The sequence below is a fragment of the Mobula birostris genome, chromosome 2 (assembly GCF_030028105.1).
Source record: "Mobula birostris isolate sMobBir1 chromosome 2, sMobBir1.hap1, whole genome shotgun sequence".
Lineage (NCBI taxonomy): Eukaryota > Metazoa > Chordata > Chondrichthyes > Myliobatiformes > Myliobatidae > Mobula > Mobula birostris.
The window spans coordinates 11,310,476-11,454,654 of record NC_092371.1 but is presented as its reverse complement, the minus strand read 5'-3'; the positions used below and the strand labels follow the sequence as shown (position 1 = coordinate 11,454,654).

The following is a 144,179-nucleotide window of genomic DNA, read 5'->3' as shown; positions in this document are numbered from 1 at the left end:
GGTTCAAAATTAGCATGTTGCAGGGCTGTTGAACGGAACATAAGAACAAGCTGATTGTAAGCATGTGATTTTATGGAAATGGCCCTAGTAGTAAGATTGCTGGCACGGTCTTGCACATCCCCATCCTTCATTTACTTGAGGTTTTTGATAAAGTTTGAGCAGAAACTCTGGGTTGCAACCGCCCCCCGTGCTGTCCATGACGGACACATGAGCTGAGCCGTGTGGTCTGGTCTGTAAGAGGCAGCTGGTGGGCACAGTGATTGAGGTCCAAAGCCCTCCAGTGTACATTTGGAGGTCTTGTAAGTGGCACAAAATCTGCTTTATACACTGCTTTTGTTTTGAACTGTTTTCTTTCTGCTTGAATTGTAACAATGGCCTGCTCTTTTCGACGTGTAGAGGTGTTTGATAATATTCAGCTCTTACCTCTTCATTTTTACTCCACTGGCTTAATAGTACCATTTCTAATTGCTACAATAAACTTCTTAACCAAGCTTTACTAAAGGCTTTGACTGCTTATTAGTAACTGAAAGTGATTACTCATCTTGCATGAGCTGGACCGCAATTCATTGGCGAATGTGGCACAAAAAGGTAGCTGAAGCAAGACAATAATTGCAGGATTCTTACCTTGCATGTAAAAACACTAATGGGAGGAAACCTGTTGAATATTAAAACTTGGTAGAGATGGGGGAGGACAGAAGTATTTGGGTAATTTGGGAGAGAGAATTGAGTTTTAAGGAGGGTGTGATCAAGACTGGGAAACTTTTCTGATAAAATGGATCAAAACATTTGAAATGTTGCCTTTCAGTGGGATGTTTCTCAATTTTATTGGCAAGAAAACTAGAAACATGGAAGAATTGAAAGTGGAAACTGAAATTTAAAAGCTGGGGATCATGAGACAGAGTAAGTGGTAGTCATAGTTTCAATATTTGAGGGTTATTAATGGGGTGGACAATGTTTTGGATCTAGTGATTTTTTAAAAATGTAGAAAGGAGAAGCTGATGAGCCAATCAACCTGGGAGAGTTAATTTGATTCAATCTGGGAATTTTTGAAGTAAGGCAAAACCACTTACTCATGTTAGATGACTTGGACAATTAATGAGATTCCTTGTATGAGTAGGGAGATGGGTCATGCACAAACTATAGACGAGGGAGCTTTATGTCGGTGATAGATTAGTGGAGCCCTTAGTGAAAAATGTCATGGAAGAACATAGAAATTGAAAACGTAAAGTAGCGTAGATTTCAAATTAGGATATTAGGTGTGACTAACTGATTCCTTTAGGGAAAGATTTATAAAGGGTAACGGACAGTTATAAATGTATTGGGATTTCCTTATGTTGTTCAATGGTAAACCCATGACTAGAGGAGGTGTGCAGCTATTTGGACAGTGAATGGAAAGCTGCCCTCTAAACAAAACAAAAATACAGGTAGCAAACAGTGGATTGTTGCTTATTTAGGTAAGGATGACATGCAGGTGTGAGATTGGAATGTGATGACAGATCAGCTTTGTGGATGATTGAGGCAAATAGAGAGGTGATCATGGGGTAATAACTGGGAGCATCTAGGAGCAGGGATATACATTATACTTAACCTCTCATTACTTTCAGTAGGCAAGGTGCATGAGAAATGATACAGAACTAAGAGGTTATCCAGTCAGAGAAGACCATACTGAGGGCTAGATTTTTGTGAGTTTGGTGAATAGAAGGATTTTCACATAGGGAGAGGACAAATAATGCAGCCATCCACAAGTCATCCCTGTTAAAATCCATTTTGGAATGCGGGAATGCCCTTTTCATCCGAGAATGTAATGAATGTGGAGCTTGTTCCAGTGGGAAGTGATTAAGATGACAGAGCTGGAATTTAGGTGAAGCTGGCTAATCATAAGGCACAGAAAGCAGTTAGGTATGTTGATAGGCTTTAATCAGGGATTGGAGAAAATTTGTATGGGACATAACTACCAGTGTTGAGTATCTGGGTCAAATGGTCTATCTTTTAAATACCATACATATGCAGTGTATAATCAAGTTTTTTTTCCATTTATAAATTTGAACTTAATTTCCAGTGAAGATAATCATGAGGGCTGGGTTCATAACCCTGGTCAGTTGCTCACTGAGGTCAGCCACCATTGGAACTGGTCTGTCACTGTTGACAAGGATGGGACATTAATGTGCACATGCCCTCCTATCCTTTCCCTTTAACAATCTTTAGTCCTGCAAAAAGGGCTTTTTGTAACTTTATTATAATGAAGTATTCTTTAGTTGGTTTCTTAAAACAGATTATATGCAAAATGGTTGTGTGTATAAGTGGTTAATAAATTTCCATGAGGTAGATACAGGCTGTAGATACTCAGTATTTGTGAAGCCAACATTTGTGGACCCCCCCCCCCCAAAAAAAAACTTGAGTATCCTTTGGAAATGGTAACCTTATGTAGTTTGAGTATTGTCTGTTTGGGACCTGCATTGGTGGAACACAAAACTGTGGCAGTATATAAATGTTCTTCTGAAGCATCTGTGATTTTAGTACATGGTAAGCTGGTGTCCTGTATGGATGGTTCTGAAATCTGTACTTTGTTTGAAGCTTTTAGTATTTTGTGCTGTTGCTGCACCTTTCAATTCTTCAAGTTACCTTGCTGCACACTTTTCCCCCCTCTGCTTTCCCTGGAGCCAGTGTGTTTCCCTAGCTCTCTCCTATCGTGCTAATGTTTCTCTTTCTGCTGTTGAATGCTTGCATCTTTCTTCCTCTGATAACACACTTGCAATGGTTGCAACCCCAGACTTACAAGGGAGTGAATGCATTTAACAACCAGACAAAAACAAGTGTGCCATTTATCTAAACAGAAAGGAGGTTTTCACTGGGAACTGGGGCACCATAGCTGAGGGGCTCGAGTTGCCTTTAAGAGTTGTGTGTATTTAAACCTGTTTAAACCACTTCTGTTCAACCTTGAAGCTTTACCAACATGCTGAAGAACAAACAGCCTCCAACGGTGAGCATCCGAGCAACGATGCAGCAACAGCAGCTGGCCAGTGCCAGAAACCGCCGGTTAGCACAGCAGATGGAGAACAGGCCCTCTGTCCAGGCTGCTCTGAAGCTGAAGCAGGTGAGCGGCAACTTCCTGATGATCGTTTCTTTTTCTCCCCCTCCCCTCAATTTCCATGGCATGCACCATTAACTCCTGATGGCATTGCGCTCTCCAGCCACGTGCAAGTGTTGTCGAGATTGCTCCTCTTACCGATTCCATCCCTCTCCTAGAGGGAAGCATATGATGACTACACCAAGATGAGATGGCAAACAATTTTCTGTGGGGAAATGGATTCGGGAGCCTGCACTCGCACCGAATCATTTGCATTGTCTGGACTGACCGTGTTGTTTCCTGGGAGCCACTGTATTTTAATGCAGGATGTCAGTGCCCACACTGTCCAGTAATGGAAATAAACTTTCTGGTTACTGATCCAGCAAACGAAACGGGATGTTTCTCTGGCAAAGTTTCCAAAATGAATAGAGATGCTGCATCGTTCCCGCAGTGTGTAATGGGAGAAAAGTCGAGGATTGGAGATAATTGGCATTAACTAGCTCCTGAAAAAGCTTTTCAGTAGTGCCCAAGTCTCAAGATTGACACATTCAACATAATTCTACATACTAAAAGAAAGCACTCAAATTGTCGAAGACTTGGTGAGTTTCTGATTCATTCTGTGCAAGGGCTTGCTTGATCTCCAGGGTGATGGTACGCTGAAAGTATAATGCTTAATGGTGGACCACTATTAAGTGGTTTCATTCTCAATTTTGAAACCTCTGTATATTTCATCTTCAGTCATCAGAGCAAGGTTTGGCTGCTTACCAGAGTGTCTCACTCTGATGTTTAGGGGTTTACTAAATGAGAAGAAACTTGAATTGTAATATGGTTTTTCCCTCTTCTTTAAATGACCAGCTGTTTTTTCCAAAGAAAAATATACTAGCTTCATCAGTATTTCACAGCACAAGTGTGTTTTCTCATAGCTCTATTTAATTGATCGAGCCTCTTGTGCCAGCATTACAGAATCTGGTTCTCTTTACATGTAGGTCATGGAACGTTCTGAAAAATCAATGGAATGAAGACTCCTTTCTCTCACTTTACAGGTTTTTTTGTGATAGTTTTGCTATGATGGTAGGGTGTAATCTGCTTATACCATTCAGCTGTCCACTGTTCTGATTCTATAGGGCGGGCTGAGCTGAGACCTACCTTTGTTAATATCCCTCAACTCTTGCAAAACACTTGGACTGAAAGGGACTTGTCATCTGTTTCTACAATCTAAATCTCTGCTGCCTTTGACAGGTAGCAGTCTTTCAAACATTGCTTGAAAGCTGAAAACTGACTTCTCTGTAACTCTTTGGAATTTAACCCTCAGTATCCAGATAAATCCGTCCTTGTACTCCTTTTGTGACCAGTACATCCTTCCCAATAGTACATCGTGTTTGATGTCACAAGTATTTAAACTACTTCCCCACACCCTTTTCTAATCTTCTAACTATAAAAATCTTTATTTTAAATTTCTTTCAGTAGCCGAACATGCCACTTACACAATTGAGTATCTCAGCACCTCTACCTTTTGTTTTGCAGTTTAGAAAATACTCTCATCACTCTTTGAAAGTAATTGTTTCCTTGGTCTAGGACTTAGATCGAATAACATTTGGGGGTTCGGGAGATGGATACAGGGAAAAGGAGAGTGAGGATGTGTTTAGCTGCATAATTTGGCTTTGAGACTATCAGGCATGGGGTGATACAGTAGCATTGCAGTTAGTGCAATGCTATTAGAGCTTGGGCATTCTGGATTCAGTGCCATTATGTGAGGAGTCTGAAAGTCCTTCCCATGAAATGCATGGGTTTTCCCTGGGTGCTCCGGTTTCCTCCCTCAGTCCAAAGATGTCCTTGATAGGTTAATTGGTCATTGTAACTTGTCCCATGATTAGATTATGCATATTTGGGGTTGTGGGGTTGCTGAGGTGGTGTGGCCAAAGATGCCAAAATGGCCTATTCCATGCTTTATTACTAATTAAATAAAATAAAAATAAGGTTAATCCTTTCTGGCATTTGGGTATCAGTACCAGCAGAGACCTGCATGCTCTGAGCTGGGATGACACATCACCTGGGAGCCCAACTTCAGCAGAGATTCCTCTTGTAAGGCACATGCTTCTTCAGTGCGTGATGGTAAAGCTTGAGCTAATTCCATGTTCAAATACAAAATTAATTGTGTAACTTTATGGCCCAGAAGAGTCTGAAACAGCGACTAGGTAAGAGCAACATTCAAGCAAGACTGGGACGTCCAGTGGGGGCTCTGGCACATGGACCTATGGTTGGTCGGGGATCGCCAAGAGGAGGTGTGCGGTTAGGTCGTGGTGGAAGAGGAGGTGTAAGAGGAGGCCTTCCTCTCCGAGGTAAGTGTTACAGTGCTGGTAATGAAGAGTTTTCCCCCCGAAAATTCAGATTTTCAGTATGTGGTTCTCAGGATTAAGGTTGTGTGAGTTATCAGTAGGTCTGTACTGAACCAGACAGGATTGAGAATGTGTGTGAAGTCAGTGGGTCTGTACTGAACCAGACAGGATTGAGTCTGTGTGAGTAATCTGAGGGTCTGTACTGAACCAGACAGGATTGAGAATGTGTGTGAAGTCAGTGGGTCTGTTCTGAACCAGACAGGATTGAGGCTGTGTGAGTAATCTGTGGGTCTGTACTGAACCAGACAGGATTGAAGCTGTGTGAGTAATCTGTGGGTCTGTACTGAACCTGACAGGATTGAGTCTGTGTGAGTAATCTGTGGGTCTGTACTGAACCAGACAGGATTGAGTCTGTGTGAGTAATTTGTGGGTCTGTACTGAACCAGACAGGATTGAGAGAGTGTGTGAAGTCAGTGGGTCTGTTCTGAACCAGACAGGATTGAGTCTGTGTGAGTAATCTGAGGGTCTGTACTGAACCAGACAGGATTGAGAATGTGTGTGAAGTCAGTGGGTCTGTACTGAACCAGACAGGATTGAGGCTGTGTGAGTAATCTGTGGGTCTGTACTGAACCTGACAGGATTGAGTCTGTGTGAGTAATCTGTGGGTCTGTACTGAACCAGACAGGATTGAGTCTGTGTGAGTAATTTGTGGGTCTGTACTGAACCAGACAGGATTGAGAGAGTGTGTGAAGTCAGTGGGTCTGTTCTGAACCAGACAGGATTGAGGCTGTGTGAGTAATCTGTGGGTCTGTACTGAACCAGACAGGATTGAGAGAGTGTGTGAAGTCAGTGGGTCTGTTCTGAACCAGACAGGATTGAGGCTGTGTGGGTAATCAGTATGTCTGTACTGAACCAGACAGCATGGAGACTGTGGCTGAAATCAGTGTGTCTGTACTGATCCAGACACGATTGAGCCTGTGTGAGTAATCAGTGGGTCTGTTCTGAACCAGACAGGATTGAGTCTGTGTGAGTAATCAGTGTGTCTGCACTGAACCAGACAGGATTGAGTCTGTGTGAGTAATCAGTGGGTCTGCACTGAACCAGACAGGATTGAGTCTGTGTGAGTAATCAGTGTGTCTGCACTGAACCAGACAGGATTGAGTCTGTGTGAGTAATCAGTGGGTCTGCACTGAACCAGACAGGATTGAGTCTGTGTGAGTAATCAGTGGGTCTGCACTGAACCAGACAGGATTGAGGCAGTGGCTGATATCAGTGGGTCTATACTGAATCAGATAGGATTGACGCTGTGAGTAATCAGTGGGTCTGTACTGAACCAGACAGGATTGACGCTGTGGCTGATATTAGTGGGTCTATACTGAATCAGACAGGATTGACGCTGTGAGTAATCAATGGGTCTGTACTGAACCAGACAGGGTTGAGGCTCTGGCTGATATTAGTGGGTCTATACTGAATCAGACAGGATTGACGCTGTGAGTAATCAATGGGTCTGTACTGAACCAGACAGGGTTGAGGCTCTGGCTGAAATCGGTGGGTCTGTACTAAATCAGATATGGTTGAGGCTGTGTGGGTTATCAGTTGGTGTGAAGAACCTTGCCGGGATAATCAAGGCAGGAATTTTACATTCTTTTCAAAAGACCCTGATTGGTTGATATTTCAAGGATGCTAAAGGCACTATATCAATGCAAGCTTTTGCCTCGCTCTTGCAATTCCAATGTTAGGGTTGTGCAAATTAAAGCTAAATTTTTTTTGGTAATTGTCATCTTTTCTATGGTCTTTCATATTTTTCCTTCCATTCCTCTGCCTTTTCTCTTCCTTCCAAACACAGAAGTAAAATACAGTAATATTGGCAATATATATTTTATAGATCTTGACCCTGCTCTTTGCAGAAAGGCTGGTGTGAATTCCAGGGAATTCTTCAATTCTGCAGATGCGAATTGCAGGGAACATGGAGATCCTACCAATTAAGCCTCTGTCGAATGAGGACAGAAGTGCTTGGGCTTGTGATTTGCCCACAGCTGAGTTGTGTGTGCTGCCAACACCAGTTAAGTTTAAGTACTGGCAGCTTGCTCTTTGCATTACTAAAGTACTCCCATTCTTACATAAGTTCATCAGAACATTTAAGAGTATTTATGATGGAGCAGTTTAGCAAGTAATAGATGTAATAAAAAATCAACTTGGTGTACATATCAAGAAAGTAACACAAAAAAGTCTTTCCTTAAAGGTCAGTTCTAAGCTTTCCCTTTGTTCGAGAGGAGACCCCATACTTCCATGGAAATTAAATAAGTTTGTTATCAAAGTACATATATGTCAGCATATACAACTATGAGATTTACCTTCAAAGAAACACAATCATCAATGAAAGACCGCACCCAAGAATATGGGCAAGCAACAATTGTGCAAAAGACAACAAACTGTGCAAATACAAAAAAAAATCATTGTTGGGGTGAGTTCGAGGGGTAATAAATCAGAATCAGGTTTATTATCGCCGGCATGTGACGTGAAGTCTGTTCCTGTACCTTTTTCCTGATGTCAGCAGTGAGAAGAGAACATCGCCTGGATGGTGGTGATCCTTGATGATGCATTGTTCTGCCAGCACTCCTTGTAAATGTGCTCAATGATCTGGAGAGCTTTACCCATGATGGACTGAGCTGTATTCTCTACTTTTCTATATCTGCGCTCCGTTCGCCAGAAGAAGTGGGATCTCCCGGTGGCCTCCCATTTTAATTCCACTTCACATTACCATTCCAATATGTCCCTCCATGGCCTCTTCCACTGTCGGGTTAAGGCCACACTTAGGTTGGAGGAACAACACCTTATATTCCATTTGGATAGCCTCCAATCTGATGGCATGAACATCAATTTCTCAAACTTACAGTAATGCCTCAAACTACCCCCCCCCCTTCACCATTTCCCATCCCCTTGTCCCTCTCTTATGTTATCTCCTTGCCCGCCCATTGCCTCCCTCTGGTGCTTCTCCCTCCTCCTCCCCCCACTTCTTTCTTTCATGGCCTTCTTTCTTTCACCAATCAACTTCCTAGCTCTTTGCTTCATTTCTCCCCCTCCAAGTTTCACCTATCGCCTGGCATTCCTCTCTCCCCTCTCCCCCCCACACTTTTCAAACCTACTCCTCAGCTTTTTTCCACTGAAGAATTTCAGCCCGAAATGTGGTCTGTATCATAGATGCTGTCATTGTTTTCCTTTCTAGAGCATCAGAGATTTTCCTTCCTCCACTATCCACTATTGCTGCCCTCGCCTGCATCGCCTCCATTTCCTGAGCATCTGCATCCACCCCATATTTCTGCTGCATAGAGTTCCTCTTCTCCTTACCACCTCATGAGCATCCACATCTGACACATCATCCTCTGCAACTTCCAGTCTCCAAAGGGATTCTACACCTAAACATATCTTTTTAAAAATTTCTGTTTTGCAGTACTTATCTTAATTTAATTATTAATATGCATATACATTTAATGTAATTCAGTTCTTTGCTATATTTATCATGTATGCATTGTACTGCTGCCACAAAGTTAACAAATTTTATGACATTTGTTGGTGATGTTAAACCTGATTCTGATAGCTTTACGTCTGCCACCCCCCTCCTGCTCCGCTTTCCACAGGGATCACTCCTTGTGCGATTCCCTTGTCTGTTTGTACCTCACCGTTAATCACCCTCCTGACACTTGTTCCTGCAAGTGGCCCAAGTGCTATAGCTGCTTGCTCACTACCATTCAGTCCTTCCAGGTGAGGTAACACCAACCCCCCCCCCTCCTCCATTCCCCACTCTGACCTTTCTGCTCTTCTCACCTGCCTGTCACTCTCGCTCCCCCCCCCCCACCCCAGCACTTGTCCTTTCTCACCCACCTGGCATCTCTTACCGCCTTCCAGCTAGCCTCATTCCCCTCTTCCCACCTTTGCACCCTCGTTTCTTCCTCCTTCCTTCTCAGTCCTGAAGAAGTATCTTGGCCTGAAACGTTGATTCATTTCCATTGATGCTACCTGACCTGCTGAGTTCATCCAGCATTTTGTGTTGCAGTCAATATACTCTCCACCGCAACTATCGAGCTCGTCAAAGTTTTAGATGACATGCCGAATCTTTGCAAGCTTCTAAAAAGTAGTTTTGGGTATTGACTTCTACAGTTTAGGAGCATAGTGTTTTTTTTAAGAAGAAAAGCTTACCTGCCAACTATCTTTTGAGGGAGATTGTTTAAATTTAAGAGACTGGCGGAAGAAGACAGGAAGTAGCTGTAGACCAGAGAGGTAGTTTGTTGGCCTCACTGATCTAACATCTGCATTTGTCTTTCCCTCCTTAGGTCAGGGTCCAAACCGAGGACGAGGTGGAGTCCCGCGGTTAGGGCTCAAGCGGGGTGGAATGCGAGGCCGAGGAGGTCTGGGTCGGGGTGGGCCACCTGGACGAGGAGGAATCGGTGGCAGAGGTTAGTGTTGGAGGTGACCAAATAAGTTGCATCCTGAATTTGAGTGTTTTGACTCTGCAAATGTTTTGAGTTTTGATGATGAAGTAGACAAGTCTTGAAGAAACTCTCAAACAAAGAGTTCTGATGGAGGAGATATGTTCATGAAGCAAACTGAGCAGGGCTTTGCTTCACTGTAAGGATGTCCACAGTAGGTGGTCAGTTCAATGCTGCCGCAGTGCTTTAAGTGGCCAAGCTATCTGTCTTTACCAAAGGGCGGAAAATTGAAAAGCGCTGTTGGTTAGTCTGTAGGACTACCTCCTTTTATAAAATAAAATAAACAAACCTGAAGTATTATAAACCTGTTAACATTTGTGGCAAGGAAAATATTAGAACATTTATATACATGGGAAGTCTAGGATTTCTGTGAGGATCCCCTATGAAAATGAGTCAACTGAGATGAGGAATGTCTGCTTCAACCAAAAGGTAGTGAATCCAGAGTCTGCTGCTACAGAGGGCAGTGGAGGTCAGGTCATTGGGTGTATTTAAGGCAGAGTTTTTGATTGATAAAGGGGCTGAGGGTTGCAGAGAAAAGGTAGGAAAAACAGTTGAAACAAAAAAAGCCATGAATGAATGGCAAAGCAGATTGGGCACCACGATAGCATAGCAGTTAGTGCACGTCTATTACAGCTCAAGGTATGGGAATTCAGAGTTCAATTCCAGCGTCATCTGTAAGAAGTCTGTATGTCCTCTCCATGGAATGCATAGGTTTTCTCTGGGTGTTCCCATTTCTTCTCACAGTGCAAAGACTACCAAGTAGGTTAATTGGTCATTATAAATTGTCCTGTGATTAGGTTAGGGTTAAATCGGGGGTTTCTGGGGCAGTGAGCCCAAAAGGCTGGTAGGACCTATTCTGCACTGTATCACTAAAAAAACAAATAAAAACTTGATGGGCTGAATGACCTAATTCTGCTCCTGTATCTTATGGGAGTGTGAGAGGCTTTTAATTCCATGGGTCTGGACCACCATTCATTTGGATCATGCCCATCCACCTGTATTAAATATTCTCTTAGATCAAATAAAAAAATATTGGTCTGTGTTTTGCAGCAGCTGCAGTATCAGTACCTTTCCAAAGTGAAGTTTATTCTTGTCTGAAACCAGGGGTGTGTGTTCATAGGCAGTTCAGCTGGGGTCAGTGGTGAAGGTTTAGAATTCTGCACCGTTAATCTGCAGAATGATTAGGAACCATGGACTTTGCTCATTCCCCACCGGTATCTTCTACCGTGGGGTGGGATGTTAGTGCAACAACAACCAGGGTTCAGTTCCGGCCACCGTCTGTGAGGAGTTTGTATGTTCTTCCATGACCATTGGGTTTCCTCCAGGTGCTCCGGTTTCCTCCCACATTCCAAAGGGACACAGGTTTAGTAAAATGCAGGCTTGCCGTGTTGCCACCAAAAGCATGGTGACACTTGTGGGCTGCCCCCAGCACAATCCTCCGATTCTGTTCTTTGTTGCAAATGACACAGTTCACTGTATGTTTCAATGTACACGTGACAATAAAGCTAGTCTCACCATCAACAGAGTGGTTAGCGATTATACTGCCTTCCCCCACCCCTGATGGTTGATGGCAGATGCAGGTGTTGTAGCTTAACCTGGCAACTTGGTCTTGCAAATTAAAACTTCACTCAACTAAATGACATGTTATCTTAATTATGCCCTAGGTCGTGGCGGAATAGTGGGCCGTGGTAGAGGAGGATTCCCAGGTCGGGGCCGGGGCCGGGGGCGAGGAAGAGGAGCAACCCGTCCTCCACTTACCAGAGAGCAGCTAGACAATCAACTGGATGCATACATGTCGAAGACCAAGGGCCACCTTGATGCCGAGCTTGATGCCTATATGGCACAAACTGATGGTGAAGCTAACGATTAGCAGTGCTGACTGGGGAGATGCTAGTTTTATTAATAGTATTTGAACTTGAATTTGAAAACCTAGAGAAACTACGCAAGGAATGAAATGGAGAATTTTCAACTTTTGCGGAGAGAAATAAGCTGTATTTGAACTGCTGACAAGAGAGCGGACTTCAAGGGTTTCGCCTTTTAATTACTTTAACCTTTCTACATTTTGTGATGTTCACGGTTCTGTTTGATATTCCTCTGCCTTGCTCGTTGTGTAATGATCACTGTATACAGTTCACTCTTTCCTTGGAAACCCTTTGTTTTTAGATTAGATTCCACTAACAGTCTGCCACTCTGGTAGAAACTGTTCACCATAAAACATTAGAATTCCAAAGCTTTACTCTTGTTTTTTTTTCTTCAGAGAGTGATGTTCTTTTGCATTTCTGTGGTCTTCTCTGCCCTTTGGTCAGAAGCAATCACTTTGGTCTTGGGGTTCCAGTTTAGAAGAGCATTGCCCCTCCTAGGTTTCTGGATAATGCTGGTGTGCTATTGTCAAATCCAACTCCCTGCTTGACATTATCTTGAGGAGAGAGACACACACAATACTTGAGAATTGGCTGCAGCTGATATCCTAGCATTGTACGATGGACAGGAATTTCCCCCCATTTGGGTAATGCTTGCTGCTCTTGCTGCATTCCATGATGGGGAAATCCTATTTCTTGGAGCACCCACTTCAGAGAATGGATAATTTCCCCTGTTTATCTTCAACTGAAAGATGAGTGTTAAGTTGGGAGCCTTAGTAGTTGCCTGAACCTTGATCAAGTGAGTTATGACAAGGATATGTCTAGTTGTGGAAAAGAGTTGCTGATTCTGTTTGAAAGACTTTACAAAAACAAATACATGTACTGTGTTTTATTGTAGTGCACCAAGGTTCTACTGTTGCATAAGGGTTTCTAACTGATTACAGCTGGGGAACATTTATGATGGACATTGTGTACAAACAGGATCAGGCTTAACAGTGATGTTCCCAAAGTTCATGTATCTGATTTCGTCTTGCAGGACTGCATTCCGGCAAGAATCGGTGCTTTATCAGCAAATGGATGTAAGCTTCATTTTATTAAAAGTTTTGAAGAGAAACATTCCCAGTCATTAGTTTGTCTGTTAGGCAAAGTTTGATAAATTGGTTAGGTGTCACTTGGTCTGTTTACGAGGACAGAGGTTCCCAACCATTTTTATGCCATGGACCAATACCATTAAGCAAGGGGTCCATGGACCCCAGGTTAGGAACTGCTGGTTTGGCTTTAGAACATGGAGCTGATAGAGCAAGTGGTATTTTACTTGCTATTTCATCAACATTTGGGAACTGAGTTAATGATTACTCACCTGATTGTTTTTGCTGATTCTGATTTGGGTTGGTGTCCGAATAGTTTCATAGCACTGTGGGAGAAATTGAGTTAAAGAGTTGGGAAACTTCAGGTCTGTAATTAGCCAAAATTGCATTCAGTTCTGGTCACCCCATTACAAGAGGGATGTGGAGGCCTCAGAGGGTGCAGGAGTAGTTTACCAGGGTGCTGTGTGAATTAGAGGGCATGTGCTATAAGGAGAGATTGGACATGCCTGTGTTGCTTTCTTTGGGGCTGAGGAGAGATCTGATAGAGGTTTATAAAATTGAGTGGCAGTGATACTCTCCCGGGGCTGAAATGTCTAATACTACAGGGCATGCCTTTAAGCTGATGGTAAGCTTTCTTCTAAACGAGAGTGCTGTATGCTTGGGGTGGTAGTGAAGGCAAGTACAATGGAAGTATTTGAGAGGCTCTTAGACAGGCACATCAATATGGAGAGAGAGTACTTTTGTAGGCTAAAGAGACTAGCTTAGGTGTTTAGTTAATTCAGCACATCCTTGCAGACTGAAGGGTCTGTTCCTGTGTTGTACTGTTCTATTGAGCAATGTGTCAAACAAGTGGATAGCACACTGTACATTCTCCGATTCAATAAACTTAAACTGACGAAATGAAGCCTTAATGACAGGTGGCAGCACCAATACTGCCCCACAGACAAAGGCTGGTGGGGGGGGGTGATGCAAGAGGCTTCAGATGCAGGACATCTGAAGCAACCCACAAATGAGCTGGAAGAACTTCGCCTCAGAACGCATCTGCATAGGGAAATGAACAGTCAATGTTTTGGGTTGCAACCCTTCAGGACTCGGTGTATTGCTAGTGGGACCAATGGATAGATGATACTTGGAACCAGGCAAGGTCCTATACTTCCAGGGTGAAAAATTAGCTATCATCTGTTGGGTCTGTAAATTCAGTTTTCACATCAGAACTATACTCTGAGGTGTTGTCAAAGTCCATGCTTAAGAAGAATGGACAGCTGACTATTTGTGTTATATTTCAGGTTTGCTGAGTAAGTTTTATCTGAAGACGGGATCAGGAAATGTTGGGTGGAGTGCTTATTAGAGTATTTACGTGATGATCTTTTCCCTCATGCTTGCTAGAATTACTTGGTTTTGTGTTGGGGTGATTAAAATTTCACACCAGCATTGCATTGTTTTTAATCAAAGCTGGGGAATGTGGGTGAGGAAATTTGTTCAGGAAAACAAGGGGAGATCTTAGAGGTATATGAAATTGAGGTGTATAGATGAGGCAAATGCAAACAGGCTTTGTCCCCTTCAGGTTGGGTGAGTAGAACTAGAGGCCATAGGTATAGGATGAAAAATTAAATATTTAAGGGGAATCTGAGGGGGAGCTTCTTCGTTCAGAGGTTTATGGGGTGTGGAATGAACTGCCAGCAGAAAAGATGGATATCAGTTCAGTTGTAACATTTAAGAGAAGTGGTGACGTGGTCTGGGTGCAGCTAAGTGGGACTAGGCAGAGGATCAGGTTGACAGAGAAGAGAAGGGCCGACGGGCCTATTTTTGTGCTGCAATTCTCTTTATGAATAGTTTTGTGAATTTTCCATCATTCTGAGGCAACAGTGATTAATAGTAAATTTTCCACTTTCATAGGGATAAAATTGAGTTATTCTAGGCTCCCTCCTAGAATATTTCCAAATATTAAGGGTTTTGGATATTTTTCTTGGGAAGGAAATCCAGGATAAGTGTTGACGTTTGTTTTCCAGCAAGTGGGTTTTCTTTCAACCGCATTGCAATAATTCTGTTGAAGTAATTCCTCTTGCCACCTCATTTCTAAGGAGGCGTTACAGGACTGAATGAGATGGGGAACATGAGCAGGAAAGAATACAAGATTCGTTACTGCACTGGAAGAGGGCATTTGGCCCTATGAATCCATACTGACTGCTGTTCCGTTCCCAGGGCCCATCTTTATACCCACTTCTAATTTGCCTTCTGAAAGCAGCAAACAAATCTGCTGCTTCTGCCCTTTCTGGCAGTGTTCACATCAATATTTCTTGCCATTCTAGGCCCACAACATTGACTGTTTATTCCCCTCCGTAGATGCTGCCTAACCTGATGAGTTCCTCCAGTATTTCGTTTGTGTTACTCTGCATTTAGTCTTTTTTCTTCTCCCCTCCCCCCCCCCAGCAACCAGCTTAAATGTTTGTCCACTGTTAAATCTGCCTTGCCTCTGCTGCCAACAAAATCATTCTCTTTGTACAGCTTTGATCAAACCATGCCCGATTCCTTCATCAAGGGAGAGCAGTCCAATTTCTCTTTGTTCCCTTTAGATGTCCCTCATCTCTGGGACTATTGCACTCAATCTTTCCTGTGTCGCCTCATGCTCTTCCTGCATTGGAGATTTTCTTTCTAACCTGCCAGCACAGGATTTTTAAACAAATACAAACGTAGTGTAGTCTTGAGAGAGTTGGTTTGGTTACATTCTCAGACGGTTGCTCATTTGTTATAATCATTATTTGGAAATTGAGAGCCTCACTTCAATCGGAAACATTCCTTTGTTTCTGGGCATCGTTCACCAATTCTCCCAAGCTTCTAACTCAAAGCAACAAAGGCATGCAGTTTTCAAGTCACTTCTCTGTTGCTTGTAAATTATTTTTGTTTGACTATTACTGGCAAAATCAGAATATCTCTTGCATGTATACTGATATATTTCTTTTGGGAATGGCACAACTAGTAGAGCCGCTGCCTCAGCGACTAGAATTCAATGATTGTATGTGATTTCAGGAGCTACTGTAGGAAAGTAGAATGTTCACCCTACAGAGGCTGCTCTGCCATTCAACATAGCTGGAGCTGATTTCCGAACTCAATACCAAATCCTTACTCTGTTCCCATACTCCCTCATGACTTCTGATTCCGGAAATCTTTCCTCAGCCTCCTATGCTGGAGAATTCCACTGCTTCAAGGCCTGCTAAGTGAAGAAATTCCTGAGTCCCAATAGTTCTAGGGTGCCACGTAGTGTAGCAATGCTTGAGGCATTGAGGTTTAGAGTTCAATCCCAGTGTCCTCTATATGTCCTCCCTGTGGAATGTGTGTGTTTTCTTCCTGGTGCTCCGGTTTGGGTTCCTCACACCATCCAAACACCTACTGGTTAGTAGGTGAATTGTTAATTGTCCTGTGATTAGGTTAGGGTTAAATTGAGGTTGTTGGGTGGTGCAGCTCAAAGGGCAGAAAGACCTATTCTGTGCTGTATCTTAAATATGAGGCCCTCCATTGGCCAGGATTGACCATGGATATTGTGTTCTGGCAGTCTATCTGATACACATGCTAGTATGCAAAGCAATCTGTTGTCCAGGTAGTAGTCCTCTCCCCACCACTCTCACCCAGACACGATACAATTTGACACCAGTCTCTGGAGTTGCCAGTCAGCGTTGAATTCAATGTAGGACTGCCTTAGGGACTCCAGCTTCAGATTTTTTTCTCGGGGTTTGCTCCCAAATCCTTCCCCATGATACAGTGTAACTGCAAGGCGGTGGCAGTTTGAGATCAGTTTTCCTTCCAGGTGAGCTCCCAACCACAGCCTGAAGAGCCCCATCTGATTGAAGCCACTGCTTTTAAGGCACCAGTAACCTTTCTATCAGTAGAAATTGTTCCGCCAGGATTTGTAGCTAAACCACATGTGAAGGCCAGGAGCTGGACATGGTTGTCAGAGCCTATTTCAGACACACACCATTGGGTGCATTTAATAGGCAGTGGGAGGCTATCTTCAGTACCACCCCCGGTTATAACAACTTAAGGAAACTGTCACTAAATAAAATAGACGAACCACTTGAACTTCCACCCTAGCCAGTGACACATTCAGACGTTGAGCCCTGCCAGTGTTTTGTGTTTCAATGAAATCTTCACTTCAGAGGTGGTGCAAATGGGCATATTCAGCCATTCTCTGTATGTTACAGCCTTCCCTTCTATGGCAGGTATTGCCCTTCTCGGGTAAGGAGACACAATACTCCAGGTACTCCACCTACTCTTGTCCACACTGCATCACAATATGAGGACTCTGGTTCCGCCTCTACAGCCACCAATAGACTCAACCCCTTAGGAGAACATCACACTCAACTCGAGTGATAGCTCTACTGTTATTACACAATATTCCTGTTTCATTGCAGACAAGTGTTCCAACCCTGCTCTTGGCCTGTTGTTGTGCATGTAGAGTTCCCAGTTTCAGGGAACGCTATCACCTTTTTCTCTACATTTCTGGCTCCTTTACCTATGTGGCTGCATTCATTGTGAGTTCTAATAGACATTCTAGCTGTGCCATGTACTGTTCCTGAATCTATTCCCACCCTACACTGCATCCATGGTAAGAGATGAACTATGGGCCTGAGCCTATTTTTTTTTTTTTTTTTTTTTGTTTTCCTCCCAAGTTCCATTCCACTCTAAATTGATACATACCTGCTCAACTTGAATTCATTTTGTATGACCCCAGAATCCTCGAATGAATAGTTACAACCTTTACCAGCCTCTTGCCTCTCGTCAATTGACTATCACCTCCCCCTGGTGCATTTTGTTCCTTCCTCCCATCACTTACTTTACTCTCCTCTCATCAAATTCCTTCCTCTTCAGCCCTTTACCTTTCCTACCCACCTGGCTTCACCTACCACCTTTTAGCTACCCTCCTTCCATTCCCCCCACGTTTATATTCTGGCATCTTCCCCCTTCCTTTCCAATCCTGAAGAAGGGTCTCTGCTCAAAGCATTGATTGTCCATTCATTCACATAGATGCTGTCTGACCTGCTGAGTTAGTCCAGCATTTTGTGTGTGTTGTTCTAGATTTCCAGCATCTGCAGAATTTCTTGTGTTCATTATTGTGTATGTGTAAGATAGGGTAGAATAATTTTTACAGGGTTAGTAGTTCACAAGGGTTGAAGGTGCATGGGCCTATGGGGAAATAATAATCAGCATGGACTAGATGGGGTGAAGGGCCTATTTCTGTGCTCTAGTAGTACTCTACAGTAGTGGAGTAGGAGTGGTAGTACAAGTAGAAAGCATTCTACAAATGCCCGGAGACATGATTTCTAGTTCTACTTGAACAGCTGGAGATTTCAGAAATTAACTAGAAGGCTTTTGACATGCTGACCTTCATTAACCAGGTGATGAGCACAGAAGTTGGGAGGTTGTGGTGTGTTTGGACAAGACACTGGTGAGGCTGAACTTGGAGTATGGTTCAGTTTTTGTCACCCTGCTATAGGAACAATGTCATTAAAATGGAAGGAGTGCAGAAAAAATATACTAGGATGGTGCCAGGATCTGGGGGCCTGAGTTACAGGGCCAGTCTTGGACTATTTTCCTTGACGCTCACATCACTGCAAGGTCATTTGAGAGGTGTATAAAATCATGAGGGGCAGAGGGTGAATGCATTCTGTCTTCATCCCAGGTTTGTGGAATTGAGAGAGGGCATAACCTAAGATGAGAAGGAAGGAGGATGTTGAAGAGCTGGGAGACCCAGAGTCTCCCAGGGAACTACATTTGTGTGAAGTACATCCGGCTGCATCTCCTTGCAGACCGTGTTAGAGATCTGCAGCAGCAACTGGATGACCTTCAGCTTGTGCGAGGATATAATTGATCAAGATTACAGGGAAGTAGTCACCCCAAAGTTGCAGGAGGTGAGTAGCTGGGTGACCATCAGGAGAAATGGAAATAGGCAGAGCAGAGCACCCCGTGGCCATTCTCCTCAAAAACAAGTATACCACTTTGGATACTTTTGTGGGGGATGACCTCCCGGGAGAATGCCAGGGTAATTGGGTTACAGGCACTGACCATGGGTGCATGGTGCAGAAGGAAAAGAGAAGGGAGTGGTAATGATAGGGGAACAGACAGGAGATTCTGTGGATGTGGACGGGACACCCAGATGGTATTTTGCCTGCCAGGGTCAGGGATGTCTCGGATCGTGTCCACAACATTTTGGAGAGGGAGGGGGAGCAGCCAGATGTGTTCGTACATATTAGTACCAATGACATAGGAAGGAAAAGCAATGAGGTCTTGAAAAGAGAATTTAGAGAACTAGGTAGAAAGCTGAGAAGCAGGACCTTCTGGGTAGTAATTTCTGGATTGCTGCCTTGCCACGCGCCAGTGAGGGTAGAAACAGGATGATCTGGCAGATAATGCATGGCTGAGAAGCTGGTGCAGGGGGCAGAGCTTCAGGTTCTTTGATAATTGGGATCTCTTCTGGGGCAGGTACGACCTATTCAAGAGTAACAGGTTGCACCTGAACCCGAGGGGGACCAATATTCTCATGGGCAGGTTTGGTAGAGCTGTCGGAGAGGGTTGAAAAGAAATCGGCAGGGAGGTGAGAACTGGAGTGAAGGGGCTTAGGAAAGGATGGATGGTGAAAAAGTGAAGATAGCGTACAGTCAGATTGTCAGGAAGGGCAGGCAGGTGATGGGACTTGGTTGTAGCCAACAGGCTGAGCATCAAATCATTAGAGATGCAGAGTCAGAAAGGATAGCAAATATGGTACTTAAGGGGTATCTAAATGCGCATAGTATAGAAAATAATGTGGATGATCTTGTTGCAATATTACAGATTGCCAGGTATGGTGTTGTGGCCATCACTGAATCGTGGCTGAAGGATGGTTGTACTTGGGAGCTGAATGTCCAAGGTTACATGTTGTATTGGAGGGATAGGAACATAGACTGGGGGTGGGGGGCATGGCTCTATTGGTAAAGAATGGCATCAAATCAGTAGAAAGATGTGACATAGGATCGGAAGGTGTTGAATCCTTGTGGGTTGAGTTAAGAAACTGCAGGGGGAAAATGGCACTGATGGCAGTTATATGCAGGCCTTCCAACAGTGGTTAGGAGGTGGACTACAGGTAACAACAGGAAATAGAAAAGGATAGTCAAAAAGGCAATGTTATAGTAGTTACGGGAGATTTTAAATTTGCAGGTCGATTGGGAAAATCAGGTTAGTAATGGATCACAGTGAGTTTGTTGAATGCCTGAGATAGCTTTTTAGAGCAGTTCGCCATTGAGCCTACTAGGGGGTCAGCTATGCTGGGTTGGGTGTTACGTAATGAACCAGAGACGATTAGGGAGCTTAAGGTAAAATACCTCTTAGGAACCAGTGATCACAATATGATTGTGTTCAACTTGAAATTTGATAGGGAGAGAGTAAAGTCTGATGTAGCAGTATTTCAGTGGAGCAAGGGAAATTAGTTGTATGAGAGAGGAACTGGCCAAAGTAAATTGGAAGGAGCTGCTGGCAGGGATGTTAGTAGAACAGCAATGGTGTGCCATTCTGGGGAAAATGAGGAAGGTTCAGGACGTGTATTCCAAGAATGAAGAAATACTCTATTGGTAAAATAGTACAACCGTGGCTTACAAGGGAAGTCAAAGCTATTGTAAAAGCAAAAGAAAGAGCATTCAACAAAGCAAAATTAGTGGGAAGATAGAGGATTGGGAAATTTTTAAAAAATCTACAGAGAGCAACTTTAAAAAATCATTAGAAAGGAAAAGGTGAAATGTGAAAGCAAACTAGCAAATAATATCAAAGTGGATAGAAAAGGTTTTTTCAAGTATGTTAAAAGTAAGCGATGACAGTAGATATAGGACCGCTAGAAAATGAGGCAGGAGAAATAATAACAGGGTACAGGAGATGGCTGCTGAACTAAATGAGTATTTTGTGTCAGTCTTCACTGTGGAAGACACAAGCACAATGCCTGATGAAATCATTGGACTCTGACATGGTGCCAGAGGACTAGAAAATTGCAAACATTACTTCACGAGGTGCCACACATGAGGCTGCTTACCAAGTTAAGAGCCCATAGTATTGCACGAAAATTACGAACGTGGTTTAAGCATTGGTTAATTGGTAGGAGGCAGCGTGTGGGAATAAAAGGATCCATTTCTGGTTGGCTGCCAGTGACTAGTGGTGTTCCACAGGGGTCGGTGTTGGGACCATTTCTTTTTATGCTGTATATCAATTATTTAGATGAAGGAATAGATGGCTTTGTTGCCAATTTTGCAGACGATATGAAGATTAATGCTAGTGTTGAGGAAACAAGTAGGATGCAGAAGGACTTGGATTAGGAGAATAGGCAAGAAAGTGGCAAATGAAATACAATGTTGGAAAATGCATGGTCATTCACTTTAATGGTAGAAATAAATGTGTGGACTATTTTCTAAACGGGGAAAAAAATTCCAGGAATCTGAGATGCAGAGGGACTTGGGAGCACTTGTGCAGAACACCCTGAAGGTTAACTTGTCGGCTGAGTCGGTGGTGAGGAAGGCAAATGCCATGTTAGCATTCATTTCAAGAGGTCTAGAATACAAGAGTAAGGATGTGATGCTGGGGCTTTATGAGGTATTGGTGAGGCCTCACCTTGAGTATTGTGAACAATTTTGGGCCCCTCATCTTAGAAAAAATGTGCTGGCATTGGAGGGGGTCCAGAGGAAGTTCACAAGGATGATTCTAGGAATGAAAGGGTTATCATACGAGGAATGTTTAGCTCTGGGTCTGCACTCACTAGAATTCAGAAGGATGAAGGGGGGAATCTCATTGAAACCTTTTGAATGTTGAAAGGCCTAGACAGTAGATGTAGTAAAGATGATTCCCATGCTGGGAGAGTCTAGGACAAGTGGGCACAGCCTCAGAATAGAAGGGTGCCCTTTCAAAACAGATGCAGAGAAATTTCGTTAGCCAAAGTGTGGTGAATTTGTGTAATTTGTTGCCACATACAGCTGTGGAGGCCAGGTCGTTGGGTGTATTTAAGGCAGAGATTGATAGGTTCTTGATTGGACATGGCATCAAAGGTTACAAGGAGAAGGCCAGGAACTGGGGTTGAGAAGGAGATAGACAAAAGGATCAGCCATGATTGAATGGCAGAGCAGACTCGATGGGCCAGATGGTCTAATTCTGCTCTTATGTCTTATGGTCTGTGGAATGAGGTGCCAGAGGAATTGGTAGAGGTACAATAGCAATTTTTAAAAGACAGTAGGTAGGTACATGGACAAGAAAAAGTTAAAGGTCGAGAGTCAAATGCTGGCAATTAGAACTGGCTTGGATGGTCATCTTGATCAACTTGGACCAGGTGAGCCGAAGGGCCTCTTTCCATGCTGTACATCATGATAACTGGAGTATTTTTCAGGTTGGGAAAATCCTGTTCTGAAAGAACGGTGTATTTTAAAAACCTGATTCACCATGTCCTTTTAATGAAGGAACGTACATGACCTCCACCACTACAACCCCACACCCCCAAGTCTACGGCAAAATGCTCAACTGAACTGCCTTGCCTGAAGTGGCTTCCTCTGTGTTTGAGGGGAATTGGGGATGGGCCTAAATCCTGTAATTGGCGTTGAGGGGGAAGGAATTAATGAGGTCAAAGCTTTGGATTGAGTAAATAATGGGATGATACTGCCTTGTATATTCATTAAGAACATGAGGTTACCATAAGTGATGCTTTTGAGACTTGTGGATCTGGAATTCCAAATGCTTATGGTGGCCTGCTGAAGGAAGCTGTTAGTGGGAGTGGCAGTACAGTTTTTCCCTGAGGATTCCTTTGCAATCAAATTGGTTGTTACCTCAACACTGTTTTATCCCCCTCACCCCCCTGTTCAATCTCTTCCTACCTATGTTCCTGACACTTCTCACGCTCTGAATTTTTTTGATGATTTTAAGTTCCCTGGCCCCCACCGCTTTATTTTCACCATGGATGTCCAGTCCCTATATACTTCCATCCCCCACCAGGAAGGTCTCAAGCTCTCCGCTTCTTTTTGGATTCCACATCCAACCAGTTCCCCTCTACCACCACTCTGCTCCGTCTAGCGGAATTAGTCCTTACTCTTAATAATTTCTCCTTTGGCTCCTCCCACTTCCTCCAAACTAAAGGTGTAGCCATGGGCACCCTTATGGGTCCCAGCTATGCCTGCCTTTTTGTTGGCTTTGTGGAACAATCCATGTTCCAAGCCTATACTAGTATCTGTCCCCCACTTTTCCTTCGCTACATCGATGACTGCATTGGCGCTGCTTCCTGCACGCATGCTGAGCTCATTGACTTCATTAACTTTGCCTCCAGCTTTCACCCTGCCCTCAAGTTTACCTGGTCCATTTCCAACACCTCCCTCCCCTTTCTAGATCTTCCTGTCTTTCTCTGGAGACAGCTTATCTACTGATGTCTACTATAAGCCTATGGTCTCTCACAGCTACCTGGACTATTCCTCTTCTCACCCTGTCTCTTGCAAAACTGCCATCCCCTTCTCGCAATTCCTCCGTCTCCGCCACATCTGTTCTCAGGATGAGGCTTTTCATTCCAGGATGAAGGAGATGTCCTTTTTTAAAGAAAGGGGTTTCCCTTCCTCCACCATCAACTCTACTCTCAAACACATCTCCCCCATTTCACGCACATCTGCTCTCACCCCATCCTCCCGCCACCCCACTAGGAACAGGGTTCCCCTTGTCCTCACCTACCACCCCACCAGCCTCCGGGTCCAACATATTATTCTCCGTAACTTCCGCCACCTCCAACGGGATCCCACCACTAAGCACATCTTTCCCTCCCCACCCTGCTTTCCACAGGAATCACTCCCTACACGACTCCCTTGTCCATTCGTTCCCCCCCCATCTCTTCCCACCAATCTCCCTCCCGGCACTTACCCTTGTAAGCAGAACAAGTGCTACACATGCCCTTATACTTCCTCCCTCACCACCATTCAGGGCCACAGACAGTCCTTCCAGGTGAGGCAACACTTCACCTGTGAGTCGGCTGGGGTGATATACTGCTTCCGGTGTTCCCGATGTGGCCTTTATATATTAGCGAGACCCGACGCAGGCTGGGAGACCGTTATGCTGAACACCTACGCTCTGTCCGCCAGAGAAAGCAGGATCTCCCAGTGGCCACGTTTTAATTCCACATCCCATTCCCATTCTGACATGTCTATCCACAGCCTCTACTGTAAAGATGAAGCCACACTCAGGTTGGAGGAACAACACCTTATATTCCAGCAACACACATCAAAGTTGCTGGTGAACACAGCAGGCCAGGCAGCATCTCTAGGAAGAGGTGCTGCCTGGCCTGCTGCGTTCACCAGCAATTTTGATGTGTGTTGCTTGAATTTCCAGCATCTGCAGAATTCCTGTTGTTTACCTTATATTCCATCTGGGTAGCCTCCAACCTGATGGCATAAACATTGACTTCTCTAACTTCCGCTAATGCCCCACTGCCCCCTCGTACCCCATCCGTTATTTATATACACACATTCTTTCTCTCTCTCTCTCTCTCTCTCTCTCCCCTTCCTCTGTCCCTGTCACTATAACTCCTTGCCCATCCTCTAGGCTTTCCCCCTCCCCCTTTTCTTTCTCCCTAGGCCTCCTGTCCCATGATCCTCTCATGTCCCTTTTGCCAATCACCTGTGCAGCTCTTGGCTCCATCCTTCCCTCTCCTGTCTTCTATTATTTCGGATATTTCCCCCCCCCCCATTTTCAAATCTCTTACTATCTCTTCTTTCAGTTGGTCCTGATGAAGGGTCTCGGCCCTTAACATGGACTGTACCTCTTCCTAGAGATGCTGCCTGAATTTTTATGTGTTGCTTGAAATTCCAGCATTTGCAGATTTCCTCGTGTTTGTGGTTGTTATTGGAGTCTTCTGGGTGAAATCTTAACAGTTAACTAGTTTTGTGAAATAATTTTCATGCTGTTTTGAGGTTGGGATATTTGTTGATTAGTTGTAGATCAGTTTACAAAATATCTATTACAGTGATATAATTAACATTTACAATTGTAGGATGATATGTTTGACAAGACAGCTTGAGGAAGCTGCAAGTTGGATTGAGAAGCCCAAGAGCTTCATATGGTCTCAGTTGGAATAAGACCTTTCCATACAGCAGCTGTGTTGTAGTACAGCGGACAAGAAGTTTGGTCAAAGGTGTGAGATCTTAGGGGCTGCTTAAAAGAGGAAATGAAATGAGAGGGCTAAGAAGTTCAAACCACAACCCAGGAATGCCCATGGCAATTGAGTTGTTAAATTTAAGAATATTCAAGGGCAGATTCAGAAGGCTGTAGTGATTTTGGAGAGATGTGTTGTCAACAGACTCATTTGGACCCCTGACATTCATAGAATTGTGAAGATGCAAAATACTCCAACTTTTTAAATCACTTTTTAGATGTTGACAAAAAGGAGGAAAAACGTTATGGTGAGCTGGATAAGTTTAAAGGAGAATGGAGAAACGAGGCCACCTGGGCACAACCAGGCTGAGTTTCAAGGGAGAGTGGCTAACAGAATCAGATGAGGTTCAAGAGAGCAGACACACTGGAGTGCAGAAACTGGTGTATGAAAGGGGATGTGAGAACCAAGTGGCTCCATGTGTTGAAGGGAGCTTGAGAACTGCAAAACGAGCTGTTTAAGTAACAGCTCTCTCCCCCCCCACACACACACACCATTTAATATATATTATAAATAAAATTTGTGTATGTATATATGTACAGTGGCATGCAAGAGTCTGGGCACCCTGGTCAAAATTTCTGTAGCTAAGCGAGTAAAAGATGAACTGATTTCCTAAAGGCATAAAGTTAAAGATGACACATTTCTTTAATATTTTGAGCAAGAAAACTTTTTTATTTCCATTTTTTACAGTTTCAAAATAACAAAAAAGGAAAAGGGCCCAAAGCAAAAATTTAGGCACCCTGCATGGCAGTACTTAGTAACACCCCCTTTGGCAAGTATCACAGCTTGTAAATGCTCTTTGTAGCCAGCTAAGAGTCTTTCAATTCTTGTTTGGGGGATTTTCACCCATTTTTCCTACAAGTCTACTCCACTCATTAAGAAGGGAAGAAGGCAAAAGAGTGGAAATTATAGGCTAGTTAGCAGTGGTTGGGAAAGTGTTGGAGTCCATTACCACGGATAAAGTCTTGGGGTACTTGGAGACTAATGATAAAATAAGTCAAAGTCAGGGTGGTTTCTGTAAAGGGAAGTCTTGCCTGACAATTCTGTTAGTTCTTTGAGGAAGCAATGAGCAGCGTGGACAAAGAAGAGGCAGAGGATGTCATTTATTTGGATTTTCAGAAGGCATTTGATAAGGTGCCACAAATGAGGCTGCTTAACAAGATAAAATCCTATTATGTAACAGGATAGTGGAATGGCTAACAGGCAGGAGGCAGCAAATGGGAATAAATGGAGCCTTTTTTGGTTTGCTGCCAGTGACTAGAGGTGTTCCTTGGGTCAGCATTGGGACTGCTGCTTTTCATTGTTAATGATTTGGATAATGGAATTGATGGCTTTGTGGTAAAGTCTGCAGATCATACAAAGATGGGTGGAGGGTACATAGTGCTGAGGAAGCAATGTGATTGCAGCAGGATTTAGACAAATTGGAAGAATGGGCAAAAAAGTAGCAGATGGAATAGTCAGGCCAACTTGGAATATTGTTAACAGTTTTGAGCCTTCAAAAGATGTATTGTCATTGGAGAGTGTCTAAAGGAGGTTCATAAGGATGATTCAGGGAATGAAGAGGTTAACATGAATGTTTGGCAGCTTTGGGTCAGTACTCACTGGAATTCACAAGAATGCGTGAAACCTACTGAATGATGAAAAGAGGAGACAAGGTGAATGTGGAGAGGATGTTTCCTCTGGTAGGGATATACAGAACTGGGGAACACAGCTTCAAAACTGAGGGGTGAACTTTTAGAACAAAGGTAAGGAGGAATTTGTTTAGCCAGAGAGTAGTAAATCTGCAGAACGCTCTGCCACAGACTGCGGTGGAGGCCATGCCTTTGGGTGTATTTTTTTGAACCACCTCACACTTAACTGGGTTGAACTCCATCTGCCACTTCTCAGCTCATTTTTGCATCCTATCAATGTCCCGCTGTAACCTCTGACAGCCCTCCACACTATCCACAACACCTCCAACCTTTGTGTCATCAGCAAATTTACTAACCCATCCCTGCACTTCCTCATCCAGGCCATTTATTAAAATCACGAATAGTATATCTGTGAAGAGTAAGAATTTCAGGTTGTATATTGTATACATTCTCCGATATTAAATTGAACTATTTGATTTAGGTTCTGGTATAAGGTGGCGCTAGTGCAGTTCAGCGATTTCTGGCTGGTGGCTAAGGAAACAAGGAAAACAACTAATATTTTATTAATCACACTTTTTCTGACAAACGATCATTGCAAGTGATAGTCTGTAACTTCCCTTTAGACTTGAAGACAATTTGACGTGGCAGAGCCAAGGTGAGGTGGTGAGGGAGAGGACCTGAAGGTTGATCGATTTAAGTGTGTCTAAGGCCGAGTCGAGGCGGTGAGGTTTAGGCCCGAGAGCCCACCGATTTGACTGAGCTTGATGTTTGTACAGGGACTAAAATGCCGTTCCGAATCAGAAAGGTCGATTTCAGGCCGAATCGAGGTGGTGAGGTCCAGGCCCCAGAGCATATTGAGGTGATTAAACCCGATGTTTGGTCTTGATTTAGGTGCCGTGCCAAACCAAAAAGGTCAGGATTTGGGGCCTGAGGTGAGGGATGATCTGTTTCAGATCACCGCTACAAGGTTTACTCCGCACTGCGCTGAACTCCGGGGCTCTCTCGCGAACTTCAGTTCAGAACAATATTTGCTTGCATTTTGTTTTTCTCCGCACATTGGGTGTTTGACAGTTTTTAAAATTATATATGGTTTTCTTTGTTTTGTGACTGCCTGTTCGGAGACATGTCTCACCGTTGTATAATTATATACATACTTTGAACTTTGAGGTAGCTGACCAGGATTGCATACAATATGCCAAGTTAGGCCTCTCCAATGTCTGATACAATTTCAGCACAACATCCTTGGTGGGCATAAAGAAAGGGAAGGCACATTTTATTGACCCTTTTTCTTAAAGGACATGAGAAATAGGAACTAGGGGAGGCCACTTGGCTTGTGCCTGATCCAATATCTAATGGAATTATTACGAATAAACTCTTCTCAGACTGTCAGCTAGGTACAGATATGGATTTTAAATGATGTTTCGATGACAATGTCAGAGTTTGTTGTTGAAACATCGGTTAAAATTTACACCTGTACCCAGCTGGAAGCCCAAGAAAAGTTTATTTGTCATGTACGTCAGGAGAGCACTAGATCCTTTTTTTAAATGCAATTATTGTTTTTTTTTTCTGATCTCTTCCATTTTCCTGTAATAACTTCTAAAGGAGATTATGCCCTGCCTAATATTTTATCTTTAAATAATTTTAAAAATTATTGACTCTCCTCCCCTTCTATTTCCCCCAAGGCACTTGTGTGTTAAACACGAGATTCTGCAGACGCTGGAAATCCAGCATGTTCTGTTGTATATCTTACTGTACATACTATTTATTACAAATTACTATAATTTACACATTGCACATTCAGAGCGAGATGTAACAAAGATTTTTACTCATGTAGGCGAAGGATGTAAGAAATAAAGTGAATTCAGTTCAGAGCAACACAGAATGCTGGAGGAACTTGGCAGGTGAGACAGCATCTATGGAGAGGAATAAACAGTGAATGTTTTGAGCTGAGACCCTTCAGGACATAAACAAAGTGATTCTGTAGTTGCTGGAAATCTAGAGCAACACACACACACACACAGAATGCTGGAGAAACTCAGCAGGTCAGGCAGCATCTTTGGAGATGAATAAACAGTCAACATTTCAAACTGACTCTCAGCTGTGATGAAGGGTTTCTTCCCCAAATGTTGTGTTTAATCATTTCCATATGTACTTGTTTTATTGTTATGTTTTATTTCCCACACTAGTACGTCATTCAGAGATTCAAAGTACATTTATTATCAAAGTATGCATGCAGGATACAACCCTGAGATTTGTCTTTTCCCCACACACAGCCACAAAACAAAAAAAAACAAAACCATGGAACCCATTCATAGAAAAACATCAAACCCCCAACATGCGTGTGCGCCGACACACACACACACGCACACGCTTAAAACACTATATAAAATATCAGACTGTGAAGTCTACCTCAGATTTGAAGTCAAACTGTGGAGTACAAACCTCAGTAAGTATATTTAAGACAAGGTTGGATAGGTTTTTGCATAGTAGGGGAATTAAGGGTTATGGGGAAAAGGTAGGTAGGTGGAGATGAGTCCATGGCCAGATCAGCCATGGTCTTATTGAATGGCGGAGCACTCGACAGGCCGGATGTCCTACTCCTGCTCCTATTTCTTAAGTCCTTGTGTCTACAAAACAGTCCAGAGATATTCAGTTTCAGCTTATTTGAGTTCAATCTAATGCTGTGTTGTTCGTTGATTACAGGCCTTAGAGTCAATCCATCTTGATCAAAATCACACAAAATAGCAACAAAAAACAGCAGCCAGAAACACATCATACCATGAACTACAGAGCTCAATCAGACTATTACATCATTCAAAGATTCAAAATACATCTATTATCAAAGTATGCGTGCAGTATACACCCCTGGGATTAGTCTTCCCCCATAAACGGTCACAAATAATGAAGACTATGTTTCATTCTTACAATACAGCACAGAAATGGGCCTTTCACCCTCACTCATCTATGCTCACCAAGTTACCTAACTGAACTAACTCTTCTAACCTCATCTGGCCCATGTCCCTCTGAGCTTTTCTGTCCAAGTACCTGTCAAAATGTCTTATGGACTTTGTAATTGTACTCACCTCTCCCACTTCCTCTGGCTGCTCATTCCATATATTGGAGAGGACCCAGAGGAGGATGAGAGTTAACATGAGGAAGATTTGATGATCTCAAAGTTCAGTGAATTTATTATTAAAGTATATATATCAGCATATACTAGGCTAAGATTAATCTTTTTGCAGGCATGCTCAATAAATCCAAGAACTCTTAGAATCAATGAAAACCAGCACCAACTTTTGAGGAACCAACTGTGGTGTGAGTCCTGAGGCTCCTGTGGCTCCTTTCCGATGGCAGCAGTGAGGAGAGAGAATGGCCTGTGTGGTTGGGGTCCCTGATGATGGATGCTGTTTTCCAGTGACAGCGCTCCATACAGATGTGCTCAGTGGAGTTTAGATGATTGAGGTGGGTATCTCATTGCAACCTGTTGAACATCCAAAGGCCTTGATAGAGTGGATGATTCCTGTAGTGGGGCAGGAGGACACAGCCTTAGAATAGAGGGATATTCATTTAGGACAGAGATGATGAGGAATTTCTTTAGCCAGAGGGTGATGAATCTGTGGAATTCATTGCCACAGACAGCTGTGAATGCCAAGTCATTGAGTGTATTTACGGGAGAGGTTGATGGTTCTTGATTAGAAGGGAGAAGGCAGGAGAATGGGTTTAAGAAGGGAAATAAATCAGCCATGATGGAATGGCAGAGCAGACTTGATTGGGCAGCTAAGAAGGCATTTAGCATGCTTGCCCTTCAGGGTATTGGCCTCATTTTGCTCCACTCTGTGTGAAATAAGTTACCCCTCAGATCCCTTTTAAATCTTTCCCCTCTCACGCTAAACCCATGTTCTCTAGTTTTGGACTCCCCTAACCTGGGGAAAAATCTGGCCACATACTTTATCTGTGACTGACAGGATTTTGAGGCCCTCTGTTGGTCAAGGTCAACCATAGACAGCTGGGATGCAGCTTCCATGTGATACACAACCCAGGGCAGTACGATACGGAGAGCAAGCTGCTGTCCATGTAGCAGGCTCCCTCATCCACACAGCTGATGAACCCAAAGGAATGGCAGAGACTGATACAGTTTGGCACCAGCAGGGTTGCAGGAGTTGCCAGTCCGTGTTGAACTCAATGTAAGACTGCCTTAGGGATTCCACTTCCAGATTTTTCCCTCAGGGTTTACTCCCGAAGCCTTCCCCATGAGTGGGTATAGCTGCAAGGCAGTGGAGGTTTGAGATCAGAGTTTTCCTTCTGCTAGATGAGCTGCCAACCACAGCTGATGAGCCCCATCTGCCCATGTGACAGGTTTTAAGGTGCCAGTAACCCCTCTTTGCACCTTATTCTGTCAGTAGAAACTCTTCCACTGGGCTTCTGCTAAACCACATACTGGGCATGGTTGTCAGAGGATATTTGAGATGTGTGCCATTGAGAGCATTTCAGAAGTAGTGGGATTTTAGAACCTGCTATAAGGACCCCCTCTGCCTCCACAGGGAAAAACCTCCTAGCCTTCCCAGCTTTGTAACAAAATCCCTCCTGTTCTATTAATGTGTTTTCTCTCCTTCCCAAACTTAACGACTTCAACAACAGGATAATCAGATCTGTGTGAAGTATCCAAGTATAGCCTTGTACAGCTGTAACATGTCATCTCTACTCCTGTGCTCAATACTCTGAAGGCAAGCATGCTAAATGCCCTATTAACCACCCAATCTCCCTCTGCCTCATTCAAAGAGCTCAGTACCTGTGCTCCTGGCTCTCTGTTCTACAACACTGCCCAGGGCCATACCATTTACTCTGCAGGTCCTGACCTGATCCTTACCAGAGTACACCACCTTGCATTGATCTGGATTAAAATGCATCTGGCAATCCTCTTCTTACTGGCCTGGTTAATCAAGATCCTGTCGTAACCCTCACTGCTCACTATACCACCAAGTTCAGTATCATCTAGTGGTTTCGTAGCAACAACCTTGCACTTAAAGTTAGTAAGACCAACAAATTGATTGTGGACTTCAGTCCTCACAGAGGGATCAGAAGTGGAGAGAGTGAGCAATTTCAAGTTCCTGGGTGTCAATATCTCTGAGGATCTAACCTGGTCCCAATATATTGATGAGGCTACAAAGAAGGTACCACAGTGGCTATATTTCATTAGGAGTTTGAGAAGATTTCATGTGTCCAAAAACACTCAAAAATGTCTACAGATGTACTGTGGATTCTAACTGGCTGTATCACGGTCTGCTATGGGGCGGGGGGGGGGGGGAGTGAGCGAGCTACTGCACAGGATCAAAGTGAGTTGTTGTGGAGAGTAGTAAACTCAATCAGCTCCATCATGGCCACTAGCCTCCGTAGTATCCATAACATCTTCAAGGAACGATTCCTAAGAAAGGCAGCATCCATCAGGACTGGATGGGATGTAACCCAGGCTACTGTGGGAAGCGAAGGAGGAGATTGCTGAGCCTCTGGCAATGATCTTTCCACCATCAATGGGGATGGGAGAGGTTCCGGAGGATTGGAGGGTTGCAGATGTTGTTCCCTTATTGAAGAAAGGGAGTAGAGATATCCCAGGAAATTATAGGCCAGTGAGTCTTACTTCAGTGGTTGGTAAGTTGATGGAGAAGATCCTGAGAGGCAGGATTTATGAACATTTGGAGGGGTATAATATGATTAGGAATAGTCAGCATAGCTTTGTCAAAGGCAGGTCGTGCCTTACGAGCCTGATTGAGTTTTTTGAGGATGTGACTAAACACGTTGATGAAGGTAGAGCCGTAGATGTAGTGTATATGGATTTCAGCAAGGCATTTGATAAGGTACCCCATGCAAGGCTTATTGAGAAAGTAAGGAGGCATGGGATCCAAGGGGACATTGCTTTGTGGATCCAGAACTGGCTTGCTCACAGAAGGCAAAGAGTGGTTGTAGACGGGTCATATTCTGCATGGAGGCTGGTGACCAGTGGCGTGCCTCAGGGATCTGTTCTGGGACCCCTATTCTTTGTGATTTTTATAAATGACCTGGATGAGGAAGTGGAGGGTTGGGTTAGTAAATTTGCTAATGATACAAAGGTTGGAGGTGTTGTGGATAGTGTGGAGGACTGTCAGAGGTTACAATGGGACATTGATAGGTTGGAAAACTGGGCTGAGAAGTGGCAGATGGAGTTCAACCCAGATAAGTGTGAGGTGGTTCATTTTGGTAGGTCAAATATGATGGCAGAATATAGTATTAATGGTAAGACTCTTGGCAGTGTGGAGGATCAGAGGGATCTTGGGGTCTGAGTCCATAGGACACTCAAAGCTGCTACACAGGTTGACTCTGTGGTTAAGAAAGCATATGGTGCATTGGCCTTCATCAATCATGGGATCGAGTTCAGGAGCTGAGAGGTAATGTTGCAGCTATATAGGACCTGGTCAGAAACCACTTGGAGTACTGTGCTCAGTTCTGGTCACCTGTCTATAGGAAGGACGTGGAAACCATAGAAAGGGTGCAGAGGAGATTTACAAGGATGTTGCATGGATTGGGGAGCATGCCATATGAACAGGTTGAGTGAACTTGGCCTTTTCTCCTTGGAGCGACAGAAGAATGAGAGGTAACTTGATAGAGGTGTACAAGATAATGAGAGGCATTGATCGTGTGGATAATCAGAGGCTTTTCCCCAGGGCTGAATTGGCTAGCACAAGAGGGCATAGTTTTTAAGGTGCTTGGAAGAAGGTATAAAGGAGATGTCAGGATTAAGTTTTTTACGCAGAGAGTAGTGAGTGCATGGAATGGGCTGCCGGCAGTGGAAACGATAGGGTCTTTTTAAGAGACTCCTGGATGGCTACAAGGAGCTTAGAAAAATAGAGGGCTATGGGTAAAGCCTAGGTAGTTCTAAGGTAAGGACATGTTCGGCACAGCTTTGTGGGCCGAAGGGCCTGTATTGTGCTCTCTGTTTTCTTTGTTTCCATTGTTAAGGACTCCCATCACCCAGGTCATGCCTTATTCTCATTGCTACAATCAGGAAGGAGGTACCGGAGCCTGAAGGCACAGACTCAACGTTTCAGGAACAGCTCCTTCCCTTCTACCATCCAATTTCAGAATGGACATTCAACACATGAACACTACCTCACAACTTTTTTACTTCTTTTTTTGCACTACTTGTTTAACTTAACTGTGTGTGTGTGTATTTTCACTGTAATTCACAGCCTTTATTATGTATTGCCTTGTATTGCTGCTACACAATCAACAAATTTCATGACAGATATTAAACCTGATTTTGATTCAGAAAAAAAAACTTACTTACTACATCACACACAATCCTACTGAACAATTGTTATTTATATACCTACAGTCATCATTACATCCCTTCGTGCTGGTGCCTCATTGCAAACTGCTCCTTACAGATCCACTCATTACTTCTCTGTGTAATGATCTGATCTGTTTCACTGTTTGTCCATACACGTGACAAGAATAAGCCAGTTCCAATTGTCCATATTCAAGCAGGCTGATCCTGAATTAACTTTCCTACCTGGCATCCTTAGTATCTTAAAGACAGTGATGTTTGTTGCAGGTGATGCACAGAAAGAAAGTAAGTGGTGAAATGAACTTTGGAAATTTTTGGACTTTGCATGGATAGCTCGTAACAACGCATTAATATTTTTGTGTACTGCCCTGTACTGTACTGTACATTTGTATATGACTGTAATCCCAACTACTTTGAAATCAAATCACAAACATGAGAAAATGTGCAGATGCTGGAATTCCGAGCACCACACACAAAATGCTGGAGGAACCCAGCAGGCCAGCAGCATCTATGGGGAGAAAGTACAGTCGAAACACTTCGACAGGACTGGAGGGAATAAAACTGAGGAGTCGATTTGAAAAGTGGGGGGATGGGAGAGAGAAGCGCCAGGCGATAGGTGAAACTTGGAGGGGGAGGGATGAAGCAAAGAGCTAAGAAGTTGTTTCGTTGGTAACTTGTATTTATCTGAGATCAGTTCTGATATTTTTAATTGTCATCTGAGACTGGACAATAAAAAGGCCCCTCCCCCCACCCCCGCAGGTTCTTCTAACCTATATCTGGGGAAAAGAGTGTATATGTACCAGAATTTTTGATTTCCATCATTAGCTGCTGTGGTTTCACTTAATAAGGACCCATATTGTAGAATAATTAGAGATTGCTGTCACCTTAAGATTTGTCTACTTGACCAAACTTTCCATGACCTGCTTAAGAATTGTCTTCGTGTTTGGATATCAATGCTGCTCCTGTGAAATGCTTTTGCATCATTTTACTGTCTTAATGATGCAGGATGTTACCAAGTAAAGTTATTGGGTGTGATACCTAGGTGAGTGTAAAATATCAGCCAGCGAGTTCCCCTCATTCAACAGTTGAGCACGTGACTGATCTCCGTGAGGGCGGGCATACCTTTCAGAAAAGCGTCAGACGATTGGGCGGTATTGATGCTGACGACAGAGTCTCGCCCTTCCATTGAGCCGAACCCTAGTCCCACCGTCCGTCAATCAGATGACGTTCCCACGACGCAAGGGTTCCAACCCTCCTCACTTCCCACCCCCCCCCCCGCAACCACCACCAACCACTCTTGCTCTCCTTGATAGCCACTCTGCAATTGGCGGAATGCAGCAGGCGTGTACACGCTGATTGGGCCGCCGGCCGCGGGATCATGAGAGGCGGGCGCCAATTGGTGGAGCCGGCTGGCGCCGCACGCGGGCGCAGACGCTGGTTGTTGTTGTTGTGAGTCGTGAGTCGGGGATCGGGATCGTTCGGAGTGCGGAGCGGGTCGGCGGCCACTGAGTGAGTATCGGCGCCCGGCATTTGCCGCGGGTGGCGGGGCGCCAGCGGCGAGCTCGGCCTCCGGAGGTGCCGAGTGCAGGGCGGGGAGTGGTCGAGTGTCCGTGGGCGGCGGGCTGGACACTGACCGGGTGACACCTCACAAGGAACCTAGTCCGTCGCGGCCCGACGCATACCGGTCTCTCCGTTGTCTTCCGTCCTCTTCTCGGCCGTGGCAACCCGCTCCCTCCCTATCCCCCGCCCCTCACACTTGACCGTGGCAGCCGCTCAGTTCCCCCCTTGTCAATCGGCTAGTGCAGTTGCTCCTCACCCCTCTGACCCACTCGGCTATAGGACACCCCCCCCCCCCCAACTCGGCAGGGATCGTCCCTCTCTCCACACCGGAGGAGGAGTCACTCCCTACTCTCTCCTCAACTCGGCCGGGGCAGCATTCTCCCACCTCTCTCTCCCTCCCTCAACATCAGTCGGTGCAGCCCCTTTTCTCTCTCCCTCCCTCGCCATTCTTCCCCCGCCTCTCGGCCGGGAAATTCCACCCCCACTCAGCAGGGCAGTCGCCTCCCCTTCCCACTCACTCACTCACTCACTCACCTCTCTGGGCTCTCAGCATTCCCCTCGCCGGTGGCATTCAGCCAAGGGTAGCTGCCTCGCCCTCTTCCCCTCTATCCCCCACCCCAACTCTTCTGAGCTGTCTTTTCCCTCACACTCATTTGCCCTCCGCTAGGCCAGGGCATTCCCCACGCTCTCCGGCCAGATCCTCATTCCACCTTCTCTCAACTTTCCAGCTCACCTCTGCTGTTTTCTTTCTTCACTGCTCTCCTGCCACCGCCTAGCTGGGCGACTCCAGAGCTGACTGACTATTACTGCCTCATTTACTCTTCACTGAGGATACTCCTCTGCCTTATGCCAGTAGTGCTGGCAGGGACGTGGCACCTGCGCCTACTGCCTTCACAGAACAGAACCACCTTACTGGTCACAGTCACTGTGACTTCCCGTCTGTCTGGCATTCTCAGCACTTCTCGTTGGAAAAGAGTTATCCATCTAAACTTGCTTGCATATAGGTTTTGCATGGGATTTTGTACTTTAGAAGTTCAGTGGTCTGCATTTGTTAACCTAGGGGCTTAATTCAGGTAAATGTGAGGGTTTCAACATTGGGAGGACTTAAGAGGTAAGTGTACAGTAAATGGCAGGACCGTTGGGAGGACTGATGTATGATGCCAGGCCATAGCACTCCAAAAGTGGCGATGCAGGTGGTTAAGGTGGTGTTGAGCATAAGTTAGTCCTATCAGATTCCTCCCCCTTCTGTTGTTTATCTTTTCTACCTGTCTTCTCCGAGCTTCTGAACTTTATCCCTGCCCCCACCCTCCCACCTTTGCCTTTGCCTCTCACCTAACTTGTACCCCTCCCCCACCTTCTTATTTTGGTGTCTTTCCCCTTTCTTTCCAAACCTGACGAGTCACAGCCCAGAACATCAATATTCATTTCCATAGATGCAGCCTGACCTGCTGAGTTCCTTCAGTATTTTGTGTGTGTGTGTGTGTGTGTGTGTGTGTGTGTGTTACTTGGGATTTCTTGGATCTGCAGAATCTCTTGTGACCATGAAAATTTGCTTTGGGCAGCATAGTACATTATAAGACTAAGATAAACATAGGTTAATGTAAACTCAAATTATACATGGCTCACCTCTGTACAAATAAGCTCAATGACACTAGTTTAAAGTCACACTAGAGGCAATTTAACCCATTATCTTTTGGGAAGGAAGAGGAAGCTGAAACCCTGCACACTCACAAACTCTACTGAGATTGGGACTGATCCTGGGTCGCTGACACTGTGAGGTAGCAACTTTACCAGCTGTGCCACTGTGCTATGCCTTTAAAAAAATAATTACTGGTTGAGTATCCCTTATCCAAAAACCTCCAAAATCCTAATTTTTTTGAGTGCTGACATGATTGGAAAATACCACAAGGTCTCTGCACACCAGACAGTTCTGAGGAGTGTCCTCACATTTGTAATGAACAGAAGTTAATGAAAAATAGAAAACGCTGCATAAACCAAAAAATGAAGATCTCGAATGTGTATTGAGAGAGTGGATTCCTCAGCGTTGGAGTGAACATAACTATGTGCTGATCATGAAACAGAGATCTATCATGACAAACTGAAAATTGCATATAATTGTGAATATTAAGCAGTCTGATTGCAGAAATTTAAGAAAAGACATGGCATTAGTTTTTAAAATATTTGTGGTGATAAAGCATCTGCTGATCACGAAGCAGCAGAGAAATTCATCGAGTTTGCCAAGGTGGTTGCTGACGAAAATCTAACATGCGGAATGGCAACATCAGTACATGTGTGATGAACAAGTGTAAGACAAAGGCTGCTTCCCATTTGCACATAAAGTCAGAGTCTGAAATGATAATGATCCCAAACTATCTCAGCATATATTCCAAAATCAAAAACACTTCTGGCCCCATGCATTTCAGATGAGGGGTACTCAACCTGTATTGAGTGTTTTGGTGTACCGTGTGATCCTAGTTTAGTTCAGGTTTGATTCTGGTTCATTTATTTATCACTTGTACAGTACATCAAAGCGTACAGTGAGATGCATCGCTTGCGTTAACAATCAGCACAACCAAAGGATGTGCTGGGGGCAGCCTGTAAGTGTTGCCACATATCATGCCCACGATGTTTGGCAGAGCAACATAGAACACAACAAACAGTAAGACGACAATAACAGGACAAGCACCTTTCCTTCCTAATACCCCCATGCGTGGACTTCAGGGCAGGCTTCCAATCTTCAGGCTTTAACTTTTGGACTTCTGATTGACCTTTGGGCTTTCACCTTCGTTACCAACATTGGAGTAGCCAATGAAGTGACCCCAAACTTCAGACTCGCTGACTCACCTGCCCTCGTGCCTTCTGCTCGCACAGACATCTGATGCTGCAACCCACTGACCTAAGATAGCCCGACATCTATGGATGTCCTTTAAGCATGAAGTTTGTCACCCATCCAGGTCACTAGCCTTTGTATGTGGAGCGGAGGCTTGGTCTCTGGATTTCCTATGTCACTCGTCTGTGTCACCCTCGAGTGTGAAATGGAGGCTTGGTCTCTGGATTTCCTATGTCACTCGTCTGTGTCACCTTTGAGTGTGGAATGGAGGCTTGGTCCCTACATTTCCTATGTCACTCGTCTGTGTCACCCTCGAGTGTGAAATGGAGGCTTGGTCTCTGGATTTCCTATGTCACTCGTCTGTGTCACCTTTGAGTGTGGAATGGAGACTCTAGATTTTCTTTGTCACTCGTCAGAGGTTGAGACTCTGGATATTCTTTGCCCCTTAACTAGTGGCCTCTTGATAAACCATAGACAAGGAGTTTGGATATCCCTCCTGGTACTGCCCTTTAGCTTAACATTGATTTGTTTTTGGTTATATGAACTTAAGGAATACCAGTTTTTGTAACTCATTGTGGCCTAGTGCCAGATGAGTTATTAATCCTCAGTCTGCTGTGGAGATGGGAGGAGAATGAAGAGGGTTGGGTGGGTGGGTGGTATGTTAGGCTGGATAAAGCCTCAGCCACAAGAGTTTCTGCAGATGGTGGAAATCTTGAGCAACACACAGTGCTGGCAACTCAGCAGGTCAGGCAACATCGATGGAGGGAAATAAAAAGTTGACATTTTGGGCCAAGACTCATCATCAGGACTGGAAAAGAAGGGGGAAGAAGCTAGAATACAAAGGCCAGGGAAAGGAAGGAATACAAACTGGCAGATTCTCCCACTTCCCTTCTTCCTGACTTTCCTACCTGTGCACCACCTCCTTCTCCCTCGATTCTTGCTCCAAATACTGGGCAAATTTGGGCTGCCTTAGGGAGATATAGGAGAATCTGCAGCTTAGCAGTTTGTGACTGCAGACTTGTGGTCTGGTACCTGTAGTACTTTTAGAGAAACATTGCATTGTGTTTATGAAAACAACTTAATATAATCTTGCTCCTCTGATTACTGAGAGGTGAGTTGAAAGGAGCTGTTTGTAATCTCATTTTTATGGTGTTTATTTTTCCTTTCACATCTCTGTTCTTATTGACTGGCCATGTCATTTATCTGGAGGCCTGTGTGATCAATGGGCTGGATAGAAAGCATTGCTAATATTGTTCTGAGTTGTGCCCCATGCTTGCTGGGAAAGTTCAAATATTGTTTCGACTGGTTATAAAGACTTCCTGCCCTGCAAATAATAATGAGTCAGTATAATCGTGAAATCTGATACATCTTGAGGTTCTGGTTATTCAAAAGGATCTGTTTTTATCCATACAGTTTAGTGTGCTACCTATCTCTTACTATTCCTTGGAATGGTGAGAGGGAGTTTGTTGCTGATTCTCAAGTCAGGGAAAACTCGAAATAAAAATGCCACAGACTGGTATTGAAACAGCGAGCTGTTCTCCCCTCTCTCTGTGGCAGGAGTGTAGCTCTCTCTCCCTTGTTAGTGAGAGAGAGAGAGAGAGAACCTGTGACATGTTGAGCTGTTGGGTGAACCGTAGTTTTTGGTAGGCCATTTGGGGGCTTTGCTATTGTTTGTGTGGTGGGTGAATGGGAGGCTCATGTTTTTTTGCTGAAATAAGTGGAGGGAGGGGGGCTATATGGTTCTAACGTTTTTTTCCTGTCATTCATTCTTTGGGGGTTTTTCTTCTGTTTTGTGGATGTCTGTGGGAGTAAGAATGTCAAGTTGTATATTGTATACATTCTCTGATATTAAACTGAACCATTGAATCTCTGCTACCCCACTCTCTTTTTTAATCTGAGTCATTGATGGAGGATGGGAGATAACCTGATAGAGGTGTACAAGATAATAAGAGGCATTGATCGTGTGGATAGTCAGAGGCTTTATCCCCAGGGCTGAAATGGCTAGCACGAAAGGGCATAGTTTTAAGGTGCTTGGAAGTAGGTACAGAGGAGATGTCAGGGGTAAGTTTTGTACGCAGAGTGGTGAGTGCGTGGAATGGGCTGCCTGCGACGGTGGTGAAGGCGGAAACGATAGGGTCTTTTAAGAGACTCCTGGACAGGTACATGGAGCTTAGAAAAATAGAGGGCTATGGGTAAGCCTAGATAGTTCTAAAGTAAAGACATGTTCGGCACAGCTTTGTGGGCCGAAGGGCCTGTATTTTCCATGTTACTATTAATGACATAAACCTGAGGCCTCTGCACGCATTTCATGTCTTTTTCCTTCGCATCGGTTGCAGACTTTGATGCCTTAATTCTCTCTTCCTTCATAGAGCATTATGGCACCGGAATGGATTCCTTCCCCTCCCCCCTCCTTATTCGGGCTCCCCCCCCCCTTCCTCCTGATCCTGATGAAGGGTCTCAGGCTGAAATGTCAGACTGTTAATTCTCCTCCATAGATGCTGAGTTCCTCAGCAGTTTGTGTGTGCTGCAACAGGAACAGACCCGTGTGCCTGCGTCGTTCTGGTCATCTGATGTATACAGTTAAAAATGGACTCTCCATTACTGTAAACTGCTCAAATCCTTGATGAATGTCAAAGAAAGGAACAGAGTACTAGTTGTCCTAAAGTCATTCCTTATTCCTATCCTTGTAAACACCCAGTTTGGTGTCAAATAGTGGACAGTTAGCTCAATTGCCCACAAAAGAAGTTGAGGTCATCCCACAATCATTTACAGAGAATCTGATAACCTTGGGCTGTTTCTCTCAGTACTCTTGTGGTTGGATAACAATCTGTTTGAACTAGATTCAGCATTAGGACTTGAGAGTGTTGCAGTTAAGTCATGACTAGTGCAGCATATGCAATGAATTTTAAAGATTGATTCAGTTCCAACCCACTGCTCCTCTGCACCCCTCTGCTTTCAGTGTTCAAATCTGTCACTCAACTATGCATGTATACAGCTAAATGAATATCGTTTCTCGATGACACAGTACATAAAGTCGTAGTTACGCTAGGATATACAGTCACAAAAGAGGGATTCTGCACCCTCTGGTTACTTTTGGCAAGTTATTTTTTGGCCTGCTATGATAAAGCTGCAATATACTCTAAATAACTTGTCACACTCTCCTCCAAATGAGGACTTGTTGATTGCAAGCCCCAGTTCCTGCAACTCCTGTACCTCGGTTGAACCCTTGCTGTAGAGTTCAGACCAATTTTATGAAGTTATTATTTTTGTGCATATTTTCTTTGCAGGTGAGGTTTCCAGTGCAGCTTGTTATTGTTTGGGGTGTACTGTATAGAGGTTGTGTTATGACAGGTTCTTGAAACCTCTGATGAGTCTGAATCTGAGGATTGGAGTGAGTGTGAGTGCTTTTAGCAGTAGCCAAATGTATTTCTCTGTTGAGGCAATATCAATTGTGCTTACCAAGTTTTTCTTCATTTTATTTCTTTATTGAGATTTAGCGTGGAATATTTCCTTCTGGGACCCGGCTGGTGGTGTGGTGGCATCAGCTTTGGGACAAAAGATCCCAAGTTCGAATCCAGCCGGCTCCCCTGCACGCTTTCCATCCGTGCTGTGTTACGAGCTGGTGATCTCTTTGGAAACTCACCCGGCAGAAGGCAATGGCAAACCACTGCTGTAACTTGCCCTCGTACGCAATTCCCCACTACGTCAGAGAAGTGTGGAGGGAAATCGTCCGCCAACCGGAGGAACTCCAGGTGCGACGTACCTTTCCTTTCCTATTCCCTTCTGGCCTTTCGAGCTGCACTGCCCAGCAATCCCCCAATTTAACTCTAACCCAATCACGAAAAAACTTACAATTGCCAGTTAACCTACTAACTGGTACATCTTCGGACTGTGGGAGGAAACGGAGCACTCGGAGGAAACCCATGTGCTCACAGGGAGGAACGTACACACTTAGAACACGGAAATTGAACTCTGAACTCCGATGCCTCAAGCTGCATTAGCGTTGCACACTGACTGCTATGCTATCGTAGTGCCTCACAGTTCTATTAAATCATTGCTTTCAGTAATTGTACAACTCCTTCTAGTTGTGTCCAGTTAAAAACAAATTTTTGCCATGCACTGTTTCCTTCCCAATTCCAGGGTACGCATATAAATTTTTATGTCCGAGTAAACAGAGAATGTGTATTATCAACTTCAGTTGTTGGGTCACCTAACTTCTCAGCTGCAGCACTAGAAGGAGCATTATTGATGATCAAAATCACAGGTTTAACAATGTTTAGAACAGTGCAGAACAGGATGTGGCCCTTTGGCCCACAGTGTTATGCTGAACCAGTAAAATTAGTAATCAAATGTCCAACTAAGCTCATCTGTCTACACAATGTCCATAATCTTTCCACTTCCCCCGCATTCATGTGCCTATCCAAGCATCTCAAATATCCCCAGGGTGTCTGCCTCCACCACCACCCCAGGCAGTGCATTCAAGGCACCTGGCACTCTCTGTGTGAAAGAAAAACTTGCCCCTCACATCTCCTTTGAAATTATCCCCTCTTGTCTTAAATGCCTTCTCTCTGCAATTAGACATTTCAACCCAATGTTTAACTCAATTTGATTGCCTCTCTCACAATCTAGATTGGACAGTGACAGTGTTTTTTCACTTACTGAGATGAGGTGAAACTGAGACCAACCCATATCTTTGGAGCGGTTTTGAAAGATTGTGTTCTTGCCAATACTTCAAACGCAGATTATTTGGTTGCATCATTGCTGTTTGTAAATAGGTGTTTTGTATTGAGATGTTTAAGATTATTAAGGGAGCTTAATGAGGTGGGGGCATAGTCTCAGATTAAATATTAGCTTTATTTGTTACATTAACATTGAAACAGTCAAAGAAATGCGTCGTTTGTGTCAAATCAAGTCAGCTGGGAGCTGCCCGCACAGGTCACCACACTTCCGGTGTCTACATAGCATTGCCCACAACTTACTAAGCCTAAACCTCGCCCTAAGCTTTGGACTGTGGGAGGAAACCCATACAGTCATGCGGAGAACGTACAGACTCCTTACAGACAGTGACAGCCATCGGACTGCGTTCAGTGATCGTTATGAGGGATGCCTTTTAAGACTGAGATGAATTTCTTCTGAGGATGTTAGCTTGACTGAATTCTCAGCTTAGACGACTGTGCACGTTGACTCATCAAGGATTCTAATGGCTGATTTAAATGGAGTTGAGGCTTATGGAGGTCAGACTGGAGTGAAATTGAGGCCATTGATCAGATTAACTATGTTCTCATTGACTGTTTGACGGGGCTGACTCTTTGTTATGGTTACTACTCTTGTCTGAATTATTTCAGCGACGTCCTGAGAATGCATTTCTGTTGCTATGTACCGTACCTCTGAGTGGTTGTCGTGATTGTGTCTCCAAGGACCTGCTTGCCTCCCACAAAATCAATTGACTTGCTCATGAGCCTTTGTTTAAAAGCAATCGCTCATCATTTTTTAAAGAAACTCCTTCAACATTTTATTCTTCCTTTTTTGGGTATCACTGATCATTCTTGTTCTTCAGGAGAGCCTGGTGGTGGCATTTAAAGTTACCAGGGAAATTTTCCTGTCAGTGGATCAATACCAGATGTCACATCTTTAATATAATTAGCAAAACAACAGGAGGGACCGTGAAGTGAATATATTTTTGTAAAGGGCTGCTGTGACCTGGAACCCGTAGCTTGGAAGGGTGTGCAATCAGGTTCTCTGGTAACTTAATTAAATAACATTGGCAGTAGTTAAACGTGCAGGAGTATTTGGGTCAGGGGAGAAAAAAAATCTGTGGGATGAATTGTATAGGTGTTTTTAAAGATTCAGTGAGGTAGGGCTTTCTTCTTTGCAGTGAAGGAGGATGAGAGATGACTTGATAGAGGTGTACATGACGCTAGGCTGCATCCTGATGCCCTCCGTTGGTTGGGGTCAACCATGATGTTGCGTCCCTGATCTGATTTGGCGAGCAAGCTGTTGCCCACGCAGAAGGCGGCTCCTTCCACACAGCAGATGAATCCAAAGGGACGGTAGAGAATGATACAGTTTGGTACCAGCAGCATCACAGGAGCTGCCAGTCAGCTTTGAACTCAACTTGGGACTGCCTTTGGGACTCCAGCTCTGGATTTTTCCTCGGGGGATACTCCTGAAGCCTTCCCCATGAGTGGGTATAGTTGCAAGGCAGTGGAGGTTTGAGATCAGAGTTTTCCTTCTCCTAGATGAGCTGCAAACTATGGCTGATGAGCCCCATCTGCCTGAAGCGACTGCTTTAAGGCAGCAGTAATTGCCTTTTGTCCCTTCTGCTGTCAGTAGAAATGGTTCTATCAGGCTTAGTAGCTAAGCCACACATGAAGGCCAGGAACTGGGATGGACTTAGTTGTCAGAGGCACTTGATACGCATGCCATTGGGAGCACTTAACAGGCAGTGGGAGCTTATCTCCGCTACCATCTCCCCCCCCCCACCCCCCATCATGGCTTTGACAGCTTTAAGGAATCAAATGTGGTATAGACTGATTGTCAGCCAGAGACTTTCCCAGGATGGAAATGGCTAAAACAAGATGGCATAATTTTAAGGCAATTGGAGAGATGTAAAAAGGGGGATGTCAGAGGTAAGTTTTTTACACAGAGATTGGTGAGTGTGTGAAACGCACTGCCAGGGATGGTGATATGTTATGGTCATTTAAGGGACTCTTAGATAGGCACATGGATGAGGGAAATATGGAGGGCTATGTAGGAGGGAAGGGTTATATTGATCTTAGAATAGGTTAAAAGCATTGTGGTCTGAAGGGCCTGTACTGTGCTGTAATTGTGGAGCAGACTCAATGGGCAGAATGGCCTAATTCTTCTCTTTTCTCTAATGTTCTATGATTTATGTTCTATATTGAATGGCCTCAAATTCTGCTTTAAAGTTCTATTGTGATTATATAGGACTGCTGTGGAAATGCAAATTGTTTTTCAGACACACGTGCATTTTCTTGACCTGTGCCTTGTGACGTAGTGGTCATGTGTGCAATGTGTCCCTGACTGTTAGGTCACTGCTTACCCAGTTCAAAAATGTGTGCTGGAGAAGGGCATTGTTGCATTTCTCTGACTCTAGACACTGACAGCAGTACTTGTGAAAGCTGGATTTCTGCTGCTTGAAGAGAGCAAAGTCGTTCGCTTCAACTTTTCCTCCTGTTATAGGGGATCCATGCTCCCATTTTACAGATTTCAAATTGAACTCAGCTCTTCCTGTGTCTGTGCATCTGGTCTGCCGGACGTAACATTCCTCATTGGTAAGGCATTAATCGAGGCTAACTGTGAATCCCAGGGTCTGGGGATGAGCAATTATAATACAAGGCTTTATTCTTTCTGAAGAAATTAGCTTCCAGAATGAAATCAGTTAAATGAAAGAACAAACACTGCGTTTTAAAAAAATTATCTTCAGTACAGGAGTCTGATCCGAGCATAAGCAGCTACTTTGCCAGGAAATGTTATCAGGATTACACTTTGTACATTTTTTTTCTTTTTGTTTTGTCTGGTGTATATTCTAATGAACTATAATTAGCAGCAGATCATATTTCTTTGAGTGTTTAAATAAGGCAGTGGGGAGTGGCGCTGACAAAGCCGGTAATTATGCTCTGTGTAAATTGAAGTGGTAACTGGCTGTGATCTGCCTGGTGTAGCCAGGTATTTTCCAAAGTGTGCTATTGATGTTGGTTTCTCTGCGTGTTCAAAATTTTCATCGGTAGCTTTTGGTTAGCAGTTACTTAAGGTATTCGAGAGATGACTACCGTCCTGGTCTCTCACAAATAAAGTTCCTCAGTGGTTCTCAGCCTGTGAATGAGAGCTTCATTTGTTCACACTCAGTTTCAATGCCTGATGGTGTTATTACTTGCTCTGGTTTTAAGGGTTAGGGTCGTCTTAGGCAAAGGAGATGTACGAGTATGTTGACAGGACTGGGTTATGGAGAGAAGTTGAACAGGTTGGGATTTTGCGCTAACTGCTATGGGGCAGCATGGTAGTGTAGTGGTGAGCGCGTTGCTGTGACAGCTTGGGGCATTGAAGTTCAGTTCCGGCAGCCTTTAAGAAATTTTATACGTTCTTCCCGTAAGCTGTGTGGGTTTCCTCTGGGTGCTCCAGTTTCCTCCCACGGTCCAAAGATGTACTGGTTAGTAGGTTAATTGTCCGACAATTAGGCTAGGGTTACTTGATGACATAGCTAGTTGGGTCAGAAGGAATTGTTCTGTGCTGTAATTCTAAATAAATAAATAAATAAATTCATTCATTCTTTCACAGAATGGGGGAACAGTACAGTACTGGCCAGTGTCTGTACAAGACACACGACCCCAGTCATTGTCAATATTCTTCAGAGATTGTCTGCCTGGCATAAATGGTTGCATAACTAGGACTTGTGATATGTACCAGATGCTCTTTTGACCATTCACTACCTAGTCCCATGGCTTCATGTGACCCTGATCGGGTGGGGGGTGGGGGAGATGGAGGGGCTAAGCATGTGCTACACCTTGCCCAAGGCCAGCGGAAGGAAGTAACGCCTTGCATCTCCTTTAATATAGACATATCTCCACCCCGCCACCCACGTGCCTTTCCGTTTTTTTTACTTTCATCCATGTGCCTATCTGAGAGTCTCTCAGATGTCCTTAATGTATCTGCCTCTACCACCACCCCGGCAGTGTGTTCCACACGAGAGAATGAAAGCTGATTTATATAGATGTGTATAAAATTGAGGTTCACAGATATAGTCAATGCGCACAGTCCTTTTCTTACGGTTGGGAAATCAAGAACTGGATGACGTGGGTTTAGAGTGAGTAGAGAAGGATTTAATTGGAACTTGCAGAGCACCTTTTTTACCCAGAGGGTGCTTAGATGGAAAGGACTGGCAGAGAAATTGGTTGAGGAGGTACATTACAACATGTACTTAAGTGGTACTTGGATGGGTACATGGGCAGGCAAGGTTTAGTGGTAACACACATCAAAGTTGCTGGTGAACACAGCAGGCCAGGCAGCATCTCTAGGAAGAGGTTCAGTCGAAGTTGTTGATGTAAACTATACATTTCACTGTATGTTTCAATGTACACATGACCAAGCTAGGTGTAGGATTGGAATAAAAATGATGATGGAGCAGACACGGACTGACTGAAGGACCTTCCTGTATCTCTCCAGTGAGACCCATTCTCTCTCTCTGTGGCTCCAGGGGTTATGTCTGGATGTGTTTTGTTTTGTTTTGGCTTGAATTTTTCAGACCCTGCCACACACACTGATGACAAAGCACTGGAAATGCAGTGTAAAATTTAGTTTCTCTTGCCTCCTTTCAACCCAAGACTGTCTATAATCTGCAGTGATTCATACCTCAGTTATTTAAAATATTTTAGCTATCTTTAAATATTTTAATTTATTTAAAATATTTAAATATCGTTTGTGTTCTTGTGTATCGCATCAAGTGTCACAGTGATTCCCAGCCTCTGAATGAAGACTTTACAAGGGGGAAGAGCTGCCAACAGCCCTCAGGCTATTAACTACATTTTTTTCTGAAGTTGCTGAAGTTTCAAGATAATCCTGAAATTTTGGTGGTCCCTTCCCTATGCTTGCCCAGTCTTCTCAGTCTTCGTAAGGCAGACACTAATCCTAAATATTATAAAAATTCCAAGAAAATTTAATTTGGCTTTCATTTTCTTCTAATGTCTAAATTTCCATTGTTAAAGTGAGATCTGCGACACGGCATTCAAAGTTCCAAGTTCATTTATTATGAGTCGGTATACCATATACAGCCTTGAGAATCATTTTGCAGGCAGCCACAAAACAAAGAAATATGAAATAAAGCACACAACAAAGACTGACAAACTTCCAATGTGTGAAAAAGAACAAATCGTGCAAAGAATTAAAAAATGAACAAATAATACACAGAATATGAACTGTGGAATCCCTAAAATTAAGTCCGCAGCCACGGAGGCAGTTCAGTGCAGAGGGGAGTGAAGCTGGTCCAAGAGCCCGACGGCAACAACTGTTTCCGAACCTGGCGGGTGAGCCCAAGTCTCCTGCACCACCTGTCCAATGGCGGCAGCAAGAAGAGAAGGAGATGGATCAAACACAGGCAGACGGGACAGGACGGGATCAGTTGGGGGAATCTGGCTGATAAGGAGTTGTGAGTTAAACACCACTTTGCCCTCTGCCTCGATGCCCTAATCCTTAGTGACCGAGTTTCGAAGCTGAGCTCAGATACTGTTATGTGAAGTTTGCACCTTCTCCCAGTGACCATGTGGGTTTCTGCCGGATCTTCTCATTTCCAGTTCAGGTTTATTATCATTCAGCGCATATACTCCCTCTCAAAACAATGTTCCTCTGGACCAGCACAGATAATACTCAGTCATAACACATAAATAATATTATCACAAACAAATTAACAAGTAAGTTGCATTTGCAGCACAAGTTAAAAAGTAAACAGTATAACGCTACTGGCACTTCACGCTGTAGGTGATGAGACCTGGGAGGTGGCAGGGAGTTCAGTATCTCACAGCCTGGGGGAAGAAATTGTTTCTCATCGTAACAGTCCTTGTCCTAATGGCACAGTACCTCCTGCCTGATGGTGGGGTGGTCAATGAGATTTCTGGACAGATGGAGGAATAATTGAGAATGCTAAAGGACCGCTTGCACCAAACTCCGGATAAATATCTCTGATAGGTGGAAGAAAGACCTAAATGCTGATAGGTTAATTAGCTCCTGTCATTTGCCTCCTCTCTCTCTCCCCCCTCTCTCTCTTCCCCCTCCCTGTGTAGGCAAGTGGAAGGGCAGTTGGGAGTTGGTGGGTCTGTTGAGGGGGAAATGTGTGGGGCTGGCTGTTTCGAGAGCCAGCATAGATTGGGTGACTTCTGTCATGTGGAATTATAGATTCATCATAGAGTACTACAGCACAAAGATAAACCCCTTGGCCCATCTAGTCCATGCTGAACTGTTATTCTGCCTGGTCCCATTGACCTGCACTTGGACCATAGACCTTCATACCCCTCCCATGCGTGTGCTTACCCAAACTTCTCTTAACTGTTGAAATCAACCAGCATCCACCACTTTTGCTGGCAACTCATTACACACTCTCACCACCCTCTGAAGAAGTTCCATCTCATTTTCCCTTGAAACATTTTGCCTTTCACCTTTAACCCCTGACCTAGTCTCAAGCTCAGTGGAAAAAGCATGTTTGCATTTACCCTGTCTATACTCATAATTTTGCATACCTTCATCAAATCTGCCCTGTTCTACGCTCCAGGGAATGAAGACCTAACCTATTCAACCTTTCCCTATAAAATCAAGCCCCAGCAACATCGTGGTACATTTTCTCTGTACTCTTTCAATCTTATTGATAACTTTCCTGAAGGTGGGCAACCAAAACTGGACACAATACTCAAATCTGGCTTTAGCAATGCCTTATACAACTTCAACATAATATCCCAATTTCTGTACCTCAGTACTCTAATTTATGAAGGCCAATGTGCCAAAAGCTCTCTTTACGACCCTGTCTGTCTATGACGACATACAGTGCATGCTTTAAAATATTCTACTTAAATTTGGGTATTCACTAATGTTCATTCAGGGTTGTGTCCTTTCTGAAATGGGAAATGGTTTGACTTGTTCTTGAGCATTACGAGCTACGCTTGTGTCCGGGGTTGCATGCTTGTAGAGTGTGCACATACCAGTGCATACTTCAGTCTGATTCTGCCAGTGTCTCATCAATCAGTACTTGTTAGTCAGTGAGCTTTGACTATCTGCTTTCCAAATGATTTTACAAACGCAATGAAGCATGCACTTCAGTTTAACATTCGCAAAATGCCGGAAGAAATCTTCAGATCAGATCATCTTTAGAGGGGAATAAAAGGTCGACCAAGGCCCTGAAAAATTGATTATTTATTCCCCTCCATAGACACTGCCTGACCTGAGTTCCTCCAGTATCTTGTGTATGTTGCTCTGGATTTCCATCATCTATAGAATCTCTCATATTTATCTACGTTTGTACTTTAGTTTTTTAAAAAATTTTCCTGTGAAACCCTTCCTTACTTTTGTAGTATTTGTTATAATTCAGGCAAAGGTTGGAGAGCAATGGGGTTGATTGAAGGCACATTAAAGAACCGATTTATTTATTTATTGAGACACAGTCCAGAGTAGGCCCTTTGAGACATGCCACCCAGCTCTCTTCGGTTTAATCCTAGGACAATTTACAATGATCAGTTAACCTACCAAACTGGTAGGTCTTTGGACTGTGGGAGGAAACCAGAGCACCCAGAGGAAACCCATGTGGTCACGGGGAGAGCATGCAAGCTCCTTACAGGCAGCGACGGGTTGCCTGTACTAAAAGGTGTTGTGCTAACCACTCCGCTACCGTGTCACCCTAACTTAGCAGCATTGTCCTTTCAGCATAGAAGCAGCAAGTGTTGGAAAAACTCAGTAAGTACGTCAGGCAGCATCTGTGGAGAGAGAAACTTAACATTTCCAGTTGACCTGCTGAATGTTTCCAGCAAATACTGTGTTATATTTTATAGTAGTCATTTAATTAGTTAACCCCCTCATCCATTCTGGAGCATAGGCTGCCGACAGCAGCTCACAGAGTCCTCTATCTTAGGATAGAGCCAGTCTTTCAAGTTGTTCCTGGATGTAGCCCATCTTTCCTCTCCCAGGGATAAGGTCTTTGGAGCTTTTGTCTGAGTTTCTGTAGCTCTGGGTTATTATGGGATGGAGTTGCTGGCTCCATGCCCAACCCTTGTTTCGCAGCCGGGCTTGGGACCATCCATGGAAGAGTTATGTTTTAATTGTCCTTAAAGTTGTGAAGTACTACCCCAAAGCACTTCACACAAGCAGCAAATGGGCTGAATTATCTGCAGGAGGCACTCAGCAGTTCAGGAGGGAAACAGACAGTCGATCTTTTGGATCAAGACCCTTCATCTGGAGTGAATGATAAGTAAACATGGCCAGTATAAAGAAGTTAGGGGTAGAGCAAGAGTTGACGAGTAATAGTGGATCCAGATTTTTTTGGGGGGAGGGGGCGGTTGATAGGAGAAAAGTTTGGAAATAGCAACAAGGGCGGGTAGATGGAGGCAGCAAAGCCTGCAGATGGTGGAATCTGATAGGAAAGAAGGTGGATTGTGTTACCAAGTGAGGGAAGTGAGATGGAAGAAAGTTCAAAGTAAATTTATTATGAAAGTACGTATATGTTACCGTATGCTATCTTGAGATTTATTTTCTTGCAATTATTTATAGGAATAATACAATTTTACAAAAAACTGTACATAAAGACTGACATACAACCAATGTGCAAAAAAAGATAAACCGTGCAAATAAAAAAATACCGAGAACATGAATTATAAAGAGTCCTTGAAGTGAGTCTGTTAAAGATCAAAGGATCAACTTTATTTGCCATTACGTTTACATTTATCAGGAATTTCCTGTGCTGTGTCGGCACGACATGCACCAACAATTATAAAGAATAAGGAATTATATTTTAAAAAGTTAGTTCATAAACTCAGTTCAGAGTATTGGTGAAAGAAGTTAGTTTGATAAGGGAACCACTAGGTCGTGGGAGGTGTGTGGGTGAAGGGCAAATGGAGCAGGTAGAGGAGGGGTGATGAAGGAAGGAACTGGTCAATCAGGAGGAGATCAAAAAGAGACTAGAGGAGCAGGTTACCTGAAACAGGAGAATTTGACATTGGGTTGTAAACTATCCAGGCACGATATGACATGCTTTCCTTCTAGTTAACTTTTGGCCTCACCCTAGCAGTGGAGGAGGCTGAGGTCAGACAAGTTGGTATGGGAATGGGGTGAGGTGGAATCATTAATTTGTTTTAAGCATTCTTTTAGAGATTGCTGGCTGAGATTCTTCTACAGGGAGTCAGAGGAGGTAAGGGAGGGCAGAAATGATTGATACAAGAAGGCATTATTTTAAGACTAAAAGATTACCTTTATTTATCACATGTACATCGAAACGTATCGTTTGCATTAATGGCCAACGCAACCCAAAAGTGTGCTGGGGGCAGCCCGCAAGTGTCACCATGCATCCGGTATCAATGTAGCATGTCCAACACTTACTAACTGTAACCCTTACACCTGTGGAATGCGTGGGGGGTGGGGAAACAGAAGGCAACCCACGCAATCACGGGGAGAACGTAGAGTATTTACTCCTTACAGATAGTGGTGGGAGTTAAGCCCCAACTGTCAGTGCTCCTGTGGCATTACACTAACCGTAAGATGGTTGGAGGAAACTATAGGTGAGATACCAGAAGTAGATTGCCCTGTTAGGGGTGGTGGTCGAGGCAGATAGATTGGGCACATTAAAAGAGCCTCTCAGATGGACACATTAATGATGGAAAAATGGAGGGCTTTGTGGGAAGGAAGGGTTAGACATCTTGGAGTAGGGTTGACACAGCATTGTGGGCTGAAGGGCCTTTACTGTGCTGTAATGTTCTATGAACAGTGCTGTGAAATGTCTACTTTGGTCTAATGACAGAAACCCCTCTGCAGAGTTATAGTGATCCACTAATGATTTCACGCATTCTCTGGGAATGCCTGCCCCAGAGGTGAGGACAAATATATCTCTATATATTTCTAGAAAAGAGAATTTATACACAACCGGGAGAGGAAAGTGTGGGGCCTTGCTTCCAGAAATTGGCAGGGCAAAACCAAAAGGGAGAGAGGTTCTGATTTTTTGAAGTGTTGTTTGCACCAGTGTCTGGATGATCTGTTTGGCCCACGTCAAGTGCTAGGAGGCCCGAGCTGGCCTCGTGTGCAAATTGAGTTTGGCATCTCTGCCGTAGACACTGCGTCTGCTGTGTTCTTTTTATCAGCTCTGTCAGACACTGTTTCAGAAATGTATTCCATTTATCAAAAATGACAAGATGGCAGCTCACTGCTATCTGGCTTGCATTTAACATGCAGTTTTGACGTATAGAGTTTTAAATTCTGCCTTTTAATATACAGTAGATTATGTAAAATGGAATGGTAAGGCAAAGTGTCAAACTGTGCATAACATTCGGAGAAACAGAACTGAGAGGACGTTTTATTTTTGATATATTTTTATGTGAGATGCAGTATGCTTCTGAGGCCCTTCTGGCCGAACAAGCCCACACTGCCCAGTTACATCCATGTGACCAATTAGCCTACTAATAATCCCGGCACTTTTGGAATGTAGGTGGAAACCGGCAAACCTGGAGGAAACCCACATGGTCACCGGGACAGTGCATCAACTCCTTACAGCCAGTGGCAGGAATCACACCCTTTCTCCACACCCATTTTAATCGAAAATAAAATGATTTCCCGCAGCTTGGAGTGGAAATCTCCAGAAAGAGGCCATGCATCTGTGGATAAATTGTAGATAAATACAATGGATAGATTAATAAAGGATAAATTAATAGGAGAATGAGGTTGAGGGGAGAAGATAACTTAGCCATGGTTGAACAGCAGAGCTGGCTTGGTGGGTCAAGTGGCCCTAATTCTGCTCCTGTGTCTTATAGTCTCAGACTACCCAAGGTTAGGAGAATCTGTGAATTTTAACAGTGGGGAAGGACCACAGTAGAGTTCTTCTGCTACTGGAGAGGGAGGGGGTGGGTGAGGTAAGGAGGAACCTCAATTATTGCAGTAGTGTCACCTAGAGTGGCAGCAGTGAATTGATGTATAGGAATGTAATAGAATCATGAACTAAATCGATATTATTAAAGATATATATTTTTACAAAAAAACAGAATCATTCATGATGAATTTGCCTAAAACTTTGGCTGGTACTTGTTTCTTGCATCAGCCATTGGGTCAGAGGAGAGGAAGCTTTGTTCTGTCTGGTCAGGAGAAACAGTGCAAATGTGGCCGCATTTTGAAGAGTACCAGAGCTGCACAGCACGGCAAAAATTTAGTCTGCGATGTCGTGGTTTAGCACAGACGTTGCTGCATTTGATTGTGTTCTGTTGGTTCAGGGAAAATGTGCCTGTGTTTGGTCTGGCCGTGATGGAACGGTGTAGACGTGCCTGTGTATGGTCTGGCCATGATGGAATGGTGTAGACGTGCCTGTGTATGGTCTGGCCATGATGGGTCAGTGTAGACATGCCTGTGTTTGGTCTGGCCATGATGGGTCAGTGTATACGTGCCTGTGTTTGGTCTGGCCATGATGGGTCAGGTTAGACGTGCCTGTGTTTGGTCTGGCCATTATGGGATAGTGTAGATGTGCCTGTGTTTGGTCTGGCCATGATGGGTCAGTGTAGACGTGCCTGTGTTTGGTCTGGCCATGATGGGTCAGTGTAGACGTGCCTGTGTTTGGTCTGGCCATGATGGGTCAGTGTAGACGTGTCTGTGTTTGGTCTGGCCATGATGGGTCAGTGTAGATGTGCCTGTATTTGGTCTGACCATGATGGAACGGTGTAGACTTGCCTGTGTTTGGTCTGGCCATGATGGGCCAGTGTATACGTACCTGTGTTTGGTCTGGCCATGATGGGACAGTGAAGATGGGTTGGCATATTGTAGTGCCTGTTGGGGTGCAAAAATGACTGTGTGGATTTTCTGTTTTTGGTCTGGGTGGATTTGCTGCTGTCTAGGAACTAGACAGAGGTGTATGCTTGCTCCAGCATTCCATTCTGATATTGTGACTCAGCTTCCTTTTCCTGCCGAGCTTCCCCCTATCTTAGACTCTTGGAGAAAAAGCAATGATTCTCAGACATGAATGAGCTGAACATTTACAGCTTCTGCAGTAGAGAATTGCAAAGGCTCACTCACAAATTATTGTTCTTCCAGAGACACTTCCCCATAGGGGTAAGACGGAGAGGCTTCTGGTTTTTTTCAGCCCTTATTAGGTAAAAGTGGTTCAAATCTGTACTGAAAGGACATCTGAGAACAGACCAGCAGCTTCACAGTTTCTCATAGTAGTAGATTTATGTTCAAATGTTACTGGATAAGGGAATCTTGGATAAGTACATGGATGGTAGCTATATCGAGGGTGGTATTTCATGTGCAGTTGGATGGGACTGGACAGAATAACTGTCCGACATGCACTAACTGGGCTGAAGCTGTCGTTCTCTGTGACTCTAACTGACTTCATTGAAAAGCGTAGCAGTTAGCATAACGCTTGCTGTCTATGCAGTTTTCTTACGTTCTCCCTGAGGCTGCGTGGGTTTCCTCCGGGTGCTCCAGTTTCCTTCCTCATTCCAAAAGCATACGAGTTTGGGTTACTAGGTTGTGGGCATGTTATGTTGGTGCCAGAAACATATTGACACTTGCCGGATGCCCCAGCACATTCTTTGGACTGTGTTGGTTGTTGATGCAGGTGATGCACTTCACTTTAGGTTTTGATGTATGTGCGACGTATGCAGCTGATTTTTCTTTCTTGCTGTGTTGTATGGTTCATTCCAAACTTCTGTGAGCTCAAGGCCAGTCTCATACTTGAACGTTTCTCACAGGACAATCTCTCATCCCTGAAAACTACTTTCTATACAAGTACATTCTCCCTTTTGTAAAAACTGGGTACATTTCACTAAAACCCTCAGCAATTACAGCAAACTTGTATTTCTCCCCCCCCCACCTTCTTATTCTGACCCCTTCCTTCCAGTCCTGATGAGGTGTCGCAGCCTGAAAAGTTTTCTTTATTTCCGTCCATAGATGCTGCCTAACCTGTTGGGTTCCTCCAGCATTCTGAGGGTGTTTTGGATTTCAGTCATCTGCAGAATTGCTTGTGTTTGTGTATTCTTACCCTTGTACTTCATACTTCTTTGAAATAAAGACTATTTGCTTACCATGGCTGTGGATTTGCTCTCTGCTTTTCATGATTCAGCATTCATAGATGTGCGCTTACATTTACTAATTTGCTGTACTAATTTTCTTCCTACCAAAGTGAATAGCTACACATTTTCCTGCACCTTGCTTGGTTACTTAATGTGTCTGTTTCCATTTGCAGGTTCTTTCTGTGTTCATTATAGCCAGCTTTACGTGATAGGAACACGTAAATACATCACACTCTTTTCTCATCATGTCATTCATAGACATTGTGAATAGCCGAGAAGCCAGCACGGCTCCCTCTCGTAATAGGCCTGTATATCACGAGTCCTTGAGCTCAGGTAGAATCATAGAAATATACAACATGGGTAAAGGCCTTTCAACCCAACACATCCAAGCTGACTAGTGTGCTTTTCTGTGATAAGACCATAAGACATAGGAGCAGAATTATGCCTTTGAGTCTACTCTATCATTCCATTGTGGCTGATTTATCATCCCTCCATCCCTTCTTCCTGTAACCTTTGACATCCTTGCTAATCAAGAACCTATCAACTTATGGGTGGCAGGATGGAGATACATCTCTACCAAAGAAGGTGTAAGGTGCTGCGCCCCTCCTCTAGTCTGTGCAGGTCACCCTTGGGCAAGGTGCAGCACCTGCTTAGCCCAGCAGTAAGGGTCACGTGAAGCCATAGGAGCAGGTGGTTGGTGGCTGTATGTGCAGCTGGTGCATATCACAAGTCCCGGTTATGTGACCACTGATACCAGGCCAACCACCCCTGAAGAGTATTACTGATGGCTGGGGACACCCATCTTGTAAAGACACTACCCAGAAGAAGGCACTGGTAAACCACTTCTGTAGAAAATTCTGCCAAGAACAATCATGTTTGCCCACGTCATACAACACGGCACATAGCAAATGAAACGATCAACCTCCCAATGTATTTTAAGATTGTTAAAGATAATTTTTATTTGTTGCATATACATTGAAACATAGTGAAGTGCATTGTTTGCATCAACTCAAATCAGTGATGATTGTGTTTGGGGGAGCTGTCTGCTGGTGTTGCTATGCTTGAGGCGCGGGCCCACAGCTTACTAATCCTAACCGTATGCCTTTGGAACTGGAGCACCCAGAGGGAACTCTCACAGTCATGAGAAGAATGTGTAGACCCCTTACAGACAACGGCTGCGATTGAACCTCAATCGGTGATGGCAGTTGTGCTAAACGCTACGCTACGGTGCCATGTTTACTTTCCGTGTGAACTTGTAAACTTTACCTTGTAAACTGAGGTGTTGCTGAGGCTACATTTGGAGTATTATGTACACTTTTACTCATTCTGTTAAAGAAAAGAGGCACAGTGTGGACAGAGTACAGAAAAGATTTACCGGAATGTTGCCTGTATTTGATGGACTGGTGTCTCAAGGAGACGGTCTGCATTCCCCAGAACATAGGTGATTGGTGGTGATCTGATAGAGATACAGTATACAATAGAGTTCTGTCCTCTGTTGTCTTGGACTCTTGCATTGTCTCCATCATGGGCAATAGAGATTTTCACTATTTACCCCCTCTATCTCCTTCATTTTATATATACCTATTGTGTCACCCCTTTGGTTTCCTTTGGCAGTGTATCCAAATTCTCCTTGTAACTGAAATGTTTCAGTGCCAGTGACTAGTTCAACTCCCGCCGCTGTCATTCTCCCCATGAACATGTAGGTTTCCTCCTGATGTTCTGGTTTCCTCCCACAGTCCAAATACATACATCTTAGGGTTAGTGAGATGTGGGTATGCTATGATTGGCACCCCAAGTGTGGCAACCCTTGCAGCCTGTCCCCAGCACATCCTCGTTGTTCCAAGTGACCATTTCACTGTATGTTTTGATGTACATGTGACAAAGCTAATCTTTATCATCTTTATACAGCTAATCATTAATTTAAAAAGAATCTGGTGCATCTCTTCTGCACCCTCTCTAGCAAAGTGGTACTTATCACTCTTTTTCCCCCCTTCATCTACTTCACTGTGCCTTGTGAGTACAGAGGTGCTGTGTTGCCTGTTCATGGTGGATCAATGTGTATACGTGGCTGTATTCTGTCTTTCTGTCGTGCAGTTCACATCTCACATTCCCTCTTGTCTTCTGTGACCTTTTAACTTGTGTAAGTGATCTCCTGAATAATTTCAAAGGTGCAGAGTTACTGGTGTCTCATTGCCCGAGATGTTTACCATGGGGTTTTCAGGTGAGCCACAAAACAAGTCAAGTGTTGAAGCAGCGGAATTCTCTTTTATCCAAGCTACTGTCCGCATTGGGATGGGAAATGGGTTCTTCCCCAGGCCATAACCATCCAGGTCTCATAACTTATGAAGCATCAGTAGCGTTATACTGTCAACTCTTTAACTTGTGTCTTAAAACCAGTCTCTAAGTTTAAACAATCTCCCCCAAAAGATAATGGGCAGGTCAGCTTTTTTGGACTATGCTCCTAAACTGTGAATTCATACATAAAACTATAAAGGATGCAGACTCAGTTGACACTTTTAAATGGTGTTTATTTAAAACCCATTTATCTAACCTTGCTTTTAACTAAATTTTTTTGTCTTTGTTTTCTTGTTTATTTTTATTTTTTTTATGCTTGTACTTTTTATCCCATTGTTAAACACTTTGATCTACATCTATGTGAAAAGTGCTCTATAAATAAAATTATTATTGTTATAAATGCGCCTTATGCTAAATACCAATTTTCTGGAATATATTTTATTTTTTGTTGATTTATTTGTGTAATATAACTTTATGTGAGTTATATGTACTGTGTTGTGCACCTTAGTCAGCAGGAAAATTGTTTTGTTTGGCGCTGTACATTCATGTGGTTGACTGACAGTATACTTGGACTTGAATGACTTAGAGGCATAAAGATGTAGTTTAAGAGTTACTAGGGTTTATAACGTTATCAGTGAGCAGTTATTCCCTAATGAATCTCTGGTAAAGAAGAAAGTAGAAAAGTGTTTGGAAGCCACAAAGGCAGTTATGGCCAACAATAATCCCAAGTGATGCCAAATTAACAGCGTAGTTAGTGTTGGGGGGGGGGGGGAGTTTGGAAGGTATGAATGGGTTGCTCTGGTGGGCAAAAAGTGGCATTTGAAATTTATTCAGGAAAAGTATGAGTTATTGCATTTGGGGAAGGGATCACACTAAATAAATTGTAGAATATTAGTAAGCTTTGGTTTATAGCGCCAGCCGCAATCAACGATTGGGGTTCAATTTCTGCCACTATATCTGTGGGAAGTTTATAAGTTCTGCCTTTGACCACGTTGGCTTCCTTCCCACATTCCAGAGATGTGCAGGATAGGGTTGGTGAGTTGTGGGCATGCTATGTTGGCACTGGAAGACTGGCGACACTTGTGGACTGCCCCCAGCATAATACTCCCTGATTTGATTTCACGAATGATGCACTTCACTGTGTTTCTATGTACGTGTCACAATTAAAACTAATCTAATCTGCATCAATTCTGCATACATGGCATCCAGAATTGGAGTCAGATTCCAGGAGTGAAGAAGTTGTCAGAGCTGACGAATTAAGGTTACAAGCTCGATTTGGGCAGGGCAGTTGTTTTTATCCTCTTTGGAACAAATGGTATTTAATTGAGGTGTTTAAAGTTAAGAGGCCTAGGTGGGGAGAACAGGATCTGAGGAAAGCTATGCTGAGCACCTTTGCTTCATCTGGCACAAAAGGCGCTTACGCCAGAAGTGAATGGCAAATTAACGAAATGGAATTAGACACTTGCTTTACTGTTTCAGTTATTACACAAAATGAGTCTGAATGGTATTTCAAAGATACTGAATGCCTGTAGATCTCCAACTAACAACATATATGGAGAAAAGATAACTCCTTTGCAAATGACATTTATAACAGTGAAATACAAAACCAGAAAGCCACACTGGACTTCTTTGTGGTTACAAACCCCATCTGATTCCTTATATAATCTATGATAAAGTTAGCCAGTGAGATAGATCATATGGAGGCTGAAGGTTGAGTGGAGCACATAGGCAATGCCAGTGGTCTAGGTAGCCAAGAAGTGTGGGTCTGCCAGGAACTGAGGTGATTTTAAGGTCACCATCAACCCAGTACGGAAAGTAGATCAATATCCTCTGCCCAGTATAAAGGATATTTTTGTAAAACTTTCTGAAGGGAAATGATTCAGCAAGTTGGACTTAGCTGAGGTGTATCTGCAGATGGAGGTGAAAGGAGAGTCCATGGTGTTTTTCACCATAATCTCTCACAAAGGGCTTAGACTTATTTTTGGAGTAGCATCTTTACCTGCACTCTAGCAGGAAGGTATGGACCAGGTGCTGCTAGCTTGCCCAGGCATTCAGTGTTACCTGGATGATATTTTTACTAGTAAAGATAACAAGAGACATCTCCAAAATCCAAGACTGTTAAAAAGATTAGAAGCTAATGGGCTCAGAGCACAATGCAACAAGTGTGATATTCGTTAAACCAAGCATCACTTACTGTGGTCACACTATTGACATACAAGGATTATACAAGTGTGCTGAAAAAATTCAAGCAGTGGCGGATACCCCAAGGCTAAAGGACATGACAGAGTTGAGGTCCTTAGAATTTGTCAATTACTGTGGCAGATTCCCACCATATGTGGCTACTGTGCTTCATCCCCTTGAGCTCATTGCTATAGATCGGGAAGAAATGGCAAAGGACAAAGCAGTGTGAGGTGGCTTTCCAAAAGGTAAAGGAAATGGTGATGTCAGGCACTGTATTCTGTTCACACATGATCCACATCATCCAGTGACCTTATACCTTATGGTATAGGTGCAGTCATGTCACAAGTTATGAGTGATGGAAGTGAATACCATTGCCTCACGTACCACTGCAGAGAAAACTTACATACAGATTGATAGAAAGGCCTTGAGTCTGTTTTGGGGTGTAAAACGTTTCAACCTGTACTTGTTTGGGAGAGAGTTCATCCTCATTACTGATCATCAGCCACTAGTGTCTATTTTCAATCCACTGTGGGTGTTCCACTAACAGCAGCAGAATGAATGCAGAGATAGAAGATAGACTCTGTTCTTGGAAGACACCATTACAAGATCGAATTTAAGAGGACAACTAATCATGGAAATACAGTACTGATGGGTTGTCCTGTTTACCCTTAGAAAAGGAAATGCCTGAAAAATTTACAAAAGAGTACACATCTCTTGATGCATTCTCCCTAATACAAGTTGAAAGTCTCCCTATTACGGCAGAGATAACCCGAAGTTACTAGAATGTGCAGCAGAAATTCCAGTTCCCCCATTTTTACCAGCATCAGGATTGGCTTGCCCTTGATGGGTGTTGTCTTATGTGAGGATTGAGAGTAGTTGTACCATCCAAACTGAGAGTTAATGTGTTGTAAGAGCTACATGTTGGTCATCGAGGTGTGGTCAAAATGAAAACATTCGCTCAAATCTTTGGTGGCCAAGCGTAGATCGGGAGATAGAACAGTTTGCATGCACTGTTCAGGGTGGCATCATGTCTAGATGAAAGTTGTCCAGAGCTGTCAGGACCACTTCCTGCAGTTCCAGAGTCATTCCTTCAGCTACTAGAGATGGGGCCACAGAATCTGAGATTGTTTCACAGCCACAAGTCTGATCTACCAAACAGAGTGACCTCCCTTGTCAGAAAAGGCGTCATCCCACAAGTGTAAGAAATGTCCCACAGCGATTAAATCTTTAGGCCTGAATGGGACAGTTTAAAATTTACTATTCTGTAGATGTCTATTTAGTAGCTGTATTATATAGTATAGTGTGTGTGTGTGTCTCTATGTTTGTGTATATAATAAACAATTAGTAGTTCGTTACATATTTAAGTTGAGGTGCATTCCAAATTAATTTGGAGTTTATAGCTAAGCAAGGAGGAGTGTAGTGTATTTAATTACATGAGATTGGAGTAATATTGTAAATATATAGTTTGATTAAGCATTCTTTGCTGTCTACATAATTCATTACAGGCTGTATGTCAAAGTGTGTGAATGGCATACATCATCACACCACCACATCATGTGTGCACGCCTCACTAAAGGAAAATTAAGTGTACACGAGTTATCCCTGGTTCTATGTTTTTCTTTCAGTTAGTTTAATGTTTTGGAATTACAAAACATAACAGCCGCCTTACTGCCATGATGAGACCATTTTCAAGTTGGAGGAGCAACACCTCTTATTCCATCTGGGTAGTCTCCAAACTGGCAGCATTAACTGATTTCTCTAATGTCCAGTAATTTATCCCTCTTCCCTTTTCTCTCATTCTGGCTGCTCTCTAACTCCTTACCTGCCCATCTCCTCCCTCTGGTGCCACCCCTCCCTTCCTTTCTCTCATGATCTACTCTCCACTCCTTTACCCGTTCCGCCTATTCTCGTCCATATGACAGTAAGACATAGGAGCTGAATTAGGCCATTCAGCCCATCAAGTCTGCTCCACCATTTCACTCTGTTCTAGCTTCTCACTTCATCCCTCCTCCCCCATGCCCACACACCTTCCCCTTCACCTGGTCTTATCTATCACCTTCCAGCTTGTACAACTTTCCCACTCTTCCAACTTCTTATTCTGACTTCTTCCCCCTTTTTATTCCCCTCCATTGATGCTGCTTGACTTGATCCTATTTTTTTTAATTTCCCTTTAGAAGAAATGTTGTTGTTGTTGTTGTTGTTCGTCCTTCGTAGTCGAAGATGACCATGGCTTCAAAGTCAAATGGGAGATTGGTGGCTGTGGGTCCGGAGGTGACTGATGAGGCCAATCTGGGCCCTGAAGGCTCGTCCACATGTGGGACACAAGTGGGTGGGTGCTGTCGTGGCAGTGGATGCTGCTCGGGCCTTGCGCACAGCACGCTTTCGTTGCGTCTCGATGATGCGCCTGACTTCAGCTGCATGGGCTCCTGTGGTGATCTTGCTGCGCCAAGCTGGACGGTCGAGGGCAAGCGTCTCCCACGTGTTGATGTCGACACCCAGGCCTTTGAGGGACGCTTTAAGGCAGTCTTTGTAACGTTTCTTCTGCCCCCCCGACTGAGCGCTTGCCCTGACACAGTTCCCCGTACAGCAGCTGCTTAGGCAATCGGCTGTCTGGCATTCTGACCACATGTCCAGCCCACCTGGCTTGGGCTTTCAGCAGGAGGGTGTAGACTCTGCAGAGCCCAGCTCGTTCCAGGATTTCCGTGTCGGGGACTTTGTCCTGCCACCTGATGTGGAGGAGTCTGCGGAGACAGCTCAGGTGAAAATGGTTGAGCTGTTTGTCGTGTCTGCTGTAGACAGTCCAGGTCTCGCTGGCGTAAAGGAGGGTGGTGAGGACCACTGCACAGTAGACCTTCAGCTTGGTGGTAAGGCTGAGTCCTCTCCACTCCCAGACGTTCTCACGGAGTCTCCCAAAGGCGGCGCTGGCTTTGGCAATCCTGTTGTTGACCTCAGCGTCTATGTTCACTGCGCGAGAGAGTATGCTGCCCAGGTAGGTGAAGTTGTCGGCTGCCTGTAGGTTCTGGCCCTTCACCGTGATGCGCGGCTCCTGGTATGGCTTTCCTGGGGCAGGCTGGTACATAACTTCGGTCTTTTTGGTGCTGATAATGAGACTGAAGTTGTCGCAGGCTTGTGAGAAGCAGTCCATTTCACGCTGCATCTCCTGCTCTGTGCTGGCGTTGAGTGCGCAGTCATCAGCAAACAACAAGTCTCTGATGACAGTCTCTTGCACCTTTGTAACTGCCTGCAGGCGCCTAAGGTTGAACAACCTGCCATCAGTCCTGTATCTGACGTGGATTCCTTCTTCGTAGTTATGGAAGGCATCTGTCAGCATGGCAGAGAATACCATACTGAACAGAGTCGGGGCAAGAACGCAGCCTTGTTTGACGCCATTTGTCACTGGGAAAGCCTCCCGACTCATCGTCGTCATCCAGAACTTTCACCATCATACCATCGTGGAACTGCCGGACGATTGTGATGAACTTACTGGGGCAGCCAAACTTCTCCATGATCTTCCACAAGCCTTCTCTGCTGACTGTATCAAAAGCTTTGGTTAGATCGACAAAGGTCACGAAGAGGTTGCTGTGTTGCTCCTGGCATTTTTCCTGGAGTTGGCGCGCAGCAAAAATCATGTCCGCGTTCAGCACAGAAGCCGCACTGGGTTTCCGGGAGCAGACCTTGCTCAAGATGTTGGAGAAGGCGGTTGAGCAGGACGTGGGCCAGAATCTTCCCCGCAATGGACAAGAGGGAGATGCCTCGGTGGTTGTCGCAATGTATAAAGAAGAAATGTATAAAGCTGCAGCACATAGTTTTAAATGCACTGGGAGAAGGTGTAGAGGAATAATTTTGTTGCTCAGCTGTGAATTTTGGACTGATAAGCTGGTGTGTTCTCTCTAGCCTCTTCTTACCCCTGCTCGTGTGAATTTACTTTATTGTTAGAGGTTGTTGGGTAGAATTGCTGGACCAGTTTGCCCCCCTGCAATCTGAACAAGAATAATAGAGTGCAATTGTCAGTCAGTTACCATAGTGTACATTGTGGTCTGAAGTCTTTTGTTATGAGTCTTGTGATTACAGGGGAGGCAGTCTATCTACATTTTTCTGTTTGAATGTGTTGTAAATTGCTTTTGGGCAAAGTTAAGACATTGGAGTAGAATTAGGTTCAAATGGACCTAATTAGCTCAGCCATTCCATCATGACTGATTTATTATCCCTCTCAACTCCATTCTTCTTGTAACCTTTGATACCTTTGCTAATCAAGAGCCTATCAACCACCACTTTAAATATACCCAATAAATTGGCCTCCACAGCTGTCTGTGGCAGTGAATTCCTCAGATTCGCTACCCTCTGGCTAAAGAAATTCCTCCTGATCTATATGGACATCCCCCTATTCTGAGGCTGTGCCCTTGGTACTAGGTCACAATATTCTGATGTAGGATGCTTCCATCCATGATAATTGTCTTACATTATTCTCTAGTGCACCTCATTTTCTTGTCTGTCATCATAGAATATAGAACAGTTCAGCTTAGCACAGAACAGGCCCTTTGGCCCACAATGTTGTGCCAACATTTTAACCTGCTCCAAGATCAATCTAACCCTTCTCTCCTGCATAACCCTCCATTTCTTTTTCATCCATGTGCCTATCTGAGTACCATCCTGGCAGTGTGTTCCATGCACACGTCATTCTTTGTGTTTTTTCCAAAAAAAACCCTACCTCTAACATCACCTGTATACTTCACCCATATCCCCCAATCCCCTTAAAGTTATGTCCCCTCACGGTAGACATTTCTGCCCTGGGAAAATGTCTTCTGGCTGTCCACTCAACGTCTCTTATCATCTTGTACACATCAATCAAATTAGCCCTCATCTTCCTTCACTCCAAAGAGAAAAGCCGGAGCTCACTCATCCATTCCTCATAATAACCCAGGCAGTGACTGATAAATTTCCTCTGCGCCCTCTCTAATGTTTCCACATCCTCCTTATGATGAGGTGATCAGAACTGAATGCAATACTCCAAGTGTGGTCAAACCAGAGTTTTACAGAGCTGCAACGTCACCTCATGGCTCTTGAACTCAATCCCCCAACTAAGGAAGGCCGACATACCATATGCCGCCTTAACCATCCTATCAGCTTGCACTGCAGCTATGAGAGATCAATGGGTGTGAACTCCAAGATCCCTGTGTTCCTCTGCTTCTGCCATTAACCCTGTTATCATGTGTAGATTTAAATCAGAAATCAATCAAGATTCTTTATTGAGTAAACTGTCATACCATCAGCTTGGACGTTTTGATTCCCTCCAGAATTCTTTGCCGAGAGTTCTGATCTCCTTGGGCAGATTACCCTCCACCATAGAACTCCCTTTGGGAATATGGACTGTTCTGGAGCTTTCTTATCGAGATGTAGGGAGGGAGCATGATAAAGATCTGTGCCTTTTGATGTAGATGGCATGAGAAAGGACAGGAAGTTTAGTGGGTAGCTGTCATAGTAATTTTGGAACAAAATTGGTACATATGTTAACTCGTGCTCTGAGGCTGCGTCCACACTAGACCGGATAAACCTGTAACCGAAGCTTTTTCTCTTCGTTTTGACCCTCCGTCCACACTGAAACAGCGTTTTCCTCCCCTGAAAACGGAGCTTTTCTAAAACGCTCTCCAGAGTGTTTAAATCTGAAAACGCCGGTTGGCCGTTATAGTGTGTACGGGGTAACCGGAGGTTTTAAAAAACCTGTCGTCCCTTTCATTGGTGAAGAGACTATGGCTGTAGGAAATGTTTCCAGGATGACCCCTCTGTGGGAGTGGGGAAGATGTTGGTGGGGCCACCTGGGGGTCTGTGTGTCTGTATGTGTAGCTGTTGTAGTGGCTGTGAGGCTGGTATTGTGGCAGTGAAAAGTACTGGGGTCGGGGGGGAGCCATCATCATATTCCTCATCATTGCAAATCCCTCTGCAACAGAGTTAGTCAGTTTTTCAATGTTCGTCATCAGCCGGGTCATACTGTCTGTGACTCCCAGTCGGTTGCCTCCATACACTCCAGTATTTTTTTTTAGATTTAAGTCCTGCTGCTCGAGAGCCAACGGCTGTCCCTCGTTTGGCAATTTCCTTTTAAGTTTTTCTAGTCTGTAACTGGGCACCAAGTATACTGTTTCCTCTTGGCTTGTTTTCTGTAGATGTGTCCGCGTGCCCAGTAGGAGGAGATTTGCCCAAATACCCGTTTTAATGTGGACGGAGGTATTTTCAAAAATGCCTGGTGTGGACTCCTATCGTTTTTATGCGAAACCGGTGTTTTCAAAATTATCCGGTCTAGTGTGGACGTAGCCTGAATCACACATCCCAAACCACAAATTCTCCACTCTGCCTCTCACTAAATCCAAATACTTCTCTGTATCCAAATTAATGTTAATTGACTTCTTTTTCCCCAATCCTTGCAGTTTATTGGCTAAGAACTTGAGATTTGTGAACTCATGCATCCAAGCCATTATACAATGCAAAATAGCAGAGTCGGAAGATGCAACAGGAAGATCAATTAAGAGTGAATGCTCTCTTAATTAAGAAACCCCCTGGCCCTACAAAAGTCTTAAATAAGTAAGGTGCAAAGCACTAGCTGTAAAATCTATTCAATTCCTGTTGCTGTCTGTGTGTTCTCCCTGTGACTGTGTGGGTTTCCTTCATGTTCTCCAGTTTCTCCTGCATTCCAAATATGTGCAGGTTAGGGTTGGTAAATTGTGGGCATGCTGTGTTGGTGCTGGAAGCATGGCAGCACTTGTGGGCTGCCCCCAGCACATCCTCAATACAAACGACCTATGTCACTGTATGTTCGATGTACATGTGACAAATAAAGTTAGTCTCTTTGAAACTTCTTTGGTAGCCATGTGTTCAATTGCCTGGGAACTCCTACCCTTATCATCTCTTTCCCTTTTATTTCTGCTATCACTCTTCGTTCCTGGTTTTGAGCCCCATTCAGACACTTGCTCAAGTAAAGCTAACAACACAAGGCTATGGTACACATTATGACTTTCCTCCATAACTTTGTCTGAGCAGCCTTCCCTTCTGATTTGCCGCAGGATCCTGCTCCAGCATGTCTTTGAATCCTCCCACCAGCAACGATGCATGTCTGAGCATTGTGCACAGCCTGATGTGCCATCGGCAGGGCGGGGAGAACGAGAGCTTTGCGAAGCGCGCCATTGAGAGTTTGGTGAAGAAGCTGAAGGAGAAGAAAGATGAACTGGACTCGCTGATTACAGCCATCACAACTAACGGAGCACATCCTAGCAAATGTGTCACAATCCAGAGAACCCTGGATGGCCGGCTGCAGGTAAGTGCCAATCTGACCCATCGCTTTTACGACTGCAGCATTCAGTTCTTGTTTTATCATGTTGATTTTTGTCGGGGAGCGTAATCACTCTTCAAGGCAGGCATTTTACAGTGAGGCAAATTTGCATTTGACACCACTGTAGTGGCAGAATCTCAAATAACGATGAGTTAAGATACAGGAAGGATGTAGAGAGCCTAGTGACATGGTGTTGTAACAACTACCTCAATGTTAGTGAAACGAAAGAGCTGGTCATTGACTTATGGAAGGGAGTGTGGTGCATACACTCCTGTTTACATCAACAGCGTTGAAGTTGAAGGGTCGAGGGCTTCAGGTTTCTCGGAACTTACATCACTAATAGCCTTTCCTGGTCAAGCCACATAGACACCACGATCAAGAAAGTGCACCATAGCCTCTACTTCCTCAGTAGGCTAAATGAAAAGTTATATCTCCTTTGACCAATTTTTATTGAAGCACCTATCCGGATACATCACAGCTTGGTCTGGCAACTGCTGTGCAGAGAGATGTGGGCACAGCTCAACATAATCGGAAGCCACCTACCCCAGGCATTCTCTCTTCTGCTCCTCCCATCGGACAGAAAATACAAAAGCCCAAAAGCATACACCACCAGGCTCAAGCTTCTTTTCTTTCTTTTTCAATCTTTTTATTAAGTTTCAAGATTAATAAATTAACAATAATAGTAATGATACATAGAGATTGGGATTACAATAATAATGCTCCTTCCACCATGCTTCAAGGTTCGAATGAGGTGTTGGTGTGCTGTCCCCTTTTTCTTCCAAACATAGCGGTGTGCATTTCTGTCAAAAAAGTTCAACTTCTGTCTCATCTATACACAGAATATTGTTCCAGAAGTGTTGTGGAACATTCACTGGTCATTTGCAAATTTGAGACGTGCAGCAAAGTTATTTTTGGAGAGCAGTGGTTTTCTGTTTTGTCCTTCCATGAACTGCATTCTTATTCAGTGTTTTTCTTATAGTGGGCACATGATCAGAGACTTTAGCAAGTTCTAGCGATTTCTGCAGATGTTTTCCTGTTACGCTTGGGTTCTTTTTCATCTCCTTCAGCATTGGACATTGTGCTCTTGGCATAATCTTTACAGGATGACCACTCCTAGGGAGAGTAGCAACTGTACTGAGTTTCCTCCATTTGTAGACAGTTTCTCTTACTGTGGACTGATGAACATTCAGGTCTTTAGAAATGCTTTTGTTGTCTTTTCCAGTTTCCTGCAACTCTACAATTCTTCTAAGGTCCTCTGAAAGTTGTTTAGATCAAGGCACGGTGCACATAAACAGATCTTTTTTGGGAAGAGCAGGCTCTGTCAGTAACCTGACTTTGTGTGTCTTTTTTATTGGGCAGAACACCTTTATAACCCACACCTTCAATCTCATCTCATTGATTCGAACACCTGACTCCAAATAGTTTTTGTAGAAGGCATTACCCCAGAGGTTCACATACTTTTTTGAACCTAGACTGTGATTGTTTAAATGGTGTACTCTGTATTGACAAGAAGTAGTGCAATTGTTTGTTTGTTATTATCAAGCTTCTATCCCACTGTGTCATTAGTATCGACCTCGCAGTTTACCATATTATGGCCTTGTACTTCATTGTCTGTTTGCACTTCCTCTGAAACTGCAACAGTTTATTCCACATTCTCTTACTGTTTTCCTTTCCACTGCCTCAATGCATTGACGTAATGAAATGGATGGCATACAAAACCAAGATTTTCACTGTACCTTGTTACATATGACAATGTATGTTTCCACGTTCAATACATATGACAAATAAAGCTAATCTTTAATCTTTAGTTGGTTTGAAATATCCTCAAACCACATGCTGTAGAGAGAAAGAATTTAAACCCCCCCCCCCCCCCCCCCCGATTTCATAACATCCTTCACTTACCTGGTGGCTGGATAGAATGCCTTTGTACTTCTCCTTCCACACCTTTACTAAGTTGTAAGCCACATGGGACACACTTGATTTCTGGTGACCAGTCTGTTGGTATACCCTTCGGAAAAGCTTATAAGAAGTCTATGACCATCTGGAATAGAGGTGCCAGAAAAAGCTGCAGAGGGTTGTAAACTCAGCCAGCTCCATCACAGGCACAACCCTGCCCACCATCAAAAACTGCGGTCTGATCTTCATCCAGGTCACAATAATGGACAAACACAGTCTGCCTAAGCTGATAACACAAACGGTTGTACTTTTCATGTCTTTATTAAACACATTTTTACAGTCCAGGCTGGAAAAAGTGTGCTCACAGTCCAGGCTGGAAGAAGTAATTGAACCCGTATTTAATAACTGGTAGAACCTCCTTTACCAGCAATAGCCTCCACCAAACATTTCCTGTAGCTGCTGATCAGACTTGTGCAATGGCTAGGAGAAATTTTAGACCATTCCTCCGTACAAAACTGTTTCAGTTCATCAATATTTCTGGGATACCTTGCATGAACAGCCCTCTTCGGGTTATGCCACAGCATCTCAGTTGGGTTAAAGGTCTGGACTTTGACTTGACCATTCCAAAACACAAATTTTCTTCTTTTTAAACCATTCAGTTGTTGATTTACTCTTGTGTTTACGATCGTTGTCTTGTTGCTTCTATTAAGCTTCAGGTGATGGATTGCTACCCTGGCATTCTCCTGTAAAATGTCTTGATACAATTTTGAATTCATTGTCCCCTCAACGATTGCAAGCTATACATACGGTGAGCAGGCAAAGCAGCCCCAAACTATGATGCTCCTTCCACTATACTTCACAGTTGGGATGAAGTTTTGGTGTTGGTGTGCAGTGCCCCTTTTCCTCCAAATATAGCAGTGCTCATTTCTGCCAAAAGGTTGAACTCTAGAAAGTTGTGCTCTTGTTGTGATCTTTGCAGGATGCCCACTCCTACAGAGAGTAGCAACAGTACTGAGTTTCCTCCATTTGGAGACAACTTCTCTTACTGTGGACTGATGAACATTCAGGGTTTTAGAAATTCTTCTGTAGCCTTTTCCAGCTTCATGCATCTCTACAATTGTAAGGTCCTGTGAAAGTTGTTTTGATCGATGCAAGGTGCACATAAGACGAATCTTTCTTGAGAAGAGCAGACTCTGTCAGTAACATCACTTTGAGTGGCTGTTTGTTTATCAGGCAGGACCCCTCTACAACCCACACCTCCAATCTCATCTCATTGATTGCAGCACCTAACTACAAATAGCTTTTGGAGAAGGCATTACCCCAGAGGCTCACACACATTTTTGAACCTAGACTGTGATTGCTTAAATGGTGTACTCAGTATTGACGAGAAGTCGATTGTGTGTTATTAGATTAGGCAGGTTGTAATTATTGTGACTTAGATGAAGATCAGACCACATTTTATGAGTAATTGATGCAGAAAACCAGGTAATTGCAAAAGATTCACAAACCTTTTCTTGCAACTGTATATCTTTTTGAAATGTATCATATTTTTAATGTGTTGCACTGTACTGCAAAACAAATCTTACAACACGTCAGTGATATCAAACCTGATTTGGTTCTGATTCTGAAATCTATTTAATTCTAACTCTTTGAACCATTTCTTTGGCACAAACTGTTGCCTGTCCAGATGAAAGCTACTCAACATCAGAGACGTGACTGTCTATGCTGCACAATAGCATGGCTCTGGTTTCGCAGATAGTTTACTCTGCTTGTATCACCTGTGAGCCTGCTTTGCCATTTAGTGCAAGCTCTTCACCTGGGGTTCCTTAAGCATAACTCCCTTAGAGGGAAAGAGCCAATCAATGTTGATATTTTTAAACTAGCAGCATCATACAACCTATCACTTCTGACAGGTGAGAGCTGCGCCTGACAAACAGCCAATGTGCGCCAGAAGATAAACTGTGCAAATGGAAATAATACTGAGAACGTGAGTTGTAAAGTGTCCTTGAAATTGAGTCTGTAGGTTGTAGAGTTAGTGAAGGCTTCTTTCAGTACCTCCTGCCTGATGGTAACAGCGAGAAGAGAGCATAGCCTGGGTGGTGGGGGGAAGAACGGGTGTTTTTTGATGATGGATGCTGCTTTCTTGTGGCAGTGCTCCACATATGTGCTCAATGGTGAGGAGGGCTTTGCTTGTGATGGACTGGGACATATTCACCACTTTCAGTAGGCAGAGTAGGTAGCCTATTTTTCCCACACTGCAGAAGTTAAATATTAGGGGGCATAGCTTTAAGGTTCAAAGGAAAGTTTAAATGATATTTACAAGGTGGGTGCCTGGACTGCCCAGCCAGAAGAAATGGTGGAAGCAATGTAACAGCAACATTGAAGATGCACATGAATTTTTTTTTAATGTTGCATGCGGAGTTTCTCCAGTTAGCGGACGATTTCCCTCCACGCCTCTGACATAGTGGGGAACCGCGTACGAGGCAAGTTACAGCAGTAGTTTGCCATTGCCTTCTGCCTGGATATCACCAGCTCGTAACCCAGCACGGGTGGAAAGCGTGCAGGGGAGCCGGCTGGATTCGAACTCGGGACCTTTCGTACCGAAGTCCGGCACTGATCCCACATGAATATGCAGTTCAAAGTTCAAAGTAAGTTTATTATGAAAGTACATATACAGTTGCAAGAAAAGGTTTGTGAACCCTTTGCAATTACCTGGTTTGCAGCCTTAATTACTCATAACATGTGGTCTGATTTTTTTTTCCAAGTCATGGTAATAGACAAACACAATCTGCCTAAACTAATAACACACAAACAATTGTGCTTTTCATGTCTTTATTGAATACATTGTTTAATCATTCACAATCAAGGCTGGAAAAAGTATGTGAATCCTTGTGTTTAATAACTGGTAGAACCTCCTTTAGCAGCAAAAACCTCCATCAAACGTTTCCTGTAGCTACTGATCAGACTTGCACATGGCGAGGAGGATTCTTAGACTATTCCTCCATAAAAAACTGTTTCAGTTCATCAATATTTCTGGGATACCTTGCATGAACAGCCTGCTTCAGATTATGCCACAATATCTCAATTGAGTTAAGCTCTGGACTCTGAGTTGGCCATTCCAAAGCACACATTTTCTACTTTTTCAAGCATTCAGTTGTTGATTTACTCTTGTGTTTTAGATCATTATCTTGTTGCATCATCCAACTTCTATTAAGTTTCAGGTTACGGACCGCTACCCTGACATTCTCCTGTAAAATGTCTTGATTCAACTTTGAATTTATTGTTCCCTCAACGATTGCAAGCTGTCCAGGCCCTGAGGCAGCAAAGCAGCCCCAAACCATGATGCTCCTTCCACTGTGCTTCAAAGTTGGAATGAGGTGTTGGTGCGCTGTCCCTTTTTCTTCTAAACATAGCAGTGTGCATTTCTGTCAAAAAAAGTTCAACTTCTGTCTCATCTATACACAGAATATTGTTCCAGAAGTGTTGTGGAACATCCAGTGGTCATTTGCAAATTTGAGACGTGCAGCAAAGTTATTTTTGGAGAGCAGTGGTTTTCTGTTTTGTCCTTCCATGAACTGCATTCTTATTCAGTGTTTTTCTTATTGTGGGCACATGATCAGAGACTTTAGCAAGTTCTAGAGATTTCTGCAGATGTTTTCCTGTTACGCTTGGGTTCTTTTTCATCTCCTTCAGCATTGCACATTGTGCATCTTTACAGGATGACCACTCCTAGGGAGAGTAGCAACTGTACTGAGTTTCCTCCATTTGTAGACAGTTTCTCTCACTGTGGACTGATGAACATTCAGGTCTTTAGAAATGCTTTTGTTGTCTTTTCCAGTTTCCTGCAACTCTACAATTCTTCTAAGTTCCTGTAAAAGTCATTTAGATCAAGGCATGGTACACATGAACAGATCTTTCTTGGGAAGAGCAGGCTCTGTCAGTAACCTGACTTTGTGTGTCTTTTTTATTGGGCAGAACACCTTTATAACCCACACCTTCAATCTCATCTCATTGATTCGAACACCTGACTCCAAATAATTTTTGTAGAAGGCATTACCCCAGAGGTTCACATAGTTTTTTGAACCTAGACTGTGATTGTTTAAATGGTGTACTCTGTATTGACAAGAAGTAGTGCAATTGTTTGTTTGTTACTAGTTTAGGCAGATTGTTCTTGTATATTATTGTGATTTAGATCAGACCACATTTTATGAGTAAATATTTCAGAAAAACAGGTAATTGCAAAGGGTATACAAACTTTTTCTTACAACTGTATGTCACCATATACGACCCCGAGAATTGCTTTCTTGCGGACATTCACAGTAAACCCAAATAAACACAATAGAATAAAAAACCAATTTCCCCCGGGATCAATAAAGTATGACTATGACTAAAAACTACACCCAACAGGATATACAAATATCCAGTGTTGGAAGGACAAACTGCAAAGCTCAGTGAGATCCACCGAGATGCAGCACAGAGCGTCATAGGAAGTCATTCCTGCCTGTGGCCATCAAACTTTACAACTCCTCCCTTGGAGGGTCAGACATCCTGAGCCAATAGGCTGGTCCTGGACTTATTTCATAATTTACTGGTATAATTTACATATTACTATTTAACTATTTATGGTTCTATTACTACTTATTATTTATGGAGCAACTGTAACAAAGTATGACTATGATTAATAAAGTATGACTATGACTAAATACAAAAAGGAAAAACAGAAACAAAATAATAATATTGAATAAATAAATAAACAATAAATATGGAGAACATGAGGTAAATAGTCCTTGAAATTAAGTTCATAGATTGTTCAGTGATGGGATGAGTGAAGTTGAGGGAATCGGTCCTGACTTGTGTGGAGTTTGCTCATTCTTCGTGTGACCACACAGATTTTGTCCTTCTTCCCAAAGATGTGCAGGTTGGTGTGTTAATTGGCCACTAGATTGTCCCATATTGTGTGGGCCAGTAGTAGAATCTGGGGGAGTTGATTAGAATACAGGATGAATAAAATAAAATTAATGTGAATTGGTGTAAATGTATGCTTGCATGGACTTGATGGGCTGAAAGCCATAGTTCTCTTGTATCGTTCTGTGGCTCTAAAAAATCTGGTATTGGCCCAATGGACAGAATAAAATTTCTCTGTGCCAAACCATACAAGTATTCAAAGATATCTTCAATATTTTAAACATCATCTCCCTGGGGTGGAAGACTGGTTTTTGCTGGAGCCTGTTTTACTACGCACTTGTCGCTTAATGGATTTTGAGGCAAAGCAGTAGCATCAACAACAGCTTGTATTTAATCTCTCTTTGTGTGCCTCTGCCAGTTTTTTTTTTCCCTATTCAATATTACTCCTGTTTAGCACCCATGAGATGTTTTTGCTATATTAAAGGCACTGTTGAACGTGTTCCAGTGTGCTAGTGTTTCTGCTGAGATCTGGCTGCAGAGTTTCTCTGCTCTTATTAGAAAAGCTGTCTGGTGGACGTGGAACTGAGTTTGGACTGGCAAATGCTGTTTGTGTTTACCAGGCATCATGGTAGCGTAGCGATTAGCAAGTCGCTATTACGTCTGGTGGCGCTGGAGTTCTGAGTTGAGGTTTCCTCCCACAGTCCAAAGGCGTACAGGTTAGTAGGTTAATTGGTCATTGTAACTTGTCCTGTACCTTTCAATCGTCTCTGCGCTGAACTGAGGCTACGGCCTGCAACTAGTGGGCTCCTGGATTGGCTGCAGTGATTACATGCTTCGTGGCTGTGGACTCACTATTGTGAACAACACGCACAAAATGCTGGAGGAACTCAGCAGGCTAGGTGGCGTCCATAGGGGTAAAAAAACACAGTCGACATTTCAGGCTGAGACCCTTCGCCCAAAATGTCGACTGTACTTTTTCCCATAGATGCTGGAATTTTGTGTGTGTTGCTTGGACTTCCAGTATCTGCAGATTTTCTGTTGTTTGTCACTTCTGTGAACTTCAGTTCTGAATATTATTTGCTCGCTTTTCTTATTTGTACGATTTGGGTTTTATCCACGCATTGGGTATTTGATTGTCTCTTTTTATTGGGTTTCTTTGCTTCGTGGCCGCCTGTAAGGAGACGAATCTCAGGGTTGTATATAGTATACGAACTTTGATAAAAATGCACTTTGAGCTTTGATTAGGCTAGGTTGACAGGGCAACGTGGTTCGCCTGTTCTGTGCTGTATCAATAAGTAAATAAAATCCTGATGCTGCGTTATCATCCAGCTAAAGAAAATGGTTTATTCTACCAGTGTGGCTAATTTGCAGACATTTTCTTGTCTGCCTGTGTCGGGGTGGGGGAGTTGCACTTCACTGATTAATTTTTTGTCTTAATTTGAACTACTCTGACCTTGTGTTGGAAGATTGATGTAGCTGTGCATGGATCACTCCACTCCCCCTTCCCCCAACTTTGTGTGCTAGGGTGGATGTATACGCTGGGTTACACTGTCCTTGAGCTGGCATCCAGCTGAGAGGGCAAGACTGTGTTTTGTCTGCAGCAGTGCGGTGTCCAGTTCTTCGGGCAACAGATGATGGAACACAAAGCCCTTTCAAAAGGAAGCACAAATCTAGTGGGATTAAAGAGAATTTCAGGTTCACTGACCCTGCTCAAAGTAAAAGCTGTAAAACTGTAGCCTTGGCAAAGCGTCCCGCTCATTTCCACCGTCCCAGTGCCTTAGGCTGTGCACTGTTTATCTTGTGCACATGACAGCAGTATAATCCATTCTGAATGCACAAGAAACTGCTTCGGTCAGCGGGTGAGTCAATGGATCTTCCAGTTCAGTAAATTCATCGGCACATAGAGCCTCATCCTGGGGCAAAATGCATTGCCCCCTCTGTAACCTTGGGCGCCACGGTAACATAGTGGTTAGCGTGACGCTGTCACATTTTGGGGCAGCAGAGTTCAATTCTGGCGCCGCCTGTAAGCAGATTGTACGTTCTCCCACATGAACCACATAGGATTCCTCCGGGTGCTCTGGTTTCCTCCCAAAGTCAATGATGAACTGATTAATAGGTCAATTGGTCAATGTAAATTGTCCTCTGGGTTAGTGTTAAATGGGTGGGTTGCTGGGAAGTGTGGCTCATTGGGCCAGAAGGGCCTGTTCCACACTGTATCTCTAAATAAATAAATGTGGACTTGGGTCACTCTTCCTCTTGCCAAGAGCCACTTTATTATTTCCTTTCAGAGATACCTTATGTTCAGATACTCCAGCACCTAACGTCACTTTATGTACACACAATCAGTCTATGTATATAAGCTATTCTTTTGTATATTCTATAATATAATTTTAGTGATTTAATTTTAATTATTATATAATGTATATTATTTTTGCTCGAGGTCTGTGACCAGCAGTGTTCCACAGGGATTGATGCTGGGTCCACTTTTCACATGATATGCGAGACTTGGACAGAAATGTTAAGTGGGTTGGTTCATATGTTTGTAGACACAAAAAGTCATTGAACTGTACACGTTTATACTGCTAAGTGAAACAACATTCCTCCAAACCAAGAGAAACAACACAGTTGTCCGCCTGCACTGCACATTCTCTGTAGGTTACACTTTGATCAGAATCAGCTTTGCTATCACTGATGTATGTTGGGAATTGTTTTGTTTTTCAGCAGCAGTACATACAATACATAATTTAAAACTATAGATTACAATAAGAAATATATAAAATTAAGTAGTGCAAATAGAGTGAAAAAAATAGTGAGGTAGTATACATAGGTTCATTGTCCATTCAGAAATTTGATGGCGGAGGGAAAGAAGCTGTTCTTGAAACACTGAGTGTGTGTCTTCAGGCTTCTGTACCTCCTGCTGATGGTAGCAACGAGCAGAGGGCATATCCTGGGTGATGAAGGTCCTTAATATTGGATGTTGCCAATTGATGGAGTTGTGGACAGTGAAGAGGGTTGTCAAAGGATTCAGGGAAGATATAGTTCTATATAGATCTGTATCAATTACTTGTACATTGTGTTTTCTAGGATTACTTCATATTTATATTAATTTTTTATGGTGCATCAAAGTTCGTATTTATAATCAAAATATCTATACCAAATGCAACCTTGAGATTCACCTTTTTGCAGGCACTCACAATAGAATTCACTAAAATTCTAGAGGACCACTACATATCCAATTTGCAAAAGAGCACAAATCACACAAATAGTGGGAAAAAAAAGTAAAGGATCTGAACTGCAGAGTTCCTGAAAGTGAGCCCACAGCTGCGGAGCCTGTACAGGGCTGAGACGATGAGACCAGTGAAGTCTGTGGGAGAGCTCCAATGGCTGCAGTGTAACAACCGCTTATGTGACCCAAGACTCCTGATCTCCAGCCTGACGATAATACTGAGTAAAGAGAGAGACAGGTCAAACGCAGGCAGATGGTGCTGAGTACCTGGTTTGTTTTCTGCTTTCATCTTCTACACTTGTAATCTTGCCTGAAGCTTTAATCGCTGCAGGGTAATGGAGCCGATCACGTTTGTCGTCTGCTACCCGGCCTTGACGCTGCACCTACCTCCAGTGATGGCCGCCCCAGTTATACTTGCACTCTTGAGAGTCTAGTTCACTGAATCCCCCAGGAGATTGCAAAAGTGCCAGATCATTTAGTTGGATCCAATCATTTTGTTCTTCTTTACACACATATACTGAAGAATGACAATATACATTCTTGACTTTGAATCTCGTGTGTGCACATACGCACATATGTTAGCATCCTTATAGTGGATGGGAAAAATGGGTCTATCAATCAATCAATCGCAAAAAGACAGAATGTATGGTGATATCCAAAAAGAAGGAGAATCCTATCTGCAGACTGAAAATAAACGGAGAAGACATAAAACAAGTACAGAACCTTTGCTCGCAAACACGAGGAAATCTGCAGATGCTGGAATTTCAAGCAACACACATAAAAATTGCTGGTGAACGCAGCAGGCCAGGCAGCATCTCTAGGAAGAGGTACAGTCGACGTTTCGGGCCTAGACCCTTCATCAGGACTAACTGAAAGAAGAGATAGTAAGAGATTTGAGAGGAGGAGGGGGAGATCGCAAATGATAGGAGAAGGCATGAGGGGGAGGGATGGAGCCAAGAGCTGGAAAGTTGATTGGCAAAAGGGATATGAGAGGATCATGGGACGGCCTAAGGAGAAAGAAAGGGGGAGGGGGGAAGCCCAGAGGATGGGCAAGGAGTATAGTGAGAGGGACAGAGGGAGAAAAAGGAGAGAGAGAAAAAAAATGAATACTAAAAGATAAATAACGGGTGGGGTACGAGGGAGAGGTGGGGCATTAATGGAAATTAGAGAAGTCAGTGTTCATGCCATCAGGTTGGAGGCTACCCAGACGGAATATAAGGTGTTGTTCCTCCAACCTGAGTGTGGCTTCATCTTTACAGTAGAGGAGGCCGTGGATGGACATATCAGAATGGGAATGGGACGTGGAATTAAAATGTGTGATCACTGGGAGATCCTGCTTTTTCTGGTGGACAGAGCGTAGGTGTTCAGCGAAATGGCCTCCCAGTCTGCGTCGGGTCTCGCCAATACATAGAAGGCCACATCGGGAGCACCGGATGCAGTATATCACCCCAGCCGACTCACAGGTGAAGTGTTGCCTCACCTGGAAGGACTGTCTGTGGCCCTGAATGGTGGCGAGGGAAGAAGCGTAAGGGCATGTGTAGCACTTGTTCCACTTACAAGGATAAGTGCCGGGAGGGAGATCAGTGGGAAGAGATGGAGGGGGGGGAACGAATGGACAAGGGAGTTGCGTAGGGAGTGATCCCTGCGGAAAGTGGGGGGGGGGGTGAGGGAAATATCTGCTTAGTGGTGAGATCCCGTTGGAGGTGGCGGAAGTTACAGAGAATAATATGTTGGACCCGGAGGCTGGTGGAGTGGTAGGTGAGGGCAAGGGGAACCCTATTCCTAGTGGGGTGGCAGTAGTCTTCACCACCATTCAGGGCCCCAGACAGTCCTTCCAGGTGAGGCAACACTTCACCTGTGAGTCGGCTGGGGTGATACCACAGGCTGGGAGACCAGTTCGCTGAACACCTACGCTCTGTCTGCCAGAGAAAGCAGGATCTCCCAGTGGCCACACATTTTAATTCCATGTCCGATTCCCATTCCGATATGTCTATTCATGGCCTCCTCTACTGTCAAGATGAAGCCACACTCAGGTTGGAGGAACAACACCTTATATTCCGTCTGGGTAGCCTCCAACCTGATGGCTTGAACATTGACTTCTTTAACTTCCGTTAATGCCCCACCTCCCCTTTGTACCCCATCCGATATTTATTTATCTTTTATTATATATTTTTTTCTCTCTCCTTTTTCTCGATCTGTCCCTCTCACTATACTCCTTGCCCATCCTCTGAGCTTCCCCCCTCTCCCCTCCCCCTTTCTTTCTCCCTAGGCCTCCTGTCCGTTCAGTTGTTGGGGAAGAAATGTGATCTAAGTGACTTTGACCATGGAACGATTGTTGGTGCTAGAAGGGGTGGTTTGAGTATCTCAGAAACTGCTGATCTGGGATTTTCATGCACAACAGTCTCAAGAGTTTACAGAGAATGGTGTGGAAAAACAAAAAAAAAAAATCCAGTGAGTGGCAGTTCCTTTGGAAAAACCACCTTTTTAATAAGAGAGGTCAGAGGAGAATGGCCAGGCTGGTTCAAGGTTGTCACCGGTAACTTAAATAATCACTTGTTACAACAGTGGTGTGCAGAAAGTATCTCTGAAGACACAATACTTAGAACGTTGTAGTGGAAGACCATGAGCATTCAGTGGCCATTTTATTAGGTACAGGAAATAATAAAGTGGCCACTGACTGTGGTGTTGGCATAATGGTACCTTAGAAACTTTAGAGAGCTTGGTCTGATTAGATGTGGAGTTTGATGCATTATTTGCTGGCCTGTCTCTCGCCTCCAGCCCCAACACCCTGATCATCTGGCCTGGCACTTAAACTGGCCAAACATCGGCTCGTTCTTGGCTCTTGGAACTGGAAAATGCTGTTTGATATGCTCTTGAGCCGCGATTTGGCCATACCCAACCTTTCCAATCTGGTTGGGCGCTTAAATTGGCCAAACATTGGCTTGTTCCTGGCTCTCAAGCTTGGCCGTGCTGCTTCACCTCTGCCTTGCCTCAGATGTGCTCCATCCACTCCAGCAATGGCCAGACATTGGCTGGTTCCATGCTCTTGGGTCCTGGCCCTGCCACCTCAAATGGGCCTGTATGCACCACGCCATAACCGTCCTGCTCCTCTGAGACTTCAGTTCACACCGCAAAAAAGCCAGGTCGTACAGCCGTTTCAAAAACGCATCTCTGAAAGGGAAGTTACAAGCTATTGATTGCAGAGATCGTTTTCCAGAAGTGTCATTAGCAGAGTAGTTAGCAGTTTTGTTTGCTGCCATTAAAGCCTGATTTATACTTCTGCGTCAACGCGTCGCTGTAAGTACTGCATCGCCGTAAACCCTATGCAAAGCTGATGCTGAACTCTACGTGAGAGCCTGCGTTGCTGTGACGCACACCTCTCCCAAAATGGAACCGCGCGTCGCGGCAACGCAGACCATAAGAACTGTGATTGGTCCTCTTAGTAGCATCACATTTCCTCCTACGCTACAATAGCTTCCCATTGGGCGACTGAAGGGCAGGGAAGGAACTCTGGCTGCAATGCTTTCCATAAAGCTTTACGGACCTCCAAAATTATGGAGGACACATTTCGCTTTTATGAAAAAAGACGCTCGCTTCTTGCTTACCCCGAGGAAGACTACCATGACCATGAAGCTTTGCGCGGGCAGGTGAGTGTGCATGCGTGACGTGCACGAATTGCAGAGCGATGCAGACACACCAACGCACAAGTATAAATGCTCATAACGCGCGTAAGTCACTTGTGTAGGTTACGGCGTCGAACTAACGCAGAAGTATAAATCAGGCTTAGGGTGTCGCTGTGTTTCACCAGCATTCTGTTCATTAACAGATGCAGTGCACTTGGTCAACAGCAGGTTTCAACAACCTAGAGAGAAATTCCGCAGCCTCTTTCCCCTCCTCCCAATTGTTTCTGTTGTTTCTCAGGTTACTAGGTGGCAGGAGGGTTGTAAGTATGCATTTTATTGCCTTTATGAACCAGGTTTCATGGACTATCTGGTAATCCCTCCTAAAGACGAGATTCTGCAGATACTGGAAATCCAGAGCAGTACCCACCAAAAGCTGGAGGAACTCAGCAGATCCTTTTGAATGCTATCGTCATCCCAGGAGTGAAAGGGTAAACGTATAAGGAGCACTTGATGGCTTTGGGCCTGTAGTTACTGGAGTTTAGAAGAACGAGGGGGATCTTATTGAACTCTGTCAAATGTTGAAAGGCCTGGGTAGAGTGGTCACTGAGAGGATTGTCCTATAGTGGGGGAGTATAGGATCATGAACCGAAGGGCCTATACCAGAATATAGAAATTACTAAACCTTTCTCTGAAAGTCTTACCTCTGTACTGAGCCATTCTAAAAGGTTCAACTGCAAGTGAAGCATTTACTCCGCCGTAACTCAAAGCAGAGTGCAGATGCATTGTAAGATAACTGAGCAATTCACCTTTAGTTAAAGTACTGTGCCTATAGAAAGTATTCACTCCCTCACCCCCCAGAAGTTTTTTCATGTTTTATTGTTTTACAGCATTGAATCGCAGTGGATTTAATTTGTTTTTTTTGACACTGATCAACAGAAAAAAACTCTTTTACATCAAAGTGAAAATGGGTCTCCACAAAGTGATCTAAATTAATTACAAATCTAAAACACAAAATAATTGATTGCATAAGTACCACCCCTCCCCTTTAATATGATGCACCATGACTGATGCAGCCCATTGGTTTTAGAAGTCACATAATTAGTTAAATGGAGATAACCTATGTGCAATCAAGGTGTTTCTATTGACTGTAGTAAAAATACACCTGTAGCCTGAAGTCCATCTGCTGGTGAGTCAGTATCCTGGCAAAAACTACAGGAAGACAAAAGAACACCCCAAGCAACTTTGTGAAAAAGTTATTGAAAAGCACAGGTTCAGAGATGGGTACAAGAAAATTTCCAAGTCACTGGATGTCCCTTGGAGTACAGTTAAGTCAATCATCAAGAAATGGAAAGAATGTGGCTGAGCTGTAAATCTGCCTACAGCAGGCTGTCCTCAAAAACTGAGTGGCCGTGCAAGAAAGGGAGGCCACCAAGAGACCCATGACAACTATGGAGGAGTTACAAGCTTCAGTGGCTGAGATGGGAGAGACTGCACATACAACAACTGTTACCTGGGTGCTTCACCAGTCACAGCGTTATGGGAGGGTGGCAAAGAGAAAGCCACTGTTGGAAAAAATCTCACACAAAATCCCAGCTAAGGTTGCCAGAAGGCATGTGGGAGGCTCTGAAGTCAGCTGAAAGAAGGCTCTATGGTCTGATGAAACTAAAATTGAGCTTTCTGGCCATCAGACTAAATGCTACGTTTGGTGTAAGCCAAACACCGTACAACATCAAAAACACACCATCTCTACTTGAAGCATGGTGGTGGCTGTATCATGCTGTGGGGATGCTTCACTGCAGCAGGCCCTGGAAGGCTTGTGGAGGTAGAGGGTAAAATGAATGCAGCAAAATACAGGGAAATCCTGAGGGAAACCTGATGCAGTCTGCAAGATAACTGCAACATGGGAGATAATTCGTCTTCCAGCAAGACAATGACCCCAAGCATAAAGCCAAAGCTGTACAGGAATGGCTTTAAAAACAATAAAGCTAATGTCCTGGAGTGGCCAAGTCAGAGTTCAGACCTCAATCCAATTGAGAATTTGTGGCTGGACATGCAAAGGGCTGTTCACTCACGATCCCCATGCAATCTGACAGAGCTTGAGCAGTTCTATGAAGAAGAATGGGGAAAAACTGCAGTGTCCAGTTGTGCAAAGCTGGTAGAGACCTATCCACACAGACTCAAGGCTGTAATTGCTGCCAAAGGTGCATCTGCTAAATACTGACATATCTAATTAATTTAGGTCACTTAGTAGAAATCTGTTTTCACTTTGACACTAAAGAGTCTTTTTCTGTTGATCAGTGTCAAAAAAGCCAAATTAAATCCACTGTGATTCAATGTTGTAAAACAATAAACCATGAAAACTTCTGGGGGGGGGGCGGTGAATACGCTTTATAGGCACTGTACAAATGAATTTCTCAGAGCTGGACAATAGAGAGCAAGGGTGATAGTATACGGCATAGAAGCATAACGCTATTACAGTGCCAACGATCAGGGTTCAATTCCTGCGGCTGTCCGTAAGGAGTTTGTATGGTCTCCCCTTGACCACATGGCTTTCTTCCCATATTCAAATAGTCATAGTCATACTTTATTGATCCCAGGGGGAAATAAATAATAAATAGTCATAGAATCATAAATAGTTAAATAGTAATATGTGAATTATGCCAGTAAATTCTGAAATAAGTCCAGGACCAGCCTATTGGCACAGGGTGTCTGACCCTCCAAGGGAGGAGTTGTAAAGTTTGATGGCCACAGGCAGGAATGACTTCCTATGACGCTCAGTGCTGCATCTCGGTGGAATGAGTCTCTGGCTGAATGTACTCCTGTGCCCATCCAGTACATTATGTAGTGGATGGGAGACATTGACCAAGGTGGCATGCAACTTAGACAGCATCCTCTTTTCAGACACCACCGTGAGAGAGTACAAGTTGTAACTTGTGGGCTGCCCCCATCACATCGTGCACTGCGTTGGTCATTGACACAAACAGCGCATTTCACTGAGTGTTTCCATAAGACAAATGTACAAAATGTTACTCAATTACAAAAGACGTCCAAATCCCCCAATCCGTAAGACAAAGCAGGGTCAGGTCATTTGGCCCATTATGTCTGCACCATCATGGCTGGTTTATTATCTCTCTCAACCCCATTTTTCTGGCTCCTCCCATAACCTTTGACACCCTTCCTTATCACGAATATATCAACCTCTGCTTTAAATGTACCTAATGACGTCCTCCACAGCCATCTTTGGCACTGAATTCCACAGATTCATCAGCCTCTGTTTTGATGTACAGGTGACAAATAAGGCTAATCTCTACCTTTAAAAAGGTGTTGGTTGGTGAGGAGGAGAGAGGAAAATGGGAATGGAAGGGGGCAGGGGAGCTGACTTTGTGGTCAGTGGGAAACTGAGCTCTGGGTAAGGAGAGATTGGATGTACAGAAGACAGGATTTGAACAGGAATTGCAGGAGAGCTAGGCAGATAACCTTTAAAGTTTGGGCACTACGATCAGCCCACCTCCTTGCTATTATGATGTGTGTAAATCTATTGTAAAGATGCGCTGTGTGTCTCCAGGAAGAGATAGGATCTCACCAGAGTCAACTCAGGAAGTGGATCTTTGTTTGTATGTGTTCTGTATGAGCCTGATAAAATATCCTAATAAGATTAAGTCTGTGTACAGCGGGAGCAGTGTGGGTGCCTGTGTGGGGGTTTAGTGCCCTTGATTCAATGCGCTGATGGGTCGGAGCCGGTGTGCATTGCACAGTGGCGCCAGAGCAGTCGGCGTGACTCGATAAGTTTTGACATTTCACCACAATGGAATAAACAAGAACCCCTGAGCAGGGTCACTCGGGTCAGCGAAGATGAAGAGAAGGGTGTCGCATTTCTGAGTGGAGACTGGCTAAAGGAATGTTTGTGGGGCCCTTAACTTTCATGTCATTAACGTGCTCAAGTAATCATCTGGGATCTTTTTCTTCTACCTATCACTGGTTTAACTCCTGCCATGCCAACTTGCCCTCTGTTACTGAGTTTCACAGTTTGCTATTATGGATACCTGGAAGCTTTTCAGAGAGGAGTGGGGGGGACAGGGGGGCAGTCCTGATGAAGGGTCTCGGCCGGAAACGTCGACTGTACCTCTTTCTAGAGATGCTGCCTGGCCTGCTGCGTTCACCAGCAACTTTGATGTGGGTTGGGGGAAGGTTAGCTTTATTTGTCACACGTGCATTGAAACAGACAGTGAAGTGTGTCGTTTGTCTCAATTCAGATCAGCGAGGATTGTGCTGGGAGTAACCCACAAGTGCCAGCGCTGTTGTACAGTGCCCACGATTCATTAACCCTAACCGTATATCTATTTAGCAGTACAGCTCGGAACACGCCTTTCAGCCCATCGAGCCACAACACGGAGCAACCAACTTACAGCTGCAAGTAAAGGTTTGAGAACCTTTTGCAATTACCCTGTTTTATGCACTAATTACTCATAAAATGTGGTCCGATCTTCATCTGTCAAAACAATAGACAAACACAGCTGCCTAACATACAAACATTTTTACTTCTGGTCAGTACTGAGTATACCATTTAAACAATCACAGTCCAGGTTCAAAAAAGTACGTGAGCCTCTGGGATAAACAGGAATTCTGCAGATGCTGGAAATTCAAGCAACACACATCAAAGTTGCTGGTGAACGCAGCAGGCCAGGCAGCATCTCTAGGAAGAGGTACAGTCGACGTTTCAGGCCGAGACCCTTCGTCAGGACTAATTGAAGGAAGAGTTAGTAAGAGATTTGATATGCAGAAATGAGTTTGGTGGGGCAGGAGCAAGCTGAGACAATAGGTTTGCCAGGACAGGCAGGTTTGTGGATCTTGGGTAGGAGGTAGAAACGGGAAGTGCGAGAATGCAGAAACGAGTTCCTCCCACTTTCAAATCTCTTACTAACTCTTCCTTCAGTTAGTCCTGACGAAGGGTCTCGGCCTGAAACGTCGACTGTACCTCTTCCTAGAAGTGCTGCCTGGCCTGCTGCGTTCACCAGCAACTTTGATGTGTGTTGCTTGAGCCTCTGGGGTAATGCCTTCTACGAAAGTTATTTGGAGTCAGGTTTTCCAATCAATGAGATGAGATTGGAGGTGTGGATTTTAGAGGTGCCCTGCCCGATTTAAATAAAAAGGATACACAAAGTCAGATTACTGACAGTCTGTTCTTCTCAAGAAAGATCTGTTTATGTGCACTATGCCCCGATCAGAACAAGTTTCAGAGGACTGTATGAAGCTGGAAAAGGCTACAAAAGCAGTGTTCATCAGTCCACAGTAAGAGAAATTTTCTCCAAATGGAAGAAACTGAGTACTGTTGTTACTCTCCATAGGAGTGAGCATCAGGAGCACAATGTGCAATGCTGAATGAGGTGAAAAAGATCCCAAGAGTAACAGCAAGAAACCTGCAGAAATCTCTAGAATTTGCTAAAGTCTCTGTTCATCTGTCCGCTGTAAGAAAAACACTGAATAAGAATGGTGTTCATGGAAGGACACCACAGAGGAAACAACTGCTCTCTTTTAAAAAAAAACATTGATGCATGTCTCAAGTTTGCAAAAGATAACCTGGATGTTCCACAACCCTTCTGGGACAATGTTCTGTGGACAGGTGAGACAAAAGTAGAACTTTTTTGGCAGAAGTACGCACTACTATGTTTGGCACTGTACACCAACACCAAAACCTCATCCCAGCTGTGAAGCATAGTGGAAGGAGCATCATGGTTTAGGGCTGCTTTGCTGCCTTAGGGTCTTTTTGTTGGGTGAGGGAGGGGTTGGGTGTTTGTGGCTGTTTTTTTTGCGAGGGAGAGGTTGGGGGAGTTTGATGTTTTAGCTGCCGTGTCTGGGTGGGCGATCTGTTAGTTATTGTGCGAGGGAGAGGTTGGGAGATTTGGAGTTTGCAAGTTTTGTTTTGGTTTCTTTTCCATGTGTGGGGGAGGGGCGCAACAACTTCCATGGTTTTTTCTGTATTTTGTGGCTGTCTGGCAAAGACTGATCTCAGAGTTGTATTGTGTGTGCATACTTTGATAATAAAATGAACATTTGAAGCTTTGGTATATTGATGAACTGAAGCAGTTTTGTATGGAAGAATGGTCTAAAATTCCTCCTGCCATTGTGCAAGTCTGACCAGCAGCTACAGGAAACATTTGGTGGAGGTTATAGATGCTAAAGGAGTTTCTACTAGTTAATAAACACAAGGGTTCACATACTTTTTCCAGCCTGGACTGTGAATGATTAAAGAATGTGTTCCGTATAGACATGAAAAGTACAAGTGTTTGTGTTATTAGTTTAGGCAGATTGTGTTTGTCTATTATTGTGACTTAGATGAAGATCAGACCACATTTTGAGTAAATAATGCTGAAAACCAGATCATTGCAAAGGATTCGCAAACCTTTTCTTGCAACTATCTATGCCTGCATATGCTACCTTGAGATTCATTTATTTTTTAAATTTTTATTTAGAGATACAGCATGTTAACAGGTTCTTACAGGGCCCACGCTGCCGAATTATACCTATGTGAATAATTAACCTACTAACCTGTACGTCTTTGGAATATGAGAGAAAACTGGAGCAACCGGTGGAAACCCATGCCGTTTTGAGAACATACCAACTCTTTACAGACAGCAGTGGGAATCGAACCAATGACACTGGTTCTGTAAATCATGCTAACTGCTGCACTACCGTGCCAACGCAGTAATACAAACAAGTGTGAGGTGTTGCACTTTGGAGAATAAACAAGGATAGAAATTACGCAGTAAGGCACTGAGGAGTGTGTGAGAACAGAGGGATTGGGAACAGGGATTTTCTTGCAAGCATTTACTGCAGAATAAAGAAGTACAACAAAATCAAGGAAAAACTGCACACAAAGACTGACAAGCAATTAATCTGCAAAAGAAGAGCTGCAAGTACAAGAAAAAGTTTTAAAAAAATGCTGAGAACCTTTCTCTTGCAGTTAGGATGAAAATTGTACTGTTAACATTTTGCAGAGCTTCTTGCAATAAATGAATTGTATCCTCTGGTTCAAGTTTCAAGTGTGGTGCAATGCACACACAAAATGCTGGAGGAACTCAGCCAGTTAGGCAGCATCTGTGGAAATTCTGGTCCACATCAAAGTCACACAGCTGCTGTGAGTGTAAGGGAGAGACTGACAGTATGGTAGAGCCTCCATTACATTCTATCCCAGCTGCTGTGTATGCTCTTGGCTTGTGTCTACAGCCTAGGGCAGTCTTGACTGAGATCATCGCAGTAATTGCCAATAACACTGCTGAATGATTGATGCTGCATCTTGAGGGAGCTGACATTTTGCATTAGTGTAGTGGACGATGCTCTTCGGGGATTTGGGTTAGGGTAGTTTAATGCAAACAGAGTGGATTGTCTGTACTTGATGAAAGCTGTGTTTGACCAGGAAAGGGCTGTGATTCTAACTGCAAGTATACTGAGAGGATATTTTATCTGACCCAAGAGCGCATGTTGACACAACTTACAACTCTCTTGCATTTGAGTGTGGATATTGGTTACAAGGCATAATGACTTTGACTTCATAGTACTGACGTCATCTCAATGATCCTGTCTGTCTTTCCCATTCTCTTGGCCTGAAAGTGGCTGCAGAATCAGAATCAGAATCAGGTTTAATATCACTGGCGGATGTTGTGAAATTTGTGGTTTTGAGGCAGCAGTACAGTGCAATACAAAATAAAACTATAAATTACAATGAGAAATACATATATTGTATATATAAAAAAAATTAAGTAGTGCAAAAAGAGAAGAAGATAGTGAGGTGGTGGTCATTATTCATTCAGAAATCTGATGGCAGAGTTTTGACCGACTTGGTTGTGGTCTGTCTGTTGCTGCTCTCCTCTACCCACTGAGACGATCTTTGACGAACGCTATCACTTCCTTGGATTTACATTCATCTCATTGAAGCCAGATATGTTGGGGCAGGCGGCTGTTCCTTGCCTGCGTTATAAAGTGTATTGAGCTCCTTTTCTTTCTCAATTTAAGAAAAATAGATCCACATTTTTAATTTTCAGAACTTGGAACAGTATAGATTCCTCGCCCACTGTCTTTTAACCTACTCCAAGATTAATCTGACCCTTGCCTGCCCCATCGCCCTCCATTTTTCTATCATCCCTCTGCCTATCTAAGTGACTCTGTAATGTCCATAATGTATGTGCCTCTAACACCACCCCTGGCAGGGGGTTCCATGCACCCTCCACTTTCTGTGTAAAAACAAACAAACAGACCTTACCACCCTTATTTTTTTTCTCCTTAATTTTAATTTTGTTAATTAAACTCACCTTTTACTAACTTAGGAAATCTGTCTGTTGCATCTAAAGTAAGCAGAGTGAAGTGCAAGCTAATATTTTTATTTTCTTACGGTATCTGTGATGACCATTCAGCTATGATGACTGATAGTTCCCTATAAACCGGTTCCACTCTGCCTAATCTGTGGAGTATGCCCATCATTCCATGTACTTCAGTATGGAGGCTCAGATGTGCTGCTTTTAGGTTGGGCCAACACTCCATTTTCCAGTGCCAGCTTCTACACCACTGCTATAAGACTATTAAACAGTTCCTTAATGTGATGAGATGGAGCCTTGATCTCACAATCTACCTTGTTTTGACCTTGCAGCTTATTGTCTGCCTGCTCTTCATTTTCTCTGTAAGTGTGACTCTTTATTCTGCATTCTGCTTTCATTTTCACTTGCATACTGCATGTGACACTAATAAACCAAACTTGAATTCGCCTTAGAGTTTTGTAATTGCTCCCATGGCATCTACGTCTACCGCCACTTCAGTAACGCATTTTCAGGTAGGATGGCGGCGTGCTTAGTCGCACCAGCCTCCCCAGGTCTAACTAATGAATTTGATTGACTTTATTACTTACATCCTTCATACACACGAGGAGTAAAAATCTTTGTTACGTCTCTGTCTAATTGTGCAATGTACAATTTATAGTAATCTGTAATAGTATGTAAACAGGACAGTGAATATAACATAGAAATACAATTGTATCAGCATGAATTAATCAGTCTGATGGCCTGGTGGAAGAAGCTCTCCTGGAGCCTGTTGGTCCTGGCTTTTATGCTGCAGTACCATTTCCCGAATGGTAGCAGCTGGGACAGTTTGTGGTTGGGGTGACTTGGGTCCACAATGATTCTTTGAGTCCTTTATACACACTTGTCTTTGTAAATGTCCTGAATAGTGGGAAGTTCAGATCTATAGATAGCTGGGCTGTCCGCATCACTCTCTGCAGAGTCTTGCAGTGGAGGGAGGTACAGCTCCCATACCAGGCAGTGATGCAGCCAGTCAGGATGCTCTCAATTATGCCCCTGTAGAAAGTTCTTAGGTCTTGGGTGCCCATACCAAACTTTTGCAACCATCTGGGGTGAAAGAGGCACTGTTGTGCTTTTTTCACCACACAGCTGGTATGTACAGACCAAATGAGATCCTTGGTGATGCGTATACCGAACAACTTGAAGCTGTTCACCTTCTCAACCCCAGATCCATTGATGTCAATAGAGGTGAGCCTGCCTCTGTTCCTCCTGTAGTCCACAACCAGCTCCTTTGTTTTTGAGACGTTGAGGGAGAGGTTGTTTTCACTGTGTCAGGGTGATGACTTCTCTGTAGGCTGCTTCTTTATTATTTGAGATTAGGCCAATCTGTGTAGTATCGTCAGCAAATTTAATTAGCAAATTGGAGCCGTGGATGGCGACGCAGTCATGGGTATACAGAGAGTAAAGGACGCAGCCCTGAGGGCCATCTGTGTTGAGGGTCAGAGAGGCAGAGGTGAGGGAGCCCACTCTTACTACCTGCCGATGATCTGACAGGAAGTCCAGGATCCGGTTGCACAAGGCAGGGTGAAGGCAGTGGTCTCTGAGCTTCTTGTTAAGCCTGGAGGGAATTATGCTGTTGAATGCTGAACTGTAGTCCAAGAACAGCATTCTCACATAAGCATCCCTCTTCTCCAGAAGTGTAAGGATGGCGTGTAGAGCTGTGGCTATTGTGTTATTTGTCGATCGGTTCTGTCTGTAGGTGAATTGTAGGGGGCCCAGAGTGGGTAGTCCTTGACCAGCCTCTCAAAGCGTTTGCTTACTATTGAAGTGAGTGGGACAGGACGCCATTGTTTGTCCGTTACGTCTTTGTTATGATTGCAAGACACTGCTGAATATTAAGACCACCAGCTACTGCAAGGATACCTCATTAGCAATTTGCTGGATAGCAAAGGACCAAATCGTCACCCGCCACAGCCACCCAGGGAAGAAGTAGTGCCTGGTACAAGATACGGTGCTAATTTTTGTCCTAAATGTTTTTCTTGTGATCACAAGACCCTGTTGGACATTGATAATAACAAATACTGCAAGCCTGGCTCGTTGGTGGGACCGATGGTAAGTTGTTGCTCGGACCAGGTCCTCATGTCGTGGTGTCACCTGTTACAACCCCCCAGTGGAGGAGGTGCCAGAGGCGATGTGGGACAGGACAGAGGTGCGATGGGAGTGCTGGAATCCCATCAATGCTGCTCTCCGGTGTTCACTCCCAGGAAGACAAGCTGAAATGCCTGTGGTTGACCCAGCGCGAGATGGAGAACTGCTGCATACATGTTCTTGCAGAAGCGTGGTCCAAGACAGCATCCCTTGCATCATTGATCTTCAGGCCCAGCCATTCAGGGACTTGAACTCATATTATTTTTTTGTGCTTTCGTATCTGTATGTACTGAATTTTTCACCGTGGCCCCAGAGGAACGCTGTTTTGTTTAGGTGTATACATGTGTATGGTTGAATGACAACTAAAGTTGAACTGATTCCAGGCATCCACTCTGCATTTGAAATAATAGATTTGGCAGTTTTTTTCTGGTAGCTTGCCTAGGAGATCTGCACAGAGGTCTCAGCTTTTTATCATACCTGTCAGTTGTCAGAATGAAGCCTTTTATCTAAATTTGCCGATGTCACTAAGTGGTACGGCACAATAAATAATGTAGATGGCTGCAGAGACAGATGGACAGATTAACCAAGTGAGCAACACTGGCAAATGGAACTTAATGTAGTTAAAGTTGGAGGCTGTCCACTTTCGACCTCAGATTAGAGCATTTCGTAAATAGCACGAAGCTGCAAAATATGCATGAACAGAGATTTGAATTAAAATCAGTGTTGTGATGTAATTAAAAGGTTAATAGGTTGATGATCTTCTGAACCCTTTAGGGATTATGTTAGAGCAATGTTTAAAGATTAGATTAGCTTTATTTGTCACATGTACGTTGAAACATTGAAATGCATTGTTTGCAGTCCAAGGATTATGCTAGAGGAAGCCTGCAGTATTGCCACACTTCCAGCACCGACATAGCATGCCCGCAGCTTGCTAACCCTAACCTGTATGTCTTTGGACTGTGGGAGGACACTGGAGCATCTGGAGGAAACCCACAAGGTCAGAGGAAGAAAGTAGAAACTCCTTACAGAAAGCGGCAGAAATTGAACCCTGATCTTACAGCTGACACTGTACAGTGTTACGCTAACTGTGATGCAGCCGTAACCCCCCATCTTGTAATGCTGTTGCTGTTTGGAGTTTTGCACACCCCAGGGAGAATGTCTAGATCTAATCCCAGGCTAAATTTGGTTTGTCTTTCCTTCACTTAATCAAGGTATTGTGAGGGCAGGGTAGGGCAAAATTATTTCCCCCAGCAAGAATGCATGAGGTTATAGACTGGTGAAGTCAAGGAGCACTTGATAGTTTGGGGGGGGGGGGGGGGGTCAGTGTTTCCGGGTCATGCGCTCTCCTCAACCCTACCTACGCCACCAGTTTCAAGAACAGATATTTCCCTTCAACCATTCTGTTCTTGAACCAATCTGTACAGCCCTAATCTTCTCATCACCTTAACGGGGATAGAGTTCCTCTTGTCCTCACTACCACCCCATGAGCCTCTGTGTCCAACACATCATTCGCTGTAACTTCCGCCATCTTCAAAGGGATTCTACCACCAAAGGCATCTTTATACCCACCCCCCACTATCTGCTTTCTGCAAGAATCGTCGCTCTCTCCATGATTCCCTTGTCCATTTGTCCCTCCCCACTAATCTCCTTCCTGGCACATATCATTGTAAGCAAGAGAAATGCTACCCCTGCCCATTCACCTCATCCCTCACCTCCATTCAGGATCCCAAACAGTCCTTCAGGTAAGACAACACTTTACCTGCAAATCTGTTGGGGTTATCTGTTGTATCTGGTGCTCCTGATGCGGCCTCTTAATTTGTAAGACCCAACATAAATTGGGGTATTGCTTTGCTGAGCACCTTTACTTCATCTCCAAAAGTGGAATTTCCCCGTGGCCAATCATTTAATTCCTATCCCCATTCCTGTTCTGACATGTTAGTCCATGGCCTCCTATCATGCCAAGATAAGGCTACTCTCAGGGTGGAGGGGCAACACCTGATATTCTTTATGGGTATTCTCCAGCCTGATGGCATGAACATTGATTTCTCCTTCCAGAAATTTTATTTATTTTACACTCTCTCCTCTCTCTTCCTTCATTCTGTACTTGACCTCCTACCTCTTCTCCTTACCTGCTTATTAACCCCCCCCCCCCCCCCCACTGGTGCCCGTCCTCCTTCCCTTTCTCCCGTGGTTCATTCTCCTGTCCTATCAGATTTCTCACTCTCCAGCCCTTCACCTTTCCCAACTATCTGGCTTCACCTATCACCTTCTAGCTTGTCCTGCTTCCCCTCCTCCCACCCCCACCCCCACCTTTTTATTCTGGCGTCTTCCCACTTCCTGTTCAGTCCTGAAGAAGGGTCTTGGCCCGAAACATTGTTTATTTACTTATTTTGTATGCTGCCTGACCTGCTGAATTCCTCCTGCATTGTGTGTGTGTATGTGTCTGTAACCTTAATCACTATTTCAGTATTAGTAACACCGTGACCACTTTACACTACAATAGTCAGTTGTTCCTTTCCTGATTCCTGAACGATGGCAGTTGTGAGAATTGTCCTGGCCCGGGTGGTGGGGATCTTTGACGATGGATGTTGCCTTTATGAGGCAGCACCTCCTGTAGATACGAGATGTGCCCAAGATGTGTTGGGCTGAGCCCACTACTCTCTGCAGCTTCTTGCATTCCAGCATATCGCATATTGTGCTGCACCCAGCCAGGATACTTTCAACAGGACCACTGTAGAAGTTTGTCAGTGTTCACTGACACGCTGAAACTTCTTAACCTCTTAAGGAAGTAAAGACACCATTCAGTGAGGTTGTGGCTGACTTATGTTTTGACTTTATATGCCCATCATAAAACATAGGATTAGAATTAAGCTATTTGGCCCATTGAGCCTGCTCCACCATTCCATCTTGACTGACTTATTATCCCTCTCAACCCTATTTTTCTGCCTTCTCTTCATAAGCTTTGACATCTTGACTAATCAAGAACCTATTAATCTCTGTTTAAAGTACATTCGATGAATTGGTCTTCACAGCTGTCCATGACAATGAATTCCACAGATTCACCACCCTCTGGCTAACAAAATTCTTCACCTGAGGCTACATCCACACTACGTTGGATAATTTTGAAAATGAAGCTTTTTCTCTTTGTTTTGACCCTCTGTCCACACTAAAATGGTGTTTTCAGCCCCCGAAAATGGAGATTTTCAGAAACTGTCTCCAGAGTGAATGAATCTGAAAACGCCTAATATCTGTTGCAGTGTGTATGGGGTAAGCAGAGCTTTTTAAAACCGCTGTCATGACATGCCGGAACAGATGGCGACAGCGCGGCATTTCATTGTTTTCTTCTTCTTATTCTTCTTATTATCATTACTACTTTATTGTCGCCAAAGAATTGATACTAGAGCGTACAATCATCACAGTGATACTTGATTCTGCGCTTTGCAGAACCTAACAATTTCAGAACAGATAGCAACGAGACTGAAGCCAAAAGAGTTAGAAATGTACTCACCAAATACTTTGACCCATAGCTTACTGAATAAATAAGTATTCTCACTTTGCCCTGTTTTCTGTCCTTGCTTGTATGAAGGTGGTTTACCTATTTATGCAAGTACTTCTCTGACAATAGATGTGTAACAGCCTAATGTAACATTGTATGGGAATACAAGATAACACTGATGCAGACATGTTTTATACACTTAACAAGGTGCTTTATTAACGCAACAGAGTTAGTCAGTTTTTCAATATTCGTCGTCAGCCAGGTCATACTGTCCGTGAACTCCCTGTCGGTTGCCTCCATACGCTCCAGTATTAGTTTTTTTTAGTTTCAAGTCCTCCTGCATGAGAGCCAAGAGCAATTCCTTTTAAGTTTTTCTACTCTGTAACTGGACAAACGCGCACCAAGTATACTGTTTCCTCTTCGCTTGTTTTCTGTGTGTCCTGCGCATGCCCAGTAAGAGGAGATTCGCCCAAATATCCGTCTAATGTGGACAGAGATATTTTGAAAAACGCTTAGTGTGGACGCCTATCATTTTTTTCTCGAACTGGCGTTTTCAAAATTATCCGGCGTAGTGTGGATGTAGCCTCAGTTCTAAAGGGATATCCTTCTATTCTGAGGCTGTGCCCTCTAGTAGTACCCCCACCCCAACTATACGAAATACCCTCTCCATATCCACCCTATCTAGAACTTTCAATGTCTGATAGGTTTCAACGAAATCCGGACCTTCTCCCCCCCCCCCCCCATTCTTCTAAACTGCTCAGAATACAGGCCCAGAGCCATCAGACACTCCTCATACGATGACCCTGTATCAGTATTACAGTGCAGTAAAGGGAAATACAGAGGCATGAGAGAGGAGTTGGCCAGAATTGATTGGAAAAGAACACTGGCAGGGATAACGGCAGAGCAACAATGGGTGGAATTTCTGGAAGCAATGTGAAAGGCACAGGATATATACATCCCAAAGAGGAAGAAGTATTAAGGAAAGATTACACAACTATGGCTAAAGAGAAGTCAAAGCCTACATAAAAGCTAAAGCAAGGGCATTTAATAGAGCAAAAATTAGTAGGAAGCTAGAGGATCAGGGAGCTTTTAAAAACCAAAAGAAGACAGCTTAAAAAAAAAGTTATTGAGAAAGTAAAGATGGAATACGAAAGTAAGCTAAACAATAATATTAAAGAGGATACCAACAGTTTCTTCAGATACATAAAATGTAAAAGGGAGGCAAGAGTAAATATCAGACCACTGGAAAATGATGCTGAAGAGGTAGTAATGGGGGACAGGGAAATGGCAGATGAACTGAGTAAGTATTTTACATCAGTCTTCACTGTGGAAGACATAGCAGTATGGTGGAAGTTCCAGTTGTCAGGGGTCATGATGTGTGTGAAGTTACCATTACTAGGGAGAAGGTTCTTGGGAAACTGAAAGGTTTGAAGGTAGATAAGTCACCTGGACCGGATGGTGTACATCTCATGGTTCTGAAAGAAGTGGCTGAAGAGATTGCGGAAATATTAGTAATGATCTTTCAAGAATCACTAGATTCTGGAATGGTTCTGGAAGACTAGAAAATTGCAAATGTCACTCCACTCTTCAATAAGGGAGGGATGCCGAAGAAAGGAAATTATTGGCCAGTTAGACTGAACTCAGTGGTTGGGAGGATGTTGGAGTTGATTGTTAAGGATATAGTTTCGAGGAAAATCTTGCCTGACAAATCTGTTGAAACTCTTTGAAGAAATAACAAGCAGGATAAGCAAAGGGGAATTAGTTGATGTTGTGTATTTGTATTTTCAGAAGGCCTTTGATGAAGTGTCACACATGAGGCTGCTAAACAAGCTATGAGCCTATGGTTTTACAGCGAAGCTTTAGCATGGATAAAGCAGTGGCTGATTGGCAGGAGGCAAAGAGTGGGAATAAAGGTAGCCTTTTCTATTTTGCTGCCAGTGACTAGTGTTGTTCCATAGGGGTCTGTGTTGGGATCACCTCTTTTTACATTATATGTCAGTGATTTGGATGATGGAATTGATGGCTTGTGCAAAGTTCGCAGACTATGTGAAGATAGGTGGAAGGGCAGCAAGTTTTGAGGAAGTAGAGAGGCTACAGAAGGACTTAGATAGATTAGGAGAATGAGCAAAAATATGGCAGATGGAATACAGTGTTGGAAGTATATGGTCATGCACTTCAGTAGAAGAAATTAAGAGGTTGACTATTTTCTAAATGGGAGAAAATGGGAGTTTGATAGATTCTTGATTGAGCAGGACATGAAGGGATACATGGGGAAGGCAGGAGTTTGAGGTTGAGAGAAAATTGGATCAGCCATGATGAACTCCGGAGCATACTTGATGGGCCAAATGGCCTAATTCTGCTCCTATATCTTGTGGTCTTATGGTCTTTCATTCTCGGGATCATTTTAATTCTAGGTTGTAGAACACTGAAATCATCTATCATGGCCACCACGACCATACAATTATTTTAGTACTCAATATAAAGATCTGAGGACGACATCCAGTACAAACTCAGGAAGACTAGAAACATCTTCAGATCAATGAGCCACATATGGGCATCAAGCAAATACAACATGCACACCAAGGTGAAGCTGTACCAGAGCTGTGTTCTGCCCACACTCTTGTACGGATCAAAAGGTTGAGGCGTGACAGAGAATGACCTTGCCAAGCTGTTCCATTCTACACCATGAGCCTGCGGGATATGCTCCGTACTTCCGTACTTTCTGACCAAGGGAGATCTCCAACCGTGCCCTACTCTTCAGTGTCACCAAGGGGACATGGCCACAGTCATTATGAGGAAATGTTAGAGACGGATTGGGCACGTGATGAGAGGAGAGGCCAACTCCATCATCAAGACAATTTCACTGGACCCCTGAAGGATGGAGGAAACGTGGGAGACCAAAGACACTTGGCACTGTACCAGAGACACAGAAATGAGGACCCTAAAGCAGCGGTCCCCAACCACTGGGCCGCAAAGCTTGTGCTACTGGGCTGTGAGGAAATGATATGGGTCAGCTGCACCTTTCCTCATTCTCTGTCACGCACTGTTGAACTTGAAATAACCTACCAAATCATACCAAATAGCACATAAAACCTAAAATAATACTAACATATAGTAAAAGCAGGAATGATATGATAAATACACAGCCTATATAAAGTAGAAATAATGTATGTACAGTGTAGTTTCACTTAACAGAATCAGGAAGATTAAACCAAAACCGATTTGTAGAAAAGAAAAAAATAGGCATGTACACGCATGCACACACAGGCGCCCGCACAAGGCTTCATGGTCATGGTAGTCTTTCTCGGGGTAAACACAAATGTCCCGCATTTGCTACTTTTGATCCTTATTTAGGAGTGAGAAAGTTGGCAACCCTATTTGAACACTCCACACCCCCCCCCCCCCCACCCCGGTCGGCCGGTCCGCAAGAATGTTGTCAATATTAAACCGGTCCGTGGTGCAAAAAACGTTGGGGACCCCTGGTCTAAAGCACACCTGGGGCACAGTAGAGAAGATGGCCAAGGACAGAAAGAGATGGAGGACCTTCATTGCTGCTCTAAACTCCAGTGGCGTAACAGGCATTAACTAATTAATATAAAGGTCTAATACTTTAATGTAACCGTTAATTGATTACCCCAGCACAACAACAGGTTGTCACTTTGAACTCTGCTGTAACAGAGTGCAGTGTTACATCAGGAAGGATTGCTGGCAGAGCTTACTCGGTGACAGTGCGACTGAGGTTGATTAATATCAGTTGAGATCTAACCATTCACACAGCGCTGGGGTGAGAGAGTTGACTGATAGCTTGAGGGAGCTAAATTGAAATCAGCAGAGATACAGTCAGTATTTCAGAGGGGTTATCAAGTGTAAGGAAGCTGGACTAATGTCAGTGATGCAATCTGTATTAATGGCTTTGGGGAGGAGAGTTACTAAAATTCAGAATTATTTATCAGAATTGGGTTTAATATCACTGACATATGTTGTGAAATCTGTTTCTACATCTGTAAAAATTTGTGCATGTTATTGGTGATGTACCAACTCTCCTGAAACTTTCATCATTTCTGATGGGGGGAAAAAATACACCAGAAATGCAATTTAGTTAATTCTTAGCTTATACAACAAAGAACTGCTCTCAAACTATAGGAGCTAAGAGCAGTAGCTATGATTCTACCTGAAGGTTCAAAGTACATATAGGTCACCATATACAAACCTGAGATTCATTTTCTTGCAGGCATACTCAATAAATGCATAATAGAATAATAACTATAATAGAATCAACGAAAGACCACACATGCTTGGGCATTCAGCCAGTGTGCAAAAGACAACAAACTGCAAATACAAAAAGAAGGAAATAATAATAACACATAAATAAGCAATAAATATCAAGAGCATGAGATAGAGCCCCTGAAAGTGAGCATATAGGTTGTGGGAACATTTCAGTGATGAGGCAAGTGAAGTTGAACCCTTTGGTTCAGGAGCCTAATGGTGGAGGGGTAGTAACTTTCTGAACATGGTGGTGTGGGACCTGAGGCTCCAGTACCACAGGTTCAGGGACCTAGACTAATATCAATGAAGAAACAGAGCAGCTGGTGGTAGATAGAATGAGCTGCCAGAGGAAGTGATCATTTGGTATGCCACCAAAGACTCCTACAAATTCTACAGGTGTATTGTGGAGAGCATTCTGACTGGTTGCATTGTCGTCTGGTTTGGAGGCAACAATGCACAGGATGGGAAAAATCTGCAGATCACCCATGGTGGGCACCAGCATTGAGGACATCTTCAAAAGGCGATGCCTCAGAAAGGCAGCATTTATCATTAAGGGCCCCCATCACCCAGAATATGCCCTGTCCTCACCACTACCATGCAGGAGTTACAAGAGCCTGAAGACACACATTCAATGTCTTAGGAACAATTTATTCTCCACTGCCATCAGTTTTCTAAATAAACCCATGTACATCACTATTTTTGCTCTCCTTAGCACTAATTTTTTATATTTTATTATGATTATTATGACATGCAGTCCCCTTTTATTGTCATAGTAATGCATGCATTAAGAAATGGTAAAATGTTTTTCCAGAATATCATGAAAAAAAAACATGACAAACCGACTTAAAAACTAATAAAACCACATAATTATAACATATAGTTACAACAGTGCAAAGCAATACTATAATTTGATAAGAACGGACCATGGCACAGTAAAAGTCTCAAAGTCTCTCGAAAGTCCCATCATCTCACGCAGACGGTAAACCTCCAGCGCCGCCAACTTGCCGATGCAGCATCGTGGAAGCATCCGACCATAGCCCGACTCCGAGTCCGTCCGAAAAACTCCGAGCCTCCGACCACCTATTCGACAACGAGCACCATCTCTGCCGAGCGCTTCGGCCCCGGCCCCAGCAACAGGCGATACGCAAAGCCGAGGATTTGGGGCCTTCGTCTCCGGAGATTCTCGATCGCACAGTAGCAGCGACAGCGAAGCAGGCATTTCAGAAGTTACTCCAGATGTTCCTCTGCGCTTCTCATGGCTGTCTCCATCAAATCCAGATTGTGCACAGCTCCTAGTTCCACATAATCGATATTCATTTTGAACGGCCGCGTGCGTGCTGCGTTGCGTCGCGCCATGCCGCCATCATCTCCTCCCTCCTATGTTGTAACTTATAGTAATATTTCACTTTTGCACTGTACTGCCGCCACAAAACAACAAATTTCACGATAAATGTCAGAGATAATAAACCTGATTGTGATTCTGAATTACAGCATTTAAAAGACAGTTGAAGGAGAATGGATAGGAAGTGATTGGAGGGATACGGACCTACCTGTCTCTGTGCTTTGTAGCTCTGTGGAAGGCACTACAGGAAGAGGAGTTCAAGCAGCCATGTGGGAAATGTTTCTTGCCAGATGTGGTGTCTTTCTCTCAAGCACCAACCACCGCTGCCCTTTCAAGTGGACAAGAGAAGCTGGGAACCGCCCACTTTGTTATGCTGGGCCATTTGTGTGTGGGATAATGTTGTGGGCTAATCACCACCCAGGGACTAACTACATCATGTCAGTGGTGGAATCATATTCGATATATATTAACAGTGAGTTAGATAAACGCTTATAAAGGGGGAAGAAAAGATTTTGTGTGCTCTTCGGTTGATGAGGCTGACCTGGGAGCAGGAAGCTCTTCCATGGACGGCAATGATGGATGTGTACGTGAACACAGAACAGGCCCTTTGACCCACAGCGTTGTACCAACCTTTTAAACTACTCCAAGATCAATCTAGCCCTTCCCTCCTACATAGCCCTCCATTTTTCTTTCATTAATGTGCCCATCTAAAAGTCTTTTAAAACTCCCTAATGTATCTGGCTGTACCACCACCCTAGCTGTGCATTCCACACACCTACCATGCTCTTTGTTTGAATAAAAAAAAAACCTCTGACATCCTGCCCTATACTTCTACAGCTTAAAATTGTGCTCATTCATATTAATCATTTCTGCCCTAGGGAAAAGTCTTTGGCAGTCCTCTCCATCTGTGCCTTCTATCATCTTGTATGCCTTTATTAATAGCTTGTAAAGTTAGAAACATAGGAAATCTACAGCACAATACAGGCCCTTCACCCGCAAAGTTATGCCGAACATGTCCCTACCTTAGAAATTACTAGGGTTACCCATAGCCCTCTATTTTCTAAGCTCCATGTACCTATCCAAAAGTCTCTTAAAAGACCCTATCGTATCCACCTCTACCACCGTTGCTGGCAGCCCATTCTATGTGCTCACCACTCTGCGTAAAAAAAAATAACTTACCCCTGACATCTCCTCTGTACCTACTCCCAAGCACCTTAAACCTGTGCCCTCTTGTGGCAGCCAGGGGAAAAAGCCTCTGACTATCCACACAATCAATGCCTCTTATCATCTTATACACCTCTATCAGGTCACCTCTCACCCTCCATCACTCCAAGGAGAAAAGGCCGAATTCACTCAGCCTGTTTTCATAAGGCATGCTCCCCAATCCAGGCAACATCCTTCTAAAGTTGTCTACTTCATTCACGGGATGGCTCTGTGTGCTTCTCACTCTCCACCTTGATGTTCTCAATTCTATCCCAAATGTACCTGCTCATGGAGCAGAGATTTGGGACTCAGTGGGGTGTCTGTTTATTTACTTACTTACCTACCTACTTACCTATCCACCCTTCCCTCCCTCCATGCCCAATTACACCCATGTGTCTTTGGAACATGGGAGGAAACCAGAGCACCCAGAGGAAACCTACACGGACACAGGGAGGACATACCAGCTCCCTGCAGACAGCAGTGCAATTGAACCGGGGTTGTTGATGATAACGTTACACTACCATGCGGCACCAGCGCCTGGGGGAAACCTATGAGAAACTACTGAAGATTAAAGATGAGCGTTATTTGTCACATGTGCGGCAGAGCATACAGTGAAATGTGTCAGATCAAATCAGTAAGGGTTGTGATCGGCAGCTGGCCAGTGTCGCCACACCTCTGGCTCCAACATAGCATGTCCACAGCTCACAAACCCTAACCCTACAAATTAGGAATGTGGGAGGAAACCAGAGCACCGGGAGGAAACCCACATGATCGTAGGGAGAACATACAAGTTCCTTACAGACAGCAGTGGGGATTGCACCCCAGCCTTCTGATCACTGGTGTTTACACTAACTGCCATACCACCATGCTACTGTCTGTTGTGTTTGTTGCCATCTGGAGATTTGCACACTCCACATGTCATGGAGAACGTCTGGGTCTTAATCCCAGGCTGAAGTTGGTTTGTATTTCCTTGGCTAAAGGAGTGATTTAATCAGGGTATCGAGAGGCCAGGGCAAGACTGTTTCCCCCTGTGAGAAGGCATGAAATTGGAGACAAGTGATGTCAAGAAGCTCTTGATAGTTGGGGAAGTAGGATTGAGACATGCATTCTACTCCACCCTGCCTAGGAATTGGAAAGAAAACCAACTGAGCGAGAAGGGTAATGTTAGGAGAGTTTTGTTTTTGTACAAGACTCATGGTTGTTTGCTAATGCAGGTCTGATTGACGTGTTGTCACTGGTTTTGAACAGAATGGAGGTAGAGGCTATTCATCCCATCGGGGGGGCTGGGGGGAGTGGGATTGAACCCAGGTCACTGACACTGTAATGATGTTGGGTTGACTGCTACGCTACTGTGAAGGAGGCTTTCAGCACGTCCTTGGATCTTTTCCTCTGCCCACCTGGTAATTTTTTTCCACACCACAAAGCTCAAAATGGAGGCTCTGCATCAGGAGTGTGGTGTTAAACCTGGAAGGGAGGTGTCACTACTGCCCCACTGCTGGGACTGTTGAGTCAGGAGAGGATAGTGGCCTTGATTTGCTTATCCTCTAGTGAACTTGGAGAACTTTGCAAGTTTGTTTCTCCAACGTCTTCAGATACAAGTTCAAGTTTATTGTCATTCAACTATGTGCTGCCAAATGAAACAGCATTGCTCCAGACCAAGGTTCACACCATAGTATATATGACTGACACACAACATAAGGTAATATTGGCACAAATAAATTAACAATCAATTAGGTGCATTTATGACAAAAGCTAAAAATTAAACAGTATAGTGCCACTGGTGCTTCAAACATGATGAGACCTGGGTGGTAACAGGAAGTTCAGTAGTCTTACGGCGTGGGGGAAGAAGCAGTTTCCCATCCTAACAGTCCTTGTAATGCTTACGGTACCTCCTGCTGATGGTAGGGGGTCAAAGAGACTGTTGAGGGATCATTGACAGTGCTGAGGAGCTCTGCGCACACAGCGCTCCTGATAAGTATCTTGTATACCTGCTGTAGGTAGCCCATGGTCTCCTGCATGCTGAGAGACAGCCTTTGCCTCCTGGCTGAAAGAAATGGTTTGCCTCGTTGAAAAAGATTGACAATATGTGTATTTGGCCTTGAGATGACTCTAACATGCCTGTTTTTCAGGTCGCCGGCAGGAAAGGCTTTCCACATGTGATCTACGCACGCCTGTGGCGGTGGCCAGACTTGCACAAGAACGAGCTGAAGCACGCCAAGTTCTGTCAGTTTGCTTTTGATTTGAAATATGATAGCGTCTGTGTCAACCCCTACCACTACGAAAGAGTTGTGTCGCCTGGGATAGGTGAGTATCAAATGTGCATTAATGACTTTAGCAGAGACTCTTTGTGATTTGAAACCGGTACCTTCATTTATTTACATCCTATAACCCTCTGCTATGCTATCAATTATTCCAAGTTAATAACTGGCTTGTCAGCCTTTCATTTTAACACCCTGGATCAGCATAGATTAGAAGTACATGCCTTGTCAGGTTACAAGCACCTAACTTATTGACTCCCCGTACTTACAAATGAACTCCAGTAAATATTAAATTCAAACAAGAGCCAGAACCCAATTTACATGTCACCTCCCTTCAATAATCAGGTGCCACTGTCTCGTAGGAACCCAGACTGCTAGTTTTGCCATGGGAGGACAGTTGAGGAAGTTGCTTTGACAATTGACAACCAATCTCTCCTGTAGTCGAGGCACTGAGTTCGAGTTGGGACGTTACGTTGCCGCTTTATAAAGTTGCATTTGGAGTACGGCATTCAAGTTTTGTTGCCCCGTTGTAGGAAGAAGTGGGGGGTTTGGAGAGGGTGCAGAAAGGTTTGCCAGGATGCTGTCTGGATTAGAGGGGATGAGCTAGAATGAGGGGTTGGACAAATTTGGGTTGTTTTCTCTGGCATGCCAGAGACTGAGGGGATACCTGGTGGACTTTAAACAACTATGAGAGGCATGGATAGAGTAGGCAGCTAAATTGAGAGGGGTAAGTTCAAAGGAGATGTGCGGGCCAGTTTTTTTTAAACAAGAGTGGTGGGTGTTTGTAATGCACTGCTAAGGATGATGATGGAGGCAAATATGATAGAAGTGTCTAAGAAGCTCTTAGATAAGCACACAGGTACACCCTGTCTGAACACCCTGCCACACCTCACTACAATTCCCCAACTCACAGACACACTCTCATGCTGCATTGGTCACTCTTGTAACTTGTACAACCGCTTGTTTTATTATAATAGTGCCAGTAACATTAAACAGTCCTACATAAATGTTCACCTCACACTTTGTCACCCTGTCAATCTTCAGGCACAACATCTTGGGTTGAAGGATCTGTTCCTGTACTGTACTATACTGTGTTCTGTTTGAGGCTCTCTGTTGGTTGGGGTTGACCATGGATGTGGCATCCCAGCTATCAGTGTGATACACAAGCCGGGGCAGAACAATACAGAGAACAACCTGTTGCCCTTGTAGCAGGTTCTACCCTCTCCACACAGTTGATGAATCCAAGGGAACGGCAGAGACCAATACAGCAGTGTAGCAGGGGTTTCCAGTCAGCATTGAACTCGACTCAGTACTGCCTCAAGGACTCCAGGTCCGGATTTTTCCTCAGGGTTTACTCCCAAAGCCTTCCTCATGAGTGGGTAGAGCTGCAAGGCAGCAGAAGTTTGAGATCAGAGTTTATCTTCTCCCAGATGAGCTGCCAACTATGGATGATGAGTCCCATCTGAGTAAAGCGACTGGTTTTTTAGGTGCCAGTCACCCGTCTTTGCTCCAGTAGAAACAGTTTTGCTGGGCTTAGTAGCTAAACCACACATGAAGACCAGGAGCTCGACTTGGTTATCAGAAGCTATTTGAGAGGCACGCCATTGGGAGCATTTAATAGGTAGTCGGAGCTTGTCCCCATTACCACTCTCTGACTATAACAAACTTAAGGAACCATGGGAAATAATACACTATTAGTAGATTAGATTAGTTAGATAGATGGATATAGATAGATAGACATACTTTATTGATCCCGAGGGAAATTGGGTTTCGTTACAGTTGCACCAACAAAGAATAGAGTATAAATATAGCAATGTAAAACCATAAATAATTGAATAATAATATGTAAATTATGCCAGATGGAAATAAGTTCAGGACCAGCCTATTGGCTCAAGGTGTCTGACCCTCCAAGGGAGGAGTTGTAAAGTTTGATGGCCACAGGCAGGAATGACTTCCTATGACACTCTGTGTTGCATCTCGGTGGAATGAGTCTCTGGCTGAATGTAGTCCTGTGCCCACCCAGTACATTATGTAGTGGATGGGAGACATTGTCCAAGATGGCATGCAACTTGGACAGCATCCTCTTTTCAAACACCACCATGAGAGAGTCCAGTTCCATCCCCACAACATCACTGGCCTTACGAATGAGTTTGTTGATTCTGTTGGTGTCTGCTGCCCTCAGCCTGCTGCCCCAGCACACAACAGCAAACATGATCGCACTGGCCACCACAGACTCGTAGAACATCCTCAACATCGTCCGGCAGATGTTAAAGGACCTCAGTCTCCTCAGGAAATAGAGACGGCTCTGACCCTTCTTGTAGTTAAGGGTTAGATTGAGTTTTCAGATGGTTATAAGGTCGGCACAACATCGTCGTCCAAAGAGCTTGTCGTCTTCTTCATGTGCCTTGCACGTTACACGCTTGGGCAATCATGGCACTCCACATCAAACGATCCCTCGCAGCGTCAATGATACCTCGCACACTTAGATCTGTTAGTTCTTTCACAGTGTCCATATATTTTCTTCTTTGCCTTCCTCTTCTGCATTTCCCAGACATAAGGCCTTGTAATGTAAGGCATTCTATTTCTCCCTTTCTGATGATATGGCCCAGGAATTTAAGTTTCCTCTCACTTAATGTTCCCATTAGAGATATTTTTGTTGGGCACGTTGGAGTACTGTCTTATTAGTTACCCTATCTCTATGATATTTTCAGCGTTCTTCTAAGAAACCACATTTCTGTTGCTTCTAAGTTTCTTTGGAGTTCTGGTGTTATAGTCCATGTTTCGGAAGCATACAGCAAGATTGACCAGATGTGACATTTTAGTAGCCTAAGCCTTGTTGTCATAGAAATGTGTCTGTTGGTAAAAATGGGTTTCATTTTTTGGAAGTTGGTTTTGGCAATGGCAATTCTTCTTTTTATTTCTACTTTACTTCTAGCATCTTGTGGTATAAAACTACCAAGGTAATTAAAACTGGTCTTTTGTTCAATCTCTTGGTTACCGATGTACAATTGGCAGTTGGGAGTATCCTGCTGTTTTGATATTACCATACATTTGGTTTTTTTTACAGTTGATGGTTAGACCAAAATCTGCACTTGTTTGTACTACTTTGTCTAGGAGGATTTATAGGTCTTCTGCAGCACTTGCTATTAGGGTGATATCTTATATTGTTGATGTTAACACCTCTCATTTTTATCCTATCTAGGTCTTCTATTTCCCTGAGAAATATTTCACTATAGATATTAAATAATTCCAGTGAGGCAACGCATCCCTGTCTAACTCCTCTTTGAATTTTAGTCCAACTGCTTATATTATCATCAATTTTTTCCGCCGCCATTTGATTCCAATATAAATTTTGAAGCAGTTGTTGGTCCCTTCCGTCAATGTTTAGTTTAGTGAGAGTTTGAAATAATTTTTCATGTTGCACTTTGTCAAATGCTTTAGTGAGATCAATAAAACATAAAAAGACATCATTTTGATATTCAATTGCCCTTTCTGAAAGCATTTGTAGTATGAAAATTGTGTTCCTAGTTCCTCTATCCTTAGTAAACCCATATTGCAGTTTAGAAGTTTCTGGCTTGTATTGTGCTGTAATGTTCAATGTTCTATTAAACAACATAACTTCGACTAAACCAGCCATTTGAGCATGGGACATCCCATTGTAATTAGGCAGTGGGAGGGCAGTAAATGTACATGTTAATTGTCCCTCATCAACACCATTCAATAGAGTGCTGTGGAGGGTCTGGTTACCATAATGAGTGATTTTATGTACTTTTCACCTTATGGACAAAATTAACATGGGAGCCTGTGAAAATGGAGCCTCTTCAGAAGCTTGGAGACAGCTGGTAATTAGATTAGAGGGGAGTTGAGGGTTTTTTTAAAGGTGGCCAGGCTCCCAAGCTTTGCTTAAAATGGTGTGATACTCCCATATCTGTCTGTCTATCTCCCCCTCCCACTGATCCCCCTCTCTTCTTCCCTCCCACCCATCCCCCTCCTCTTCCCTCCCACTCGTCCCCCCTCCTCTTCCCTCCCACCCGTCCCCCCTCCTCTTCCCTCCCACCCGTCCCCCCTCCTCTTCCCTCCCACCCGTCCCCCCTCCTCTTCCCTCCCACCCGTCCCCCCTCCTCTTCCCTCCCACCCGTCCCCCCTCCTCTTCCCTCCCACCCGTCCCCCCTCCTCTTCCCTCCCACCTGTCCCCCTTCTCTTTCCTCTCTCCACCCACCCTCCTCCTCTCTGCTTGTTCCTGAGGCTGCCGACAGCAGCCCGACAGAGCCCTCTGTCAAGTTGTCCCCAGGTATGGCCCATTTTCGAAGATCCTTCCTGTCCCAGGGACGAGGTTTCAGGAGCCTCTGTTGGCATTTCTGTTGCACTGGGGTTTTACGGGATGGGGTCACTAGCCCCATATCCAACCTTCTTCCTTTCGCAGCCGGGCTTAGGACTATTCATGGCAGAGTTTGGGAGACCGCTGGCCACAGTTAAAACAATAATATTTGGGTAAGTAGTTCTTTGTCAGCACAGACAGGGGACCAATGATCATCTCCATCGTAATAATCCCAAAGTTGACCCCTGGCTCAGTGAGTTTCTCATTTTCTCCTTCAGTGTGTGTTAGGTATTTAAAGACCAGTGTAGTGGCCCTAGTCAGACCATTGTTACTGTCTGGTTGCCAAAACTGAGCTGGGTGCCTCACCCCCACATTGTATGTTGTCCCTCCCCTTTACTTGATAGGGTGCATTAAACTGCCTCTTGTTTGTTCCTCCTGCAGGTCTCAGCCTCCAAAATACAGGTCAGTATTTCACGTTGCTCATCTTGACCTGAGATGCTCCTTGCTACTGTTGCTATCTCAGAGAATCTTAACACTGCAACCTTATGATGAATGGCATCTTTGTGGGTTATTATCCAATAATTTATGTCACAGCTTTATAAAACTATAGTTAGACTGCATCTGGGGTATTGTCTTCAATTTAGGAAGGATGTCAAGGCTGTGGAGAGGGTGCTGCCTGGATTAGAGGTTGAACAAACTTGAGTTATTTTCTCTGGAGTGGTAGAAACTGAGGGGAGATCTAATAGAGGTTTATAAGATTATGAGAGGCATAGACAGACTATAATTCCCCAGGGTTGAAATGTTGAATACCAGAGGGGCATGCATTTAAAATGAGGGGATGTTCAAAGGAGATGTGAGGGGCAAATTTTTACACAGAGAGCAGTGGCTGCCTGTGGTGGTGGTAGAGATGGATACATTAGGGATATTTAAGAGACGTTGAGATGGGCACTCAGATGTGAGGGAAATGGAAGAATATGGACATGGTGTAAGCAGAAGATATTAGTTTAGTTGGCCATAAATTTAATTGGTTCGGCATGACATTGTGGGCCGAAGGGCCTGTGCTGTGCCGTTCTTTGCCAAGTCTGCATGAAGAACTGGATGGATAGGAAATTCCGATGGGACAGAATGGCCTGTCGCTGTGTCTCAACTTTATCACTGGAATTGTCTTTGCAGCCCAAGTACGTGGTGGGTAGTGACAGGATGTGCTGGCGAGAACTTGTCGGATAGTGAGGATACCTATACCTATTCTGCCTATGATAGAAGCATGGAGGGGTATGTGGAAGGGAAGGGTTAGATTGATCATAGAGTAGGTTAAAAGGTCACAATGTTGTGGGCCAAAGAGCTAGTACTGTGCTGTAGTGTTCTATGTCAATGTAGTGGTTACCTGGAATTAAAAGTTGTAATATTTTGGTTCTGTTTTGAATATTCTCGAGTATAGTGATCCAAGTAATGAATGTGGAATATTGCATATTGATACAATACAAGGAGAGGAGATGCAAGAGGAACTTCATGGAATGCGCTAGTGGGATGGTGGTAGAGGCAGATACATTGGGGACATTTAAGAGGGTCATAGATAGGCACATGGATGAAAGTAAAATTGGAGGGCTATGGGGAAGGGAAGGATTAGATGACTGCAGTAGGTTACTCTGGTACAACATCGTGTACTATTCCATGTTATGTTCTATTGGTCCTGTCTGCTTTTGCTTTCCTTCCAATTAGTCATTAGATTGATGAAGAACTGAATATAACCTTGAGCTTTCCCCATTGTGTGTGTGTTAGCTCCACCCAGCCGGCTGGTGAAGGATGAGTTTGTCCATGAATGCGTGCAGCTGGATGGACCACAGGTCATGCCTCACCCTGAGGAACACGGACTTCCACCAGTCAAGCATCCGCCGGGCACACTGCCACCATCTGAAACCTACACTCAGCCTCTCCCGCCACCAATACTTCCTTTACCGGAGACGTCCAGATCAACTGTGCACAGCTATCCAAACATTCCCATATCGCCGCCTCGTGAGTACACAATCTTACTGAAAGATCCTCTGCGAATCATTCCCAAGTCTTGCCTCCTTACTCCAGGGTCAAAGCCCTGCCTGAATGCTGTTGTCAAGCTTGTTTATTAGATTGAAGAGAGCCTCCTCTATCATAGATAGATAGATATACTTTATTAATTCCGAGGGAAATTTGGATTCGATACAGCCACACCAACCAAGAATAGAGGGTAAATATAGCAATACAATAACTCCCAACAATCAAACAACAAATGCAAACTATGCCAGATGGAAAATAAGTCCAGGACCAGTCTATTGGCTCAGGGTGTCCATCTGTTGAGTCCAGCGGTGTTTTAAGCTACAAGAGCCACTCGAGTGTCTGCACGTAGCTTTTGCTACTAATTCCTGAGAATTCCCCAACAGAATCAGAATTTAGTTTATTATAACTGACATGTCATAAAATTTATTCTTTTGTGGCAGGCAGTATACTGCAATATGTAAAAAAGTATTACAAGCTGTAATAAGAATGTATAAAAAATAAATAAATAGTGGAAATAGCAAAACAGTGAGGCAGGGTTCATGGAGTGTTCAGAAATCTGATGCCGGAGAGGAGAAGCTGTTCCTAAGATATTGTGTGTGCATCTTCAGGCTCCTGTGCCTTCTAGCAATGAGAAGAGGGCATGCCCTGGGTGATGGGGGGGTCCTTAATGATGACCGCCACTTTCTTGAGGAATCACCTTTAATCTCCTTGATGGTGGGGAGGCAAGTGCCCGTGACAGAGCTGGCTGACTCTGCAACCCTGTACAACTTTTATCCGATCCTGTGCATTGGTGCCTCCGTACCAGACAGCGATGCAACTAATCACAGTGCAGCTGCAGAAACTTGCCAGAATCTTTGGAGACATACCAGTTCTCAAATTCCTAATGAAATATAGTTGCTGTCTTTGTAATTGCATCAATGTGTTGGGCCCAAAATAAATCTTAAGAGACATTGAGGCACAGGATCTTGAAGTTGCTCGCCCTTTCCACTGCTACCCCCTCAATATCCCCCCCCCCAAAGTCCACAATTAATTCCAAGGTTGTTGCGACAACACCCAACCAGCTGATCTCACTCCTGTATGCCTTGTCTTCACCATCTGAGATTCTGCCAACAATAGTTTGTGTGTGTATGCTGGCTCCACAGTTGATTAGATTCTGTGGCCTTGTGTCACCGAACTTCATAGAGATGGTACAAACATCTTGTTATGCAATAATTCTATGAAGTTTCTTTCTGCAAGGAAGGTGCCATGGTTGTATAGCAGATGGTGTAACACCATTGATCACCGATCTGGGTACAGCTCCCACTGCTGTCACTGAGGAGCTTGAATAGTCTCCCTGTGACCGCACGGGTTTCCTCCAGATACTCTGGTTTCCCCTCTCATTCTGAAGACGTACGGGCTAGGGTTAATAAATTGTGGGTATACTATGTTGGCGCTGGAAGTGTTGCTAATCTTACAGGCTCCCCAGCACAATCCTTGCTGATTTGATTTCATGCAAATGATATGTTTTATTGTACGTGTCAATGTACATGTAACAAATAAAACTTAAGATTTCTTTGTCTTTATATTCTACTATGGGTAGAGTTGGTGTCTGTGGGTAAGGTATCTCTTACCTACCTTCCTTATCATTCTGATAACATGGTGAGATGATCGAAATGTAAATGTTTAAATCATTTCAAGAATTGTATTTATTTATTTAGAGATACAGCACTGAACAGGCTCTTCCGTCTCATTGAGCTGTGCTGCCCAGCAACCCACCTGTTTAACCCCTAGCCTAATCACAGGGCAATTTACAATGACCAATTAACCTACTAACCAATTTGTCTTTGGACTGTGAGAGGAAACTGGAGCACCCGGAGGAAACCCACTTGTTTGGGGGAGTGTACGTACAAACTCTTTATAGAGGATGACAGAATTGAACTCTGACACCCCGAACTCTTAATAATGTCATGCTCACTGGCTACCTTACTGTGGTGCCTCAATTTCCCCCATGGCGACTGTGGCTTCAGTTGTAATTGAAGAATTACTTTTCCACTCAAAAGATAACTTTTAACCTGCTTTCTCTCAGCAGCCAACAGTTCGCTCCTCAACATGAATCACAGTGAAGGCTTGCTACAGATTGCTCCACCACTACAACAGATAGCACCTCCCCCGACACCCCCTACGACAGCCCCCCCTCATCCATCTCAGCAGAACGGATTCCCCCAACTCAAACAGCCGTACCACAGTAAGTCATAAACACACACACAAAATGCTGGAGGAACTCCGCAGGTCAGGCAGCATTTATGGAAATGAACAAACAGTCTACATTTCTGGCCGAGACCCTTCTTCAGGACCGGAAGGAAGGGAGAAGAAGCCAAACTAAGAAGGTGGGGGGGGGGCGGGGGGGGAGGATGGCTAGAAGGTGATTGGTGAAGCCAGGTGGGTGAGAAAGGTAAAGGGCTAGTGAAAAAGGAATCAGAGGGGAGGAGACCATCAGAGAAAAAGAAGAATGTAGGGCAATGGGTGGGGGGGCGTATTAGGCAGGTGAAGAGAAGAGATAAAAGGCCAGAGTGAGGAAATGAGGGAAGGAGGAGTGGAAAAAAGTACTGGAAGGAGAAATCAGGTTGGAGGCTTCTTAGACAGAATATCAGGTGTTGCTTCTGCACTTTGAGAAGTGCCTCTTGGCAAAAGAGGAAGTCATGAACTGACATTTTGGAAATGGAATGGGGTTAGGAATTTGAATGGTTGGCCACTGGGAAATTCCACTTTCAGCAGATGGAGCGGAGCTGCTAGACAAAGTGGTCTCCCAATATCACAGTGTGGTCTCCTTTTGTAATTGTGAGTGGACCCATGCCTGACCCTTTCTCCAGATTTCGAACTGCGATATAAGTGGGAATTTGCACTGCTGGCAGCTTGTTGAATAAAATCACAATGTTGGAAGCACTCAGCAGCTCCGGCAGCATCTGTGGAGAGAGAAGGCACTGATATTTCAGTTCAGAGGGAGTGATTTTAATTTCTTGTGAAATGTGATCCTGGGTCATAAACTCTAGAGACTGGAGAGGTGTAATTCTTATAGTAATGTACCATCTGACAGAGTCATGTTAATGGCAGCAGTCCTGTTGGTTTTAAGGAATGTAATAGGACACTACTTAAAGAATTGACTATGAAATGGCATTACACTGCTCATATTCCATCCGCATTGCCTCCAACCTAATGGCACGAACATTGATTTCTCTTAATTCTTCAATTAAAATGACCAGAAATTTCTTTCAGATACCAAAGGGGCTAACTTCACTTGCCCCATTACTGAATCCTTCCCTCAACCTATGGACACTTTCAAACACTGTTCATCTCATATTCTCGATATTTATTGCTTGCTTGCTTGTTTGTTTGTTTATTTATTTATTTTCTCTTTTGTATTTGCACAGTTTGTTGTCTTCTGCACTTTGGTTGTTTGTCCGTCCTGTGAGGTGCAGTCTTTTGTTGATTCTGTTGTTTCTGTGAATGCCTGCAGGATCATTAATCTCAGGGTTATATATGGTGAAATGTATGTACTTTGCTTTAAACTTAAATTTTCCTCCCCCTGGGCAGAGAGGTTGTTTCACATCCTTCAGAATTCCGTTAAACGTAGGAGACAGGAGCAGAATGAGGCCATTCAGCCTTTCAGTCTTCTCTGCCATTCCGTCATGGCTGATCCCGAATCCCACTTACCCCATACACCCGCCTTCTCGCCGTATCCTTTGATGCCCTGACCGATCAGGAAACGATCAACTTCCATCTTAGATATACCCACAGACTCGGCCTCCACCACAGTCTGTGGCAGAGCGTTCCACAGATTTACTACTCTTTGGCTAAAAAAAAATTCCTCCTTACTTCCAATCTAAAAGGTCACCCCTCAATTTTGAGGCTGTGCCCTCCAGTTCTGGATACCCCCACTGTAGGAAACATCCTCTTCACATCCACCCTATCTAGTCCTTTCAACATTCGGTAGGTTTCAATGAGATCCTCCCCGCCCCCCCCCCCCCCGAATTCTTCTAAGTTCCAGTGAATACCGGCTCAAAGTAGCCAAATGCTCTTCATATGTTAATCCCTTCATTCCCTGAATCATCCTTGTGAACCTTCTCTGGTCTCTCTCCAATGACAACACCTCCTTTCTAAGATATGGGGCCCAAAACTGTTGACAATACTCCAAGTGCAAGACTAGTGTCTTATAAAGGCTTTGCATTATCTCCTTGCTTTTATAATCTATTCCCTTGAAGTAAAGGCCAACATTGCATTTGTCGCCTTTACCACAGACTCAGCCTGTGAACTAACCTTCTGGGAGTCTTGTATGAGGAATCCTAAGTCCCTTTTCCCCATTTAGATAATAGTCTGCACTATTGTTCCTTTTTGCATACTTTACCACAAAACCATCAATTCCATTATCTAAATCATTGACAAACAATGGGAAAAGTAGTGGTCCCAATACTGACCCCTGAGGAACGCCACTGGTCACCAGTAGCCAACCAGAAAAGGTCCCTTTTATTCCCACTTGCTGCCTCCTGCCTGTCAGCTATTGCACTATCCATGCCAGTATCTTTCCTATAACACCATAGGATTTTATCTTGTTGAGTAGCCTCGCGTGGCACCTTATCAAACGCCTTCTGAAAATCCAAGTAAATGACATCCACTGCCTCGCCTTTGTCCGCCCTGCTTGTTACTTCCTCAAAAAACTCAGTAACAGATTTGTCAGGCAAGATTTGTCTTTACAGAAACCATGCTGACTTCGACTTATTTTATCATTAGTCGCCAAGTACCTTGGAACCTCATCCGTAATAATAGACTCCAATACTTTCCCAAGCACTGAAGTTAGACTATCTGGCCTAACAGTCCTCCAGGACCATGCCAGAATCAAGTGACTCTTGAAAGATCATGACCAATGCATCCGTTATCTCTTCAGCAATCTCTCTCAGGACTCTGGGATGTAGTCCATCTGGTCCAGGTGACTTATCCACCTTAAGACATTTGAGTTTGCCAGCACTTTTCCTTTGTAATAGCAATGGTACTCACTCCTGATCCCTGACACTCACAGACCTTTGGCACACTGCTAGTGTCTTCCACAATGAAGACTGATGCAAAGTACCCATTTCTTTGTCCCCCATTACGACCTCACCAGTGTAATTTTCCAGTGGTCCACTATCAACTCTCACCTCCCTTTTACTCTTTATATAACTGAAAAGAAAACTTTTGGTATCCTGCTTTATATTATTGGCTAGTCTGCCCTCATATTTCATCTTCTCCCTTCTTATAGCTTTTTTTTATTTGCCTTTTACTGGACTTTAAAAGTTTCATAATCATCCAACTTCCCACTCACTTTTGCTACCTTATATGCCCTTTCCTTGGCATTTATGCACGTGGCCAAGTGGTTAAGGCATTGGACTAGCAACCTGAAGGTTGTGAGTTTGAGCCCCAGCCAAGGGAACGTGTTGTGTCCTTGAGCAAGGCACTTAATCACACATTGCTCTGCGACGACACCGGTGCCAAGCTGTATGGGTCCTAATGCCCTTCCCTTGGACAACATTGGTGTCGTGGAGAGGGGAGACTTGCAGCATGGGCAACTGCTGGTCTTCCATACAACCTTGCCCAGGCCTGCGCCCTGGAGAGTGAAGACTTTCCAGGCGCAGATCCATGGTCTCACAAGACTAACGGATGCCTTTACTATGCAGTCTTTAACTTCCTTTGTCAGCCATGGTTGCCTACCCTTGCCATCTGAGAGCTTCTTCCTCTGTGGGACATATCTATCCTGTGCTTTGTGAATTGTTCCCAGAAACTTCAGCCATCTCTGCTCTGCCATCATCCCCACCAGTATCCTCCTCTGATCCACCTGGGCAAGCTCCTCTCTCATGGCTCTGTAATTCCCTGTATTCCATTGCAATACTGATACATGTGAGTTATGTTTCTCCCTCTCAAACTGCAGTATGAATTCAATCATATTATGATCAGTGCCTCTTAAGGGTTCCTTTATGTTAAGCTCCCTAATAAGATCTGAGTTATTACCCAATGCTCATTCTAAGGTGGCCTTTCCCTGAGTAGGCTTAAGTACAAGCTGCTCTGAAAAGCCATCTCGTAGGCATTCAACAAATACCCTCCCTTGTGATCCAACACCATCCTGATTTTCCCAATCCCCTTGCATATTGAAGTTCCCAATTACAATTGTGTCATCACCTTTGTTATATGCCTTTTCCAGCTCCCTTTGCAATCTTAACCCCACATCTTGGCTACTATTTGGATGCCTATATATGATTCCCATGATGTTTTTCTTTATCCTTGCAGTTTCTCTGACCCCATGTCACTTCTTTCTAAAGATGTAATTCCATCTCTTACCAACAGAGCCACACCACCACCTCTGCCTTCCTGCCTGTCCTTTCGATACAAAGTATATCCTTTGATGTTTGGCTCCCAACCATCACCTTCTTTCAGTCACGACTCAGTGATGCCCACGACATCATACCGACCAATCTCTAATTGTGCCACGAGTTTCCCACCTTATTCTGAATGCCATGCGCATTTAAATGCGGCACCTTCAGTTCTGCATTCTTCGTCCTTTTGAATTTTGCCTCTGTGGTACAACATCAGCTGGCAGGTGTAACTATACTTATATTCCATCTGAAAGCATGAACATTGATTTCTCCAACTTCTCCTTCTCATCTGTCCATTACCTCACTCTAATGCCCCTCCTTCCCTTTCTCCCGTGGTCCACTCTCCTCTCCTATCAGACTCCTCCTCCTTCAGCCCCTTCCCTTTTGAAAGTTCAAAGTAAATTTACTACCAAAGTATGTATACCACAAGTTCATTTTCTTATAAGCATTCACAGTAGAATCAAAGAAAAATTACACAAAGACTGACAAACAACCAATATGCAAAAAAACATAATAATGATAGTAGAAATAAATAATAACAAGAATGAGTTTTGGAGTCCTTCAAAGTGAGTCTATTGGTAGTGGAATCAGTTCAGTGTTGAGATGAGTGAAGTTATCTACCCTGGTTCAGGTTTTCCACCTATCACCTCCCAGCTTCTCACTTCACCCACCTTCCCCCTCACCTGGTCTCACCTGTCACCTGCCAGCTTCTCACTTCATCCTCCCTCCCCCACCCACCCACTTTCCCCTCATCTGGTCTCACCTGTCACTTCCCAGCTTCTCACTTCATCCTCCCTCCCCCACCCACCCACCTTCCCCCTCACCTGGTCTCATCTGTCACCTCCCAGCTTCTGACTTCATCCTCCCTCCCCTACCCACCCACCTTCCCCTCACCTGGTCTCACTCTTAGCCCTTCCTTTCTCGTCCTGATGAAGAGTCTCAGCCTGAAACATCAGCTGTTTATTCCCCTTCATAGATGCTGCTTGACCTGTTGAGTTCCTTCAGCATTTTGTGTGTATTATTCTTGTAAGTATTTTAATTAGTAATAGTTTATTTTTATATAAAAAGTAAACTCTGTCTATGCAGTCATACTATGCAGTATTAAGCAAAAACATGCAGTGGAAGGTCAGCACTCGTTATTACTAGTAACAAGATGTAGGGGTTGTGAAGGCTAGTTTTGTTCAAGTTTATTGTCATCTGACTGTACATATATACAACCAAATGGATCGATGTACCTCTGGACCATGGTGAATCCACAATATATATCACACACGGTACATAAAACAAAATATTAGCACAAATAGGTTAATAAAATATAATTCAAAATGCACTTAGTAAAGTGCGGCACAGGTCAGCGTCCTAGTGATGAGGCTTAAGTGGCGGCAGGGTATTCATCAGTCTCACGGTCATGAAGAAGAATCTGTTGTAATGGGAGAAGTGGTGGCCTTCCAGTTGTAAGCAGAGGAATCCAGGTTAGGAAGTAACTTGCTGAAACTATGTATGGTAATATTTTGTTAATTGGTTGATTATTGTCATATGTACAGTGAAGAACTGCTGCTTTGCATGCCATCCGGACAGATCATTCTGAACAACGTACGTTGAGATAGTACAAAAGGATAAAGCATTAACAGATTACCAAATAGTTTTACAGTTGCAAGGAAGGTGCAGTGCAGAGAGACAAAGTATTGGTAATGTAAATACAATGTTGGAGGAACTCAGCAGATCAGGCAGCATCTATAGAAATGATGTTTCAGGCTGAGACCCTTCAACATGTCCGCATGAGTCTTTACAAGTATTGATATTGTTCTGTTATTGTAACATGTGCCAAGATACAGTGAAAAGCTTATATACTGTTTAAGACCGTAAGATGTAGTGGTACAATTAGGCTATTTGGGCCATCGAGTCTGCTCCTCCATTTCCCCTCAGCCCCACTCTCCTGCCATATACATAGAGCATATGTCACTGAGATTAACAGGCTTGCAGTATAAACTCATTTACACAGATCGTCATACATTAAGCTAGAATAAGGTAACAATGACAATGCACAATGAAGTGTAAAAGATGCCAAAAAAGTGTAGTGCAGGTAAATGATAAAGTGCAAGATCGTATCATACGAGACATCCCTGCGAGAGTCTGATATCAGGGGGGTTGAAGCGGTCCTTTTGCGTGGTGGTACATGCTTTCAGGCTTCTGTGTCTTCTGCCCAACAAAAGAGGAGAAGAGAGAATGTCATGCATGGTGGGCTTTGATTATGTTGGCTGCTTTACTGTGGCTGCGACAAGTATTGGAAGTATCCATGGAGGGAGGCTGGTTCCTGTGACATGCTGGTGAGGTAGATTAGGAGATTGAGTTCATCTTTAAAAAGAGTCCATTTGAAAAATCTGGTGACATTTGGGATGGCCCATGAGCGGAGTGGTGTGTGTTTTTAAGCTTTTCTCCCTTCTGCCTGATGGAAGGGGAAGGAGAAGAGAGAATGATCCTCGATCGGAGAAGGGATCCTCGATTGTCAGCTGCTTTACTCAGCGGGAAGCGTAGATGTTGTCAGTGGAAGGGTGGCCAGCTTGTGTGATCGACTGAGCTGTGTCTCTTAAGGTCTCTACTCTCTAAGGTGCACTTGTAAAATCTGGTGAGCGTTACTGGGGCTGTGCTGAATTTCCTTAGCCTTTTGAGGAGGGAATGCTACATTGAGCTCAAATGTTATCTCTGATTCTCTCTCCACGGATGCTGCTTGGTATGCTGAATACATAGAGTTTAGCAGGCTTGCAGTATAAACTCATTAACAAAATAAATTAAAAGCAGTAGTTTTGAATGTGTATGTTTAGCTACATTAGAGTTGAAGGTTTATTTTTCTTCCTTGTCCCAGATACAACAGCCACGTGGACAGGCAGCAGCACGGCTGCCTACACTCCGAATATTGGGCCCCAACAAAATGGACATGGGCAGCACCAGCCATCGCTTCATCACCCAAGCCATTACTGTAAGTCTCTGAGTGAGAGGCAAGCTGGATAAATATACAGCTCTGTGTCGTAGATCTCAACAAATCCGAATGTACAGTGCAGGCACCAAATTCTTAGTCAAGACAGTTGTTGCATTAAATCATATTGATAAGAGAGAGCAACACACACAAAATGCTGGAGGAACTCAGCAGGTCAGGAAGCATCTATAGAGGAGAATAAACAATTGCAATTTCGGGCCAAGTCTCTTTATCAGAACTGGAAAGGAAGGGGGAGAAGGAAGTGCAATGAATTGTAATTGATTAGAGAGCTTAAGGTAAAGGAACCCTGAGGAGACGGTGATTATAATATGACAATATTCATCCTGCAATTTAAGGAGGAGAAGCTGAAGTCAGATATATCAAAATTTCAGTGGAGTAAAGGGAATTACAGAGGCACGAGAGAGGAGCTGGCTAAAGTTGGTTGGAAAAGAACATTGGCAGGGATGACGACAAAGCAGAATTTCTGGGAGTAATTTGGAAAGTTCAGGATATATACATCCCAAAGAGGAAGAAACATTTTAAAAGCAGGATGACACAACCGTGGCTAGCAATAGAACTCAAAGTCAGCATAAAAGCCAAAGAGAGGCCCTATAATAGAGCAAAAATTAATGCACAGTTAGAGGATTGGATAGCTTTTAAAAACCAACAGAAGATAACTAATAAAGTCATAAAGAAGGAGAAGATAGAATACAAACGTGAGCTAACCGATATACTAAAGAGGATACCAAAAGTTTCTTCAGATACATGAAGTGTAAAAGAGAGGCGAGAGTAGATATCGGACCACTGGAAAACCATGCTGGAGAGGTAGCAATGGGGGACAAGGAAATGGCAGATAAACTGAATAAGTATTTCGCATCAGATCAGTCTTCACTGTGAAAGACACTAGCAGTGTGCTGGACGTTCAAGAGTGTCGGGGATAGAAGTGTGAAATTGCCATTACCAGGGAAAAGCTGCTTGAGGAACTGAAAGGTCTGAAGGTAGATAAGTCACGTGGACCAGATGATTTACAGCACAGGGTTCTGAAAGAAGTGGCTGAAGAGATTGTGGGGACATTATTATTGAACTTTCAAGAACCAGTTAATTCTGGCATGGTTCCAGAGGAATGGAAAATTGCAAATGTCACTCCACTCTTCAAGAAGAGAGAGGCAGAGGAAAGGAAATTATAGGTCAGTTAGTCTGACCTCAGTAGTTTGGAAGATCTTGGAATCAATTAATAATGATGTGGTTTTGGGGTACTTCGAGGCGCATGATAAAATAGGCTGAAGAGAGCATGGGTTCCTTAAGGGAAGATCTTGCCTGTCAAATCTGTTGGAATTCTTTAAGAATAGCAAGCAGGATAGACAAAGGTGAATCAGTTGTTGATGTTGTGTACTCTTCAGAAGGCCTTTGACAAGGTGCTACACATGAGGCTGCTTAACAAGTTAAGAGCAAGTGGTATTACAAGGAAGATTCTAGCATGGATAAAGCAGTGGATGATTGGAAGGAGGCAAAGAGTGGGAATAAAGGAAGCCTTTTCTGGGTGGCTGCCAGTGACTAGCGGTGTTCCACAGGGAGCAGTGTTGGGACTGATTCTTTTTAATGTTATGTCAATGATTTGGATGACAGAATTGACAGCTTTGTGGCCAAGTTTGCAGATAATACAAAGAACGTTGGAGAGACAGGTAGTTTTGAAGAAGTAGAGAGGCTACAGAAGGGCAGGATAAGTTAGGAGAATGGGCAAAGAAATGGCAGATGGAATAGTGTTGGGAAGTGTATGGCCATGTACTTTGGTGGAAGAAATGAAAAGGTGGACTGTTTTCTAAATGAAGAGAAAATTTAAAAATCTGCAGTGCAAAAGTACTTGGGAGTCCTTGTGCAGGATTCCTCAAAAGTTAAGTTGCAGGTTGAGTCTGTGGTGTGGAAGGCAAATGCAATTAATTTCAAGAGGACTAGAATATAAAAGAAAGGATGAGACTTTATAAAGCACTGGTGAGGCCTCACTTGGAGTATTGTGAGCAGTTTTGAGTCCCTTATGTAAGAAATGATGTGCTGATCTTGGAGAAGGTTCAAAGGAGGTTTACCAAAACGATTCCGGATTGAATGGCTTGTCACGTGAAGAGTGTTTGATAGTACTGGGTCTCTACTCATTAGAATTCAGGAGAATGACGGGTGACCTCATTAACACCTATCAAATGTTGAAAGGCCTCAGTAGAGTGGATGTGGAGAGGATGTTTCCTATGGTGGGGGAGTCGAAGACTAGAGGACACAGCCTCAGAATATAGAGGTGTCCTTTTAGAACAAAGATGAGGAGAAATTTCTTTAGCCAGAGAGTGGTGAATCTGTGGAGGCCAAGTCATTGGGTATATTTAAGGCAGAGTTTGATAGATTCTTGATTAGTCAGGGCATGAAGGGATACTGGGGGAATGCGGGAGATTGGGGCTGAGGGGAAAAAGGATCAGCCATGATGAAATGGCGGGGCAGACTCGATGGACTAAATGGCCTAAATATCATCTTGTCTTTGGAAGCCAGAATAAGAAGGTTGGGGGGGGGGGGTGGTAGAACAAGCTGGCAGGTGATGGTGAAACCAGGTTGAGGGGGAAGGAGGAGGATGAAGTGAGAACCTGGAAAGGGTAAAGGGCTGAAGAAGGACCTAATAGGAGAGGACAGTGGACCATGGTAGATAGGGAAAGAGGAGGGGAGGTGATGGGCAGGTGAGGAGAAGAGAAGGGGAAAGAGGGTGAACAAAAAAGGTGGGGGCGGTGAAATTACCAGAAGTTGGAGATATTGATGTCCGTGCCATCAGGTTGGAGGCTACCCAGACAGAATATGAGGTGTTGCGCCTCCAGTACAAGAGGCCATGAATTTGGCCTCATTATAGCAGTGGGGGAGGCTATGGACAGATATTTCAGAATGAGAATGGGAAGTCGAATTGAAGTGGATAATCACTGGTGATCCTGCCTTTTGTGGTGGACAAGGCAAAGGTGCTCAACAAAGTGGTGAGGCAGCACTTTAAGTACTATGTGCAGTTTTGGTCTGTCACCCTTCATAGGAACAGTGTGGCTAAGATGGAAGGAGTGCAGAAAAGATTTATGAAGATGTTGCCAGGACTGGAGGGCTAGTTCTCCCCTCAGGGAGAAGTTGCCCATGCTAGATCTTCATTCCTTGGAACAAGGAATGAGGGGCAACCTCCTGTCCATTGGAGGCTCCATACCAAGCTCTGTATGTACACCTACAGAATTCGTGTCCCTGGGGCGCCACAGTGGCGTTGCAGTTCGTATAATGCACAGGCAATTGGGCTCAATTCCGCTGCTGTCTGTTAGGGGTTATGTTCTTCCTGTGACCGCCTGGGTGCTCCAGTTCCCTCTCAGACTCCAAGGTTTAGGGTGACAGGTTAATAGGGTCACATGCAGGTTAATTGGGGGCACAGGCTCATTGGGCTAGAAAGGCCAATAAAGAAAAATAAATTCGTAAGAGTCTTTCATGGTATACCAAATCTCCTCGAACTCCTAACAAAGTAGAGCCGCTGCCATGCCTTCTTGGTTGGGGTCAAAGAGCCTGTATCTGTGCTGTATTGCTTTGTGACTGTTAGACACTTAAATCCTCTGCATGTCAGCTCTGTGATACTTAATTATACGCTCAGTGGCCACTTTGTTAGGTACACCTAATGCAAGTATCTAATCAGCCAATCGCGTGGCAGCAACTCAGTGCCGAACAGCATGCAGGCACAGTCACGAGGTTCCGTTGTTGTTCAGACCAAACATCAGAACGGGGAAGAAATGTGATCTCAGTGACTTTGACCGTGGAATGCTTGTTGGAGCCAGACAGTTTATGAGTATCTCATAAAGTGATCTCCTGGGATTTTCATGCACAACAGCCTCTACAGTTTACAGAGAATGGTGTGAAAAACAACAAAAGCATCCAGGGAGCGGCAGTTCTGTGGGTGAAAATGCTTTGTTAATGAGAGAGAATGGCTAGACTGCTTCAAGGTGATGGAATGTGACAGTAACTCAAATAACCACGCTTTCCAACAGTGATGTGTTGAAAAGCATCTCTGAACACACAACATGTCGAATCTTGAAGTGGACGGGCTGCAGCAGCAGAAGACCAGACCGGGTTCCACTCCTGTACCTAATAAAATGGCTACTGATTGTATAAACACAGCCTTATGATAACAATCAAACTTTTATCTATAGTTTATTCTATGTGCAGTTCTCCTACACTGTTTGTATCAGGAACTTTGTTCTTGTTACATATAATTGCTATTCTGTAATGTCTCATTCGGTCCGATTTTTGCTTTAGTCACCAAGATATCTTGCTTTGCAGAACGATGTAGTTTCCTGTGCTTATCATCCACTGATTATAGCGGTCTGTTTGTCCAGCACATTCTGTGATTAGTCTGACAAAAATAGCTAACGTAACCATGGCATTGTGGTTAATCCTGGCACAGGGTGACGTGGTGGTGTAGCAGTTAGTGCAGCCTCTTCACAGCGCCAGGTAAAACCGGTCAGGGTTCAGTTCCTGCCACTGTCTGTAAGGATAAACGCGAGGTTCTGCAGATGCTGGAAATCCAGAACAACATGCACAACGCTGTTGGAACTCAGCAGGTCAGGCAGCAACTGTGGAAATCAATGAACAGTCGACGTTTTGGTCGAGATCCTTCAGGACTGCAAAGGAAGGGGAAAGATGCCAGAATAAAAAGGTGGGAGGGGGAAGAAGGAAGGAGGACAGCTAGAAGTTGATGGGTGAAGCCAGGTGGGTGAGAAAGTAAAAGGGCTGGAGAAGAAGGAATCTGATGGGAGAGGAGAGAAGACCAGGGGAAAAAGAGGAGGGGCACCAGGTGGAGGTGATAGGCAGGTGAGGAGGTAAGAGGCTACATTGGGGAATAGAAGAAGAAGGAAGGAGAAATCGTTGTTCATGCCATCAGTTTGGAGGCTATCCCAGACAGAATTTGAGGTGTTGCTCCTCCAACCTGAGTGGCTTCGTTGTGGCAAAAGAGGAGACCACGGACCGACATGTCGTAACGGGAATGGGGATAGGAATTAAAATGTAAGTGGGAAATCCACATTAGGTGAATGGAGTGGAGGTGCTTTACTGCTGAAGTTTATTGTCCAATGCTCATTGATCCTGGGTGGCCCTAGACTGGCTGTGTAAGGACAGCAAGTTTCCATGCCTTAAGGACAACAGTGAACTGCATGGGTTTGCATGACAGTCCAGGAGTCCCAGGTGATGGGGGTTCTTTCTGAGGCACCACTCCTTGAAGGTGTCTTGGATACAGTGGAGGCCAGTACCCAAGACAGAGCTGACTAACTTTACAACTTTCTGTAGCTCTTTTCGGTCCTGTGCAGTAGTACCCCCCTCCAGACAGTGATGCAGCCTGTCAGAATGCTCTTCACACTACATTTATAGAGGTTTTCAAGTGTTTTAGTTGACAAACCAATTCTCTTCAAACTCCTAATGAAATATAGCCACTCACACCTTCTTTATAGCTACATTGATATGTTGGGCTCAAGTTAGATTCCCTCAGATCTTGACACCCAGGAGCCAGGAACTTGAAACTGCTCACTCTCTCCACTTCTGATCTCTCTGTGAGGATTGGTTTGTGTTCCCTTGTCTTACCCCTCCTGAAGTCAGCTCTTTCGTCCTACTGACATTGAGTGCAAAGTTTTTGCTACAACACCACTCAACTAGCTGGTATATCTCACTCCTGTACCCCCTCTCGTTTCCATCTGAGATTCTACCAACAATGGTTGTATCATCAGCAAATTTATAGATGGCATTACCCAACCACACAGTAACGGGGATGGAGGGAGTAGAGCAGTGGGCTAAGCACATACCCCTGAGGTTCACCAGTGTTGATCATCAGTGAGGAGAAGAGATTATCACCAGTCCAATGTGGTCTTCTAGTTAGGAATTCGATGATCCAGTTGCAGAGGTAGGTACAGAGGCCCAGGTTTTGTAGTTTATAGATCAGGTCTGTGGGAATGGTGGTGTTAAATGCTGTGCTATAGTCAATGAATGACATCCTGACATAGCTGTTTGTATTGTCCAGATGATCTAAGGCCGTATGAAGAGCCACTGAGATTGCGCTTGCCATGGACCTATTGTGGCGCTAGGGAAATCGCAGTGGGTCGGGGTCCTTGCTGAGGCAGGAGTTGATTCTAGCCATGACCAACTTCTGAAAGCATTTCTTCACCGTAAATGTGAGTGCTACTGGGCAATAGTCAATAAGGCAGCTCACACTACACTTCTTAGGCACTGGTATAACTGTTGCCCTTTTGAAGCAAGTGGGAACTTCCAACCATAGCAGTGAGAGGTTGCAAATGTCCTTGAATACTCCTGCTAGTTGGTCGGCACAAGTTTTCAGAGCCTTACCAGGTACTCCATTGGGGCCTGCTGGCTTGAGGTTCACCCCCCTTAAAGACAACCTAATATTGGCCTCTGAGAGAAAGATCACAGGGTTATTGGGTACAGCAGGGATCTTCACAGCTGTAGTTATATTTTCCCTTTCAAAGCAGGCATAGAAGGTGTTGAGCTTATCTGGTAGTGGAGCATCGCTGCTATTCATGCTATTGGGTTTCGTCTTGTAGGATGTAATGTCTTGCAAACCCTGCCAGAGTTGACATGCATCCAGTGTCACCTCCAACTTCACTCAGAATTGTTTCTTCACTCTTAGAAAAGCCCTCCACAAGTCATTCCTGGTTTCCTTGTAATGGGTCACCAGTCTTAAATACCACAGATCTAGCCCTTGGCAGATGACGTACCTCCTGGTTCATCCATGGCTTTTGGTTTGAGAATGTACGGCAAGTTTCCGTAGGCATACAATCATCCATACAGGTTTTAATGAAGTCGGTTTCAACTGCAGCATGCTCATCCAGATTTGAAGATGAATCCCTGAATATAGTTCAGTCCACCAATGCAAAGCAGTCCTGTAAGCGTTCCTGTGCTTCCCTTGTCCATACCTTCCCGGTCCTCACTGCTGGTGCTGCAGTCTTCAGTCTCTGCCTATACTCAGGGAGTAGAAGTACAGCCAGGTGCTCAGACTTTCCAAAGTAAGGGCGTGGAATAGCACGGTAAGCACTTGGTGGTGTAACAGTGGTCCAGTGTGTTGTTTGCTCTGGTACAACAAGTGAGTTGTTGATGGTAATTGTTTAGTGAGTTTTTCAAGCTGGCCTGGTTAAAATCCCCAAAAATGATGGTGGAAGTGTCAGGGTGTGCTGTTTGATGCATGTTGATCCTTTTGTTCAGCTCATCTAGAGTCTGTTCGACATTGGTCTGAGGTGGAATGTACACCGCTACCAAAATGATCCCACGGCAGGTAAAATGGACGGAACTTAATTGCGAGAAATCCCAGGTCTGGTGAGCAGAATTGGGACAGCACTGATACATTTGTACACCAAGAGGACTTGATCATGAGGCATACACGTCCATGTCTGCTTTTGGGAGACTCGACAGTCCTATCCTGATGGTGTATAGTGAACCTGTCGATCTAAATCGCTGCATCCGGTATGGAGGGGGAATTCCGAGAAACAAAGGATGCACGTAGTCCTGATGTCCTTCTGATAAGGCACCCTATCTCTGAGATCATCAATTTTATTTACTAGAGATTGTATGTTTACCAGCAAGACAGTCTGTATTGGGAGTCAGTTGAAAACACGTTTTCTTAAACGTATTGTATGCCTGACCTCAGCCACGTTTCCTACAAGGGATCCGGAGAGAGATAAGGCCTCAGTCGGCATTGTTTCCATCAGTTTTAAGCAGCGGTAGTTTATTCAAATCCATTAAAATCTTTATTAACTGTACAGACCTTGGAAGTAGATGTGATTCTCATCTGCATTGGGCTGTCAGGCAGCATCTATGGAGAGGAATAAACAGTCAGCGTCTTGGCCCCAAACATCAACTGTCAATTTCCCTCCATAGAATCTGTCTGACCTGCTGAGTTCCTCCAGTGTTTTGTGTTGCTCAAGAATTCTTAAAGAGATTAGCTTTGTTTGTCACTTGTACATCAAAACATACAGTGAATTGTGCCCTTTGCGACAATAACCGGCAGAGTCCGAGGATGTGCTGGGGGCAGCCCACAAGTGTTGCACTGCTTCCAGCGCCAACAAGGCATGTCCATAACGCTCTAATCCTAACCCGTACATCTTTGGAACGTGGGCCTATGTGGTCATGGGGAGAGTGTACAAACTCATTACAGACTGCAGTGGAAATTGAGCCCCCATCATTGATAGCTGGTGCAGTAAAGTGATGCACTACCCCTGCTCTTGTGTTTAGCTCTTACTGAAGTCTACCTTGTTAATGGAAGCACGCTATGTGATCTTGTTTTCCTTCAGGTCAGACGTCACAGCCGGGGGTGATGCCGTTTCTGCTGCGACATGCTGCCTCGACGGCACAGACGCACACAGCGCATAATGGTGAGTGACTTCTGACCTGTCCTTTGAAAGGGCTGCCTGCAGAAGTGTTGCAATCCTTTGGCACAAAAATAGTACAAAGAGATGGTAACTGTTTAAAGGAAACTAAGGGTTTTGTTACTGGAAGAAAGATAAATTATGTTTTAATTGTATTTCAGAAGCAAGTGGAATTTAATGCAGGGAAAGTCATGGAGGCTATGGTCCAGGTGCAGATCAATGGGACTAGGAATTGAATGGAATTGACTTTATTGCTTGCATCCTGGTGTAAAAAATCTTTGTTATGTCTCCATCTAAATGTGCAATGTCCAATTTATAGTCATTTGTAATAAATAGTATGTACAACAGGACAGTCAGTATAACATAGAAATACAATTGTATCATTGTTAATTAATCAGCCTGGTGGAAGAAGCTGTCCCAGAGCCTGTTGGTTCTGGCTTTTATGCTGCGGTATCGTTTCCTGGATGGTAGCAACTGTAACAGTTTGTGGTTGGGGTGACTCAGGTCCCCAATGATCCTTCGGACCCTTTTTACACACCCTGAATTTGTAAATGTCCTGAATCATGGGAAGTTCACATCTACAGATGTGCTGGGCTATCGACACCACTCTGCAGAGTCCTGCGATTGAGAGAAGTACAGTTTCCATACCAGGCAGTGGTGCAGCCAGTCAGAATGCTCTCAATTGTGCCCCTGTAGAAAGTTCTTAGGATTTGGGGGCCCACACCAAACTTCTGCAACTGTCTGAGGTGAAAGAGGCACTGTTGTGCTTTTTTTCACCGTACAGACCATGTGAGCTCCTCGGTGATGTTTATGCCAAGGAGCTTAAAGCTGTTCACCCTCTCAACCCCAGATCCATTGATGTCAATAGGGGTTAGCCTGTCTCCGTTCCTCCTGTAGTTCACAACCAGCTCCCTTGTTTTTGCGACATTGAGGGAGAGGTTGTTTTCTTGACACCACTGTGTCAGGGTGATAACTTCTACTCTGCCTTCCAGGTAGAATTGTAGATCTGCACAGACTAGAGGAGGCATAGGACCTGTTCCTGTGCTCTATGACTATGACTCTAAGTGTGTGGTGTTGCACTTTGGGAGGACAGACCAGGGTAGAACATACACAATGAGCAGTGGGGCACTGAGGAGTGTTGTAGAACAGAGAATACAGGTCTATAATTCCTTGAAAGTGGTGTCGCAGGTAGACAGGGCTGTAAAGAAAGCTTTTGTCACGTTGGCCTTCATAAATCATTGTATGAGTACAGGAGTTGGGATGTTCTGTTGAAATTGTATAAAACGTTGGTGAGGCCTAATTTATTTATTTATTGAGATACAGTGTGCAATATGCTCCTCCAGCCCTTCAAGCTATGACGTCCAGCAACCCTCCGATTTTTAACCCTAGCCTAATCATGGGAGAATTTACAATGACCAATTAACCTACCAACCGGTGCATCTCTGGATTGTGGGGGGAAACTGGAGGACCCAGAAGAAACCCACACAGTCACAGAAGAGCGAACAAGCTCTTTCCAGACAGTGGCGGGATTTGAACCAGGGTCACTAGTACTGTAAAATGTTGTGCTAACTACTACCATGCCACCCCAAAATTGAGTATTGTGTGCAGTTTTGGTTACTTAACAACATGAAGAATATGAATAAAATTGAAAGAGTACAGAGAGATGAGAGCACCGAGGAAGGAATTCAGCACCGCACCAGGCTCCGGCTGAGCTGTGGCCTCCGTTGGTACTGTGTGGTATCAGTGCTCTTAAATTCGAAACCCACGCAGACTTTGATAATCGCCTGCTTTAATATACATTATATTCACATTTTATGCAATTCTTGTCTAACAACCTCTGACCCATCAGCAGGAGGTACCGTAGCATTGGGGCAAGAACTGTTGGGATGGGAAACAGCTTCCTCCCCCAGGCTATAAGGCTACTGAACTCCCTGTCTCCACCCAGGTCTCATAGCGTATAAAGTACCAGTAGCATTTTACTGTGTACTTTCTAACTTGTATCATATATGCAGCTTACTATTTGTTAATTTATTTGTGCTAATATTACTTTGAGTTGTGTGTGAGTTACATGTACTGTGTTCTGCACCTTGATCCAGAGGAACATTGTTTCATTTGATAGTCCACGTGTGCATAGTTGAATGACAGTAAACTGAAGATGAACTTGAACTCAGTTAAAATAAATAGGTTTGAGCTGGCATTTCAAAGTATCATCTGAATCTGCATCCCTTATAGTTTTAGGTATTGGGTTTCACAGTTTAGGAGCGTAGTTTTTAAGAAAGAAGCTGGCCTGCCATTTATCTTTTGAGGAAGATTCTGATTCTGAATAAAGTGCAAGAGCTGCAGATAATGTGCAGACCAGGCAGACACTGTTGTGCATCTTGGGCTGGAGGAAGGTTGTTTCATTTGGCCTTGTACACGTGTACTGAACTTGAACACTGTGTTAAAACCTGTTCAGTTGTGTCACTGAAAGTCATAAGGTATAGGCCAATTGGCTCATTGAGTCTGCTCTGCCATTCCATCATGGCTGATTCATTATCCCTCGCAACCCCATTTTCCTGTCTTCTCCCTATAACCTTGATACCCTGATTAATCAAGAAACTATCAACCTCCACTTTAAATATACCGATTGACCTGGCCTCCACAGCCACCTGTGGCAATGAATTCCGCAGATTCACCACCGTGTGACGAAAGCAATTCCTCCTCATCTCTGTTCGAAAAGGACATCTTTCTATTCTGAGGCTGTGCTCTCTGGTCCTAGACTCCCCCACTATAGGAAGCATCCTCTCCACATCCACCCTGTCTAGGTCTTTCAATATTCGGTAGGTTTCAGTGAGACTCCACCTTATTTCGGACAACTCAGAGTCGGACTGTGGTCGGGCATGGCAGGGAGAGTTTTCTTCCTTCTCCCGTCTGCGTGAGATGTGGGACTTTCGAGAGACTTTGAACTTTTTTACCGTGCTCACGGCCTGTTCTTCATCAAATTATGGTATTGTTGCACCGTTCTAACTATATGTTATAATTATGTGGTTTTGTTAGTTTTTCGGTCCTGGTCTGTCCTGTGTTTCTGTGATATCACACCGGAGGAATATTGTATCATTTCTTAATGCATGCATTACTAAATGACAATAAAAGAGGACTGTGTGTCAATCTAATCTAATCTAATCTCCAGCAAGTATAGGCTGAGAGCCATCAGACACCTCGTATGTTAACCCTTTTGTTCCTGGGATAATTCTCATGAACCTCCTTTGCATCCTGTCCAATGCCAGCACATCCTTTCTTAGATGAGGGACTCAAAACTGCTCACAGCACTCCAGGTGAGGTCTGACCAGTGCCTTCAGTCAGTATCTCCCTCTATTAGAAAGTATCTCAAATTACTATGAAACAATCGTGCTTAAGCCAGTGCTAGCACTTGCCACAAAACAGTTTTTCCTTCATCGATGGGCTTTCAAGATCAAGTTTATTGTCATTTGACCATACACATATGCAGCTAAATGAATCATCTTTCTTCTGGGGCCAAGGTACAAAACACGGTATATACTGTGTAGTCTTCTCTGACGTTCTCCAGCAGAAATCTAGGCTTAGAACGACTTGTCGCAGCGGGGCCTGGGTCCTAGTGCAAGGTTTGGACAATTTAAATGCTGGGTCAGATTGTGTTGGGCACGTGGCCAAGTGGTTAAGGTGTTCGTCTAGTGATTTGGAGGTCGCTGGTTCGAGCCTCAACTGTGGCAGCGTGTTTGTGTCCTTGAGCAAGGCACTTAACCACACATTGCTCTAATGTCTGTGCGAGGAGTGGCGCCCCACACAGACTTCCAATCTGCGCCATGAAAATGCCCGATGCAAGCCTCTCATGGTCTGAGTCGACGTTCCCCCCCCTCCCCCCAGATGGTCTGGGGAGCTCCTATAACCGTGATGCTAAGGCTGTGAGACTGCTCCCCGCTACTGTGCTTTGTGTCTGTGAACCTTATTGCAATTTACCATGCTAACATGATGAACTGACTGCCAAGGCTTTACGGCTACTTGGGGATTTCAATTTTGGGGCTCAATTTGGTTTGGAATGTTGTTTTCGCTCACTTCTATTGTTGGAATGATTTGTTTTGATTTTTCCCCTCTCTGGGCACTGGGCTTGGTTTTATTTTTTAAAACTAGGTTCTTTCAGGTGCCTTGCTTTGTGACTATCTGTAAGCAAACAAATCTCAAGGTTGTATAATTCTACATTATTTGAAAATAAATGCACTTTTGAACTTTGATTTAGACACACACAGCTCATGTAGCTATGATAAAGCACAATGTAATCGCAAAATAATATTAACCCAGGTCCTGTGTGTCATGGCCTGAAGACTGATGTTGTCCTGGAACCACGTTTCTGTAAGGATAATAAACACGCAGCAGCTCCTCGTCTCATGCTGGATCAGTCACAGACGTAGTTAATCCGGTTTGTTTTCCAGGGAGTAAACACTGGAGAGCAGTATTGATGGGTTAGCCTTTTAACCTAGCACAGATTAAAGCACTCACTCCACTTCCTCTGCCTCCTTCCCTGGGTATAACACAAAGTTTACAACACTTTACTTCATTTCAGGATCTTCGCATCACAATGGAACATCCTATCAGCAACCCATTTCCAACCATCCAGGTAAGAGTGTTCTCAAAATACTCAGCACCCCTCACTGACCTGTATGTCCTCAGCCCTCTCCGTGGCTAGAGGGACATTGTCTCATTCCACCTGGTTTATCTACAGCCCCGTGAGGTGAATATTAAATTTTCCAGTTTAACTTAGCCTAACTTCTCCATGTTTCTTTCTTGCTCCCAGTTCTCCTGCCACCTCCTGTCACCCAGTATTTTCTTTGTTTCTTTTCTACTGTCTGTGCCCCATCCTCTGACCTATCACTCTGATTCCCATCCCCACCAACCTACACCCGACCCCCCCCACCCAAAAAATAGCTCTAGAAAACTTGCCCGCAAGGATATTGATCCTCCCGGAGTTTGGGTGTAACCTGTACACTTTGTACAGGTCTAATCTTCCCCAGAAGAGATCCCAGTGATCCACAAATTCAGAGTCATTCCTCTGCCCCACCTGGAAGCATCTGCTCATCATCCCTCCCATATCGGATTCCATATTATCTTCATTACTTCATCAGATTCCAGCAGCATCTTGTGTCTCTGCTTATCACAGCAGCCTCTGTCTCTACCTACCCGCTCCTGTCCCCTCACCTGGATCCATCTACCCCCTGTAGCTCTCTCCTTGTCTGTCTCTACCTATCCCCTCCTCTCCCCTCACCTGGCCCCATCTCCTCTTTTAGCTCTCAATTCAATTCTCTACTACACACCAATCACTGTTTCCCAACTCTTACCCTCTCCTCTCCCCTCACCTGGCTCTATCTGTCCAATCATCTCCCTCCTCACCTGGTTCCACCCGTCACCTTCCAGACCCTGCCTCACTCTTCTTTCTTCCCTCTTGATATCGGCCATCTCCCCTCTACACTCTCAGCCCAAAACAGCAGCCATCCATTTCGCTATGCAAATGCTTCTTGACCCGCTGAGTTCCTCCAGAAATTTGTATCTTGTTCGTGATTCCCGTATGCTTTGTATCTCCAAATAATAAATAACAGCTCCATGTCAGCCTCTCCCCATCCCAATAATCCTATGTTGCCATCAAATCCTTCTTTTCCTTTCTCCCGTGTGTTTATCCAGTTTGTTCTTAAGGTGCATCTCAGCTGTACCTTGTGCTGACAAGTTCCATAATCTCTACATTCTCGTTAAAGAGCTTTCTTTCCATCATTAAGACCCCTCCCCCATCACTCCAGTACCCCCAGCACCCAGAACATGCCCTCGTCTCATTGCTACCATCCAGGAGGAAGCAGAGGAGCCTGACTCAACGTGTTAGGACCCTATCAGATTTCTGAACGGACAGTGCATCCATTACTAACTGTATTTCTTTTCTCTTGCTCTCTTTTTGCATTGCTTACTTAATTTAAAATTGTGATATTTATTTCTCATTTTAATTTATCATTCTTTTATTATGTATTGCAATGTACTGCTGCCACAAAACAAGTTTTATGACAAATTGTCAGTGATGTTAAGCCTGATTTCCGATTTGAATTTGTGGATTTTTGTCTTTCCCTTGGGGTCTGTCACTTGTCTTAGAACACTTTCTCAGTGTTGATCCTTTCAAGCCCTTTACAAAGAGCAGAAAATGGTGGAAATTCTCAGCAAATCAGTCAGCAGCTATGGATAGAGAGAACTGGACCTTACGTTTTAGGAAGGATGTGGAAGCTTTAGAAAGGGTGCAGAAGAGATTTAGCAGGATGCAGCCTGGGTTACAGTACCTGCCTTATGAGAAAAGGTTGAGTGAGCTTGGGCTTTTCTGTTTGGAGCGAAGAAAGATGAAAGGTGACTTTATAGATATGTGTAAAATGATGAGGCATAGTTCAGGTGAACAGCCAGAGACCATTTTCCAGGATGGAAATGGCTAAAATGAGATGGGGTGGTTGGTGGAAAGCATAGAAGGGATGTCAGAGGCAAGTTTTTCTCACACAGAGGGTGGTGGGTGTGTGCGACACCCTGCCAGGGGTGCTGGTAGAGGCAGATGCATGAGGGACATTTAAGAGACTGAGATGAAAGAGAGGGCTTTGCAGAAAGGAAGCGTTAGATTGATCTTGGAGTAGGTTAAAAGGTCGGCATGATATCGTGGTCGAAAGGCCATAACTGTGTTCTACTGTTCTATGGTCTTTGTTCTCTCATTGGAAATGGTCAAGGTGAGGCATTGCTGCAGTCCAAGCTTTACCAAGGAGGTAACTTGCGCGATAGTGTGGTGCTATCACAGTGCCAGCGACCCTGCTGCGAGTTTGGACATTCTCCCCTTGACCGTGTGGGTTTCCTCCCACATTCCAAGATGTACAGGTTTGATGGTTAATTGGTGACATGGGTGGCGTGGCTCACTAGGCCAGAAGGGCCTTTTACCGCGCTGTATCTTTAAGTAAAATAAACTATGGAGGATGTTGGATGTGGAATAAGCTGCCATAGGAAGTGGTAGAGGCAGGTAGCATTGGGTTTAAAAGGCATTTGGACAGGTGCATGGAAAAGGAAGGTTTAGAGGGATATGGGCCAAACGCAGGAAGATGGGACTAGTTCAGGAAAGTTCCTTGGTCAGCATAGATGAGTTGGGCCTGTTTCCAGGCTGTATAACCGTTGTCAGTAGTGTATGTTCTCTGTTTGGACTAGCTTTCTTTTCCCTGTTCACCTTTGATTGCTCCATCTGCCCCATCCCCTCTTCTGTAGGCCCTGAGTTCTGGTGTTCCATCACCTACTTTGAGATGGATGTGCAGGTGGGGGAGATGTTCAAAGTTCCCTCCAGCTGCCCGGTGGTGACCGTTGATGGCTATGTGGACCCGTCAGGAGGAGATCGCTTCTGCCTCGGTCAGCTTTCAAACGTACATAGGACTGACACCAGTGAGAAGGCCAGGTTAGTGTAACTTCATGCATGGCTGACTTCACCAATTATTAGTCCCAAATCCCATCCTGGATAATGCACCGTGTTGCCTCTGTACATACAGTCACAGAATTACAGCAGGGAAACATCGTCTGTGCCGACCACCAACCACCCACTCACACAGTATAGGTTCAAGGTGAGAGGAAGGAGTTTTAACGGGAATCATTTTATTTCTATCAAGATACAGCACAGTATCGTACCAGGAGATAACGGAGGGTAGAAGCTATCCTTGAATCTGGTGCTATATGCTTCAGGCTTTTGTATCTTTAGCCATTTGGGAAAGGGGAGAAGAGGGTGGAGTGGATGGGGTATTTGATTCTGCTGGGGCTTTACTGAGGCAGGAACAAGTGTAGACAGAGGCTGGTTTCTGTGATGTGTCCACAACTCTGCACTTTTTTGTGGTTACGTGCAGAGTAGTTGCCTTACCAATCCATTATTCATCCAGACAGAATGCCTACTTTGATGCATTGAAAAAGGTGGTAAGAGTTGTTGTGGATATTCTGAATTTCTTTACCTTCCCGAGTAAGTAGAGGCATTGGTGCGATTTCTTGGCCGTGACGTCAGGGTGGTTGGATCAGGACAGGTGCTTGTCGATGTTCATTCATGAACACGAAGCTCTCACTCCCACTGGATGTGTTTTGAAAGGTACGCCTGAGTGAGCTGAAGCTGAGCACCGTTTCCCTTTGGTGATGTTACAGGCTGCACATTGGCAAAGGAGTCCAGCTGGAGTGTCGGGGTGAGGGTGATGTCTGGATGCGATGCCTGAGCGACCACGCTGTATTCGTGCAAAGCTACTATTTGGATCGAGAGGCGGGGCGGGCACCCGGAGACGCGGTACATAAAATCTATCCTGGCGCGTACATCAAGGTGAGGGGACATCCCGAGAGGAGACCAGAGCCTCGCGTGATTCCCGAAGGGACCAGAGGGCTTATGACAGAACTTAGAATACTACAGCACAGTACAGGCCCTGGGGCTCACAATATTGTACCGACCCCTTAACTACTCTAAATGAGTCTAACCTTCCCTCCTGCTCAGCCCTCCATTTGTCTTTCATCCATCTCTAGTTGCAGAACAGGATAATTACTATCAAAGCACATACATGTCACCATATACAACCTTGAGGTTCACTTTTTTGTGGGGATTCATAGTAAATACAAAGGAACTAATTAGATCAGACAGACAACCAACGTGCAAAAGAGAACAAATTGTGCAAACACAAAATGGGAAAAAAACACCAAAATAATAAATAAATAAATAATATTGAGTTGTAGAGCCCTTGGAAGTGATACCTATAGGTTGTGGAATCAGTTCAGTGTTGTGGTGAAACTCAACCACCACTGACTCTCTCTGCCTTCCCTCTGAACACCCTTCCAACTTAACCAGGACTAGTGTATACAACTACAATAGTTGGCAGAGCTATAATGAGCCGAGGGGCCTGTTCCTGTACAGTATGACTGAATCTGTGACATTCCAAGCTGAAGACTGGTATATACATGCATTTGTTCTTTTCTTCTGCCCACCCCACTGATCCACTTTCTGGCCGTCCGCCTTTTCCCCACAGGTGTTTGACTTGCGTCAGTGTCACCGGCAGATGCAGCAGCAAGCGGCCACGGCGCAGGCGGCCGCCGCAGCACAGGCCGCGGCTGTAGCTGGTAACATCCCAGGGCCCGGATCCGTGGGAGGAATCGCCCCCGCTGTCAGTAAGTAGCCACTTACTCTTGCGCCCTAATGCAACGTCTCTGCAAAAAAAACTCCCCAAAATCTAACTCCCAGCTGAAAACATAAATCAGAAACCCTCTCCTGGGTGTATTGGTGTCCATAAAGAACCATGACTTATTTACGTCAAAACCAGCATATCTACTGCTCGTTGTGTTGTACATAATTGTCTACAGAGTCTTACAACCATAAGACTAGGAGCAGAATCAGGCCATTTGGCCCACTAAGTCTGCTGTCATTTGATTCTACCCGATTTATTTTCCCTCTCAACTCCGTTCTCCCCATAACCTTTGATACCCTTATTAATGATCTCTCTACCTGCACTTTAACTGCACCCAATGAATTGGCCTGTACAACCATCTGTGGCAGTGAATTCTACAGATTCACCAGTTTATGGCTAAAGAAATTCCTCCTCATCTCCATTCTGAAGAGATGTCCTTGTATTCTGAGGCTGTGCCCTCTGCTTCTAGACTCGCCACTCCAGGAAACATTCTCAAGGCCACTCTGTCTAGGCCTTTCAATAGTTGATAGTTTTCAGTGATATCCCCCCTCCTTCTAGTACTGGCCCCAGAGCCATCAAACACTCCTCATACGTTAACCCCTTCATTCCCGAGATCATTCTTCTAAACCTCCTCTGGACCCTCTGCAATGGCAGAGCACCCTTTCTTAGATACAGGTTTCAAGGGTTTTCCTTATTGACCTTGAGTGGTAGTGGGTCAATGAACGGATCTATCTATTTATTTGTACAGTTTTGCTTACCTTTTATTTTTTTGTATATTGTTTCCTGGCTCTGCTTGAGGATGTTTCTCGTTGGCGCTTGGTAAAATCGGGATTTTTTTCAGTTAAAAGCAACTCCCACAGAAATGGAAATTGATAACTGAATAATTGGTAGCCAGAGTATGATTTGGCACGGACTAGTTGGGCCAAAGAATATACTCTGATAAACTATAGAGAGTGCAGAAAAGAGGATGCTGGAGGCCTTGAGTTATAAGGAGAGGCTGGGGACGGTTTTCCCTGGTGTGAAAGGGCGTGAAAGGGTTTGAGGGATGACCTTGGAGATAAAATCAGGGGAGGTGCAGACCTTTTCCCCAGGTAGAGGAGTCTAAAACTAGACAGCACAGGTTTAAGGAGGACCCCCCTCCAAAGTTTCCACATCCTTCCTATAGTGAGGTGACCAGAACTGAACACAAGCCAAGCAACTGTGGTTGACCCAGGGTTTTATAGAGAGGCACGGAAATAGGTTAGATGTAGGATATGGATCTAGTGTGGGCAAGTGGGTGAGCAAAAAAAAAAGATCTGTATGAAGGAGATGGGCCAGAGGGTCGGTTTCTGTGCTGTACAAAACTCAGGCAAGGGTGACGGTGGCTTGCTGATGAATTCGGGCAGAGTTTGGGGAGGTGGGTGCAACATTAATTAGGCAAAGTTTGGAAGAGAGATTGGGTCTACAGGTAGGGTAAAGGCTGCAGAGCTTGAAGTGAGGGGTTAGGCTGAGAGGGGAGGGAGGGGGCCAGACAGTGAGGAGGGAGCGAATGGGGCAGCCACAGGCTGAGGGGCAAGGGCAGACCCTGAGGAGCGAGGGCGAAAGGGAGTCGGTAAACAGAGCGGTGCAGGAGCAGACAGTGAGGGAAAGGGGATGGGTTATGTGGTGGGGAGGGGGAGGCAGTGAGGACGGGGAGGTTGGGGAGCAGTGAGAGAGCCGGTGATGGAAGGGGGGGGTAGAGGTTTGAAAGGGCAATGGTGGGGTGTGTCGGGTGGGTAGACGGGGCATACGGTGGTGTCTGTGCATCTGGCCCTGATGTGGGGTCAGTGTGCTGAGCTGGGCAGCAGTTGCCTTCTGTGTTTGGCTCCACGAGTTTATAGAACATAGAACATAGAATAGTACAGCACAGTACAGACCCTTCGGCCCACATTGTTTTGCCAACCCTCAAACCCTGCCTCCCATATAAGCCGCCACCTTAAATTCCTCCATATACCTGTCTAGTAGTCTCTTAAACTTCACTAGTGTATCTGCCTCCACCACTGACTCAGACAGTGCATTCCACGCACCAACCACTCTCTGAGTAGCAAACTTTCCTCTAATATTCCCCTTGAACTTCCCACCCCTTACCTTAAAGCCATGTCCTCTTGTATTGAGCAGTGGTGCCCTGGGGAAGAGGCGCTGGCTATCCACTCTATCTATTCCTCTTATTATCTTATACACCTCTATCATGTCTCCTCTCATCCTCCTTCTCTCCAAAGAGTAAAGCCCTAGCTCCCTTAATCTCTGATCATAATGCATACTTTCTAAACCAAGCAGTGTCCTGGTAAATCTCCTCTGTACCCTTTCCAATGCCTCCACATCCTTCCTATAGTGAGGCGACCAGAACTGGACACAGTGCTCCAAGTGTGGCCTAACCAGAGTTTTATAGAGCTGCATCATTACATCGCGACTCTTAAACTCTATGCCTTGACTTATGAAAGGTAACACCCCATAAGCTTTCTTAACTACCCTATCCACCCTATTGCAGAGACAGCGGGGGGGGGGGGTGTGCGGAAAGGAGGGTGTTGAATATTAATGCTGAGTAGCATCTGTGGGCGACAGGACCCTGAGGGTCCAGCACCTGACATTGGGATGTGGAGGGAGTGGTGCTCTTACTTCCTGTTCTTCCACTGAATCTGCCAGTCCACTCCTCTCCTCACCCCTGTATATTTCAGGTCTCTCGGCAGCCGCGGGCATTGGCGTCGATGACCTGAGGCGTCTCTGCATTCTGCGGCTGAGCTTTGTCAAGGGCTGGGGTCCAGACTACCCACGGCAGAGCATCAAACAGACTCCCTGCTGGATCGAGGTACACCTCCACCGCGCCCTGCAGCTCCTCGACGAGGTCCTACACACCATGCCTGTCACCGACCCAGGATCTGTCAACTGACTCCGGCCACCTACCCCGTCTGCTTCCCACCCTTTGGTGCCGAACTCTGTACACTACTCATTCAAAGCCCGGCGTCTGATGCAATATAACTTTATTTTTATATGTTTTATCTTATTTCTTATTTACTATGTCACACTACATCCACGAACTGAGGGGACTCTCCTCCCTAATACCTGCAAGATTTATTTATTCAGTCTTTCTGATTTGAACTCAGTAAAATATCATTTTGCAGTGGGACACTGGAGCAAGAACTCTCTGCTTTTCCAGACTTCCTGTGTAACCAGGACAAGAAACATCAAACTTATCAATTTTCATTGGTGTAATAGATGCTGTGTTTTTTTTTATATATATAATTATTTTCCCCTTAGTTACGCTGAAGGGGATTTTTAAGACCTCTTTGTTCTTTTATCAAATGTCACTTTAAATGTGCAACTTTTCCTGTTCTTGAGATGAGACTTCAAAAATCTGTTTTTAAAAGTATCCAATAAGATCGTCCGTTATCCTTGCCGTTCTCCTGTTTTTATTCTGATCTAAATGAAGGGTGTGTATGAACAAGAGATACTGTGGATGCTGGAAATCTGGAGCATCCCACAAACTCAGCGGGTCAGGCAGCGTTTCAGAATCAGGTTTATCATCGCTGACATACACTGGGCTTACCACTTCATTAGGTACCTCCTGCCACGGCTGTATGTAGCCCATCCATTTCGAGCTCGTCTACACACCGTTGCTGTAACACATGGTCATCTGCGTTACTGCTGCCTTCCCGTCAGTTTGAACCAGTCTAGTCTGCCCCCTCTCATTAACAAGGCATTTTCACTCACTGGAGGTTTTTTTTTGTTTTTCACACCATTCTTTCTTTATTTTTTTCATTGAGATACAGCACAGAATTGGCCCTTCCAGCCCTTCGAGCCATGTCGCCCAGCAATCCCGCAATTTAATCTGAGTTTAATCCCGGGACTATTTACAATGACCTACTAACTGGTTTGTCTTTGGACTGTGGGAGGAAACCAGAGCACCTGGAGAAAACTCATGCGGTCACAGGAGAATGTACAAACTCCTTATAGGCAGCAGTGAGAATTGAACCTAGGTTGCCTGTACTGTAAAGCGTTGTGCTAACCACTACACTACCTGCCACCCTCTGTAAGATCTAAAGACGGTTGTGTGTGTCAGCAGTGTTCTGAGATCCTCAAACCACATTGTCTGGCACCATCATTCCACAGTCAAAGCCAGTTAGATCACATCTCTTCCCCATTCTAATGTTTGGTCTGAACAACATCTGAACCTCTTGACCGTGTCTGCATGCTTTCATGCATTGAGTTGCTGTCACGCGATTGGCTGGTTAGATGTTTGTATTAATGATCGGGTGTACAGGTGTACCTAATAAAATGGCCATTACGTGTGTCGTGAAACTTTTAAACGTAGAAGACTTGAGATGCGGGAAATCCAGAACATATGCACAGATATAAAGTGCTGGAGGAGCTCAGCGGGTCTGGAAGATCTGTGGAGGGAAATGGACAGTAGACATTTTGGGACAAGACTCTCTGTCTCATGAGATTCAACAGAACTTGAGCATTCTCATCAAATATTGAGACCTGTGGCCCAGACAAATGGTGGCTTGTCCTTATGAAAACCTGTTCACTTTGCCAATTGATGACCTTCCCTCAGCACTGGCTAGTTCTGGAAAGGCTGGTTATCTGAAAGTGTTGAACCCCAAGAGTGTGACCTGCCCAGAGGGAAGGTGAAGTGCTGCTGGCATATGTTGGGACCACATTTAGACTGTAACAGCATGATACACAGGAGCAGAATTAAGCCATTCAGTCCAACGTGTAAGCTCCACCATTTCATCATGACTGATTTTATTTATCTATCTACCGTTATTTATTTAGAGATGGTAACAGGTCCTTCCAGGTCTATCCAATTACACCCATGTGACAAATTAACCTACTAACCCGTCTGGCTTTGGACTGTGGGAGGAAACTGGAGCACCCAGAGAAAATTCATGTGGCCATGGGGAGAACGTACAAACTCCTTACAGACAGCGGTGTTGGTGCTGTAATAGTGTGATGCTGTTTATTATCCTCCTCCCCCTTCTCCTGCCTTCTTCCCGTATCCTTTGACGCCCTGACTCGTCAAGAAACTGTTCACCTCCGCTTTAACTATACCTAATGACTGAGCCTACACAGCTGCCTGTGGCGATGAATTCCACAGATTCACCATCAAAGACCAAAGAAACATGTGTAACGTTCCGTTATATTGGCTCGTGTATGTCTAGGGGAAATCCCGCCCAGTACCTGCTTCAACACTCCCCTCAGGGTCAGTCGTCGCCCGAATCAATCACAAACATCAATCATCAGCCAGCACACCCAGTAAATTTTAACACACACACTTTATAGATATTACTAATTCTATGACATTAATATACATTTGATACAGAGAGGAAAGTAATGGGAAAAAAAAGGCGCCAACACTTATCAAAATCCAAGTTCTTCGCGCGCTACCGTTGGAGCTCAGTTCGACGTCAGACGACCACCCGAATTCCGTCGACCCACGGCTCGGGACCACCCAGAGTGATCGACCGGAGCCTCTCTGCACGTCCACCGTCCTCCTCGTCTCTCCTCCGACTCCCCGCCAAAACTCAGTCCACAGTCATATCATACAGCATGGCATCCGAAAACAAAACGATACATAACCACCCGTTGGCTAATAGAACCTGGTTATCTCATTTAAATTAAAACAAACTGTTAGTGCAAACTCTCTGCAGCGTTAAAACACAACAAAGCCGCATTCCACAGATTAACATAACAAAATCGCCATTTTAAATGTAACAAAAGAAAGACCCCGTACATAAACATGTCTGAACAATTCCTGTCGCACTCACCTCCATAATAAGCAAAAGCTTTGAGGGACTAGTCAAGGACAGTGACACTGGATCCCCTACAATTCACCTACCGACACAACCGATCGACAGATGACGTGATACCCACAGCTCGACACACGGTCCTTACACACCTGGAGAGGCGGGATGCTTATGTGAGAATGCTGCTCTTGGACTGCAGTTCAGCATTCAACACCATAATTCCCTCCAGGCTTGACAAAGAAACTTAGAGACCTCTGACTGCACCCTGCCTGTGCAGCTGGATCCTGGACTTCCTGTCAGATCGCTGGCAGGTGGTAAGAGTGGGCTCCCTCACTTCTGCCTCTCTGACCCTCAACTCAGGAGCCCCCTAGGGCTGTGTCCTAAGCCCCCTCCTTCACTCTCTGTACACCCATGACTGTGTCACCACCCAATCTGCTAATTAAATTTGCAGATGATACTACATTGATTGGCCTTATCTCAAATAGTAATGAGGCAGCCTACAGGGAAGAAGTCATCACACTGACACAATGGTGTCAAGAAAACAACCTCTCCCTCAATGTTGC

The 144,179-nt window shown here is 44.2% G+C and overlaps 2 protein-coding genes across 5 annotated transcripts in view; both read left to right on the top strand.

Annotated features, from left to right (window-relative positions):
* chtopa (chromatin target of PRMT1a) overlaps positions 1–12,863 on the top strand; it is a 23,614-nt gene extending 10,751 nt beyond the window's left edge. The window contains exons 3-6 of one of the 3 annotated variants that reach the window (XM_072283000.1): positions 2,944–3,094; positions 5,244–5,406; positions 9,735–9,857; positions 11,555–12,863. In XM_072283000.1, the coding sequence (XP_072139101.1) occupies positions 2,944–3,094; positions 5,244–5,406; positions 9,735–9,857; positions 11,555–11,760 (643 nt within the window). In that variant the 3' untranslated portion in view covers positions 11,761–12,863. Of the gene's footprint in view, positions 1–2,943; positions 3,667–5,240; positions 5,407–9,734; positions 9,858–11,554 lie in introns of those variants that run through there. The other 2 variants (XM_072282990.1, XR_011889688.1) reach the window with 2 other exon arrangements.
* Positions 12,864–35,370: 22,507 nt separating this feature from the next.
* Positions 35,371–141,270, top strand: smad10a (SMAD family member 10a). 2 transcript variants are annotated; one of them, XM_072282914.1, is made up of 13 exons: positions 35,371–35,470; positions 67,633–67,883; positions 104,418–104,592; positions 109,306–109,326; positions 110,644–110,877; positions 112,964–113,119; positions 120,136–120,249; positions 128,577–128,657; positions 133,228–133,281; positions 135,927–136,110; positions 136,836–137,004; positions 137,699–137,837; positions 140,548–141,270. In XM_072282914.1, the coding sequence occupies exons 2-13, from the start codon at positions 67,647–67,649 to the stop codon at positions 140,757–140,759; spliced, it is 1,776 nt and encodes a 591-aa protein (XP_072139015.1). In that variant the 5' UTR covers positions 35,371–35,470; positions 67,633–67,646; the 3' UTR covers positions 140,760–141,270. The 2 variants fall into 2 exon arrangements, with proteins under 2 accessions (XP_072139015.1, XP_072139007.1); XM_072282906.1 differs by having other exon boundaries at positions 112,961–113,119.
* The last annotated feature ends 2,909 nt before the right edge of the window (positions 141,271–144,179 follow it).

Excerpts from the sequence above, each read along its gene's own strand:
- smad10a (XM_072282906.1), top strand. The coding sequence starts at position 67,647 with ATGTCTTTGAATCCTCCCACCAGCAACGATGCATGTCTGAGCATTGTG. Across the intron at positions 136,111-136,835 it reads GACACCAGTGAGAAGGCCAG|GCTGCACATTGGCAAAGGAG; the intron begins GTTAGTGTAACT and ends GTGATGTTACAG. Across the intron at positions 137,005-137,698 it reads ATCCTGGCGCGTACATCAAG|GTGTTTGACTTGCGTCAGTG; the intron begins GTGAGGGGACAT and ends TTTTCCCCACAG.